Source organism: Pholcus phalangioides, unplaced genomic scaffold (genome assembly GCF_987345545.1).
Source record: "Pholcus phalangioides strain wild (caught in Gottingen) unplaced genomic scaffold, Ppha-v1.0 ptg000037l_1, whole genome shotgun sequence".
NCBI lineage: Eukaryota > Metazoa > Arthropoda > Arachnida > Araneae > Pholcidae > Pholcus > Pholcus phalangioides.
This window is the reverse complement of record NW_028301624.1, coordinates 2764484-2874911: the sequence shown is the minus strand read 5'-3', so window position 1 is coordinate 2874911 and position 110428 is coordinate 2764484. Positions and strand designations below refer to the sequence as shown.

The 110428-nt window shown below is 41.2% G+C and overlaps 1 protein-coding gene across 3 annotated transcripts; it reads right to left on the bottom strand.

Annotated features, from left to right (window-relative positions):
• Positions 1 to 7816: 7816 nt before the first annotated feature.
• Positions 7817 to 107345, bottom strand: LOC149065910 (uncharacterized). 3 transcript variants are annotated; one of them, XM_089253391.1, is made up of 3 exons: positions 107209 to 107345; positions 59546 to 59605; positions 7817 to 11837 (listed from the first exon to the last, which is right to left on the bottom strand). In XM_089253391.1, exons 2-3 carry the CDS (start codon positions 59583 to 59585, stop codon positions 10588 to 10590), a joined length of 1290 nt encoding a protein of 429 aa, XP_089109517.1. In that variant the 5' UTR covers positions 59586 to 59605; positions 107209 to 107345; the 3' UTR covers positions 7817 to 10587. The 3 variants fall into 3 exon arrangements, with proteins under 3 accessions (XP_089109517.1, XP_089109518.1, XP_089109516.1); XM_089253392.1 differs by lacking the exon at positions 107209 to 107345 and adding an exon at positions 89025 to 89050; XM_089253390.1 differs by lacking the exons at positions 59546 to 59605; positions 107209 to 107345 and adding an exon at positions 42502 to 42958.
• Positions 107346 to 110428: the final 3083 nt, after the last annotated feature.

The window sequence follows — 110428 nt, the reverse complement described above, 5'->3', positions numbered from 1 at the left end:
AAAAACTGATGTAATATACTGTATATTGTGAGGAGAGACAGAGAAGAAATTATCTGTGGTTGCGTGTGCATGTGCGCTAGTACACTGTTATGGCCAAAAGTTGTTTTTGTAACCGTCATTTCTATAATTTTGCTTAGGCTCAAGTTAATCATACAGGACACTGAAATAGTGCTGTGGAAAAAAAAATTTAATTTAAAAATTTTTTAAAAAATAAAAAAATCTTTTTTTCAGGGATTTTTTATTATTATGCCATGAGGTTATGCTGTCTGGGGGTATACTTTTTATAATGTTTTGAGTGGGAGCTCTGAAAATGAAATGGATCTCTATGGGATAATTCAACTATTACGTCAGCATCGATGGGTGTGGGAGGAGGGGGGTTGAATGATGTTTACATCATCTACCACCTTACATAAAAATATGAAATATCCATAATGACATCTTACTTGGCCTGCCAAACGAGAGAAAAACCTTTCCCTAGTTTGTGGGCGCATGCGAACTAACATTCTCCCTATTTGTAAGTCCTCAAAAGTAGTGGTAGGGTTTCATTCACTTTTGTAAGTAGAAAGCCTGGTCAAACACGAAAAATGGAAAATTAAGGGGGGGGGGGGAAAGGAAACGACCGGTATGAGTGACGTTAGGGCCACTATGAAGCCATGTTAGGCCCCTTTCACACGAGCACTAAAGATGCGGGCGTTTTGCCCGCATATTTAGTTTTAAATTGGTGCATAAAAACTTTTTTCCCAATTTTTGTAATTATTTTTCTCCATCCCTGATTCAGTGCCCATAGCCAGCCTAGAGGCATTCTTTGGTGGTTTAATCTAGAGCCCCATAGAATATAGGTATAAAAATGCCTTCATTCTGATCCTCACAAGTAGTCGATGGGAGAAAGTATCTTAAAATATTTTCAGAAGATTTTGAAAAAAAAAAATCTGTCTTTTCGGAAAAATATGACTGAAAAATTCCAAAAACATCCAATGATGTTCCAAAAAAAAAAATGCGGGAGATATCGAAGACTTTGCATTTTGCAAGTAGAAAAAAAGGGGAGAGGTGGAGACTTTCAAAATGTCTGTGCTTAGAAATATTCACATCACAATTCTGTCTTAGGCCGGTTTACACTATAAAAGCTTTGTAAAAGCTGATAAAACTTGAAAAATTCAACCAATAAGATCATCGGTTGTATTTGCTTGAATGCAACGAATGCGTCTATTGGTTAAATTTTTCAACTTTTATAAAAAATCTTTTATAAAACTTTATAGTGCAAATCCCGGCAAGCCCGGATTACATTATAAAAATTTTATAATAATTCTTTTAAAAATGCAACCAATAAGCTGATTTATCGGTTTGTTTTTTTCAAGTTTTATAAAATAACTTTCATAAACCTTTTAGAGTGAAATCCCATCCTTAGATTAGTCACTTCTGAAATATAAAATTTCACTTTTTTTTTTTTTAGTTTATAGACTCAATATCGAGTAAAATATACTTGTAGGTATCTGTGGGCACCAAAACTAGTGCTTAGGGCCTTCAAACGTCTTAATCCGGCCTTGAGTGAACGCCGTAAGTGGATAACGTATTTAATAAAAGTATTTTTTTTAAGTTTAAAAAACTTAAAAAAAGATTAAAAATTAAAAAAATATATAATTAAAATAATTTTAAATATTTAAAAAGAAAAATTAAAATTTGTCAATTAAATTTAAAAGTTATTAAAGAGTATATAGTCAATTAAAAATATTCGTAATGAACAGAACGGCTTATAATTTTGGTCCCGTCAGTGGCCGTTGTTGGCAGGTTTCATTGTATAAAATTGTAAAGTATGGACAAAAGGCAGTTAAAGTTGCTATATCTCCATCTCAGAAGGAAACGGAGGGATAAACGTATGTGGGTACATCATATTTTTTTTTATGAACAGGAACCTTCATATGGTGTTTTTAAGGGTATTTATGGCAAATATAATCAAAAAAAGTCCGTGCAAAATTCCGTTAAAAAGTAGCAAAAGATGAATACGCTCCGCATCCGCATCGTGTGAATAGCTCCGAATAACCTAATTGTCAAAACTTGTATGTGCGGATGCGGAGCCCGCACTTAGATTTTGACACATGCGGACGACGTCCAGACCCGCATGAACACTTCGAAGATGCGGGCGAATTTCGGCTCGTCTGAAAGGCTCAGTATATTCCAATTGTTAAAACTTCTTCCGGACCCGCATCCGCTCCGTGTGAAAGGGCCTTAGTGATCTTTAAATGTTCCGCGGATCCTTCAAGTGCTCGAAAGCTGTGCCGCATGTCACTTGGGGTACATAAATGTGAGACGGATAGCGTAAGTGTTCTGGAATTGTGCCACGGGTCACTTAAGCGGTCTGTAAATGTGTTGCCCAGTTTATTGATTTATTTTATTATCCTCGAGTGGCCACGGAGCCCCTGGGAAGTGCACACGGAGCACCAATTGAGAACCGTTGTTCTAGATGATGACTTTCCGGAGCGAGGCAACTTCGACTGTCGGGGTGTGAATTGCATGCCTTCCTGAAACCTCTGAATTGTAATGTTTCCCTAAGGAGGTTTGGGAATTTTTCAGTCGTAAACATTACCATCTGAATCATTCTCTCATATATTCCGGAAGGCGGATATACAATTTGTAAATTCTAAATTTTGACAATTTCTAGGAAAACACAAACGCGTAGCGTAATTACGTAACACGTTTCTGCCGGCGCGAAATGGTCTAATTCGGTTCACGTGGCGGAAGAAACCTATTCCTAGGAAAACCCGGCTTTAGGCAGTGCTGTCTTAACGCATGCCTCCCCCCACCCCGGGCCGTGCCCGAAGGGCCTCAAGAGAGGAGGTGCCTCAAAAAAAACGAGACGTAGTTGAATTTTTCAGGTAGGGCCTCCAAAAACTCCCTTGGCTCGGGGGCCCATGATCGTAAGACGATCCTGCTTGTCAGCCCCACCCTTGTAGGGCTGATGGAATTCCAGTACTTGATTCCTTTACTTCTATTAATTTACATTAATTAGACAAAAACAGCAATAAAAGATTCGAAAAATGATCAAAGTTATCGAATTGCAACTTATATTTATATATGATGAAGCGCTTTAAAAGTATGACAAAAATTTATGTCTGTTCAATATGGTTCGAGCCACGATGAAGCGCCAGCAGGTGGACCACGTTAATTATTACTAATAATTTATGAATTTTGTAAAATTAATTTAAAAGTTAAAAACATGTAATTTGTTTGTTGGGCTCAGAAGAGAAAGAGCAGCAACTGTCTAATTGGAAGTCAGAGGATGGGTGGGGGGGGGGGGATCGTATAAATATTTGCATTTTTTATTTTGTGTACATTGTATTTTCATCTTCAAAACTCGTACAGGGTGATTTCTGGTCACATTTTGAAAATTAGAACCATACCACTACGGTGAACTGTTGATGAGATAAAGGCTGTAATAACACTCCAAGGAGAAACCATGGAATGCAGGGCCGTAACTAGTGGGGGGGGGGGCAGGCGGGTCTGGCGCCCCGGGCGCATCATAAAAGGTGACGCAAATTTCACCATTCAACCTATCCTTCATCATTACGAGGGGGTGCTTAAATGAGTGGTTGCCCCGGCTAACCAAGTATCCAGTAGCGCGGCCTTGCCAATAGTTGTCTTATTTCTGACGGATCACCGTTATATTGGGCATTTTTTGTTTTAGATACATTCTCAAGTTTGTAATTTACACACCTGGTAGCATTTCTTTTGCTTCTATAGATCAAACCACACAGTTTATCCACTAATGACCCACAAAAATCTCATGTCCTTATTCTGTAGAACTTGGTTTACTGCATGGGACCCATCTGGGCATTTCTGGCACCGGGGTGTCAAGTGACAATCAGATCTGGTTCCGATTTCCAATAGTAAATATGCAAATAGGTAGGTAGGAATTTTTAGCTAGGTAGTAGTGCCTCTCTCTCAGAAAAACCGCTTTGTATGTGGGCGTATGATAATGTTAAGACAGCCCTGGGCGTACTTTATGAAAATTGTGAAAAGCTAATCGAAAAACTCAGCAATAATTTGGTCTAGTTTGCAATATTATTAGTTTCCCATCTTTTGTGTCATCCTTTCTTGTAATAATGATCTTACTATACAATCAATTGTTCTTAAAATTTTAGGATTTTCTATCGGATGATCAATGTTCAAGAAAAATTGTACATTAAAAAAAATACCATTTGATATCTTTTTGTGGAGCCCTTTTTGTACCGATGCCCTAAACAGGTGCTTATTTTGTTTAATGGTTAATCCGGCCCTGGTTGCACCTTAAGTCCACGTCTGGGGTTAATCAGTATCACAATTACTATCAACAGATCTTCCACGTCCTTTAATGCAAGTCCCTGTGCCAGGGAATTTTCCTGGATGAATAGTAAATTTATAGTGTAAAAAAAAATCAAAATAGAAATGAGATATACAGAGTTCCTGTTTTTTTTTCCTCAGCCAGTAATACATTGGGAAAGAGATTTTTCTAGTTGTTACGCTGGGAAAAAAATTAGTGCTCCCCTAATTTGAAAAACCCTTTTATTCTTCAAAGCAAATTTCCCCCTTATGATTTATTTCATGGGGACTCCCTCAGGCCAGCCATGAGATTCTCTTCAAAGATGAAGTGCAGGGGGTGATTTGTTTTATATCGATTGCATTTTTACTTATACTGAAAGATAAAAGTATTTTCAGAACAATGCAAGGAACTTCACACTTTGGAATCCCTGCTTGCATTAAAACACTAAAAGAGGGCGAGTCTTTCATGGACTATCGATTGGCTGAAATTGTGGAATAAATTACACGTGTACACACACACACACACACACACACAAACACCTTTTTTAGTTTTGATAACTGTTTTTTATAGTTTTTAGTGTAGTTGACGCTGTGGTGGTTGAGTGGTCACAGTGACGGACTCGCATCGTCACCACAGTGGTGGTCGGCTGAAGTTGGTTTTCTGTGGTTCCCAACTTCAAGGCGCAAATGCCGATCTCCCCTTTTAAAAGTCTCTCCACCGAGAGACCTACAAACAGTACAAATGTAATTCAATCATAACATCACTTACTTTTCTTCTGAAATATAGATGGCAGCACTAAAAAATCATACACAACACAAGATACGCACTCAGACTGTTAGGTACACATACTTACACACTTCCGGCGCAACTCACTAGGTAGTAAATTGTCCATGGCGATAGACCTGAGTTGTGCTCGGCTTGAAAAAAAAAAGTTTTTAGTGTAGGTCCCAAAAATGCAATCAATTTTTTTTCTAAGGGGTCATTCTAGTATTACGTCAGCATCGGGGGGGGGGGGGGGTTAAGCGTCAACCTCCCCTTTTTGAAGATATGAAATATTCTAAGCTGCTGACGAAATTTTGTTGACAGGAGGGAGGGGGGGGGGGTCAGTGTTTTGCCGACAATGGGGAGAGGGAGTCAAAAATAGCTGAAAATCTGCTTACGTCATACTTGAATGGCCCCTAACACGTAAAGTTTTTCCATAAAACGATTTCATGGGGGAAAAACAAAACAAATCCAAATATTTTTGAATTTTATTTTCATTTTATCACCTCATAAATTCATCACTGAATTATCTTCGGCAATGATTTACTATATTTGTTTATAGCACATATAGTTCCATTGTGATTCGTATGCTTGCTGCTTATGCATAGGTGGAGATAAACGGGAAAGTCTCAGGAGGGGGGGGGGCGTGATGATGTCAATTCACATATACGCGTATACAGTAGATCAATAGGCTCCACCTTTGACGTCCGTATCTCCGCCAATGGGCTTATGGTAATTACCAGGGCCGCAACTTGATGCTTGGTCACCCGGGGCAAGCGCGCATTTTGACACCCCTTGTAATGTTGAAGGAGAGGTTTCAGAATGAAATTTGTGCCCCCTCGGGTCCAGCGCCTGGGCGTAAGACCCGCCTGCTCCTCCCTAGTTGCGGCCCTGGTGATTATACTTTTAAATTTAATTTCACTTTTTCTCAAAATTAGAGCCACTGTGACAAAAACCAATCCCAGATTCGGAATCCGCACCCCAATATTACTCTAAAATCACTGAATTATCCTTGACAGTTATTTACTATATTTGTCAGTGTTTCGCAATGTGATTTGTATGTTGCTTATGTATTAGGGGCCGTTCATTTATTTTTAGTATATTAATCACCGTAAGCAAATTTTTAGTCATTTTTGACCCCCCCCCCCTTGTCAGCAAAATTTCGTCATCAGCTCTGCCCCTCTGAATCCTAACTCATATTTTCATAAAGGGTGGTTGATGACGTAAGCATTATCCAAACCACCCCCCCCTCATCATCAAAAGTCAGCAAATCGGAAACCCCCTTCCCCCCATCGATCGATGATGACGTAATACTTGAAAGGCCCCTTACCACTGAAATTTGATTTTAACTTTATCACTAAAAGTAAAGCCTATATGGCAAAACCAATGTCAGATTCGGAATCAGCGCCCATAAATCACCATAATATTACATTCACTCAAATATCTTTGGAAATGATTTACTATATTTGTTTATAACTAGGCTGACCATATTTCCTCGAGAGAAATACGGGAAAATATGGGACATCGCCAATTATTGCCAACAATGACGCCAAAACCGAACAAAGTCGCCAAATATTGTTGAAATAACGGAGAAATCACAATGGCGGGAAATGCAGCATTACTGCTAATTGCAGTGGATTAAAATGAATTCCACGAAAAAAATTTTTACTAAGACAAATGTGGGAGATTCATATACTCATTTATAGTTGCAGTTATCATAATATAATTTATAAGTTGAAAATAATTTCAATCTTTGACTTCAATAAAGAATAAAAATTCAAGTAGGCCTCGTGCAAAATACGGGAAAAACCGGGACACTTTTGCTAAAAAGTCGGGACAGCCAAAAAAAAACAGAAAATGCAGGGACTGTCCCGGGAAATACGGGACGTATGGTCACCCTATTTATAACACACAATTTCAATGTCGTTTGCATTTTGCCTGTGCATTACTATCGAAATTTAATTTCTGATTTTTCTCAAAAACAAGACGTGATGGGATTTTAAAATTATTTTTCCGATAATTTAGCATCCAAAAAAGTATAGGAAACACTAACTATTTCTAAGAAAGCGTTTTCATCTCAGATTATGTGTGTTATTTGAATTGGCCTATGGGGCTTAGAGAGAGAGAGAGAAAGGGACCTATAAATACTTTTAAAAATTTCATTAACCCTTTAAGCGGTACAGCAGAAATCCCTGAACCCCCTTCAAAATGTCAAATCTTTTTTGATGAAGTAGGCTTTCTTCCGATTTTCAGCAGGTGCAAATAAAGGGATATAGGGAAAAGTTTTCTATTGAGAAATCAAATTTACAAAATATTTTTGGCTTCTCACAATGCTGAAATAGGAAGCTTCTATAGAGGCAGTAATGGAAACTTCGTCAAACAAAATTTCCCTTTTGACTAAACCTCCCCCCCCCCAAAATTACGAAAATTGTGCTGCCATCTATCGGTAGAAGTATGTAGTCAAGTATTTTGCGCTAGAAAATCATTTATTTTTTTCAACAAAAATTCGGTTTTTTTTATGAATTTCAAAATTTCCCACAAACGCCAAGAAATTTCCCATGTGGAACAATTTTGGCCAATTTTTCCCACGAGTTTTTTTTCTACTTAAAGGGTTAATATACATAAGTAGCCTATACAATATTTTAATTAGTTCTTTCTTCTCTATTCGCTTCATAGCCGTTTGTAATTCATTTACGAAGAGTTTTCATTGAGTTTTTGCTTCTCAGTAAGTCCTCATTGATCAAGTAACTCAAAAAAGTCTGAAATTATACATGTTTTATTTGCAACAGGTAAATAGTTTTCCTCTCGTTACAGAAACTTTTATCTTCACAATTTTTTTTTGCTTTATATGTATACATATTCGTATATACAACATGTATAAATTTACAAGAAAATTATCTGCACAGATTTTGGTCCTCTGCATTTAGATGTACGATAACACTTTTCTTTGATAAACACACAAAAACGATAACACAAATTATCTATAAGAAATATAATTTCGGACGCACATAAATTGAATTCTCTCAGAAAATTTCGATAAGAAAATACATATGAAGCCTTATTATATAAAACTACTTTGCTACAATTTCACAGTGTAAAATATATAGTTCACGCGTACAAATTCCGGATCCAGACCTAAGAGCGTTTTTTAAAAACACTGGAACTACCTGAGTTCTGGTGGATATAGTTTCAAATAGATAATGTGCGTTCATTTTATTTATACCAAAAATACATTGAAAGGTCACTTTATCGCATTTTGGAAAGTACAATGTAATAAATTTTTCTAGATTCGGATGGTAAATTGCATATTTAGGTCATTGCTATCGCGTTCAGCATTCATATTGCTGATTCTTGGCTAATCTGTATATTTATTTGGCTTCGTATTAAATCTGGTTATTCATTTCGAGCTAATATAAGTATCACCAAAGGCATTTTTGCAATACATTAAAATGGGGGATTCGTAAAATCATGGAAAGGGAAGACGGCGATTATAATTGCACTTGAGTCAAAGGGGTAAAAAACACAAAAAAACGACACGTACAGTAGAAACATAGGCGAGGGACTTCGAAGAAAAAAAATATACAACACTACAGTGCATTGCAAAAGTTTAAACACCTATGAAATTCACTCTTAAATTCAAAAGAAACCAAATTATTGAATAAAGATCATCAGATATCCCCTTCGCTCTTTGTAAAAATATTTTTTTTGGACATCTGAATACCAAAAACTGCCGTAATTAGTAATGAAAATAAGTTTTAACGAAAAGAGTGCTATTCGAGTTTGCAAAAGTTTAGACACAATAAACAATTTTTTGCTACTGATTATCAAAATATGCTAATTTGCCGCTAATGACATGACCGCTATTCAGTATTTAGTTCCCCACGTGATAGCATGTTATTTGAGATGCCACGGGTTACTGAGAACAACGTTTTTCTGAAGAAGCAAGCCTGATATGAGAAGAGGAGACTGTTTCGGAAGTCGGCTATTGGTATCTATAGAGCCAAACATCGATCAGGAAGGCCTATTTTTACGGATGAAAAAATTACAGAAGAATAGAAAGACCGACATTTACGCTTCTGTGCGACAAATAGACAGCTCGCCTGAACTTTTATAGTGTCAACAGATACTATTTATAGATGTATACAAGAAACAGGTGAAAAATGGTATTTGAAAAAGTTGTGAAAAAATCATCTTTGAAACACTAGTGCCAAACACAACGATTACCGTGAGCTCACAAGCGTACGTCGTATGGACTGAGAGAAATTGTATTCATTTGTTTTCAGCAATAAGAAGTGGAACTTGGGCAGTCCAGATGAATTGGGGCATGATTTGCGTAAGAAACTATGGAATAATTTTAGTCGCAGACAAGGTGATGGTGATTCATTGATGGTTTGGACTGCGTTCTGCTGCAACGAGCAGGTATCAATAGCCTTTCTCAAAGGTTGCCAAAATGCTTATCATTACAAACAGGCTAAAGGATGGTCTATTACTATCTGGTGAACCTCTAGCTCCTCCACTCTCCAGTGGCAGACTGTACACACGAAAGGTCGTGCAAGAGCCTAATTTGATGCACAAAATATTGACGTGTTTAATGTTTACCGTGCGATCTCAATTAGTGTAAACTTTTGCTGTGCACTGCATATCAAAACTGTTTGCATATCGCTTCTGACACATGAAGTTTTGATTAATCACCTCACATTCAAGTTGTGAGGTAGCGCCAAATTTATCAACACCAATATACAGGGATGCCAGAGCCATGTGTAGAAAGCGATTTTGATTATCATCTGTCGCCTATTCAATAAGTGCATATCATTTTGAGATGTATTGCGTGTGTATGACTCTTCCTTATTTTAAGGGTTTCCGAATTTCTGACTCTTCCTCCGGCCCATCCCAGCGTCCCTGCTCATATATTAATGATATCTACAAAATTATACAAAAAAAAAATGTCGGTACATATGCATTCTATTCAGGGGAGGCATCATACATAATGATACAGCGATCATTATGCATAATATGTAACGTATGTATATATAATCGTAAAAATATATGATAGTATTTATATGCATCATTTAACTGAGCAATGTGTGTGTGACACGACAGAATTTTTTCATTAGTTCGCATTTCTGAAGGAAGAAAAGCAAAAAAACACGAGTATGTCCATGTCTTCTAGAGTAGAAAGTCTATCTCTTTAAAGAGTCTAAGACTCCAATTACACATTCTGAATGTTCTCGCCGAGCTTTAACAAGCTCCTGGTCAAGGACTAGTGCCATTTTCCTTCGAGCATCTCTTTCTAGAGTTTTCTTCGAGCATTTTTCTCGAGCCCATTCTGTGTCTCTATCACAAGCTCGATTGAAGATTCCAAGCTTTAAGAGGAGCGGTAATACTGAGAAATAGAGAAGATTCCGTGGGGGTAGAGACGCGCGTCGAGGTAAAGTGTCGAAGTCATTTCCAGGAGGTACATCATCACTTGATTTGAATCAATGGATGCGGTTTGTGTCCTCTGTTTCCAATTGTGTGCATGCGTTCGGTTATCACTGGAGCACTGGGATGGACTTTGCTGGTGACAGGAGGACCTGAGGACCAAAGGGAGAGAAGGGGTGTCCGAGGAATGGACTCAAGGGAGGAAAAGAAGTGAGACCGAGGTGATGAGGGGAAGGGAACTGAAAGTGGGAGCTGGAGCCGTTCGCGGGGGCCGGGAAACCGGACCTCGGACTGTGCAGGGCGGCCGCAGCGGCGAAGGGGCTCCAAAAGGGCAGAGCCGTCATCAGAGGGGTCTTGCTCTGAGTCATGAACGGGCTGGCGAAAGTCACGACGGGCGTCTGCAGCGGCGCCAGGCCCGAGCCGCTGGCCGGTATCGTCAGGATCGGGGGCGGCTTCGGCTTGGGTCTCGAGATTGTCACGGGGCCCCTCTCGTGCCTGGAATCGGTGCTGTTCGACGAGGGCGCGGGGCTCGTCGGTGGCGACGACGACGAGCGGCCGCCGGGCGAGAGGCAAGAGTCACTCGAGTCCGGTTCGGACTTGATCTTCTTGGACGTCGGGGCCGACGAGGACGTCGTCGACAGGTCCTTGGGCCCCTCGGTCGAGCTGTCGTCGTTGTGGTTGTAGCCCTCGTCGTAGTCGTCGTCGCTGAACGACCTCTTCGTGTCGCGGCTCCTAAGGTCCTGCGGCTGGCTGTTCTGGTGGGCGGGCGGTAGCGGCAAGAACCACAGCGAGCCCCTGTGGTGGTGGTGGTGGTGATGATGAGGAGGCAGGTGGCTCGTCGGCCTGCTCGGCTCGTAGCTCGGTTGTTGCTGCTGTTCTGCGACGCTCTTCTTCGGTGGTGACAGGGGCTCGGGCTTCGTCGGGCTCGCCGGGCCCGAGGACGGCGACAGAGACGAAGACGACGGAGAAGACGCGCCTCCTCCAGTGTGGCACCCGAACAGGGGCGTGGGGTTGGCGATCGCAGCCATGTTGCTCCTCGTGATGGTCTCCATCTTGACGTGGAAAGGGATCTTGTTCTCCGTCTTGACTATCTCCGGGAAGGAGACGAATCGGTAGACGAACTTCTGCCCGAGAACTTTACGGATGATGTTCTTGTCGTAGTAGTAACGCAGGGCCCTGCTCAGCTTGTCGTAGTTCATGTTGTGCTTGTTCTTGCGGAGGCCCCAGAGCCTCGCGACCTCTTCGGCGTTCAGCAGCTTGAATTCGCCGTCGTTGTTCGTCCACGTTATGATGTGCGTGTACTGGTTGCTCAGCAGTAACTCCAACAGGAACTGCCACAGGGTTATGTTTGTCTCCATTCCTAATGAAAATAAACAAAAAATAGTTTAGAAAAAAAAAAATTTATTAGCCAAAATACCCGGCGCTTCCCGGATTTTCTTGAACTACTGGTAGGATTGAAACATTGACAAACCAATATATAAAGGAATAAACTATTATGTATAATAATACTGTCAGGATTAAAGAAATGACAAACCATTGTAAAGGCATAAACATGTCTGAAACGCATCGTTTGGGAACCACGGTAACCAAAGTAAACATTCATTAAGTCATTGTTGATGCCCAGGAACCATGGTTGCCCAACAGTTTTTTTGTCCATTTCGAGAATTTGCCCAGCTCTGACCAACTTTTAAAGTAGCCTATCTTTCAAGTCAGATCCCGTTTGGTGAATATAAAAAATTTGGTGGCGATCGATCTAAAATCGTAGATTTGTATAGAGAACATACACATGCATACAGATTGAAAATCAATTTTATAAACAGGGTAGTAAGGAAAGTCCCTAGGCCACGTTTTACTGCCGAACCGTTTATCCTAGAGAGGTATACTTCCAATTAGTTACCCAAGTTACCCAAATGACGTGTAGACTTCAGATGCGTCATTCATGTTGGAAGGGATTGATTATATACTTATTGAAATGCAAAAACTTACTTTCTTTACGAACACCTTGTGCTCAAAAACCCACTTACAAAGTTCTTGCCTTGTCTGTGCTGAGGCTAACAAAAAAATTCCATGTTTCTAAGTGCAATATTCACTGAGATATTTGTATTATTAAATTGGGAAAAAAATTGCATAAATAAAGGAAAGAAGTTTTTTCTTGTTTTTTTCTTGTTTTTTCCCCAATTTTTTAACTGAAATATCTCAGTATTACATAGTATTACTCAGTATTACATAAACATTGCCCTTAGAAACGTGGATTTTTCTTGGCCTCAGAGGGAAACAGGTTTTTAATTGGGCTTTTGAGAACAGGGTGTCCGTATAAAAAGTTAGTTTCTGTATTTTTAATGACTATACAACCCCTCGCAAGTTGCAACATGAATAACATACCTGAGTACTACACGTTATTTCGGTACTTTTTCCAACTGGGAGTATGTCTCTAAGATAACGGTTAGCCATTTAAAATCTACGGACATTTCCTACCAGTGTTCGCCAATACGCATTAGATGCGTATTTCACTCCCTGAAATTTTCTTAGGGGGTGAAAATATTCCTCAAAATTTAGGTTCATTTTTTTGAAAATATATTAACAAGACAAAATAAACATAAAGGGAATAGTATACTAAGGCTTCAGCGGCTACTACTTGATTATACAGGCTTATTTGTAACTTAGTTCTGATCCCTGTATAATGTTCGTTACATACCTAAAAAAAAGGGGGGGGGGGGCTGACACCGAATCCTCCAGTTTTTTAGAAGCAGTATCTGAGTTCAACTTTGTTGCAAGCATTTGCCTCTTAAAAGATGTTTTGGACTTGAAAAACTATCTGTTGCTTTTCTCAAGCAGACAACCTTAGCTTTTTCAACCCTTATTGAGAGGTTGAAATTAACGAAATTCCGAATAGAAAAGTTTCATAACACCCCTGGAATATGTTTGAAAGACTTTACAATTCGAAAAAGGAAATGAGTATTACAGACAACTAAAAATTAAAAACGCTCATGTTAGATGAAAATTCCATGAAAGCAAAAAACAGTCGTTAGACCATTTGGTTGAAAACTTGGACAACAGGTTTGAAAAAAAGTACAACGAATATTTTCATTGACTTTGACTCAGTTTTGAATCCTATGAATGACAACATGAGCAAAAACTTTCGGAGTCCAATGATAAAAAAAATGGTACTCTGTATAACAGTTCAAAAACGAATTACAACCCAAGTTCTGATGAAGCAATGGACAGTTTAATTTGTTTCTATTGTAAAGGAAATGAGAATGCCTTGTATAAAGATGAAAATATACTTCCTAAAGAAGCGCCACTTAGGGAAGAATGGCTATTTGTAAAAGAACTATTACATAAACATAAAGAGATGAAAATGACGATATATACATAAAATTGATCATAATTGCCTTAACTCCGCCTCTTTCAGCAGCATCATGTGAATGTGGTTTTGCGACATTAAATCATATAAACAAAAAATAGAGGGCTCAAGTTGGTCATGACCATCTGGACACCCTAATAATATTATCGTGCGAAGGCCTTACTTTCAGTGTCACTGATGAAGGCGTTCACTGTGATATGAAATTTGAACTGGCTGTTAAGATGTGGAAACAAAAAAAAAAATGAGTATATAAAAATACACACACACACATACTGTATACGTATGTTTTCATTTATGCATCCTGAATTTTATATAGGATACGAATGCCTTGGTGTTTCATGTGGTTTTCTGGGTGTTTGTTTCAATTCTAATTTAAAATTATTTTTCACCGTGCGTGAAAAATTGTCCCTCATTTTCGAAAAATACCCCTCAACATTTGGGAGAGGAGTGAAATTACTCGTCATAAAATTTTTTTCCAGATAATTACTCAGTACCCTAACTACCCTGCAATTAAGGAACGAAACTAAAAAGTAAATTTAACGTCTTTAGTTCTATTTCTGTCGGTTAGGTGACAGCACCAAAGCATTATTTCACTGGTGACAAATGAAGGTGCGCCATCTGTTAGAATTACGCGTAAGCTAAAAACTTGATTTCGTGTAAGTCAAAAAACAAATTTTCCTGTATGGTTTTTTTTTCATCATATACGTCTTTATCATAACGATTACTCAAAATTTTTATCATCAAAAAAATCATATTAATGTGTTGATTGATGAATGCTCAAGAGAATATTTTATAAAACTTATGAATATAATTATATATTTTCTAAAATTTTCTCGTAGATCTTCGGATCGTTACCGCTCACAGGGTTATCGAGTCCGGATATTATAAGTTATTTAAAGTTAGTATAAATAAATGCATATTTTTGGCGTTTTTATCTACTAATAAATGTTGCGTTGATGTTTTCCAAATTATTTTGATCTCTTTTATATTCTTCAAAATTTAAACAAAGTCCCTGAATATTTTGAAGAAAATATTTTTTTACTATGGAGTGTGTGTGATTTTAGGGCGTATTTTTAGGCAGTTTTAAAAATGTATATTTGTTTTTGCACTTCTAAATGCACGGTTTTTTTCCTTTGTGTATATTTTTTAGTTTTACAGCAGATCCTTCTTTTCTCTTGGGCCATACTTCAGTGCTTTTAATATGCGCGCACACACACACACATTTTGATTTCATGACATATTTCGGCATTTTTAAATGAAGATTTCTCTTCATTTTTCAGTGCATATTTTGCCACTTATTAGCGCATATAATTCGGGATCTAGTTATCACTAGTTATCCCTATCAAAAAAAAAAAAAAAATAGTTGCATAGAAAGTCCCCACATGATGCGGTCTGATTAAATACGTAAGTTAGGAGGGGAAAGGGTTCCTGAGTATCATTTTACCCGGGGTCCATTACGCTGCTGAACGAACACGCTCGCCAATCTTTGAATTCCAACACACCAGGCCGGAGTGTTTAGCGAGTGCCTTATATTGTCCAGTAAATTTAACTAAGCCAAACTAGTAGATCACCCAATTGAGTCACTGAAATGAAATAATATAATTTAAAATACACAAACAATTGATCGAGGCCCCCAGCTTAGAGCACTCATGAGGAAAATGTCATCCCGAAATTTCAAGCCAATAGGTGTCCATTAAAAAAAAACCGTATGCAGTCGCGTCGAAACCGAGGGTGCAGCACGAGCACCCACAGTATTTTGTAGCATCCCACAGAATTAATTCAGAAATCAAAATCTTCTATATATCAGCGTTTCTCAACCTATGGAATAGGTGGCCCGCAGGCAGACTTGATTATTGGATATTAACTAAATTATTGAATGCTAACGAAATACAATAAATAATGTGTATTTCATATTCAGGTTCACCATTCCTCATCAAGGAAAATGCGGGAAACTATGATCCTTAATATTGGCTATCACTAATTGTAACAAAAAAACAAAAAAAACAAATGTACGACAAATTTGCTAATTGCGCCGAAATGGGTAAAAAGTGTATATTTTTCGGAAAAAACATTCAAATGACTAGATGACCATATTTCATTGTGAAAAATACGGGGAACTGGGTTCCTAAATACAGAACGCTGTCATAAGTCGGCAAAATCCCCAATTGTAATTAAAATCATTAAAAAATTGAAGGGGGGGGGGGAACGTTGAACCTGACAAATATGTAAGATGAATATTTATAACCATAATTATCATAATAACTTAAGAAAACGCTGTTTATTTACGATTTTCGTGAACATTACAAATTAAAATAAGCATCGTTGAAAAAACGGGACAAATGTAAAAAAGAAAAAATTCAGAACAACTAAAAACACGGGAATGTCCCATAATACGGGACGCAAGTGGTCCGTCGAATTGTTTCAGACATTTTATTGGTCCTTAGGTTCAGAAACCCTCCCCTATACGAAGATCAAGTCGAGCCCCCGTAATAAAACGCTGACTGCATGGTTCCGTCACAGGTCGATACACAATCATAGCGGTCATTCCTTCCCCAAAAATGGTCAGCCTCCAAAATTTTTCCTGCCGTCTCCTAGCTATAAATTATGAATGGGAATCGCGAGTCAGACATATGATGAAATTCCTATACCCGATATTTTGATTGGATGGACAGATTTCAAAATACGTGCGATACTCTTTCATCACCGCTTTAGAAAATAATGGAATTTTCGAGAACCGTGGTTCGAAAAGGCCGTAAATAATAAAAACAGAGGATATATTCATGTAGAAATGACCCATTGGATGACATAATGTGTCAGTGAAAAGAGGGTCAACTTCCGGAAGATCATGACAACGCACTTTCCGGTCAAGTGACAAAACACCGGAACCGGAACTCGACGTTCGAACCGATTTTGTTGTTTTGTCTCGAAGGTCGAACCAGGCCCAACGCATGTAGGCCACATCCCATAATTACATTAGTCAAATGAATGTGTTACACAAATCGAACCGGTAAAGTTTTGAGCACCCTTTATACGCCTATATTTAAATTTTGACAATTTTCTCAGTCAAATTAGATAATTAAGGTGCTACAAATGAGAAGAATCGGGCACTTTTAGATTATTCAATGGGCACCGCGGTGCTCGAGAGCAAAAGGTTGAAGATGCGTTTGATAACATTCTGCATCCTATTTTAGTTTGAACTGAACGACCGTATCGAAGCATCCATGACATAACCAGGGCCATCTTAACGTGAGGGCTCACCCAGGCACGGCCCGGGAGGCTTTTTATAAAGGTGAGATCCGGATATAAATTTTGAATTGATAAGTAAGTATTTCTACAGGGGGTAGGGGAAAGAGATTAGGAAAAATCCCTTTGCGTGAGCCCATAGTTCTCTTGACCATCTCGACACACGGGCCAACCCGAACACTGTCCGGCGGCCTCAAATACATAAGGGGCTTCGTAATAATGAAATTCAGTTCTATGATTTCCGAGAGTAATCGTGAATTTGTATGCAGGCACTTTCAGCTGGGTGGGGGCAACAGAATGCCTCCGCGCTTTGCGAGGGAGCCCATAGTGCTCTTAAGCGGGGTCAATGTTTAAATGATATAGCTTACAGTCGGCGCTCGTTACAACGTCCCCACGTTATAGTGACCATTTCATTACAACGATCGGTAAGATAAGTCCCAAATGTTTTCATAGAACGATTATTATATATGTTTTATTTTCGATATAACGACCCTCCAAACATAAATACAATAAATAAACAAATAACGCCGGTTTCCGACGGGACGAGTAGGGGGTCGTTATATCGAGCGTCGACTGCATATGTATAGTCAAAAATCTGGGTTGATTCTTATTTTCTGTCTCTTCACGCTAAAAATTGAGGGGGCCCGTGAAAAGTTTGGTTGGGGGGGGGGCACGAAAATATCCCACCCAGTCTAGGGGTCCTGCTGCAGTATTGGAGGGGGAGCGGCTTGTTACAGACTTGGAGTGTTAGTCGCCCTAGTTTATAATCTTGTATAAGATGATGGATTAGGCCACGATTACACTATAAAAGTTATATTAAAGATCGTTTATAGAACTTTTATAGAGTAACCGGTCTTTCAGACATGCTATTTTCCACACAGTCTTGTTGAAGCTCCCCCATGAGCACAGCCTGTTCCTCATAAGTTTGGGCCTGGGGCAAATATGAGTTTTTGGAGCCATTTATATTATACAGTGGATCCCACTTGTAACGTTCTTCAAAAAACCACCGGGAAAAAGCGGGAAAACGTTGTAGCCGGGAAAACGCTTATAAACAAGAAACTTAATGAGAAGTAGTTAGAGTTGGTACTATGAAAGGAAGTCGTACTAAGCGGGGTCGACTGTATTTATAAATATTCGAAGCAGAGGCTTACGCAGCGGTAAAAAGGCTCCATGCCCATGTTCCCTCCCAAGACGATCAAAAAATACAAATCGTTGTTAATATTTTTGTATAAAATTGAAACATCTGAAGAAGGTGCCAATTTCAGCATTTGAATGGGGTTCCCTGAATTTGTGGGCCCTGGACATGTGCCGCATTTGCCCATGCTAGAAATAGGCCCTGCATTGCGATAAAAACGCTGTTTATTTACGATTTACCATATGTACGTGATGATAAGACGACCCTAGACGCGGGAAGCCCCACTGAGACAGGGACTTTTGAAGGGCCCCAAAGTAGGGCTTTGAGTGGGCTTCGTAAATAGATTTTCAGTCGACGTATAGAGCATAAATAGAAATGAATAAATCAATTTAGAGTAGAGCTTGACACTTGTTGGTGAGGAGAATGCATGTACATACATATTACATTTCTCAGCCGCCTCGCTGGGCATTTCGCCTGTTGTGGCCTTGTATTTGTATTAGCATCAGGACCACAAAATAACTAATTCCAGGCCTAGAAATCGACACCAAAACCGAAATAGACAACTTCTTACGCCTAAAATTCGCAGTTTTCTCTCGCCGAACACGGTGTGATATCACTTGATATCATCATTACAAAAAGAAAAGACATTAACACTTGGTTTCTACACTTGCAACCAACCAACCAACCCCTCCTAGGCGTCGTTGCTTAATCAAGCACAGGTGAGAGCCGCAAAAGAAAGGGCCAACGACTCCAGCTAAAGCAAACACGAGAGGAAAACCTCTTCCAGTCAAAGTTGTCCAAAGTAAAACAAACATTTGCGCTCTTTCTTTTATATATGCTGCAGGTGTACCGGGGAGGGAGGTTCTTGGCTTCTCCGTATAGTATTTCCAGCTGGATCCGATTAACGACGGTATTGAGCATCTAATAACGATGTGGAGCCGCAACTTTCACCTCCAAAACACGCTCCTTATAAATGCAAAAGATTGCATCAATTAGTCGCGCAGCCGCAACTTCTCTCAAACGGAACCGAATCGCGTGCCATCACGTTGGCCAAAAACAAAGGAGAAGACACACACAACATGTCCGTCGTCGTATTAATGGGATTACCTTGATGATTCGACATCTTTTCGTGGTCGACTGACAATGGATCTTTTAAAAGGCCATCGTCATTACGCAATGCGAGTGATCGCACGCAATTATAATACGCTAATTGAACGGAGTTGGTCTTCGTGCCGTGCTAGTTGCTTGGAACCAGTTGTTATAGCGAGGGGAAAAGGCATCAAGTGACGTCTTACGGGACGGGTTTTTAAAAATAGAATTTTTTTTTAATAGAGTGTTGGGGTGTATGGAGTCTTGAGAGAATGAGTGGTCAATTAGTAGAATGGAAGGGCCATGACCCTCACAAGGAGGGGGGGGGGGTGAGCTGACAGGGCTCCAGCCCTGGGACACTTAACATCATTTTTTGTTTTTTCATGCTATAAATTCACTATAAAAAAGCCCGTGAAAAAGTCTGGCTTGGGGGACTCACGAAAGATTCCAACCTTGGGGCTCTGGTCCAGGGGGGCATGGGAAGGGTGGAAAATTTTGTGAGCCCACCATGAAGCCACCTCTGCCCAGAGATCGCAGTGAGCGCTCAAAAGAGTGACCTAGAGCAAGGGTGCTCAACATTTAGGAGAGAGAGCGGGCCATTTAATTTGGTTTTTAAACGTGTCGCGGGCCACTTAAGTGTTCTGGAACTGCCCCACGGGCTGCTTAAATGCTCTGGAATCCTGCCACGGGTCAGTCAAGTGGTCTTTAAATATGCCGCGTGTCACTTCAGCGATTTGAGAATGAGCCGTGAGCCACTTCAGTGATCCGGAACTGGGTAGCGGGAAACTCGAGTGATGTGGAACTGCACCTTGTGTCACTTAAATGCTCTGGAATTATTCCGTGGGCCACTTAATTGCTGCGAAACAGCGCCGCTCAACAAATATATAAATATGAAGCTCTGTAAATGTGCGAATAAGACCAGATACACATCCCGCCTTACATCTTTTGCACATTCCGGCATGTGTCGATTCGTTCGATACATGACGGAATGTGTCTTCTGAGTGTATACGTGGACCTAACGTATATATGTTGTCGGAATCGTGCTTGTTTCGTGTTTTGCTGGTGCTGCCACCTTTCTTCCATGTTTTGCACTGAATCGGGTTAAATGCTTGAATTTCCGTGTTATGTATCGTATGCAGGGCCGTAGCTAGGCAGGTGCACCCACACAGGGCCTACTTAGAAGGGGCTCCAGAATGTGCCTAAATGGGCTAGAAGACGGCTTAAATTCAAATTCTCGCACAGGGCACAGGAATGTCTAGCTACGGCAGTGATCGTATGTATGTGTGTGTCGCATTGAAGGTCTGCCTGCTCCCTGCGGTAAGTTTTTCTTCTTTTTTTTCCGAGTAGGAGACCGGCACATATTTAGATCTCGAAGTTGGAAAACCGCAGAAAACCAACGTCAGCAGCACACCACTGTGCATCAACGGGGTTCGAACCTGGATCTTCACGATGGGAGTCTAGCACGACGCCTACAAGATCGCACAGCGGCCGGGTAGGGGGGTGGGGTCAGCACAATGCATAATCCCACCCAGGCGCGGCCTGGAGGCCCTCTTAAAAATGAGATTTTGTTAGGGCGCCAGACCGACCTTCTCCCCCTTATTAGTTGCGGGCCCTGAATGGTGCTCTTAAGACGGCCCTGCGGGGGCGCCCTGCAGATCACGATGACACACGAATACCAACCGAAACATTAAATAGCTCACCCATTACGTAACATTTCCAATCGCACATAAATACTCACCACCAGTGAAGAAAAGGCATCGCTGGAATTCTTCTCTTCCTCCATCGCCCCCCTCTTTCCAGTGCGAATTGTATCGAGATGACGTGTATAATAACAATAATATGAATGAAGGCAAACCATAAACGAATAATAGCGGTGGGGGCCCCCCTCGAGCCCCTCAAGAACAAGCCGAGGGGTGACGGGGGGGGGGTAGTAGATATATAACAGCACATTCTAAATACCACAGCTCTACATACAACTCTCTCTATATACGTGACGGAGGTGAACGAAGGTGGGGGGGGGGGTGAAGACCGCGGTTGGAACGCACCGGGGATCAACAGTTCCGGTTAGTGGCAGTGAGGAGGAGGTTCAGTGGTCCAACAACAGTTGTGTTCCGTCGTCTGCTTTTTTTTCTTACGATTATTATTGCTATACAGGCTCTTACATTCTATCTTCTCCCTCCCTCTCCTCGTCGTCCCGGGACGAATAGCTCCAGGGTTAATGCATTCCAGCTGCTCGGATGGCGGGGTTTTTTTTTTTGCGGAACGTCGCCAAGACACACGGTTCTTGTACAGTGGGATCTCAAATACCAAGGTTTCTAGAATATATACGACGTTCAAGAGGGAGGGCCAAGTCGAATAATTGAGTCTTCAAAAAAAAAAAAAGACTTCTCCACCCCCCCCCCCACACGCATGCAAAATATTATGAAATTTAATGTGTTTGCATCTCTCTAATTCCGTTATAAAAATTATAATTTCAATCGTACTATATTATAGGGCAGGCATCTTCAACCCGTTGCTCGCGAACACCACGGTGCTGCTTCCCAGAAGCACCCAGAGTGCTCGATGCTCGCTTCCGATTTCGTGCTCGCGAGCATTTGATCAAAGCTTCAATTAAACACACTATAAAAATTGCATTCAAGGACTACAATTAATGCAGATTTCAGGCATACGTATGCCAAAGCCGTGTAAGGGTGATGATGGGTATAGTCAGTGCTCGCGACTCGAGAAAGGTTGAAGACCTCTGTCATAGGGGGGAAAACAAATTAAATCGCATTTCAATTAAAGAAATGAAATTCAGAAGAGCGTTTTTTTGGGACGCGACATTGGGTAAAAAATTGCGGCAAAATCTTCTCGACTCTTGGGGAATTTTCCTATCTTGGACTCTCGTTGTTTTGGCAACCAGCAGCTTGTCTTTACAATTCCTGTCGAAATCTTGCAAAAATTTAAAGTTTTTTCATTTAGAGAAAGCCCTTTTCGTTTTCTCGAACGCTGAAAACATTAGAAGAAGAAAAATTCTGAAAGGACATATGGCTGTCAAAACTATTGAAACCCGTTTCTGTTGGGCTCGTCAAGTCTGCGTATTCTAAGAAACAAACATGCCTTTAAGTGTCCACTCTAAATGGCCATCAGCCAGGCTCACTGGCTATTTTGGTATACGTCAGCAATCTCACAAACATTTATGGCTTCTGCGGTGACAATATGCAAGAAGAACTGTTGCAGCAACGCGTTTTCACTGCATACAAATGCTGTACGCATCTGATGGAGTGTTAGCGACGCTTTTTCAAGAGATTCGGAGTTTGAGTCGAAGTGAAAACATCAAACAATTGACGTCGAGTTAATGATTTAGTTCAAAATTATAATGCAAAGGAAGCCATTGCGATCGAACAAACACAACATTAATGTGAAAGTCGTATAACTAAACGCCACTTCTTTTTATTATGGTAATTTTTATAATTGAAAACCATTGACCGACAAATTGAATTGCTTTTCTCAAATTTTATATAATAAATTAAAATTTTTTTGTACAATTTACGTTTATATTACGTACGTTATAATTTAAAATTATAACTTATTGTTTCAAAATCGATGTGCATGAATCAACATTAAATTTTACGATTATAATGACTAAACTTACCAACTAGTCAATAGATGACGCTGTCAGTAATTCCAACTTTTTGTAATATAATGTAAGGGCAGGGTATTCAACATTCTTGGCACATTTCCTCCCCGTAGAGGCGTTTAATGAAACAAACAAGGCTTTCGTGGTTCTCAATATTCTTTTTACACATGCATTTCCATACCTATTCTTTGTTGCAGGACCGTTTTAAACGCAACCTGTGCCTCGGGCAAAGTGATTTTTTCCGAGATCACCTACGGGTGGGCCTATGTGTTGAGACGCGGCACTGCTCTCTTGTATACTCAGTACTTGATAACTAAATACTGGGTATTATCAGAGTTAGTTGTTAGCATGGGCAAACGCTTAGGGCCCATAAATTTTCAGGTCCAAAAATTGGACGCCTTTGTGCTTTAGACACAGCGCTCATACCCCTTCCCCTGCGTGAGCCTCTGCTTCAAATAATACACATAAGGGGGGGGGGGGGTTCCATAAATACATATTTGCCCAGGGCCCCGAACGTCTGAGGAACAGGCTCTTAAACAGTGACATCTCAATAGGTAGACCGACCCTGTGACAGTGGATTTATTCTGAAACGGACCGGGGGACGGTAGGAGCTGCAGATACAATATGGGTTGGTTGTGCAAGGAGGATTCTGAAGGGAGATTTTCTGAGAATCATAAGACAAATAGGTTTGGAAGTCTCTGGACTAGAATTAGACCCACAAAAATGTTTGGCACATAGTCATTAAGATGGTGCTGTTCAAAGTTTGAAGAATACATGTTGGGTCCTGTCCTCGAGAATTCCCCCTCCCCCCAAAACAGGATCTGCGTTGAATTACATTTTAAAAATTGGACGGATGGGGGAACGCAACCAAAAGGACAAAGATCCAATGCGTACAAAAATACAATTGAAAGAATATTTCTATCCGAAAGTGAAGTTAGCACCACATCTCACTTGGCGTACGCGTCCTATAGCTCGTGAATACCGCTCGTGAGTCACTAAAGCATTCAAGAGTGCTCGGCTCGTATGTCGAATTTAAGGCTCACATCCGGAATTCACCTATAGAAAACCCATGGCAGAGAACACTCTCTATTGCAAAGTCGATCCCCTGATCGGGTTATATATATATGCATCAATAAATCTGCTACTTCGTGTTATGATTGGCCAACGGTTTAAATTAGGCTAACAATTGAACCGTTGTGGTGCCCACTCAGTGCCAGGCTTAGGCATTTTGAGGCTTCGAAGAAAACTTCGATTTAAGGGAAAATTTTAATACTAAAATAGGGGGAAAAAAGTTGCGCGGCGGAGTGAAAACTTCGACTTAAATAGATACAGTATTCAAGTTCGACTTATCGTGAATTGACTACTACTTAACCGTACATGCGCCTCGTGCACACATTCCTCTGCGGAATTTCTAACGCATCGGCACATGACGGAACGTGTGTGTTCCGAGTGGCCCTAACCTATTTATGTTGTCGAATTGAGCCTGTCTCGTGTTCCTGCTGCCACCTGTCTTCCATTTTCAGAAGTAAAGTTGGAAATGTTTGAAATTTTACGTTATGTCGGTGTCGTGTTGTAGGTCTGCCTGTGGGGGTGGGGGGCACGATAATGATGTCAATTCATATATACATAAGATCAGTCTACTCCACCCTCCTCCCCTTCTGACACCGAGGGGGGCGGGCAATGCCCCCACGCCTCCGTATCTCCAGGGCCGCGACTGGGGGAGGGGCGTGGTAACCCAGGTCGATAAGATACTCGCCTAAAGTACCAAAGGATGTGCAGAGGTGTCGCGAGTTCGATACCCGGTTCGTCCTTGTCAGAAAACTTTCCTGGCATAGGGGTACAACAGAAACGGCGACATGGCCACAGAAAAACATTACTACCGCATGGAGCCCCCCCCCCCCATCAGTCCGTTAGCGTACCAACCCCCTCGACGAGTATAAAAAACAATCCTGCCGTTCGGAATCGGCAATAAATTGTAGGTCCCGGTCTAAGTAGCCCTCGTGTGCAGAAAATGACCGTGGTGCGACAAAAATGATCAAAGGACTAGGGGTGGGGGAGCAGGGGGATCCCGTACCCCAGGCTCTGGACCCGGCCCCGCGTATCTCCGCCCATGGGGAGGGGGAAGAGACTTTTCTCTCAAATGGGAGACCCGGCTCGCATTCGCGCCTCGAAAATGCGAATCGACCGACCGTATTGCGCGAGCAAACGAACCTCAAACGTCGCCGCGGCGGACGACAAGAAAACGGCAGCCAAGACAGGAGCTCCATCGCCAAGAAGTGGCAGACGCGGATCTCGGTCCCGGGCACAGGGAGGGAAGGAAAAACCAAAGAGAAGAAGAAGAAAAAAAAATTCCTCAGTGAGGTTCGCCGCCAGCTTCGACGTTAATCATCATCACCATCATCAGCAACTTTAACCGGAACTTCGCGGCCTCCGCTCTTCGGGACGAAGCAAAAAGAATGTTCCTTCTTCTTCTTCTTTGCTCTTCAAGAAAGAAAGAAAGAAACCCAAGACCACCTATGGGTTCCTTCCGGATCTTGAACAGAGTGGCAACAAGCGACCGGCATTTATGCCAAAAATGAACCAATGCCGCCGCCGCACAGAAAAAAAACGAGAGAAGCCCAAAAAGATGTAAGAAAGTTGCTTTTTTTTATTGCTTTGATTTTTCTGTTTATCTCTTTGAAAAAAAAAAAATTATTATTGTTCAGTTGGGCACACAAACATGCACAGTAAGATGCATCGTGCCCTGTAACACATCTTCCAACCCGTTGCTCGCGAGCCCCATGGTGCTGGCTGAAGAAGCGCCGAGAGTGCTCAATGCTCGTGCAAGATTTCGTGCTCGCGAGCACTTGATCATTGTCCGATTATGCACCTTGTACGAATTGCATTCAAGGATTGAAATCACCCTGATTTTTCATGCATTCGCGCGAGCGCGGACGTCAAACTTGCCGTAAGGGTGCTCTTCTTCTTCTGATGATAGGTACAAGCAGTGCTCGCGACTAGAAAAAGGTTGAAGACCTCTGCACTGGGTCATAGTTTCCAAAACATTTTGTTCTCCATCGCCCCCTTCTTCAGAAACATTCTCTCCTCCTCGCCCCCCCCCCTCCCTAAATCAATCCATCTCCATAGGACATGGGATCCTATACTAAACCCAAAGCTTCTACCGCCCCTTTGGAAACTTCCATCACCCCCCCCCCCCGGGAATGATATCGCCCACTTTGGGAAACACTGCACTAGATCAAATCTTCAGCTAAATATTGCCCTGTATAAACTGCTATCAAGAATTACGGTTAAATGCAGATTTGATTTCAAACATACGTATACGATGCCGTATAAAACCATACATACTCAACATACTCCCATGGCCCGCGGCCCAAATGCTGCGACGAAGTAATATGACGTGGCCTGTGACCTCAAACCCTAATGTTGTGCAAATGAACTAAGCGGCACATTTACAGATCAATTGAGTGACCCGCGGTGCAGTTCTACATCACTTAAGTGGCCCGCGGTACATTTCCAGATCACTTAAGTGACCTGCGGCGTATTTACAGATGACTTAAGTGGCCCGTGGCACACATTTACAGATAGATCACTTGAGTGCATGGGCAGAGATACGGGAAGGGGCATGTGGGGGCAATCCCCCTTCCCCGACAGACCAGACACGACCCAGGCTCTCCCCCTCCCGGGATATAAGCCTTTTACCCGTGCGGGTTGGGTCGCGCTGGGGAGTATCCCCCTTCCCCAGCGTCAATGGCGGAATCGGTATACGCATACATATGAATTGGCATCATCATTATACCCCCCCCCCCCCATGGCAGTATTCCCCAAAGTGGGATATCGCCCCCTGGAGGCGATAGAAGGTAAAGGTATGATATAGGATTCTATGTTTAGGCTTGAGTGGGGGCGATGGGAGAAAAAATTTCTGAAGAAGGGGGGGGGGGAATGGGACAAAAAATTTGGGAAATTATGTCCTATGTGTTCCTTCCAGATCTTGCACAGAGTGGCAACAAGAGACCGGCATGCCAAAAAAATGAATCAATGCCGTCGCCACAATGCCCACGCACCGGTGATTTTGCCAACTTGTGACAATGCTTAAGAAGCTGATTGGCAATATCCCGCATTTTGGATCAGTTTCCCGTATTTCAGATCAGTTAGCAATATTTTGATCAGTTTCCCGTATTTAGCCTATTTCAGATCAGTTGTCCGTATTTTGTCGTATTTCAAATCACAGTTTCCCGTATTTTTCTCAATGGAAATGGTACCGCTGCGGTCCTTTATCCCCCCCCCCCACTCTTAAACAATTTTAGCAATAATCAGCAAACTTGTCGTTAATTGAATTTTTTTTGGCTACAATTGACTTCATATTTAGCATTGCGATAAACAGTATTTTCCTCAGTTAGATACCCTATTAGATGGTTACCCTGAGTGTGAGGGTCTGACTTCTATTGGAATCCATAGGAATACTACTAAAATGTATTGATAGAATATTGCTAAAATCAATATAAGAACTTTTTCATTTACTTAGAATTAAAATTATCAAGTCTGCTTGCGGACCACCTTCGGTCCGCGCATAGGTTGAGAAACGCTGGTCTAATGTATATCACAAATTACGATATTTTTTCAACGTACACAATACGTTTCACAGATCCCTTGTGAAAGTCTCTCTGGAAAAGAAATTTGAATCTGGTCAACTGAAAGAAACTCATCAAGAAATGAAGGAAAGCGCTGTTTTTCCGTCATACATACTTGCCTTCTTTATAAGAAGGCCATTGCAAAAGCAGCTAAACATATACAAGGATCATAGAGAATACTACTGATTGATTACAACATTAGGTACGGAAATGCTTGTCAGCAGGGGGGGGGGGGAAAGAACACCTTCTATCCTCCTAGCCATAGTCTTGCAGCAGAGGTCTTTACCCTTTTTTCTAGTCATGAGCACTGCCTGTACCAATCATCAAAAGAGGAGCACCCTTGTGGCAAGTTTGTCATACGAATACATCAAGATGATTTCATTCCTTGAATGCAGTTTGTACAAGGTGTTTAATCGAACGTTGATTAAGTGCTCGCGAGAACGAAATCGGGCATTGAGCACCGTGGTGCTCGTGAGCAACTGGTTGAAGATGTCTGTCCTGCAGCCTGATAACGATAACTCAACAAGAAAAACAAGAGTTTGGTTAAACCTTAGTTTTTCAGAATGCGCAAAAAAAAACTTAAGACGGAAAAAATTTTGATAGCATTATTCGAAGTCCGATAACTTTCAACGAATTTTTTCCTGTATCATAGTATCGGTCCGTTCCTTGCAATAGTGATAACATCATCATCCGTGATTCTAATAAACGGCGTCGGCGGTTTTTTATCTCTTAAAAAAAAGAGAAATTTATTATTGTTTTGTTGGGCACACACGCGTACAAACATACACAGTACATTGTGCCCTGTAGCACGTGGACGGAACCTCCAAATTCCCACGAGAAATTTCACCTATTTTTCCCATTGAATACCTGACCGGCTTTGAACTTTGGTGGTACAAGCTCTGTACTTTGCCGTGCCCTCGAGTCCGCAACAGCGACTCATTGACCGATCCCAATTTGTCTTTTCTTGAGAGTTCCCCCCGAGGAATTGTTTAACTAGTACCGAGATACCGCCGTGCAATAAAGTAATAATAATAAAAATCACTGACAATGACCAAAAGACTGCGACGTATTCTTCAAGTTTCGCCCTCGTTTGTACCGACAACGGGACTCGACTTTGGTTGAGGATAGCCCCCCCGAGTGCATCCATTTCTGACCATAAATCAATCGAGTTGTTTTTCAGTTCCCGTGCGTAGAAAATTTCCGAGGGCGTCATCGATTGTTCTGCAGAGTGAACAAGTGGAAGGCTTAGCTATCATATCAGGGATTCCCAACCTCTTGTAATAGTGGAGTACTTGAATTTACCTGTTCTTCCCCCACAGGCGTACGCAGGAAGGGGGGGGGGTTTAGGGGTTCGTGCCCTTTCCAGCCAACCAAAAATTAGAAGAAAAAAGATTATTTCGGTAAAAAACCGAAATATCGAAGGAAAATATTCTTTATATATGCTGTATTAATCAATTTCTGTTAATTTAAATGCTTCTTGATGGGTAGTAATTCAAATTATCTCTGGAATATGATTTTTGTGCCCCCCCCCCCCAAGCCTTTTCTGAACCCTCCAAAGGTCAGTCCTGCATACGCCCCTGGTCCCGAACAGAATGTATTGCGTTGTTCTGCAACGAACCCTCAGCTGACTGGAAATGTTCTGACAGTAAAAATTCTCATATAATAGTGTTTCTTCACTACACTTTTCTTAAAATTCTGCCAGATTGTTTTGTAGTTGCACTGGTTGTTCTGCGATGTACGTCGCAGATTTTGGAATTTTCTACTTTGAGGGTTTCTGGTTCCCCTTTCCGAATTTAAACAACGTACATCCACTGTGGCTTATTGACGGGGGAGGGGGGGGGGCGCTTAGCTTCCAGGACAACTATTTTGAAGGGGGCGGAAATTTTGAAGAACGAGTTGTCAAGAAAATTTGAATAGAATGGGAGAAGGGCCGCAAAAAACCATTAATCCCAGTACTTAAAGAGAGAAGAAAAGCCACACAATCAGCCACCTAAAGAGAAACCTAGAGAGTTTGTAAGACTGAGTGACCAAAAGAGTGACTTAGAACGTGTGCAAGCATTTGAATGACCAAAAGAGCGACGTTGGGAGTGCGTAAGCATGGAAGGCACATTGGGAACTAGTAGGGAGGGGTTATTAAGAGTAGAGATAGGCCTATATATATATACACACACATTTTAGTGCTTTTTTCAATAAAAAAGCTACCTCCCATTCTTATGAAAAGGCATAACACACAGACAGACGGAATTTAATTTTTCTCGTCGCTGCCCAGCCCGAACGGGCTGCCTGGCTGAAAAGGCATAACTAATTTAAATATGTGTCATCATAACATTACACCTTTAATATAAAACAATTATTAATTTCATATTCAAAAGATTTGGGGGAAAAACATAATACATATTTTGCACAGAAATTTGAAAAAAAAAACATGAAACGTCCCCAAATTCATGAACAAGAAGAAACGCAAAAATTATCCATGATAGATCTACATTTTTCACTACAGAGATGGCGTCTTCAACACTTCTCATATATCTATTATTATTTTTTGATTAAGCAATTAAAAAAAACATTTTTACATTATATTATCTGAGCATTCTGAAAAGTGCTATGAGCTGTAATGACTTACTTATGACTTGTCATGACTTACAAGGGAAGTCATGACAAGTCATAAGAATTTATGGCAGGCATGAAAAAAGAAAACATTATTTAATTGTCTCGGGACCGGGAGCTATGTCAGCTATGGACATCGTGGGTGCATCCCTGAGCATTGGCGTAAATCAGGCCTGACTAATTTCTACTTAGGCATTTTGCCCAAGAACCTTCTCCCACTCCTTAATAAAGATACAGCTCAAATTTTTAATTACCAAAGGGGTTCCAGACAAGAGGCACCGGCACGAGAAAACATTGAGAAGGGCTGAAAGTTGCCAGTTGTCCCGTATATACGGGACTGAGGTCCGTAAGCAGGAGGGAGGAAGGAATGCATTGGATTGTGCACTTATTAATTATTGATGCGGAGGGTGTCAAATAGCTTGAGTCCCCGAGGTTTGGACACCTAACGTTCTAGATCAAAACTATTCGTCAATGCATCTTCGAAACTTCCAATGTCAACATCATAGTCAAATAAACGACTTCAACGGATCGCTCGCACACATTGCGCAAAACAACGCCGTTCATTTAGAAGACGATAATAATAATTATAGGAAGAAGCACATTCGTATGTAAGAAAGAAAGAAGAAAAAAAAAGATTCCACCGACGTTAAACGTTACGGGAATTCAGTTAAAAACCCACCAAAACTTCCGGGTGGAGTTTTCTTTTTTCTCATGTATAATATAAGTAGCAACAAACGCCACCATCTTGCAATCATCGGGCCAACCACGCGGAACAACACAACGTGACGTCATTCGGTTCAAGCTCAAAACAAAAAAAAAAAAAAACAGGAGGAGCAACAGTAAAAGAAGATCGAGCAACCAAAGAAAATAATAAAAGACACCAGTGATCGTTTAGTTGACGCTATTAATAATAATTGCTGCAAAAAGAAAAAAAGGGCCGCTGCTTCTTTCCACGGCGATGACGTCAGTGAGTGACGTAATAATAAGCCCATCTCCAAATATATTTCTCTCCTTTTTTTTAAATACCGTTCTTCCGAGGCCCGGGAATCGAATTAAGAAAAAAAAAGAAAGAACCCAGTGAGAAGAAAAGTAAGAAAAATATTCTTGTTTGATTGGGAAGAGAAGAGAAGCATCTTCTCTTCATTGCGATATTCCAACCAACAAGCACGTTGTAAATGCATGTAGTATATAGCGAAGAAGCAAGCGAGCAAGTTTGGGTCGGCGCCAAGGCTCGTCATTCCTCTAGTCACATCCGGGTCAACCGCTGGGGTCATACCAGGCGGGTCCTCCCCATTGCCTTTTTACCCGCAAAAAAAAAAAAAAAAAAAAAACCCACTGATGGCTGCCGTTTAATACATACATCTTACAGCTTTTCTTGAAACCTACTCCCTCGAAATTCCTTAGCCACTGGCTTTTTTTTTTTCCGAACGTGAGCTCGGAATTCGTGGACTTTCGGGGGGCAAAAATGGCAACCATGCCTGTGCTTTTTACTATTATTTTTCGGCTATAGCTACCCAAGAATGTGTCTGTGCTGCTGACATTGTAACATATGCCGCGATATCTTTAGATCGTGCATAATAATAATAATTGAGATTTCGGTCTTGTGTGTGAGGTGGGTCAATCAAATGCAACCCGTTGGAGTGGATTCAAAAACATGGGCGAATCTAATAAAGCAATCAATAAGGAGTCTAGAATTCATTTATCTCTGTTGGAAGAGGTTACCGTAGCAGGGCCGGGTCCAGTGTAAAAACAATATTGCGGAAAGCAGCGATCAGGGCCGCAACTAGAGGGGAGCATGTCTGGTGCTGGATCAGAAAAGGCGCAAACTTCACCCTTGAACCTCCCCTTCAATAATACAAGGCGTTACATATAGTTGCGGCCTTAGCTGCGATATCTGCAGGAGAGAGTCTGACAAGGCTCTATGATCGGTTCACAACAGTGACTCATTAGGTTAGCCTCATAAAATCATCATGTTTTCTCGAATTGAACCTTCACTCGTATATCGGGGAGCCGTAGATGAGACTATAACAGCTCATACCCCCTCCATCATCGCTCCACCAATTAAATGCAGTAATGCATTGAAGCCACGGACGGTTGGTATAATACAGTGGTTCTCAACCGGTGCTCTGCGGCCACTCGAGGATAATAAAATAATCAATAAATTTGATAAACAAAAAAAAAAGAGGCCTAAAGGGTACCTCCATGTAAATAATATACCAAAAAGGGCTCCGCGAGTTAAACAGGGCTCTGCCATAGCAATTATACACTGAAAAGGGCTCCGCGAGTCAGAAAAGGTTGAGAATCGCTGGTATAAGAGAATAGGGCTGATAACAATTCAAGAGTCATCTCACACCATCTGCAAGATGCGATAATTTCAGGAAAGATACGTTTACATGTGCAAAACAAAATTCTTAAACCTGTTACATATTTAAGAAATCTTTGGAAAACTAGCATTACGTTTTTTTTAAAATGAAAGGTGCTTTATATTATTAAAAATCATATACCTTGAACTTATATTAAAAATTATTTCAACAGACACCAGAAAAAAAGATTTTTCAATTTGCATTGTCCTATAAATAATTTATGATATTTTTTTATAAGTTGAAGTACTAGAGCAAAAAAATATCCGAAACTTTGATATCAAAAGTTTGAGAAACTAGTCAACAGATGTCACTATACATTATAGATACTAGTGAAGATCAGCGAGTTCCAGTAAAAGCTGTTAGGGAAATTATTATTTTTTTCTTTAAGAAATATATAAATTAATTTTGTTGCCATCGATTCCAAATTTGAAAGAAAAAGAAATCGATTCGTTTATTCGAATTACAATACGATAGATCCCGCTTATAATGCTTCCAAAAATCGTCAGGAGGAAAAAAACGCCTTAATCGGGAAATCGCGATCAATATATGTATGTATAGTATTAAATAGTAATATCAAAGAAAAAAAAGTGGGACCACAAAAATAACTCGCAGAAAACTTTCCAAGTGGGAAAGCTATCAGCGGCATCCAACACTGTACACACTCATACTCAAAACTCCAAGTATCAATCAGTATGAAAACTACTAATAAATAGGTCGATGGTGTGTGTGTGTCAAAATATTACTAGATCAGAGCATTTTCGCGTACACAGCCATCTTTGACTCTGGAACTTCCCAATGCCCGCTTTGTGTCCAGTTCCTCCCCCCCCCCCCCGCCTCCACGTTTAAGTCAAGCCCGATTCATGCGGTTACATTCCAAAATCAAGCTTTTTCAAGAAAATAAATCCAAAAGAAAAGATCTCTTGACTGGAAATAACATTCCAACATGGTATGGAGACAGAATTCCACCCTACGTTGCGACAACCAGACTCAACGTGAAGGAAAAGCAGTGATAACCGGACAATTATTTCTTTTTCTTTTCCTGTATCATGAAGACATCGCAAATCAATGTGAACGATTGGCATATTGAGGATAATCGTTAAAATAAAACAAATCACACAAGTGTCTCTTTATTATTGTTATTTTTTTTTTAATGCAAACGAATAATGGATTTTTGTTTTGTTTTTCCTGCTATGGACAAGATAACCTTGGACATTACATGACATTTAGTATCGGCGATGTATTGAGAGAGACTCTGTGCTTCCTTTTTTTTCTTTCTTTTTCTGCTAAATACATAACTTATTCAAAAAAAGAAACAGTGATGGCTATTATATTCCGTTGTTTTTTTTTCTTTCTCTTTTATCTCCACGTATCTGCATTAATACCCCGAAGCATTCCAAGAAGAGACTCGCTGGTTGTTGCAACAACGTTTTTCCGAGTAAAATAAACGATTAAACGATGGGCGAGAGAAAAAAAAAAAAAGAACCTGTTATCGATTTTTACGGCAAATGAATTTTTATCTTGTGCCTTGATCGAGCCTTAAGAAAACAATAATAATAATAAAAAAAAAGCCAAAAGCCACAGAAAAAAGCATTATCGTGACGTCACCGTTTGCAATCTGGCAAATAACAATATATATAATACGATTTTTTTCCTCGTTGATGCGATCATCTCATCTGGCGGAAATGCAATCGTTTCTCTATTATTGTGCGTTAAAAATCTGTGTAGGCTGGACGTGTATGGGTTCCATTGAAATTTGTCCAATTTAGAAAGGTCGATATCCAATATATACAGAATATTACGGACAGCACTGTCTTACAAAAAAAAAAGAATGTAGGATTTTTCGCCTTTCACCAATAGAATTCAGTGTTTCCCAAAAATGGGCAATATCGCAGCAGGAGAGGGGGTTGAAGAAAATATAATAGAGCAGGGCCGTCTTAAGAGTTTCATGGGCCCACGGGCCAAGTGGTTTTTCCAAAGTACGACCAGGTAAATTCTAGAAAATTTCAACCAGGTCTCATTTTTTGTGTGCGGCCACTTTTCTCTTCAGGGTCACGCATGGGCCCGACCGATCGTGCCCAGGTAGGCCCATGCGTTAAGACAGCACTGTAATGGAGGTTGTGATTACACAAAAGGTAGGTCGCTGCACTTTAGGCCGAGAAGTTCTACAAAATATTCGACATCATGAGGGTGCCACGAAAGTGAAAAGTTTGTGAATCCCGATTATAAATTTAGCCGAGGTAGGATACGACACCACGTTTGTTACACCACGTGAGATTTTGGTCAACAGCGTGACCTGACCAAAGAGTGGACACCCTAAGCTCTTCAGAAAACCGGCTATTCGGGGATGTCGCCTCTAAATAGAGATGAACTAATTAGACAAAGTTAATGTGTAGAAAAGTAACTTTCCCTCATAGAGAAGCACCCCCCCCCCCCTTCAGAGAGGTTTTACTGCAATTTTTCTATTTACATCGTCCATTTCAATCGATTCGTCTTTGAACTTACCCTCCAGTGGTTCTCAAAAAGAGCGTCGCCACTCCTATGGGTGTCGAAAACCGCTGTCAGGGACTTACTAGGAGTGGTGTGTCGAGGTGTTCCCGTTTAAGTGCTTTGGAATGATTCCTTTCTAGACTTTTCTGGAGGACCGCGGATAAACGATGACAAGGCCAAGGGAGCCGCGGGTGGGTTGAAAAGTTAAAGAACCACTACTCTACCTATCGCTCAGGGTTGGGGGGGGGGGTCTTAACTTTTTGTGTTCACTGGACCACTTATGATAAGGACACGAAATCAGGGACAACCTCTGCCAACAAGATTAAGGCCACGAGAGCACCTTTATAGTACAATATTCAGTATGTAACAATGCGAAAGTGTCACGACGATTCAGGATGCCATCGAAGTGCTTCGAAATCGTTAGGGGGCACGCATATTATTACAGGATTCTGATCTCATTCTCGAAGGTGCAACGAACTTGGGAAAAAATTCCGACGTTTATTCTTCAAAAATTGTTTTCCCATTCCAGACCCAACAAGAACTCAAAGTGGGGATACGATAATAGGCTGCGGCGGCTGCGATCACCGGTACAAGGTCAATACTGCAGCAGTCAATACCCTGGAGCAGCTCAGTCTTCTCCCGGTTGTCCAAGGGGAATAGGTACATGTATTCACAAAAAAAAAGCGAAGGTGGGTTTTGTGTATTTCCCTCCAGCACCTGAGCGAGGGGTGGAAAAACGAAACAGTCATAACAAAATGGACAATCGGACAACCCCGAGGTTGGACAAGAGAAGGACACGTCTGAGAACTAGCGGACACACACAAGGAGATTTATCGGAGCAGGTATCCCCCCCCATACACAGGTGTATTCATTTGAATAGAATCTTCAAGAAGAAAAAAGGGTCTTATAAAATAGCTGATGGCAATATGAGCTCTGTCCTCACTTTTCCTTATTCCGTCTTTGTCAAAATTTCCGTCCGAAAATATAGAGGAAAGAAACTAAACGTGCATAAAAATGACCAACCACGTACGTAAATGGCACACACACACATGGAGACATTTTCCCCACCAAATGTTATCTCAAGGAAGGGACTCGATACTCGTACTTGCAACACTTGCAGCGAGAACCTCGTTTTATACATCGCTCAGTTATACGACTTTCACATTTACACGACGTTTGGCTTCGATCGCATTTTAAGGGGCCATTCAAGTATTACGTAAGAAGATTTTCAGCCATTTTTGACCCCCCTTGTCAGCAAAAGTCCGCAAAACACTGATCCCCTCCCGTCAGCAGCTTAGAATATTTCATATCTTCAAAAAGGGGTGGTTGATGACGTAAGCAACATTCAAACCCCCCTCCTCCCCTTGTCATCAAAAGTCAGCAAATCCGAAACCCCCCCCCCCTCGATGCTGACGTAATACTTGAATCACCCCCCTAATGTTAAAATAATTCATTTATTCGACGCACAACCTCAAATTATTTGAAGTTTTCACACATTTCGACTCGAACTCCAAATCTTTTTAAACAAAACGCCATTTACATCCATCAAACGACCGCAGTTTCTGTAGACCCTGTATGGGTATTCAACCTTTAGGGAAGTGCGTGCGCGTTCATGGACTAGAAATGGCGCCACTCAATATTAACTGATCTGGAACAGTGCCGCGGATCACTTAAGTGATTTGTAAATGCGCAGCACGTCACTTGAGTGCTCTAAAACTGTGCCGCTGCGTTGATCTGTAAATATGCAGCTGGTTAGTGATATGGAACTGTGGCGCAGGTCACTTAACTGATCTTTAAGTTTGCCACGGATCACTTTAGTGGTCTTGAACTGTGCCGCGATGATCTTTAAATAGACCGCAAGTCACTTAAGTGATCTGGAACTACGACGCGGGTAAGGGCCGTCTTAAGAACATCATGGGCCTCTTGGTCAAGTGATTTTTCTGAGGCACTACCAGTTAAATTCACAAACTTACTCTCGAGAATTTAAACCAGATCTAATTTTTGTGAGGCCCCTCTTCTTCCGAGGCTCCAGGGCCGTACCCGGGTGGGCCCATGCGTTAAGACGGCACAGACGTGGGTCACTTGAGTTCTCTGGAATCACTGCAGGTCACTCAAGTGATCTGTAAATATGCCGCGAGTCACTTAAGTGATCTGAAAATGTCCGGTGGGACACTGTGATCTGCGCTGCCACTTAACGTGGTCTGAAAACGTGTCGAGTAGTCTATTTTTACAAAATTAGGTTTGAGCTCGCGGGCGCGCCCCGTTAGATGACTCTTAGGGGCCACATTCGGCCCGAGGGCCATGAGTTGAGCATATACGCAGTGAAAATGCAAGACGCAATCAAACACATTGACTTTATTTGAAAATACAGTAAAACCCCCTCTTAACGGACACCCCCTCCCCCGTCAGATGTGGTCATCCCTCTTTCACGGCCAAATAATAATTTCCCCTTGTGTAATAAAAACATGCATTTCAAACCCCCTGATTAACGGCCAGCCCTCTTTTACGAAGGAATTTTTGGTGTCCGCAAAAGAGAGCTTTACTGAATTTAAATAAGTTCAATGAATATTCCGTATGTTTGTTGGGTGTGGGGGAGCTTTTTTCTTAAATGAGCGCCAAAAGTCGAGTCAATTGATCTAATGTATATGTATATGAATTGACATCATCATCATCATCGTGCCCCCCATCAATAATGGCCGTGCCCCCCCCCCCCAGACTTCCAATTCTATCTCCGCCTATGATCCCACCTCTTGAACGTCGTATAAACGAGGTTCCACTGTACAAGGGAAATGAAGGTGGTAGGAAAAACAAAAATAATCCACAAAATAGGAAATAAGTCCACCATATGATAAACGTTGTGGCTTGAATACTTTTTGCATTTTACCGGAGAGTGTACATGTGCGTATAGGAAAGAATACGCAAGTTAGTGTGTGTGTGTCTGTAGATTGAAGACATGAGGTTTTTTTTTCTTCTGTGCTTATGAATTTATTCGCCGATTGTTAAGGGTCTTTCCATTTTCTTTCCCTCCCCCCTCTTCTGATGGACGGCAATTTTTACCTGAATTTCATACACAAGGGCCCTTCACTGAAGAAAAAGTCCGTCCGCGCCGCACGAATTCGCGTAATGCACACGCGCGCGCCCGTGAGCAGCAGCAAAAAAGAATCTCATTATTGCTCAGGGGGGAAAAAAAAAAATGTATTTTTTTCCTTTTCTTCTGTGCCGTTTATTTACAGTTCTCGGATCCCATTGTCTTCTTATGGCAGCCCATGCACTTCCATAGCGTGTGTGTCTGTAGTATATGTTGTGTCTTTTTTTTCTTTAGGAATCCCGTAAGCGCAATATGTCATCTCTCTCTTTATACCTCTCAAAGAACCAAAGCCGCGATAATTTCCCCGTATACAAATAATGGATGGGGGGAAAAATACTTCCATATTGTCCACTTTTCGTGCATATATTCACAGCTGTATTCAAAACCCGCGAAGTACTTGGTGGAGATTTTTGAAAGAGAAAAGAATCCAGAAATCACGGGGAAAAAAACAAGACAACTCGCAGGAGGAAGCTGACAAGGCTTTAGCCCAAGGGTGCTCAACCTTTAGAAGAGTGCGGGCCACTTCGTTGGTTTGAAAACGTGCCGCGGACCCTATAAGTGATCCGTAAATGTGTCGCGGGTCACTTAAGTGGTTTGGGAATGTGCCGCGGGTCACTCAAGTGATCTATTGCAGATCACTTGAGTGGCCCCGGCACGTTTCCAGATCACTACGGTACATACACAGATCATCATTTTAGGTCCCTTGGGAGATCATCCCCCATGTATTCAGTTGTGCGCAGTTTTATGTGTTGTGTTGTTTTTCTGTTATGTCATTGTATGTATTTTATTCATGCAAATAAAAACCTCTTCTTTCTTTCAAGTGACATGCGGTACAGTTCCCAAAGCGACCCACGACACTTTTACAGGTCACTCAAGTGACACATTTACAGATTACTTCAGTGACGATCATTCAAGCGGCCCACGGCAAATTTCTGCATGACCCTTGAGCATAAGCGTACGCAGAATTTTCTCGGGGGAGGGGGGGGGGGTTCAATTTTTTTCCTTCTGGGGGGGGGGGTTTACGTTTTTTTCCCTGCAAAATAACACTATAATCTTGGCTCAAGGGCGGGGTTAGAACCCCCAAACCCCCCCTTTCGCACGCCAATGCCCTTGGGAGTGACCTGCGGCACATTCTCAGATCACTTTAGTAGCCCGCGTGCTCTTAAAGGTTGAGCACCGTCACTTTAGTCCATGGCTCTGGAATCGACCTTTATTATGTTTTTACTCTATAAAATTGTGTGCTGAATCGGTGTGAGGGTCAGTTCCAGCTGAACAAATCTCTACAAGTTTAGTTGAAATAATGCATACCCGAATCAATGTTTCATACGACACAGGGTCGTAGTGAAGAATTTTTTCGGAGGGGACCAAAGTGACAGAACAATAGAATTAACCATGTTATTCCAAAAAAAAAGAGCAATTTCCTAACATTAAGGGGGAGGGGGAGACCACACCCCGTTGTCCCTCCTCTTCGCTGGGGCCTTGATATCCCAGCGTGTAGCGGAGAAAAATACATGCCCGGTAAAACTTTTACATATTTCGGGTATGTCGTGTCGCACAATAGATTTGCCCACCCCTGCTACACAGTAAAGTTATTAACCATATCGACGGCCCACTTCAAAAAAAGGCAAAAACTCAAAATCCTATGTTTTGACATATTCTGCATTTTAAAGATTCACTCTGTATGGAACTCAATGGGAGTTGGCTCAGATCAAATTGCAGCAATAGGGAGCGTATGAGCAGAATTGGGGAGTTTTTGCTGTTTTGCGATATGTTGAGCCATTTTCCACCCTTTTTCTCGTGGCGTGAATAACTCAAAAATGACGTTTTCTGCGTTGTTGCCTTTTTGAATAGGACCGTAGATCAGTGCCAGCTTAACGCATGGGCTCATCCGGGCACGGCCCGGGGGCCCATGATGTCCTTAAAACGACCCTGCCGTAGATATATCTAGAAGAGAATTGCACCTGAATAGAATGCAAAGTTTCGAGTTGGGAAAAGAGCTGTACAGTAGTGAAGAAATTTGGCTGCCATGCCTTCTTTTTAAGTGTTTCCAAAAACCCCGGGGTCCTGCAGACAGCATCATTTTCTTGACTACTGTCCCCTCGAATTTGCCACCCTGTGCAATAACCCGCTTACCTTCCTCCCGCTCCTATACTTATGTCTCTAAGTCACTGTTTTGATCATTCCCATGCTCACACACACTCTCTCTAAGTCCCTTTTTTTAGTTATTCATATGCTTGCACACCGTTTTGGTCACTCACATGCTTGCACATCGTTTTGGTCACTCACATGCTTGCACACTGTTTTGGTCACTCACATGCTTGCACACTGTTTTGGTCACTCGCATACTTGCACACGCTCTGTGTCTCTCTTTTGGTCACTCACTGACATGGTTCCTTGCTTTATAGGTCACTCTTTTGATCATTTACACGTTTACTCATAATCTAGGTCATTTTTTTGGTCATTCACATGCTTTTACTCTCTCTAGAATCATTCTTTTTGGTCACTCACTAACTTAGTCCTTTGCTGTCTGGGCAGAAGTAGATTTATTGAGATTTATGCAAATCTTGCCACCATTCTCCCGTTCTACAAATTTTCTCGACCACTCATTCCTCAAATTTGCTACCCTGGGCGATAGCCCGCTAAGCCTCCACTGTGAATATACCACTGCCTGCAGATCTTGCTCACCAAAGATCCCGGTAATGGTTGGTGGCGAAAGTGTGCTCTGTGATTAGGTGCTGATTAAAGACATAAGACGTATGAAGGGATGCTGATTTGATCATTTTTGTCTCACCGTGGCTGCTTTATTTCACAAGGTCTGATTGGACTGAGACTTCATCTCTGAAATCGATTCTAGGCAGTCGATTTTTAATATCGCTCTCTGGATTCTCCTCGAAACTGATGTGTTCGTACGCGAGTGATTCGACTGCTAAAGGGAAGATTGATGATGGTATTGCTACTTTATGCAAGATTGCGAATAAAACTAGAGCATTTGAAACAAGGTTATGCCTCAGGGTGCGATGGATTTTCTATCGAAATCTGCTGCATGGCATTGCTGTCACGAAGTATTTTCAGGAGAAATAAAATAAAAAAATGACATACGCTTCTGCAGTGCTCAAATAAGTGAAGGAAGCGGGTTTTGTGACTAGGATGAAGCTCTATAGAACCTCTCTCTCCTTCTTCCCATCAAATTTGATACCACTGATTCAATACAGGCCATTTCAAAAGCATAGCAATGTTTACTTTACCCACCAGTTTCCAATAATTTTCTCGTTAATTATCTACCTTCAACGTTCCATAGACATAGTACCGTCTTAATATCTTTAAGGAGGAGGAGGGGAAAGCATATTCGGGGAAAATCTGATGGTTTGCCATCTACATCATAATTTCCCAAACTTTTCGTTCCATCACCCCCTTCTTCAAAATTTTTTATTCTCATCGCCCCCCCCCCAACTCAAGTTAACCCGTACTAAATCCTAAGCTTCTCCCGCCTCCAGGGGGAGATATAGCCCACTTTGGGAAACACTGCTCCACATGGTCAGCAAACACAGGGCCGGCCGTCTTGGCACATGGGCAAACCCAGGCCCCAGTCTATAGAAATTAAGGTTGAATACCAACCTTAATTTGCCTGTGTTTGATGCGATGCTGACCTATGATATGCAAGACTGTTTCAAGGAATAGATTCATGATCATAATCACCCTATTAAATGTTCAAAACCACAGAAAACGAATGCATTTACGCACTAAAAATTATCATTTTGTATTTTCGCACACAATCAATGCCTCTAATTTGCAATTCAAAAGGCTGTGAACAATCTGGGCGGTCTTAAGAGCATCATGGGCCCTCGGGCCAAGTAGTTTTACTGAGGTGCTACCTAGTAAATTCTAGAAATTGTCAACCGGATCTCATTTTTGTGAGGTTCTTCTTCTCTTGAGGCCCCCGGGCCGTGCCTGGGTGGGCCCATGCGTTAAGACGGCACTGTGAACAATTATCATCTGAATTTGGATTCTCACCCAAGTCTGCATACTGCAGGTTGCATCAAATGTTTAGCTGCGAGAGGGGCAACAAGTAGTACTGTCGTAGATTTCGGCATATTCTGCTTTGGGGCTTTTCAGGGAATATATTGGGAAGGGGGATCTACCTGAATTATGTGGTGCATCGGGTAAATGCCTCATTCGCCCGTGCGGAATTCATGTCCCGGGTGTCAAATCTTTCGGAAGTAACAATGCACTGCTTTATAAATGTAAATCATTGATCAAATGATGGACGCATGCTTAGAACACGTGCAATCCTTGATAATCATAAGGATGATTATTGTTATGGTAGTTCACAGCAGCTTGATGGATGCATTTGATGAGTATTTATGAAATCAAGAGGTAATAGCAAAAAAATTAAAGCATTACCTTCATTGCGATGATGAAGTAATTGTTCGGAGCATGTTCTCTGCGCCGCAACATGAGTAGCAGCAGCAGCAGCAGTAGTAGTAGTAGGCGGTGGCGGAGGGCTTCCCCCGGCCGGAGATTCCGCTTCACGAAGTCCACAACCCATTGCGTAACAGCAACGATTTAGTAGCAACAAAAATACTCGCGCACAAAATCACACTGAATCCGAACATACCGTGGTGATAAACATCCAGCGTATTCCCCAATGAACGCACATTACGAAGTCTGAGAAATTATATGAGAGAGCGGCAATTAAAAAAAAAAAGACAACAAACTTATCTAATGTATAGACGGGAACCAGCGAGTTTCGAAATAAAGAAACCACAACAACAAAATCTCTCTAAGTGAGGAAAAACTGAAACCACTGAAACAAAAAATACGCGCAGCTCCGTTCCTGGAGACTTTCTATTACACATCTGATTGCATCGCAGGCTCTGTTTGTTGACTTTGAACGCGAAAGGGAACGCCCCACAGTGACGTCAGTAAAAGTTCGTGAGCACGCAGCGCCATCTACTTTTACTCGATGTAAATCAAGAGAACTTACATTAGTATCTCACATTTTCCTGAAACTGATCACGAACGAATCAATCAAAAACCGAACTGAACGAATCAATTATTTCAATATGAAATAATTAATTGAAAAAATTATTTTCTGGAGCTTTTAGGGAAAATTTTAAACTATTCACTTTTCTTAAAAATAAATAAATGGAGATATACGTTTTTATCTTCATAAGATGTGGCTCTTACCCGAATGCGCTTACAAACGGGCTTGGAATCATCATTATTCATTCATCTGATGCACAGAAACACTTCGGTATAAACGTCTTTCACTTGAAGCAACATACTTACAAGTCGGGGGCAGTGCCGTCTTAAGAACATCATGGACCCTCGGGCCAAGTGATTAGATTTTTCTGAGGCTCTACCTGACAAATTCTCAAAAAAAAAAATCACCCACTTCTCATTTTTCCGAGACCCCCCGGGTAGGTCCATGCGTTAAGACAGCACTGGTCGGGGGGGGGGGCATGTGCCACCCAGGGCGGCAAATTTGAGGAATGAGTTGTCAAGAAAATTAGTAGAATGCGAGAAGCGCGGCAAAATTGGTATAACCCTCAATAAATCCACATCTGCCCAGATAGCTAAGGATCAGTGAGTGACCAAAAAAGTATCCTAGAGAGTTTGCAAGCACGTGAGTGAGCAAAAGCGTGACCTACAGAGCGAGGAACCAGGTCAGTGAGTGTTAAAAGTGATGCGATTAATATATGAATATATAATCACATAGGCGGAGGTAGACTTGAATGTCTGGGGGGCATGATGGTGATGACGTTCATTCATATATATGCATATACGTTAGATCTGTGACCAAAAGAAGGACCTACAGAGCGAAAGACCGGGTCATTGAGTGACCTAGAGCGTGTACAAGCATGTGAGTGACCAAAACAGTGTGCACGCTTGTGAATGACTAAAAGAGTGACTTAGAAAGTGTGTGAGCATGGGAGTGACTTAGAGACACAATTGTACTTGCAGGAATGCAGGCCCGTCATTTCAACTTTTACTGGGGACGACGACAAAGAACGTATGCTCAATGAAGGCCGAGCTGACTGATCCCCTAATGTATATGCGTATATATGAATTGACACCACTACCGTCATGCCCCCCTTTCCCCAGCAATCATCATCGTGCCTCCCCACCAGACATTCAAGTCTATCTACGCCTATGGTTATATATTAATATATTTATCGCATCACTAATAACATGCCGCATCTTCAGCATCTTGCTCATCATATGGTGACTTCATTATCATTCATTCATATTACATCATATTATCACATATAATTAGTTAGCATGAATTATGATCTATGTACGATAGGTGGCTGGTAACTCCCAGGGTGTGAAAAGATGTACTTTCAGCCATATTTCTAAATTTTTCGTCATCTTAGAGATGATGTGAGACGACTCTTAAATTGTCATCACTGCGCCCGGGTGATTGTGCCCATTGTACCCGGGTGGGCCCATGAGTTAAGACGACACTGTCACTACTGCATTTAATTGGCAGAGCGATTATGGAGTGGTTATGAGCTGTAATATCTACGGCACCCTGATGTGAAGGTTGAAGGTTTAAAGTAATGATTAGAGTACGTATCGAAGCATGGTTTTGAGTTAGTAGCGGAACGAAAGCCTCTGCGAGCACATATCTCACACTCCAGCTTTCAAAAAGCTGGCGTCCCCCGATTTTTACAGCATGCCAGTTAATGCGGGGGAGTATGGTAATGCGAAATCAATGTCATTTATCCATATCACTACCAGATGATCCGCTGGGGCTGCTTTATTCTAAATTAATGTTTAATTCTTATAATACTGTATAACAATAGTTTTCCGAGTGTGTGTGTTGCGGCTCCTAGGGGCTTCGCCAACCACTGTATGGGTGCTCTTATTAGTGTGGTGAGCATCATGGCTTCTAATCTAGGATCTCTGAAGGTTGCCCGTTTTCACGGTAGGGCACGTGAAAAATCTTAAATTTGTAGGGCCAAAAACATAAAAATGAAAGAAATGATCCAAGCTGAACCCTACCAGCTCTACTCTTGTGGGAGTCATGCTGGGTATATATACGGTAATCACTACACGAAAACGGACCTTTGCCCTTTTCCACCTTCGTGATTGATAAATTTATACGCAAATTTATCTCTTTCAGTTGTTATAAAAGAACTACTATGTATCTTGAATTGGGTGTTTTAATTTGTGAGGATGACCGGAGCACAAAGATAGAGTATTCTTCTGTGCTTTACGGAGCCCTGAGTTACTCTCGAGAAACATTCACTTAATAAAATAGAAGCCTACGAGTAGTTAAAAAAAAATTCCATTCAATGCTAGTATTCTCATAACATGACCCTATGATAGGTGGACGGAGGAAGTCACGAGAACAAGACAATTCCGAAATGATTGTAGGATGGAAACTCATGTCCTAGAAGAATGGACCACAGAAATTCCTCGGACGAGATGGAATTTCCGATAGAAATCGAGTCCTAGCACACTTCCACACAAGATAGACTACTATTTGCCAAGTCAAGGCACGAGTTCGAAGTAGAAGAAAATGGGAAAGTAAATGCCGCGCACAGAGATTGTGCGACATTTATTACGCGTGTCGCTTGAACAGAGAAAGATAGGCCCGGCAATGCTATTGAGGGCAATTTCGTTTTCTCGCTCGATTGAATATTTCTATTTTCCGAAGGCACAAACAGGGATGATATCGTTTAGTGCCGTTTGGTACCCACCAGGGGGGGGGGGGGGGGAAACAGACTCTATCAAGATTTCAGAAAAACTATCATTTAGTCATATATTCATACAAGATTTACAATTCCTTTGTAGCTTTTGGGCAAATACGATGAGGGCTATGTTTTTTTTTTTCTTCCAGATCTGGCAATGCAAGCTAGCAGCCATCCATGAGTGGAAAGGCCCAGAAGAGATAGAGAAACGCGAAGAGACAAGGCTAAGATGCCTGAACGGGCCTTGACTTGACGAAGCCACGGCTCTGTGACGAGAAAAAAGTCGGAGGCTGTGTGTTCGTTGTTGCCTATAGGATGTGCTTATAGCTTAACGCTTCGATCCGCACGATAGCAACCAACCGGATGGTCGCAGCAATTCGAAATTCCGGCACTTCCTGCGCTCCAAGAAGGCAGAAAAAAAAAATATATATATAAGGCTTAGTTAGATAGTGTGAAAAAGCTCTTGGTTTTTCGCTCCATAGAAGGCCTTTTTTTCCCACACACACATATTATATGTACACTCACATAACATATGCTCAATATGGGATGAAGATCGCAGGAAATCTTCATCCTCTCTGAACGGAGATGAACTCTTTTTCTCTCAAGGAAAGTCGACATCCACCACTGACCGATAAAAGGGCTCCGGCAGCCGAATTTCCTCTGGAATATTCTCTTCGCCCTTCTTCTTCACCTCGGATTTCAACCGAACCTATCAATCCATGGCCACCTCAATCCCAGCATAGTTCCCTTTTCCTTTTTTCACACAAACATGGAAACGACGGAGAAAAGATCCTATATTCCAGCTTCTAATACATATTAAACAGCTATTGGCAATGGCGACGCGCATTATATGAAGATGGACGTGGCTCCGACCGGATGAGGAGAAAGTGGACTCTGGAAGATGGACGCCCCGAACCACCAGTCAGTCAGTCGACTGTGTCAATACGTTAGTATGGGCCGTCGCACAATTTCAGTCGTATCATCTGTCTTGTGGGGAAGGAACCTTGAACTATGTTGCTTTTTCATCAAAAGGCAAATGGGGATTCGGTACATTGCTACGAATTAATTTAATACGTTTTCCAATTAATTTTCATGCGATTCCTGATTAATTTGTGTGAAGCGTCATCTATCGAAGCAAACTACCGTACAAAATATTTGTAATAAAACTGTTATGTATTTCAGAAGATTATCTATTCATTTCCCTGATAAAAATCAAATTCAAATGATATGAAGTATGTTAAAATAAACATTTATAATAATTCATTATTGCATTAAAAACAATTGACTGATGATTAAAAACTTTTAAATTAAGAATTTCAAACTTTTTTTAAAGTGCAATAGTCTTCTAATATTCGGAACCCGTAATAGACAGTTCCGTGAACACAAGCTTTTGCGGGTAGAAGTCGATTGAGGCCATTGCATTCTACTCAGAGCTACACTATTACTGCTTAAAATATGCAACCACTTAAATACTCTTCTAAGGAATTTCTAAACCGTTTTACCCACATTGTTTATTTTTTCCAACTTTCCTCTGTTTTTCGAATTCAAATATCTCAGCGAAAATTGCACCTAGGAACGTGAGTTTTTTTCTGTTGGTATCAGGAGAGACAGGACAACAACTTTCTAATTGGGTTCTTGAGCACAAGGTGTCCATACTCTAAAAGTGAACATTTTTATTTTAACAACTATACAACCCCTTGCGGCATGAATGACATATCTGAGTACTACACGTTATCTGGACACTTTTTCTGATTGGAAGCATGCCTTCTAGGATGTGCTATATGCCCTGTTACTTATGCACCATGATATGTGCAAAGGGTTCCATAAATTTTTGGGGACCCCGAAATTGGCATGTCCGTTCGATATTTTAATTTCTTACGAAAATATCAACAAACATTTTTGACCGTTTTGGGTGGGGGGACAAGTCCTCTATGTCCCCCTTCCTCTGCGTACACTGCTGCCCCAAAGAACACTATATGTAAGAGGTCCCAACGAGTCTTTGCTTGCCCAGGGACCAACCATGTTAAGAACAACAGGCCCAGTACGAGTGCACTTCTATGGTTCAAAGATTGGGACGAATCTGTTTACCTTTAATTCTTACTATCAATGATCTCACATAACCCTGTGAGTAGTCACGTTCTAATGGGTGGGACAACAGGACCCCTAAATTATAGAAAACTAGTACACACAAACAGATTTTTGATTAAAAAATTAGGGTCAAGGGTTCTCTTAATTGTTTCCGGACAGCGTTTGAAATCATTAAGACGGCTCCACCTGTTAAAGGTTCGACGAGGTATATCCATCTCCTCTTTTTGCTCAGATCATCCGTAATGTTTCTTTTTTTTCGCATCACAGTTATTTTCTGCACACGAGAGCCTACAGTTTATTGGCGATTTCAAACGCCAGCGCTCGACACTCATTTTTTCACACGTCTGACCGAAAAAAGAATTGTGACCGAAAATAGGCTTGGATATATGTGCAAGACACATAACAATTGCATGTGTTATCTATTTTTCCGTTTCTGAAAATTCGGAGTCGCTTAATGGAATATTGCTGGGTGTGTCACCAGTCTGCTAAAAGAAAAACCATCCCGTGTTTGCGTCACAAAGAAGAGAAGAAACCACTCGTGACGCAAAATCCAAAACCAATCTTAGTCACAACGTTGGCTGAAAAATTACAATTTTCAGTCTAGGGTACCGCTGTTCGTTGGCATCGATCTTGCACCTATTTGTGCGAGAAGCTGGCAATCCCAGGGCCTAGTGATTTTTTTTCTGAGGCCCTACAACTTGCTAAAAACTCTTGCCTTAAAAAAAAACTTTCATACTTGCTCTCGAAAATTTCAACCAGACCTCCTTTTTGTGAGGCTCCTCTCGCTCAGTGTCGTCTTAACGCATTGGCCCACCCGGACACGTCCCGGGGGCCTCAAGGGAAGAGGGGCCTCACAAAAGTGAGATAAAGATGAAATTTTCGAGTTTTGCTTGGTAGGGCCTCCGAAAATCATTTGGTCCGAGGGCCCATGATGCTCTTAAGACGGCCCTGTCTGATGATAAATTCCAAGTTTACAACTCTCTCTCTTCGAAACCATTCGTACATTCATTTCTAATGTTGTGGACGATTGTTCTGTTTGGTGGTGGGGGGGGGGGCACCGTTTGATTAAAAACCAATGAACATTAAGCCGTAGCACCAAGTTTACGCAACGTTACAGCTACCATTGAATTTCCACTGTCTTCCTAATACTGATTGTAAGGAACGGTTATGTCATGATAGCGTTGAGTTCAGTGCGGACATTGAATTTCGACCATTATGTTTCCATAATTTCGGGACGGTGATAGTACATTCATAGTTTACGAACCATGTTATTCGACGTTCATCCCCCCTCTCCTCTGAGTTTCCCCTTCTGTGCACTCCTTGCACAACTATTTCCAAAATTGCACGTTTGTGATTGACTGTTGAAAATACAATCCGAATTTTTAATATTTCCCTTCAGCCCTGGATTTAATTCGAGAAGCTTTTGCCGCCTCCGCAACTGCAGTGACATGCTGATTGAGAATCACTGCCATATTTTTACTGCAGTAGAACAGCGGCGGCACTAAATGCTTTTGTTCTGATCATTGTGCTCCACCCCATCCTGTAGCGAGTTCCTCGGCTGGGATGTTTGGCGGACTTTTAGCCCAGATTTTTTTCACGCACCCCTTTATAGTTAATTTATAGTGCGAAGAACAAAAAATGATAAGAATCAGTTCTGGCCCTTCTTGCCCCCACTCCTGTAAGGGCAAAAAGGGCCAGATCATTAAGAAGGGGCAAAATAATTGCGAGTGGGGGCACTGATTTTGCTATTGACGCAACCAATTATCGACCATCCGTAATCATGAGAGAAAGAAAGGCGCAGTATTCATATAAATTGTTTTTTCACTTTCACTAATAGATTACAATGCAGCCACGCTGTTGGCTCTCCAGAGATGAACAGAGTTTGAGTAGTCACGAGAACCAGGCAGGCGCATCGGCACGGGGCCGTCTTAATGAGTTCAGGACTCCAAATATTTTTGTTGGTTTCCTTGAACTTCGATTTTAAATGCAGTGGGACAACCTCTCATAACAGACACTCGTCGTAAGAGGGAAAAAATGTCGAATTCCGTCGATGGGCATCAATGCATTTTACTATCACTCTCGGACAAAATTTTCGGTCAAAAAGGTCTCAGTTATCGAGATGTTCTAATCGAGATATTCAGGATGCGAGTCGCTGTTCGAAAAAAACGGATACATAATTCCAGTATGAACGTAAGCACTGAAAAATTATCTGCATTTTCATAGTCTATGAAAATTCTGAAATCAGTCATGAAAGTAAGAATTTCAGAAACTCTCAATGGAAACTAATGAATGTCTTCGATAACTTGTGAGCCCTCTTCAAAAAATTGGGGCACAGGATCCAAACAAAATTGACCCACACCATGTAAACGTCACTGTAGCAATCATTTATCTATTAGTGTTTGGAGAGGTGTCCGCAGTTTAGCGATATACTCAATTTCTATTTCGCACCACACTGGGTACGTCAGCTGGGGCGTAAGTAAGATTTGGGACACACTAGGTTTGGGGAGGAGCGAACAACGAATTTTTCTTCCAGAAATTTTTTTTCAGTAATACAACCTTAGAAAAGCTTTTTAAATTAAGGTATGAAAAATATTTTCTTTGCGATGTTTCGATAACTTTACAAAAAAGTTATTTAAAAACATTTTTAATTTTTGATAGTCTTAGAGGGGAAGGGACCCCTGTGCCCCCCCCCCCCGTCTTTGCTGTACGTCAGTCATCTTCGACACGAATTATAAAAGAAAATGCCAAAAATGATGATAGAAATGTGAGGATTTTCTTCCATAATTTATTTGAAATTGAAAGTTCCGTGATTCATCGTGTTTCATTGCCGTTTCGGTGATCATAAATCATTATTATCCTCATGGCAATTGACAAAGAATCGAAATTCAATAGATGCCAATAAAGCGCCATCTGCTGATATAATTATTCACTTTTTGATATTGATCCAAATTTTATTGTAACTTTGCATTTAAATGTCATAAAACATATTTTCTTTTAATATAAATTAAAATATTTGAAATTATTGTGATTTCGTAGTAGTTAAATTAGTTTTAAAACGTTTTAAAATTAAAATTTTTTATTCGTAATCGCTCATATATTTTTAACTATTAGTTGGGGTGTTCGGAATCAGACCTACTTGTAGGTAGGAATGTGTACAACTTTTTCAGTCCTCGGCAATATTTTTTCCAAAGACCAGCATATAATAGGGTGCACATGTGACCTGACTTTTCTGAAATTTTGAACATCCCAACTTGTGAAAATGTACCGTTCTTGCATCTTTTTACAAAGTTTAGCTGAACTTTTATTCCGTACTTAAATTTATATCAAGGATTAAGATTATTTTCATAACTTATAAACTATATTATGACTGTAATTAATTATAATTCTAAAAATATCAATCTCTCACCAAATGTTTAAAAAGCTAAACGTTTATTTTATGAAAGAAGCTAGTTTAGAACTAATTTTTTGGCAGATTTTATTGATGATAGTTAGTGACGTCCCGTATTTTTCTCGAAGAAATATGGTCAATTCCTGGGTGTATATCGTGTTGCGTGCATTGATACTTTTCTTCCGGAAAACTTTTTGCGGGCCGGATGGAGGCGGATTGCATTTTGTCCCGCGAACGTGTGGTTGTGCACCCGTGGTCTATGTCGAGTGGAAAAGCTCTGCATTTTGGGTCTAACTGATCATTTAAGAATTTTCTGGCCCGCACATAGTTTGAGAAAAAGTTAATTTCATTGAAATTTCCTTTCAATGTACATAAGAATATTCCCTTTCATTATTCACACATTCCCCCGCCCCCTAACATCCATGGTCCCTAGACTAAGCTCTTTGGTGGGCCCTAGGCTAGGATTTTTAACGGGACATAAACGAAATTTAAGAGCGTAGAGAGATAACAAAAACGAAAAAATTATGAGATTCGTTCCGGGCACCAGGGTTGGAGCCTTATTAGCTTCCCCGTGCGTGATTCCCCCCCCCCCCTCCTATGGATTTATTACATGTACAATATTAACTCACACAAGTTATTTGCGATGGGGAGTGAAGAAAAACCAGGTGCATTAATGTCCCGGGTTTGAAATCTCCCTCTCCTAAGGTGAATGTAAATCTCTTCCAAGATCCAGAACGGCTCTTGAGCCCTGTGTGACCCTGCGGCCAAACAATGCGGTCAGGGGTGCCAAATCCGAGTTTAAATAGCAAAAAAAAAAAAAAAGCTTTGTTGACTAAAACAACGTGGTCGGGGCGCCAAAAATCGGTCCAGCTTAGATAGAAATTTCTTCTAGAGGGGGATACAAAAATAGGTCCCACACGGGTAGAGATTTTCCACGAGGGGCGTCAGAAATATGCGGGTAGAGATTTGTCTTCGGGGGGGGGGGAAAGCTAAAAATAGGTCCGTCCCGCACTGGTTGAGATTTTTCCTCGAGGGACACCAGAACTAGGTCCCACACAGAAAACTAATTTCCTCTAATTGAGTTACAAATTGAATCCTTTCGAGCAAAATGGGATGAAAAGCAACAACGCCAGTGACATCGAGAGAAAAGAAAGTCCCGCGCGCGATATATAGCCGTCGTCCTTGAGGTTCCGAACCCGAGAAGAAGCCTCACGGTTTGTTGGTGTGGGTGGTTGAACGGTTGAGTTGCGCAACACCGTCATCACCATCAACCCTATCGAGGAGATATAGTACGTACATTATAGACGTAGGCAAGAGTGCGGTGGTAATCATGCCGACGACGGAAGTACTCAATTTTTTTGGGTAGAGAGAAGAAAAAGTTGGTGCACATCGAAAGGTGTCGCATGGCTAAGAAAGCATTTCAAAGGCACTCTCGCTTCTCTTCATTTTATTATTATTATTTTTTATATTATTAATGCCACCCACCTGTGGCAAACGCTCTTCTTACTTTACCACGCTTTTTACCTTCGTCATCTTCGCATGGTTCCGGTGAAGAAACAAGTGTGGGATCGAAACCCTTCCCGTTCCACCTTATTATTATAAGTTGTATCATCGGAAATGGCGTGTTTGAACTATGGATAGAATCTTTTGACGTTTACGCACTTGCTAGATCAGTTCTGGTTCCCCCCTCCCCCCTTGACAATAATAATCACCATCATCAGCTGGTACTGTACCCATTAGGAACGCTCCTCTGATTGCATTACCGGCGCTACCGTGTTCGCGCATCTTTCACCGAACCGCATATCTCGGCGTGTGAAAAAAATATCATTTTATTATGTTGTCTTTGACGCTATCTATCACACACATGTGCATGATATACGTATATACGTCACACGGTATTTGCAACAAATACCGAATCCTGGAAGTCGATATCGTGCAACTTTACCGTCTGAGAAAATCAGTTTGTGCCCGCAATGAAGCACGTGGGAAATGCATTTGAATCAGATTTTTTTGAGGGTCATTTCGAGTCTCAAAATGGACAAATAATGCATTGCCATGTTGAAACCAACTTCAACAATTCGGAATATCGTCATTTTGATGCGTAAATTCATCACAATACTAGACTCGGTGCCGAAGTACTGATCCCAGTACCTGCCTCTCTATGGTATTTTAGTATGAGTATTACTCTCTAGGCCAGGGGTTCTTAACCTTTTTCAGTCGCGATCCAACATCAATAATACGGTCCAGTTCGAGACCCCATTGGCCTTTGTGTTATTTAAAAAAAATAAACCACTAAAAATGTCTTTCATTAAAATTTCCGAAAAATTACTTCTTTCATCAAATTTCGAATTTAATTTTCACTTATTTTGCATTAATTTGTATATATTTTGCGCATTAAATTTAATTTACTTTCTATTGATTTTAGAATTATTTTTCATCAATTCTCGAATCACTTTTCATTAATTATGGCAATGTTTTTTTTTTATTAATTCTTGTAGTATATGTTCTTTCATTAATTTTAAATTCTCAACATTTTCATTAATGTTTGTTGAATGACTTCATGTTTTCACATATAGATAAAAATGAACATTTCCTTGTGCGTTCCGTGTTATTGCGCTATTACGCCAATTTCGCGATGCCAACTTCTCCCCAAAAATACTATATATAAAATCACGACTCAAAGATGCCCACCCCTAAAAATATCTGGATCCCAGCCCAGGACAACAGAATCGTCAAGACATCTCTGAAACTAGTGGTGAAACAAATGAATTTATAGGCACTAAATCCATTTTTTTTCATAGCCAACGTGTGATACATGGCTGTACAGAGTAGCTGGTATTGGATTAGCTCCATGTGACGAGAGAGAGAGAAAAGGAGAAATTTATATAAGAGAAAAAAACTATAAAAATAATTAAAAATATATAAATATGATTTTCTCTGTCAAACTTTGGAAAAAGAAGAAGAAGAAATGATTACCGCATCGTGATAGTGGTTTGATGTGTTGCCATAGTTAACGTGGGCGTAATTACCACGAAAAAATAAGCTAACTTGGATCACGATTCAGATGTTATTTGACTTTGGCCGGGACTTTCTGGTCACTTCTCGAACTGGATGACCAAAGAACGAAATTCGGGCATTGGCCGGGTCAATTTACAACAAAGTTTGCCACTTCGCGAACTGCCCAATTTCAAGTTTTGGTTGTAACACACACACATATATATGTTACCTATCTGACGCCAAAAAAAAAAATCAAAAACAGTTCCATGTTTCTGAGTGCAATATTCGCCGAGATATTTGAATTCAAAATCAGAGAGAAAAAAAGAGAAAGAACAGCATAAAATGATAGAAAGCGCTCCCCTCCCTCATTTATGCCGTTCCCCCCTTTTTTAGTTCAAATATCTCGGCGAATATTGCACATAGACATGTGGAATTTTTTTCTGTTGGCTTCAGGCGAAACAGGACAGCAACTTTCAAATTTGAAGTTAGAGATCAGGGGGGGGGGACCGTATAAAAACTTAAATTCTGTAACTTTTTTTCCATAAACAATCGTTTTCATTTTGAACGTTCATTAAGATGATGGGCGACATCATTTGAAACTTTTTCCTTCTAATTGAAAGTTGTCTCTAAAACAAACGGTTCCGGAAATAGCAATTGGACAACGATAAGAGTGGACACCCTGCACCATCATTTCTAATTCAATAATGGATGAAGATCTCTAAAACAAAATGTTTCCCTTCATCGCTGTCCGACACTTTCATTCTGATGCCATTAGGGGCGCCTTCTTTGATCATTTTCTGCACACGAGGGCCAAAAGGCGCCTCCAACATTTCGCGACTAGCAATTCAGAATATCTGTGGTGGTGTTCATGCAACATACATCTAAGGGTAAGGCACGCTGAAGGATCGGCCCCACCGATCGAAAACCCACGAGTTGACAACTGGGAAATGACAAGCATTTACGTACCCACCTGATCATTTTTACCTTTTCTACACATCTGCTAACAATTATCTACATGAAATGTGACCATTTTTATAAAAATATTGATAACTTTGGCAAATATTAACGTAACTTTCAATAAAATCTCCGTTAATCGGTCTCTCTATTTTCCATCGAAACCAAGATCAACTTTTATCGAGGAGATGGCGCTGTAAACAATCGAATACCAATAAAGCATCAATTAATGCTTTAGAGCACAGTAGGGGCTCTCAAACCTTTTTTTCACGCGCTGCGCTTCTTTTCCTGATAACCGCTTATCCGCAGCACTCCAGAGCAAGCTAAATAAGAATCTCTGCGAAAAAAAAGTCGTGTTGCGCCGTGGCGTACAGTTTGAGAACCTCTCAAACTCAGGCCTTATCACCATCTACGGGCGATTTACTACCTAGACCTAGTGAACTGTGCCGGAAGTGTAACTGTGCGTGTACCTAACAGTTTGAATGCGTATGTAGTGTCGTATTTGATTTTTCAGTGCCGCCATCTATATTTCAGAATTGAAGTGAGCGATGTGTTATGATCGAATTACATTTGTGCTGTTTGTAGGTCTGTTGCTCTCTGTGTGGCGAGACTTTTTAAAGGGGAGATCGGCTAGCATTCGCGCGTATTGAAGTTGAGGCTCACGTCTCTTTCTTTTTGATATTCATTGGTATGTGTGTGTTTAAAAACAAGTGGGTCTTCAACCATTTTCAAGATCACCTCATATCACTGTTTATGTCCATCACCGTAAGCGTATCCACAAGGTGATTATGACACATACTTACGCTCGAAATCGGCATAATACTTGTATATTCATTTTTAACTCCTTCGTTGATCAATGTCTCTAACGGTAATTTAGATAAAGCACTCTTAAGTAGTTGAATGAGCACCTAATTTCTCACGAGCAGCAGCAGCAGCAGCATGAAGACGTTCAATATAAAGGGTGTCGTACTGGCGAAGGGTTTCTTTCGGAAAAAGACTAAGTATGCAAATGAGCTTTGGAGGTGAATTTACCATCCCCTCCCCCTAATCATTATTATAAGGGTACGGAAGTGGTCACCGGTTTCATGAAGAAAGGGTGTTAATAGTTCGCAAGCATGATTTCGCCATGACCTACCACTGTGAAATTCGATGATTTTATATAGGTACTTTTGTTCGCCACTAGAATTTTCCACCCCATAAAGAGTTTATCATCCGGGGCAGTTGCTCCCTTCGGGGAACCCCGTATGGCGAACTATGTTTGCCGGGCCGGGGGTTAGTATCTCTCACCCTCGATCTGGCCATGCTTGAAGGTATGATCTTAAAGGCTCACGCTAGCAGTTTGGGGAGGGGGTCAAAAATCTGAAATTCGACGCCAGACAAACATGAAACATTACAAGGGTTACTCTCACACCGACGTCTTCACGGCGGAGAAGGTCACTATTAGCAGTTCTTCACCCCTCGGCTACTACTTTACCGCACACAAACTCCGGTCGTATATCACCGTACAGCAATTTACTACCGATCGAGTTGGGTCGGAAATGAAGGCGCGCCATCTATCAGTGGCCGTCTCGGGTCCGGCAAACAAAGAACTCGTTATCTACGTCCTTCCTCCAGGATCGACCACGCTGACCTGACGGCAGCCTGCGTGCATCGTACCACTGTAACACTCGAGTCGCCAGGTTGAATGAACGTTAGGACTCTGCCACCGGATTTATACGGTTGCCGAGACACCTTCCAGCCCAGCTTCGTGGCAGAGTCTGGAACACAGTGTGTGTACGTAACAGTCTACGCGAGTACAGTTGGACTCCGATACAACGAACTCCGATTAACGATTGTACTCATATTGTCGTATTCATGTTGCTCACCGAAGAAGGTGCTAAGCGGATGATCCCTAATTGTATATATTCCCCCACACACACAATATTTATATTTTGTATTTTTTCATCAAATCCACGGGAGCGAGTGAACTCAACCCAATAAAACCGATGCTGGCTTCTAGTGCTCAAGTTATCAAAGGGACCGTTCAAGTATTACGTCATCATCGATGGGGGGGGGGGGGTTGGATAATGCTATGTCATCAACCACCCTTTATGAAAATATGAGTTGGATTCAGAGGGGCAGGCAGAGCTGATGACGAAATTTTGCTGACAAGGGGGTGGGGGGGGGGGGCGATCAGCGTTTTGCTGACTTTTGCTGACGGGGAGGGGGTCAAAAATGGCTAAAAATTTGCTTACGTAATACTTGAACGGCCCCCAAACATATTTGCTCACCAAATAAAGTTTTAAGCGAGAGAGATGACTCGCTCCGATGGATATTTTATATTTGACAATAAGATTCTCATTTCATTTTTTTTATCCTGTGTATATAATATGGCAAGTGTAAGATAACAGATGAGATGGCATGAGGGGGGGGCATCCACCATTTGCTTTTAAAATATACCCCATCCTAATAAGCGTATATTCATCCGTCTTAACGAAACCCCAAAACTTTCCTCCAACTCCCAACCCCATCTTGTCTGTAATCACCACAAAATTTGTTAATCGCGACGGTACCCAATTGTCCGGGGAAAATATGTTGTAAAAATCTTATATGTTTGTTGTTGTTGTTTTTTTTTTGGCACAAAATAAAGTGTTCTGGACTCTGCCACAAAGTTGGGCTGGAAAAGATCTCGGCAACGGGATAAGTCCAGTGGCAAAGTTCTCGCGTTCATTCATTCATTCATGGTTGGCCGATGGAAAAGTTCAGGGGGGGGGGGGCGATAGAAGTTACGGGTATATCATAGGATCTTATGGGTACGCTTGAGTTGGGGAGGGCGATGAGAGAAAAAATTTCTCTGAAAAGGGGGCGATGTAACAAAAAGTTTGGGAAACAGTGCTATAAACCAGTGGTTCTCAACCGGGGGCCATATGGCCCCCTAGTGGTACTGGGATACTTCAAGGGGGCCACGGAAGAAAATGGAGAAAGGGGCCATGACAGGTGGTTTGGAGGGCTGCAGAGGGCTGAGAAGAAAAATTAAGTGTGAAGAAATAAAGCTTTTAAAACTTCACTTACAGAATCCAACAAAACCACCGTCTTAGGGCATGGACCTACCCGGGCCTCACCACCTGCATTTTGCAGCAGGTTCTCTAGGATGCGGTTTTTCGCAGGCCCCCGGCTAGATTTTTCACATATTTTCCTCCTCTATATTAAATTTATAGTGTGATAAACAAAAAGTGATGAAGACCATATCAGGCCCCGGGTTGTCAGTCCCACTCTTGTGAAGGGTCATGCCCGGGGGGGGGGGGGAGTCTCATGTCCATAAGTGACACCACCCCTCATGATATTTTGTATAGTACAATAAATTTTGAAAATAAGTAGGAAATATGCAGGCTGTTTATTTCCAGCTAAGTATGGGACTACCATAGCATCATTTTGCCTAGGGGGGGGCCCATGACGTCGAGACGGTCTTTAATAGAACTCGGATTAGCGGGGAGCTCAATAAATTCTAGGCCAGTGGTCTGGAGGCCAATCTTATTTGCAAAATTTTCGTTCAGTATAAATTCACTGAAAAAAATCAATTCAATACGTATAAAGGATCTTGCTTCTAGATGAGGGTCGGAGACTCTGGGTAAGACAGGGGAGCCACGAGAAAAAAAAATAAATATGGTTCAAAGGGGGCCACGGACAAAAAAAAAGGGTTAAGAAACACTGCTATAAACCATAGCTTCCCAACGATTTTTTTTGTTTCATCGCCCCCCCTTCTTCAGAAATTTTTTTCTCCCATCGTCCCCCAACGCAATCTAACCCATAGAATCCTATATTATACTCGTAGTTTCTACTGCCCCCCACCCGGAACATTCAATCGCCCCCAGGGACGATTGAATGCCCTCGTTGTGAATCACTGCTATAGACACAAAATAAGAGAACTTAAAAATTTCGAAATTTTTCTCTTATACCCCTGTCCATACCAGGGCGAGAAAATCTACGAAACGTGGAAAAATGCACCCACCGGAAGTGGAATTATTATGCAATATATTGGAATTATCTTGGAATGATCATCCGTTTCTTCTCTTCTGTCTGAAATTATCCATCGAAGTAAGAAGAAGAGTCAATCGTCGAGAAAAAAAGAAAAGAGCCCGTTTTTATTGTAATGGCGTTTTATCTGAGCTTGCGTCGCTCGTCAATGGCGTTATCCGTGCGGAAATTACCCGATAAACAGTTGAGTCACATCCGGGGATCGACTCGAATTATTATTTTTTTCTTTCATTGCCGTATCGGAGAGTCGAGTTGTTCCCATAATGGACAAATGAAGCGATTATTTAAAAAAAATTATACATACCACTTTGCTCCATGTAAGGTGGGTAATAGTTGTACTTCATTGGTCCGATTGGGTTATGGTCTGCAAAGACAAGGAAATGCGAAATTATACACAATGTAATTGCGAAATATTTTTCGTGCATTTTATGACTATTAATTTAACTACTTAACTAATTTGATTGCTATCTTGAATTAATTTGATACAATTTGCTACATGAACTCTGTTTAATTAAATCTTTAAACGTTGTGACTCTCAGAAAGTGGTCCGTGGACCCGCCTTGGGTTGCTTGGGGAGGGGGGGTCCCCAGAATGTATTGCGCAACGAAACAAATAATGAAATTAGAATGGAAACCCAAGATATGGCATAACGCGTGGTAATACGCCTCTGAAGTCCTTCTTTTGGTCTCTAATATGCTTGAACAATTTTTTGGATATTCACTGACCTGCTTCCTTGCTCTTTGGGTCATTTCCATGCTTACACACTTTCTAGGTCACTCTTTTGGTTACTCACTCATCTGGTCGTACTTTAAGTCACTCTTTTGATTATTAAAATGCTTGCACACGCTCTAGGTTACCTTTTCGGTCATTCACATACTTGCACACTCTTTTGGTTATTCACAAGCGTGCACACTATTTTGGTCACTCACATGCTTGCACACTGTTTTGGTTGTTCACCGAATTGGTCGCTCGCTCTCTCGGTCACTCCTGTACTTACATGCTCTTTTGGTTGTCCTATGGTTACACACTCTTCAAGTCATATTCATGGTCGCTCACTGATCTTGTCCCTCACTTGCTTGCACACTGTTTTGATCGCTGACATGTTTGCCCACTTTTTGATCGCTGACATGTTTGCCCACTTTTTGATCGCTGACATGTTTGCACACTTTTTTGATCCCACGCATGCTTACACACACTCTAGGTCACTCTTATCATCACTCGCAAGCTTGCATACACTCTAGGTCACTCTTATCGTCATTCACATGCTTTCACACTTTCTTGGTCACTCACTGCCACCCTTGCTCTAGTCAGACGGAATTTTGTTGCCCTTCCTGCCATTCTACTAATTTTCTTGCTAGGGTATGTTATAATTGAAAACACTTCACACACCGTTCAGAACAAAGATTCCCAAAACTTTTTACACATACTTCTTGGATATTTTTCAGTTATGTCCATAGGGGGGAGGGGGACATAGAGGATCTGGTACTATAGTTTCCGAGACTAATGTTACTTCTAGTGAGCCACGAAAACAAAATATGCTCCAAAAGGGTATATTGCAATTTACTGCATTTCAGGAGATGGAAATGAATTCGCTATTTATAGGTAGTCGCCTCAAGATCGCTAGGGAAAATTTCCTATCTATATCCTCCACCGGGTTCGAACCCGGGACCGCAACAGCAACCTTAACGGTGGTTGACGAACATTTCACCATCACGCCACTCGGGCTTGAACCTTAAAGATAGAGCTGTCCGTCAACACCACCCGGTAGGGCATCAGGTTATATGGGAGGTCGTGGGTAGGGCATTCACAAATGGCTTTTTTTTCGCAATTCTGGTAACTACCTAATCGGTTTACGTGTAATCACCAAAGTTGGTTTAGATATTCTGGCCTTACATTCCCAAAAAACTTCAGAAGTACATCAATGCGTGTGTTTCGCCGCCATTAAGGAAGGGGGGGGGGGTCAAAGAAAGTGTCAATCATTTTTTCTCGGAAAAATTCTGCTTCTGCCGACCTGGGTTCGACCCTGTTCGGCGAAATATGAAGAAGGGTATAAGTTACCAGCAGTTATATAGGGCTTCTTTTTTTTTCGTGTCGCATTCGCGGATAATTTAGGGCGATAATCCTTCTGTTTCGCGCAGTACGTGCCGAAACTGAAAGACGGTACCACGCACCATTTATGTCACGAGATGGGGGGGGGGGGGAGAAGAGTGAGACACACACCAGCTAAAGTAGAGGGACACCACACACACACACACACACACACACAGCAACAGTTTCGTCCTCTTTTCGGGGCCCATAATTGACGGGAATTGAGCGGACTTCCGGTTGGTGCGAAAATTATATTTTAATTTTCCAATTTGAGAGGGAAGAGAAGATCACATTACTCTGAGAGACGTCATCCCGAGAGGAAGGAACAATGTAGTAGTCGTCGTCGTCCTCCTCGTCCTCCCTTGATTGGTCCATCCACATACAGACACCATCCTGTTGTTGGTGCAGCTGTTTAACATTGACTCGTAATAGCGTTGTTGTCGTTGTACAAAGGATGGGTCGAAACCCTTAATGAAATGAAGTGGTTCCGTCGCACGTGCAAAATCGAAATAAGCAGGGAAAACTCTAGAAACGTTATACAACGTATATTATATTCAGCGTTATTACCGAAAAGATAACGCACTGCGACGCGTGCGTCGAGATCCACGGAGACATCTGTCTCGTAGACAATCGTCCCAGATGCTCTCCGAATGCAGTATACTACTGTTCCACCTGAAATTGGGGCTTCTTGGAAACCTAGGCTGATTCATCCGCCATGTTTGGGTGTGACGTCAGTGTTATCGATTAGACATCACTAAAGAAGGAAAAAAGATGAGTCTGCCCTCCTTTGGAGGCGCTTTATGCAAATTAATCGCTAATTTCATGAGACTATTCTATTCAGTTCAAACGTGCCTGTCTAACTGAGTATCGATATTTTTTGCCGCCCTCTTTTGACAAACACGAGAACGAGCAAAAGGACATGCATCGGATTGGTCTCTGTGGAGAGACGTTGTCAAATGAGGGACGGACTTGCTTTTGCTCTTCAACAAATTCAAACTTATCACCACTGTGACGACGCCTGCGAGACTATAAGGCCACATGACAGTTACGGGGGTAGGGGGGGGGGAAGAGCTGATAGTCTTCTATTTCAAATAATATCAATCACTACTATTTCAAATTTACAGTATGTGTTCCAAACACGTTCTTCTGGGGAGATTTTCTAACGAATTGGTAAAATATGTAGGGATGTGTTTGTGTGTAAATGCGAGGCCTTAATGTGTCTATGATGTCGGAGTTTGCTTTCAGTTGTACGGGTGCTGCCATCTGTCTCCTATATTATAGAGGGAAAAATGACAAATGCCAGGAATTTCATGTTATGTGAGTTTTTCATGTTGAAAGTCATTCTGTCTGATATCTGTGCCGAGAGACGTTTTCAAATGGAAGACCGACTCGGCATTCGCTCCACGAAGTTGGAAAACTGCCAAAAAACTAACTTTTCAGCCGACCACCACTGTGCCATCAAGAGGTTTGCAGCTTGGATCCTCACGATGATAGTCCAGCATTGCAGGTTGATGAATTCCCCCCCCCCCAACCGTAATCAAGATAGGCGTTTGTCAATCTCACAACTTGGTGCGGATGACATATTTGAGCCAAGACGACTACTACTACTAAACCAGACATGCACCTCGTCCACATATTCCTCTGCGAAACTTCTAACGAATTGGTGCATGTTGAATGTGTGTGTACATATAGTGAACCTTCCGTGAAGTTTGTTTCTGTGTAATGCTTGCCTGTGTCGTGCTGCTATCTGCAATGAAATTTTTAAACTATAATTTTTTTTCCTCAACTCATAGCGAGTGAAGTCTAACGAATGAATAATTATACCGTTACAGGCCTGTTGCTCTCTGCGGCGAGATTTTTTAACGGGAGAGATCAGCTAGCATTCGCGCCTCGAAGTTGGGAACCGCCGAAAATCAACTTCACCCGACCACCACTGCGGCGACGGTGGGGTTTGAACCCGGATCTCGCGATGCGAGTCCGTCACTAGAGCCAAGAACACCGGAACCACTCGAATCACATGAGTAGTTTCATGATCCTTGATGTGAATATGATAGAGGATACCTTTGATGATCTATTATTCGAAGTACCATCAATTGTGGTAGACTGCTAAATGCCCATGTCACAACATATATGGCCTGACGGTAAGGCGCCAAGAGAGGCGGGCAGGCAGACTCATCACCCTCCACCTTGGAGCGGTAAAACCAATGTTTATTGAAAGTGGCATGTAATCGTTAATAAAAGCGGGATAGGGAACAGCAATTGGCTATAGCGATATAGTTGACGTCACACTTCGCTCAAAGGTGGCGGTTGAGTCAGCCTATGGCACTGTTGTTTTTCAACCTTTCTCACCTCATGGCATACTTGGAGCTACGGTTAAACTTCAGCGGCAAATTTGAATTGAGATTAAACAAAAAAGTGCTGTTTCTCAATGAATTAGTTTCTAGCCTAGACAATAAAATTTCATTGTTGAATTCTAATAAAATGGCAATTGACATTCCTGAACAAACAAAATTATGCGTTACGAAATGATGTTTTGGAATCCTTTAGAAATCATTTACGTTTGCATTAAAAATTCTTGCGTCAAACCTACGCTTTAATGCAAGGATGACGTCACTCTCCGTTACCATACGAAGGTTTTTAACAACTGGATGTTGCGAAGATGAATTTTTGGAAAGAGGAGAAAATTCAACTGCCTCTCTCTTTACGGGGGAATCGAACCCACGGGGTCCTTTCACTTTCCGGGTGAAACGCCTTAGACCAGTGGTTCTCAACCTTTGGAAGCCCCCGGCCCGGTAAATCTCTTTTGCGGAAGTGAAAGGCCCGGTCATACACACACAACCAACGAGAAATTAATGGGAAAATGAAACTGCGAATCACACTGACGGCCCGGTGTGACTAGTGTTAGGGCCTGGTACTGGGTCGCGGCCCGGCGGTTGAGAAACACTGCACTAGACTGCAACGGCAACGAATCTCTCAATCTTTCCTTGGAGCTCGCGTACACTGAAACCTACGATTCTCTACCGGGGTTCTCTAAGAGGCATCTATAACCCAACAAAAAAACCCTTCATCATCAACCTGCCGGTATAGTAGCAGTAGTGCACTTTACACTCATCAAGTAGGCGGTGAATCCACAGATTCATCCCCCCGAAATTGCGCTTTTTTCAGGAAATAGCCTAATCATACACGTCCCGACGAGGACACGTAATTGCGATTATTTCCGTTGAAATCTGTCGATTTTAATTGCTATAGAAATTATAATGTGCATATATCAAGAATGAAAGTTATAAACAAAATCAAATACCAATAGTTCTACTGTTTATCTAACTCTTATTAAATATTATATTTGAAAATTTTATTATTTAACTGTAAATTAATTCATTTGATTGGATAATTGAACCGTTTTCAATTTTCATTTATACAGTATATCTCACATATTTTTAGTTTCCAGTAATCACCAGCAGATGTGTCTTACAATCATCAGAATAATTTCGTGTACTTCGGTATATAATAAAAAGATTGATGAACTCGAATTTCCTAAATATTAAATGGGGTGGATGGGGGGGGGGGGGCATGGTATTTTGCATCAAGTGCAGGTGTCGACTGGAAGCTTTTTAATCCTTGATTATGGTTAACTGCATATCTCTTTTGCATTGATGGTGTGGCCCCCACACCTTGCGGCCAGATTTTTCAGCGGCCCTCCATAGTGAATTTACAGTGCAAAGAGAAAACAAATGGTAAAAATTATCTTGGGCCCCCCCCCCCCCCGGGCTGGAGCCCTGTCAGTCCAACCTCGTGACGGGAATGATTTATGGTGCGTGTTGATTCAATTAATTTAATTATAGAGATCGGGGAGTTCCGGGAGAGGGGAAAGAAATCTATACTTGTCCGACTTCCCCCCCCCCCCCAATTCTATTTCCAACGTGCGAACAAAGAAACCAGTTTTTTCAGATTTATCGCCGATACTTCTAATACGAATTCGTTACCAAAAGCCTATACGTGAAAGACTTAAATCACTGTAGACTTGATAGTACTGCATTTCTCGCCAAGAGTTGCTTATAACAAGCAATATTTGGAAAGTTTGCAAAAAATTAGACACATTTTTGTCAAGGACTGGCGATTCCCCGTACTTTTATCGATCGAATTCGATCACCTCTGATTCATTACGGAATAAAAACTCCATTCAAAATATTCGATAACTTTTTTTCGCCAAAAAAAAAAATTCTTGGAAACGGCAACCGCGGTCGTAACCACAGAATTTCGTGGAATCTTGGGGGTCGTTATAACCGAGTTTGACTGCATTTGTAACATCCATTTCAGAAGCTACCCGTAGGTTAAGAACCCGTGTCCTAGGAAACCATGGTTTCTAGCGTTTATGGTAGGTGTTGATTATGACTGATAATTTTCTCCATTGCAACTGTATGATGGTCTGGACAGAAACTGTTATTGGCGTCCGCACCGACCTTCATGTCTTCACTATAGGTTCAGAGACAGATAGCGCACTATGGAGATGACATCCTTGCACCATATGCCAGCAGCATTTCTTTCTGTCACGGGACCTGGTGCCATGTTTATGGACAATAATGCAAAAGTTAACACACTTTGTGTTGTCGAGCATTACATTCAGTCTGAAACGCTGACTCGTATGGAATAGCCACCCATTTCTTTTGACGTGAACCCAATAGAGAATATATTAGATATCCATGGAAAACATTCAACTGCTCTCCATGACCCTTTCAAAGCCTCCGGGAGCTGCGTACAAATCCTTCGCTTAAATGAACCCCGACACCGCAAAACGCCATTGATAACCTTATTATTCGTATGGATCGATATTGTCGACCCTGTGTATCCAGCATAGGTAGTCATATACCACATTGGGGCCGACCCTCTCCATTAAACTTCTTGTTGTACTGCATACTGTATGACTGTTCTTTTCCACGTCAATAAGGGGCCGTTCAAGTATTACGTAAGCAAATTGTTAGCCATTTTTGACCCCCCCTTGTCAGCAAAATTTCGTCATCAGCTCTGCCCCTCTGAATCCTAACTCATATTTTCATAAAGGGTGGCTGATGACGTAAGCATTATACAAACCCCCCCTCCCCCCTTGTCATCAAAAGTCAGCAAATCGGAAACCCCCTCCCTCCCCCCCCCATCGATGATGACGTAATACTTGAACGGCCCCTAATTTGAATTCGGATTTTCTATTTTCTTTGTAATTTCACCAGAGTGTGTTCTTTCCTTCACCCTTCAATCTTATATAAATTCCGATAAAAGAAGAATTAAATTTTCTTTTATCAGCATTTTTGATTTTGTTGCTTAACTTTTGAGCATCACTGTAGGTGCCGATCAGAAATGTACTAATCCCAGATCGTACAGAACAACTTCTTGATAGCTTTCTCGGCAGAATCGGGCAATAAGAAAAATAAAATAAAATAAAATGGAAATCAACGCATCCATGTCACGACCAGTGAATAAAGCACCAATTGTTGATCACGACGAGTACACGGTCTGTACCAACAACCCATTAACGTCCGCAATAAGCACGTCTTGTGTTGAGAAAAACGCGTGAAAATGCGTATTATTTATTTATTATAAAAAAGAAAGCAGTTGTGCAACACATACAAGGGGACCCATCATCATCCGTTCCCATTCAACTTTCTCTCTCGCTCTCTCTCTCAAAAGCGAAATTATTTCGGAAATTCCGCAACTATCCTCTCATCTCTTTGTTTCTGTCCAACTTCCCAAAAATACAATAATAATAATAATAACACACCAGTAATAATAACAACAACATGCGCGAGTTTCGCAAAAAAAAAGAAAAAGGTTTCTCTCTATATCACATTAAGAAATTCGCAGTCACACTTTCCAGACGCATGCGCCTTTTATCTCGTCAAGTTGTCCATTTTTCCCGTTGTTTTGCGTAAGTTCGAAGCAAAAAGAAGTAAAAAAGGTATAATATAATAATAAAACAAAAGGAAGAGACGAAGAAAAGCCATCTTCGAAGAGACAGAGAAACCCCGGGTATATAATACACAATAATAATAATGGCGGAAGATGCGTACGTACGCACATAGAAACAATGAAGAAATAAAGTTTCCGGCCCTAGGCCTTTTGTATTATCACAAAATCCTAAGAAAAAAGACACACACATGCTACTATGTATACGCGTACAATAGCGTACGTAACGTCCAATAAAAAGATGGCCGGCCCGCGTACGCTTTTGTGTCTTCTTCACTAGCGAAATTCCGGTCTTATAAGGTACATAGAAAAAGATTGGGATGGGTTTTTTTTTTTAAGGTGGCATCCGGTGGCGAAGTGTTTGTAGTGCTTACTCAATATATATAATGGTGATAATGATAATGGTAATAAGAAAGAGGAGAGACACCTTTTTTAATAGAAATCGGGGGTATATTCCGGTTGTGTGCGTTTCCGTGACGGATGCGCGCGGGTATGATGTCGATTTTGAAAAAGACGGACGGACGACGGCCACTAGGTCACCCCGTGAGCCAATTCCACCGACGCTCTTTTCAAGATAACTCAAAGAGATTCTCTCTTTTCTCTGAAGAGAAAAATCCTCTCATTTTTTTTCCCCTTTCTTATTATGAGAGGGGATTAAAGTTGGTTAGAAGAGCGCGGGTGTGTGACGCCCATGTATACCGTTATCCGGTTGTCACTATTACAATCTCGGTACCGACTTGCGGACATGTCGCTTGCCCTGACCGTTTGTGGCGAAGTGAGTGACTAAGTAAGTGAATGTATGCGTGACCAAGTGAGTGACTGTATGAGAGACCAAATGAGTGACCGTGATAAAGTGAGTGGAAGAGTGACTGTATATGAGTAAACAAGTGAGTGGCTGTATATGAGTGAGCAAACGAGTGGGTGAGGGACCAGAGCAGTGGTGCATGACCGTAGGAGTGGGCGTGATAAAGTGAGTGGAAGAGTGACCGTGAGAGGGAAAAAGTGAGTGACTGTATATGAGTAAACAAGTGAGTGACAGTGAGAGGGAAAAAGTGAGTGACTGTATATGAGTAAACAAGTGAGTGACCGTGAGAGGGAAAAAGTGAGTGACCGTGAGAGGGAAAAAGTGAGTGAACGTGAGAGGGAAAAAGTGAGTGACCGTGAGAGGGAAAAAGTGAGTGACTGTATATGAGTAAACAAGTGTGTGACTGTATATGAGTAAATAAGTGAGTGGCTGTATATGAGTGAGTAAACGAGTGGGTGAGGGACCAGAGCAGTGGTGCATGACCGTAGGAGTGGGCGTGATAAAGTGAGTGGAAGAGTGACCGTGAGAGGGAAAAAGTGAGTGACTGTATATGAGTAAACAAGTGAGTGACCGTGAGAGGGAAAAAGTGAGTGACCGTGAGAGGGAAAAAGTGAGTGACCGTGAGAGGGAAAAAGTGAGTGACCGTGAGAGGGAAAAAGTGAGTGACTGTATATGAGTAAACAAGTGAGTGACTGTATATGAGTAAATAAGTGAGTGGCTGTATATGAGTGAGTAAACGAGTGGGTGAGTGACCAGATCAGTGGTTCATGACCGTATGAGTGACCAATTGAAGGAGTGAGTGACCGTATCAGTGAACAAGTGAGTGGGTGAGTGACCAGATCAGTGGTGCGTGACCGAATGAAGTACATATTGAACAGGTGGGTGACCGAATGAGTGACCAATTGAAGGGGGTGGGTGACAGTACGAGTGAATGTCAGTATGTGACCATTTGAGAGTCCAAGTGAGCGTTGCGGTCACGGACTTGGTCACTCAAAAAAGGTTAAGAATCTCTAGTGTAAACATTTTGAGAGCCAGTTCTTCCTGGTCTGGATTTATCGCCCCGTGCACATTACTTCAGCCCTATTAAGAGGGGGAGGGGCAATCACAGAAACGAATTGCGGGGAAGCTTCATTGTGTACACGCATACCAAGCGGGGAAAATATTTCCAGGAAAAGGGAATCCAATAAAAATCATACCCTACATTGTGATTCCCAACGAGTGTGGAAGTCTTGGCAATTTAGTAGTACTCGCACTAAACAGGGGTGCCTGGAGGTATCACAAATTTCACGAAAAAATCTCTGTATTAAAAGATCTTTGTAGGCAAAGCAGACCTTCATTTCAAGTTCGAGAAGGGGCTTGTCCCCCATCCGAGCACTGTATTAAAAATAATTTACATACAGGGTGTCCCGTAAATTCGTAAACACTGGAGTTTGAAAATTCACAAAAATGGAAAGAATTGGTTGACGCGGTTCGCGAAAGGGGATTTTTTCGGTGCAGAAAAAAAAAAGATTAGTTCGAAATTTTGCTGATAGAGGACCTGCACGAAAGCAAATCACAGAATTCTGGACCCGAACCTTTCTTCAATCTGTCGTGAGTCCGGAACATTCGTAAAGCTTCAGTCGGCAATTCGTGCAGGAAGTAAACCAACTTCAACTATAGTACTTTATCCCCCCCCCCTTCCAATGCAGGTGCCCTCGAACTGTGCGCCTCCAAACTTTGTCAAGGGCGACGCGGAGAGGCGGCACGGACAATTTTTTTCCGATGTTAAACTGCTCAGGGGGCAGGCCCGTCATTTAGGGGGGCAACGGCCCCCCCCCGGCTTTTGAAAATACACTACAAATGGTATATATATACATATATATATATATATATATGCGTACCTATAGTACATGCTCTTTGCCCCCTCCCCCCCCGGAACAAGTTGAAATGACGGCCCTGCGTCTGCGGGGGTAGCCAGGAGTGGAGAAAAGTTTGAGAACCCCTGCACTAATGTCAACAATATGATGAAAACCGTATGGAAGCGTCAGCAACAGGAACATTTTCAGAAATGAGCTGTTAATAACCATAAACTCCGAATTTTATAGGACTCTGATTTGCATATTTCGTAGCTTTTGTGCAGCGCCCTCTGTGGGAAAAAAAAAATTAAACTAACGTTTTTTGGGTACCAAAAAAAAAAAAATTTGTGAGTATAATCTCACCTTTAGGCAGGGATTACACTATAAAAGTTTGATAAAACATCTTTTACAAAACTTGAAAAATTCAACCAATAAGATTATCGGTTGCATTTGCTCGAGTGTAACCTATGAGCTTCATTGGTTGGATTTTTTGTTTTATAACAGGGATTTTATCCAAGTTTTATAGTCTAATACCGGCCTATAAATCAGATTTAACCGATAGGTGGTGCTGGACAAGCGGCTTCGGTGGAAATATGCAAATGAGACAGTTATAGGAACTTGCGCTCCTAATTCACAGCCAGTTCACCGTTATAAACCGTGTATGTGGACTTGCTGCACTCTGTCGTTGCTAGATTTGTGACTCCCCTGAAATGTTTTATCCCCTGTGGTGGTGGTGTAATAAACGATTTAGAGGCATTCTGTTCGTTATTTGCGTATCTCTTCTTTGACTTGTGTACGTCAGCGCCGCCTATCGGCTGTTTTTTTGAGTTTTTTCCCCTGTCTGAAAAAAATTCCGCGACCTAACCCTGCAAACCCGTTTTTTATTTCGGTTATTTTTCCGGTTTTTATGAATTTTCAAAGTTTCTACGGACTTTTTGCCCACCCTGTACTATATTATATATATTACATATTATATACAGTGAAATCTCGCTACAACGATACTCGATATAACGATAAATCCTCAACAACGATATTTTTTCAAATCTTGTTTGAAATTGCCCGTAGGCTAAAAATGTGAAACTCCTCTCGATACAACGATATTCTTTTCTATGATAAATCCCTCTATAACAATGTTTTTTAAATAGATTTTTGAAATCACTATATAACGATACTTTTTTTATATTTTATTAAAAATCGCTTCGAATTTAAATTTAACCTCGTCACTTGTTTTCGTTCTTCACTTTCGTTTTGCACCAAAGGGTCGCCAAAAGCTGAAAGAAGTTATTGGTGTTGCTAGTTTCTGTGCACGACACGAAAGTGCAATCGACGTAGGAAAGAGGGTAACAATGGCATAAATTTGATCATACGTAGGGTGACCATACGTCCCGTATTTCCCGGGACAGTCCCAGTATTTTCTGTTTTTTTGGCCGTCCCGACTTTTCGGCAAAAGTGTCCCGTATTTCCCCGTATTTGGAATCCCAATGTCCCGTATTTCTCTCGAGGAAATATGGTCAGCCTAACCATACGTAAGGATAATGTTGAAATCCCAAGCTGCGGTCCCCAGCTCCTATGCGCACGTGAAAGTTTTCTCCCTAGTCATTGGGTTCAGCTATCCATTTTTATGTTTATCGACTTGATAGCTGTCTTCATGGGGACAACGACGCGAGTGATTTGACACTTGCGAGCACGGGGCCACTACTATTAATCTTCGCTAACTTTTTGCGACACATCCCTGCCTCTTTTGAGGTAACGGAAACTAAGTTACTTTGCATCAGTTCAAGGTCGTGAGCGGTTCTATCTGCCTGTCTAAAGATAATCTTGCCTATCGATATAACGGTAATCCCTCTACAACGATATTTTTTCTTGGTCCGCAGAATATTGTTGTATCGAGGTTTCACTAAATATACCGTATTCCTTCAATTTTAATGGATATTTTAACTGCTGACAAATTTATGGAACACCCTATATATTAAAAAAACATTCTTAGATGATTGCGGGCAGCACTCGAGACAACTTTTTTTTGCATTAAAACAAATCTTAGATTCTCCCACAACGCGGGGAGGAGCCTGATTTGACTCTGGGGAGCCGACCGACCTGAAACATAGATGTAATATAACGCTTAATGTATATGTCTACGGACCAAAAGTTATTTTACATAGACAGTATTTCAGGGGTATCTAATCGTGTTGTTTCTTCTCGTGGGAAATAGCGAAACAATCGACTAAACAGTTTTCCGATTTGACTGTAATGTTTGAAGTAACCGTCCTCCATTGTGTGTGAGTGTGTTGTTCCCCCCCTTATATTATTCCTGATAAAAATGAAACAATGACTTTCTGTCCAAGAAAAATGCCACTCCCGTTTTTGCCACTCGGCATATCATATCAGGTGCTCACACACACACACATACAATGCAATTCTTCGTAAACAAAGCAATTCTTCATAAAAGCGATATTTCAGGCCCTTCTGGCCTCGAACAAACTCTTTCCTCCCTTTTATAACAGAAGATAAACCCCAACGAGTTAAACCTTATTCGCATATAAGACGGATATACTGTATTAGAATGTGTGACAAAGAGCAATCCCCTGTAGTAAGAATGAAGCGATTCGCATTAGTCCAGGGGGTGCTCAACCTTTAGGGCCACTTCACCGGTTTGAGAACGTGTCGCGGGCCCCGTCAAGTGATTTGTAAATGCGCCGTGGTACACTTGAGCGATGTGGAACTGTGCCGCGGGGAACTAAAGTGATGTGGAACAGCACCGCGGGCCGCTTAGATACTTTGGAACCGTGCCGTAGGCCACTCAAGTGATCACAGTGAGTTAAGGGGGTCTGTTAATATTCCGCGGGTCACTTAAAAGATCTGTGAATGTGTCGCGGGCTGCTTTAGTGATCTGTAAATATGCCGCGGGTCACTGAAGTGATCTTTATATGAGCTGCGGGTGCCTTAAGTGATGTGAAACTGCACCGCTGGTCATTTGAGTGGATCTGTAAAAGTGGTGCGGGTACCCCTTAAGTGATCTGGAACTGTGCCACAGATCAATCAAGTGGTCTATGAATATTGCGCGGGCCACTTGAGTGATCTAGAAATGTGTCGGGCCACTTAAATGATGTCCTGATGTGAAACTGCACAGTGGATCCCTCAGTGACCTACAAAATTTACTGTAAGTTCCCTGAAAACGTGCAGCTTAGTTAATTTTTTACGAATTTATGTTTGAGGTCACGGGTTTACGTCAGATGACTCCAAGGGCCACATTTGGCCGCCGAACCACGGGTTGAGCACGTATGCATTTACCCTTTAGCTCAGTGGTTCTTAACCCCGGACCTATTGGGGGGGGGGGTCCTTGGAGAGATTTCGTGGGGGGGGGTAGTTCATGAGCTTGGATGAGAAAGAAATTAAACTAATTTTTTTACGTTGCCTTGTGCTGAAAATTATTCCACAATGGAGGTCCTTGCCTTTCATTATACAAGCACAAGTAGGTCCGTGACCTTCATTTTTCCGAGGGCTTCATTTTATTGACCAAAGGTGAAAAACTCCCGTTTTAGTTTCTGTTGATGCGTCTGTTTTGGTTTTTGAAATCAGTGTTTCCCAAAGTGGGCAGTATCGCCCCCTGGTGGGTGATATAAGCTACGGACTTCTATAGGATCCTACGTGTTCACTTGAGTTGCAGGGCGATGAGAGGAAAAAAACATTTCTGATGAAAAGGGGCGAGGGGGGAGGGGAACAAAAAGTTTGGGAAACTATGCTGTCTCTTCAAATGAAAATGTAAGGCGGTTTATATTTGAATCCGTATTGCGATGGCGGGTCCTTCATCACCCTTTAGGGAGATAGATGGCACCTGCGTAGGTGGGGTAAAAAAAAAATCACCACTCGTGAACTGGCAGCCACTAGGACAGGCATCTTCAACCCGTTGCTCGCGAGCACCCTGGTGCTCTCTGAAACATCCAGAATGCTCAAGGCTTCTGTCCGATTTTGTGCTCGCGAGCACTTGGTCAAATTAAATACCTTGCACAAATTGCATTCAAGGATAGAAATCAGCCTGCTTACAAGTATTCGTATGCCAAACTTGGCGTGAAGGTGCTCTCCTTTTGATGATTGGTACAGGCAGTGCTCGAGAATATAAAAAGGTTGAAGACCTCTGCACTAGGGGAATAACAGATGGGTCGGATGTCCCGGGCACCATACCTCCTCCTCCTAATCCGATCATGGCCCACCGCTCTGTCTCAATGAAGAGATTTTAGCAGGTGGTCGAAGAAGACCTGGGCCCATGCTGGAAGGGCCACGGAATGCAAATTTTACCGTTCATTCAATGTTACAAGGGGGGCATCTATATATAAACGGTGTCTGACGGAGTATCTAGATGCTGCCTTGCCCGTACACAGTCAGAGAGTTAGGTCACTTATTGACGAAACGTTTAGAAAAGAATATTGGATGGCTGTAACAATTCCTAATCGGTGTGACATGGTTCTTCATGGTGCCATGAGTGAGCTGGGAAATGATACTGGCATTACGTTAATGATAGTAACGGTAGTACTTGGGGGGGGGGGGGTGCCACTAAATGCCTCAACCTGGAGTGAGCCCCCCCACTTTTGAGGGGGACCATGACCACGCGTTAACCATCTCATTGACATTGCCGAGATACCTCGTCTTGTCAAAAGCCTTTTATTTCAGCAGTGAAAACAACGGATATTTGAAATTTTGGTGTCATTATCAAGGATGCCGCAAAGTTATAACGTTCTCTGTATTGTAATTTCTAATGACCAGTTTCGTATCCAAAACCGGTTTGATACAAAGTCCGACATTTTTTTAAGTCGCGAGCACCGTCTGTGCCACGCGTATGGTCCCCACATCCTGGGCCCCTAGACCAGACTTTTCACGGGCCCTTCAGCAGTGAATTTATAGCATGAAAACACAAAACATTGTGAGATTCGTCTCGGGTCCTAGGACTGGAGTCCTGTCAGCCTCACTGACGCGACCCCCCCCTGCTCGCGACTTGAAAAAGTATCGAACAACTTTGTATGAAACCTATTGTGGATACGAAACCGGTCATTAGAAATTACAATAAAGAGTTTTTGAAAGTCATAACGTTTACGGCATCCTTCATAATGACACTAAAATTTCAAATATCTGTTGTTTTCACTGCTGAAATAAAAGGCTTTTGACAAGACGAGGTATCTCGTCAATGCCGGTGAGATGGTTAACGCGCGGTCATGGTCCCCTCAAGGGTGGGGCTGACAGGACTCACTCCAGGTTGAGGCATTTAGTGGCACCCCAAGTACTAACGTTACTATCTTTTACATAATGCCAGTATCATTTTCCTCACCTGGGGCAGTTAAATCAGCGTGGTCCAACCCCTCGGGGTAAAAGGCTTATATCCCTCAAGGGACAAAGCCTGGGCCTCGACTGGTCTTACAGTATCATTTCCCTCGTCTCGTCTTGTCAAAAGCCTTGTATTTCTCAGCAATGAAAACCGCAGAAATTTTTTAAGGCCAATAATCTCCTGGGTCGGACATTAGCAATGAACACTCTTGGGGATGCTTCAATGTTGCTCGCGAGCAACAGGTTGAAGATACTTAGTCTACAACGATGTGAGAAATTGGATAAAATCCCAAATCCTAGTTCGTTTGGACCCTCCTTATTCACCCCCCCCCCAACCCGAACCAATCTCAACACAATACCAAGGCAAAAAACCCTCATTATTAATCTCATTCTAAACGACAATGTGCCACGACAACTCCCCCCACCGCTTACCCGTATAATTGAATAATGATACAATAATAATAAAATAAAACACCACATACGAGTGTTGCACATGCGCGAAACGTAGCTGAAACGACGTGCAAATGAGGAAGTGCAGATTATCAGGAAGTCGTTGGTTTCAGCGAGAGATGGAGAGGGCAGTTTCGCAGAACACATATACACACACACACACACTTTCAATACACTTCATGACATGCACGGGGTTAGAGAAAACGAGGTTTTGGAACAACGAAAGCTTTGATTGACAGGAAGCGACCAATCAAAAATTGGCTTCATCCGATTTGTGAACGCAGAGAGAGAGAGGAATCTAAAAGTAGACTCCGCAGAAAAGTAGGAGCGAGAGAGAAGAAGAGCCTTAGAGACAGCCCAAGGGCTGGTTTTGTCCATAATATAACGCTTTAAATAATCTCCTCTTTTTCTCTAATCGTCATCAACAGCAGGAGATTCAACTTTCTTGAGCACAGGAAAAAAAAAAGAAAGAAGGTTAGGATCTCATACACACACACACGGCGGTAATAATAATAATAATAAGAGACGATGATCCACACACACAGCATCTAAAGACGATGCCAAAAAGAGCAAGAAAAAGGTTGTTCAGTGCGACGACCTTCCAAAAAGGATCGACAACCCAATTCCAGAACGAAAAGGAAAAGAATCTCTCAACCCGTTACATCGACCTTCTTTTTCCCATTTATTTCGTATGTATTTTTTTTTTAACCGTTTTATCGGAAGTCCGAGACTCGATGCCACTCTGGTACGTGTTGTGGATTGGATCAAGGGCAAAGGATTTTCTTTCTCTTCGTTCGTGTCGTGTGGATGCGACCGACTCCTCTAAGTGGAACGTTGTATCTTAAGCGGAACTTTTCATTTCGAGGAAAGAAGACGAGTTCCGCCATTAGTGGGGGGGATGGGGGGGTTGTTGTTACCTTATACCTATTTGTGGACGGTTTCGAACTCACTTTTTCCTCAATTTTTCGATACGATATCCTTCCACATTAAATATGCATCGATTAATTTACAATGGTTCCCTAAATGTGAGTCCAAACGGGGATAAATGTTTTAGTGCCCGAGTGGCGTGGTAGTAAGGTGCTCGTCTACCATCGTGAAGAATGTTGTCAGGGTCCCGGGTTCGAACCCAAGGGAGGATATAGATAAGGTATTTTCCCCTAATGAACTCGAGGCGACCACCGACAGACAACGCCTTCACTTCCAACCCATCTCACTAATGGCAGTAAATTGCAATATAGCGATATGGCCAGAGTTGGTGTTTGGTAAAGTAGTGGCTCTTAAAGTGCGCGTCGCTGCTCCTACGAGCGTCACCAACTCGTGTCGGGGGCGTCGCGGTGAATGTTTGATATTGGTGCGTGCCTGTTTAATTTTCTGGAGAGAGAGTAGTTCGTTGTTTAATTATTCCGGGAAGCCGTATTCGAATGTTGCTGAGGCAAGAGAGCCACGAGTAGTAGAAGTTTGAGAACGTGGGGTAGGGTTGGGGTGGGAGGAGAGTCATATCCATTGCCCTAGATCAGTAGTTCTCAGTTTTGGCACTCGCGGCTGCCTTGCTTATTCATGGTACATCTGCGGCTCCGCGGACTAATTTAGAAAATATCGTGCATTCATAAAAGAACCACTTCAAAGCATAAATAGGCATATACACACACACATGCAGATACAGAAGTACCCTTCCCCCCAAAAAATTTGGAATAGCGGGGGGCGGGCGGGTGAAGGTGGAAAATCACTCCGTTTTTTCTCTATAAGGTCGCCCCTCTCCCTCGTTCGAAGAGCCTGCATCCGTTTATGAACACATCAATATTTCCAAAGCGTCAAGAAGTCCCCGACAAAGGTTGGCTACTCTCACTTTGAGAAGCACAGCCATAAGGGGGGGGGGGATCACGTTAACAAGCGCAGATCCAGGGCGATGCGTCGATGGAGATGACTGATAGTGCAAGTTCGTAGGATCGTCCCGTATTTTATGAGATACAGACTTTTCCCGTATTATCCGGCGCTTCAGAGGGGGGAGATCATTCCCGTCTGGATCTGCGCCTGCACGTTATTGAACTTGGGAGGGGGGGGGGGGAGAAATAGCGATTCTTTGGCACAAAATTGAATTCATAAGAAATTCACTTTTATCTTTGGTGACGTAAGTAAAAATGCATCAAACCAATATAATGCCCTAACTCGGTGGTACTCAAATTTTTAATACACGCGGCTTCCTTGCCTCATTCTTGAGGCAAGATTGCGATCGTTTACCACAGTGATTCCCAACGTGGGCGTTAACGATCCCTTAAGGGTGATGGAATGTTTCAGGGGGAGGCGGTAGAAGCTGCGGGTATAACATAGGATCCTATGGGTCACATTGCGTTGGGGGGGGGGGGGCGATGGGAGAAAAATATTTCTGGAGAAGGGGGTGATGTGTGGGACAAAAAATTTTGGGAAACTGATTTACCAGAATGATCGCAAAAAGACCCATTTCATAACTCAGAATGAGTACACATAGATTTCGACACACGTTCCCTCCGACGCATCTAAGAGCCGTGAAGCACACTTTGAGAAACACTGCCATATCTCACATCTTAATTTCCCTCCGCCCCATCCCCCCTCTAGGAGTGGGCCCATGCGTAAAGATGGCACTGATTTACAGTGACATCTTGATAGAAGGGCCTGTCAGGCCTAGAGTTAAATAGGGGGCGAAAAGGCGAAAATAATTAGGGGAGACCTTTATTCATTTTTCACCAATTCTGAAAATATTTTTGATTAATCATTTCTTTTGTTATTCTGCGAAATTACTCCTCAAATTATTCTGAATAATTATTTCCTTCCCGATATATCTTGGCATTAATTGCCATCTCTGGTTTCATGATCAGAGCAAATGACTTGGAATTGCTTCTTTCAATAATTAATCAATTATTTTTGAAATTTATTATGAAATAATCTCTTGGGGGATTATTTCTTTCATTAATTCTCAAATTATTTGTTTCGAAAGTTCTAAAATGGGAATTCTACATGATTATCACATTTCTTTCAGTCATTCTGAAATTATTCTTCCACCAATTACAAAAAATTATTCCTCTTTCTACCCTCCTAAAATTATTTCAACCAGTTTCCGCCTGGTAGTCCAGTGGTAAGGGACTGTGCAGGTCTGAGTTAGAATTCCTGTTCGGGCATGCATGTGCAGGGCCGCAAATAGGGGGAAGGGCAGGCGGGTCTGGTACCCCGGGTGCCGAATCCACGCTTTATCTGCTTCTTCTACATGCAAGGGGGCGCCAAAATTCCGGCTTGTCCCGGGTGACAAAGTATCTAGTTGCGGCCCTGTGCATGTGTCTGTGTGTGTTTTTTAGCGCTAATAAATTACTTGAACAGATCTTACGGATCTCTTGGGATTATATTGCATACATTTATTTATATACCGTCGAATCCCGTTATAACAAGCACCAAGAGACCGGAGAAATCACATCGTTGCAAAGGAATTCCAGGTTTTTGTATTGTTCCTATGTAATCCTGGGGGATTAGAAATGTCTACGTTAGAACGAGATTTTCAGTATAACGGTATTCGTTAAAACGAGATTTTCACTATAACGGTATTCGTAAAAACGAGATTCGACTTTATTAAAAAAAAAATTTGAAATTTTTTTTTTTGTCATAAAAATATTTCAGCATTTCTCTAAATAGGCATGTTTTTTTTTTGGGGATGCCGATGTTTCCGTCTTGAAATACTGTACATGGAAATCAGGGTCCCCAAAAACCGTTTGGCGTGGGAGGGGGTTACCATGGGCGGAGATACGCCCCCCCCCCCCAGCATCAAAGGTGAAGTCGACTGATCTAATGCATAAATGAATTGACATCATCATCATCATCATCGTGCCCCCGTCTTCCAGGTCTATCTCCGCCTATGGGGATGTCACCATAATTTCTTAAGACGGCCCTCCCTGGTAACGTACCAATGCAATATACGAATTCAAAACCGTCTTTTATCTCTTAACAATTTTGTAAAAATGGTCAGCGTTTCGCGGCAAAATATTCAGTGTCTGTCCCATGTGACTCTACGTTTAAAACATTCCGAGTCGGAAATTGAGTGAAAAACTTATCCTCCAAGTAAATCACTATTCGGATAAATTGAAATACCAATTGATTTCGCAAGTATATCTTGTTTTACAGTGATTTTTCAAATAACTATGTGATTGCGCAACTGATTAAAATATTTTTAAGGTATTTTAAGTTATGAAACAAAACAATCAATTCCATCTTGTTTTCCTCTTTTCGCGTCGCCAATTAGTACTAGCGTAACGCATCTCAGTCCTCGGAAGGATGCCTGGTGTGTTACATTAAGCGTCCCTGGAAGCATGCAGTGTTTTTGTAGGGGGCGAACCCATAGTTAATGCACACACACACACATTATCGGTTACCTTTGATTACTGTCGCTACTATACCCAATCAGGGCAGTCTTAAGAGCATCATGGGCCAAATGATTTTTCTGAGGCCCTACCACGCAAATTTTCAAAAATCTCAACCAGATCCCATTTTTGTGAGGCCCTTTTTTTCGCTTGAGGTCCCCGGGCCGTGCCTTAAGACGGCACTGTACCCAATCGCAGCTGCTTTTGTGATTATTTTGTTGATTTTTTTTTTTTTTGGTTTGACCAACCCAGATGACCGGTATGGTTATCTAAATCATTAGAAATAATCGTTAGTCAGATCATGCGCTACTTTTTCACATACAAATCTATGGATCCTAAAATTTCCCGACAAAATATTTTCGATGTCAGGCTGAAGTTGTCAAATACTTCGAAAAGATAAATCAGCCTAGTAATCAGCGTAAAAAAAAAACCGATGTAACACAGGCATGCTTGATGTAGTGCAGAGGTTCTCAACCTATTGAGGTCCATGGACCCCCTCTTGCACCATTAATGATGAAGAGCACGGACTAATTTTCGGAGTGGTTTCAGTGATTACGTAAAGTTAGTGACTTAACTGTGTTTTCAATCAAGCTCACGAACCCCCTGAAATCTTTCCAAGGACCCCCTGGTTGAGAACCTCTAATATAGTGCAATGTTTCCACTTGAAGTGATTTTCTAATTCATCCGTAAAAATAGGAGTTATATTCTTTAACGTGGTGTGACGTCTTAAGTAAGAAAAATTATTTCTTTTTATTTTTGTGTATCGAAAGTTACATACGATTAAGGCAACTCCATAGTGCACTCATGTGCAGTAAAACCTCTCTTTTGCGGACACCGGCGGGACAAAAAAATTCATCCGTAAAAAAGGGGTCACCGTTATAATCAGGGGTTTAAAATCCATACTTTTTATTACACAAAGGGAAATTTTTATTTGGCCGTAAAAGAGGAGTGATCGCATCTGAAGGGAGGGAGTGTCCGTTAAAAGGGGGTTTTACTGTATGTTTTTGGAGCTATAATTCCGGTAAAAGAGAAGATCGAGAACGTAGTCTGAAGAGCTCTCTATTTGTGAAAAGTGTAATTTTAAACGTTGAATCATTTTAACATTTTAAAACGAAATTTTCTTTTGTTTCCTACCAAGGGGGAGGCTGATAAGGCTCTAAACTTGAAGCCGGGGGGTGTCGATAAAAAAAAAAAAAACCCTACTAAATACTTCCACTTGGGAGACTGCCAATATCCCTGGTCTATGTCCCGCCACCCCACTCAAGGACTTGGGAGCCCATGATACGCTCAGTTTCTATCATGTACGTTTTTTTGGATCAATTATCACGGAAAGGGGGCATCAGTTGCTTCCTGCTGGAGCTCTGGAGCTTGCGGTGAAACAAACCATCATTTGAGCGGAGAGTTTGGAGAATCTCACTGAGTTTTGCTGCCGGCCCGGGGGGGGGGGGGTCAAAAAAGGCTAAAAATCTGCTGACGTAATACTTGAATGCCACCTCCCCCCAGTAGTGTCACTCACCATAACGGGATGATCCTACGAACTTCGAAAATTTGTCAACCCTAATGACACACCCTGGATCCAAGCTCGATCAAAGCTTCAACGCACAGCAGTGCCACTCACCATAAATGTTTACGAGACGAGCCTACACAGTCCGTCACCCCCTTCACGACACCTAGCCCTGGATCCGCGCTTCGCCAGATTCTCCAACGCTTTGCAGCGGCCATTCACCAAGGCTGTTGAGACCACGATCTTCCCTGAACCGACACTGTTTTCCAAAGGGATATAATGCCAAGACAAGACAGAAACGTCTGTCACTAAATAGACACAAAATGATCTTGAATTGGGATTAATGGTTTGTCTCTCTTTCTCTCGTGTTCTTTCTATTAGAAGAAAATGGGCTTGACACCAACCTCCACCATCACCACCACAAAGTGCCCGTTTCCACCGATTACAATAAGAAGAAGTGTCGCCTCGCAGCGGAAACACGTCCATCTCTCTCTCTGTTCACGAGGATTATATTATGCCAAAACGACTCTTTTCCGTTCATGTCATATTCAAACACAGGCCAATATATACAGCAAAGGCAGGAAGCGCACAATCCCAGCCGCGGCTTCCATTTATGTGTTCGTATACGTATTACGGATGGATTGTGTCCTCCATCCACCTTCTCTTTTTCTCCTCGGGGCCTTCTTTATGGAACGTGGACGCTAATCGGCCGACAAAATTGCCGCCGAAAACAACAGGAAACGATCCATATTATGAAATACGTATGCAATTCTAGCACTCGGATGGATGAACAACAAGATGATGGCTCCTACATTCGACCGTTAGGTGGCTCTGCGTCCGCAATTTGACATTTTTACGAGCCTTTTTGTCATTGTGGTGGATGCTATACTTAGCGTGTACTGTACGTTATTGTCAAAGGCTACGAGATATTATTGCATATGTTACGGTGAATGTGATAAATTCGGTTGTAATGCATAATCGCCGAGCATTTTGGTAAGTTTGATGAATTTCCCTAAATTAATCACTTTCACCGGCGATTATGCATAGTACCCAAGTGTCGTTGGTAAATTCAATGAGTACTCAAAAAATTATCACTTTTACCAGAAGTTATGCATGATACCCGAGTGACGCGTCGTTGTTAAACACGATAAATCGTATAATATACTATCAATGGTAATTTATATATGTATTGAATCATTATATCGGGGGTTTGATCGTAAAATTTGTTATCATTATATCGGGGTGCGACTATATTCATCACACATGCTAGATTAGTTTAAAAATTTTTTTCATATTTATCAATTCACTAATTACACTAGGGTATTATGCATAATCACAGATGAAGGCGATAAATTGTCAGCAATTAGCAAATTTATAAACGACGCTTGGGCATATTCGCCGGTAAAAGTGATAAATTTATCAAACTTACCAAAACGATTGGTAAGTATGAGTAATCAGAGCCATCTCAAGAGCGTCGCGGGCCCCTCCCCCCGGACCAACTGATTTTTCTGAAGCCCTACCTGACAAATTCTCGAGAACTTCAACCAGTTCTAATTTTCGTGAGGCTCCCTCTTCTCTTGAGGCCCACGGCCCGTGCCCGGTCGGGCCCATGCGTTAGACGGCACTGTGCTTAATAACTGGGATTATTATGTATAGAAACCGATTTGTATCACACATTTACCGTAATATACAATCTATTCTCGTTCCCATTGGTGCTGAGGATGCGAAATAGTTTCATGACCACGTTTCTTCCACCTGCTGCTGACGAAAAACTGTAAAAGAGCGTCCAGTTACGTACTCGCGAGGAGTTCAAGGCAGATCCGAGTTTGAGGACATAGACAGTGCTCGTGTTGACGCTAACGCTCAATTTTTTTTATTCGTGAGGTGCACAAAAAATAGATTGATACCACAACAGGGTCGTGACTACACCGGGCAACTGTGAACGTACAATTCTTGGGCTCTTCGAACTACACAAGGTGGACCTTCAGGGTTAGCTAGTTACTTACTTATTAACCGATCAGTCCATATTCCGAAGAATTTTTAACAGATAGGTCACCGCCGGAGTAAAAACGGTGTTAGCTAGTTAGATTAAAAAAAAAATAAAGATTTAAACCCTGTGTGGATATTAAAGTGCCCTGGAAACCCCGAAGACCAATTTTAGGTTTGTTTTGAGAACTATCGATCAACAAACTTCTCAAGCAGCACGCGCGCATTTAAGCATTTTATTAACATTGTGGTCATAGGTGCCGGGATCTGGGGGGGGGGGGGGTCCTATCCCCCAAACAAATTCTGTGAGGGGGGCAGAGACCCTCCAATAATCAATGAATATACAATGCAATACACCTTTCCTGCGAATAGAGTGGTGCCAGACAAACTGCAGCTGCGATATACAGGTGCATCGGATCATTCCGTAATTTTACGGGACACACAATTTTTCCCGTATATAATTAGGCTCTTAGAAGGAGCTATCGTCCCCAACGCCCCCCCCCCCCCACGGATCCACGCTTGCTGTTGAATTCCACAAAAAATACCAATGATTTCAAGGTTACATCGGATCTGGAGCTTTTAGGATTTCGATTCCAGTTTTAAATTCAAAATTTAATGTTATTTAGAACGTGAGTAATGCATTGATACACTCATTTCCCGTTTCCGTGAGTATATAAATTTAGTTCTGATTAAAAACCACAATAACTGATTGGATTAAGTTTTGGAAAGCCGTGATGGCGTCGTGGCCCGACCTTTGGCCCCTCCCTTACGAAACGACACAAAAGGAAAAGTAAATGTGAAAACACAGCGACGACAAACGCATGTCTTTAATCAGTCGGGCAATGAGTGAATGATAAAGAAACGTTCAAAGAATAAGGAAAAAAGGTGACGATAAGGAGACCCGGATATTGACAAACCTTAGACATCGTCAACGTTATCAACAGGCTTGTCTCGCGATATTACTAATAGGGAAATGGCAACACACACAAAATTCTGACTAAAAAAAGAGTAACAATATTATTCTTAACCAACCGTACCAAATTGTTATTATAATTCGTAACAATGGATGGTTTCACTCGCATCACGAGTGTCCTTAATGGAAACTTTCCCAAAAAACGAGATAGACCGGACAAAACAGGCGCTGATCCAGGTCGATGTACCGGGAGGGAGGGGGTGACTTGTGTCGGTTCGTCCCGTATCTCACGGGAAATACGAATTTTCCCCTTATTATTCGGCTCTTGGAAGAGGCGATCGCACCAATCCCTTCTGGACCAGAGCTTAAGCGAACATATTCACTTGTGAATGAAACCGAGGCAGACGTGTCCAACTTCTAATGGAGTGGAGGTAGACATCTTCAGCTGCACATGAGACCGATTCAAAGATTTTCAGCTTCGAATGTAGTGGAAGCAGGCACCTTCAGCTGCGAATGAAGACGAGGCGCAGATATTGGTCGTGAATGGAGCGGAGGCAGACATTTCCAACAGCGCATGGAGGGAGGGGGGGATGGTAATGTGTCGCGAGGGGTGCCACATTGTGTAGCTTCATGGGATTGCATGGAAAAGATGGTTCTGAGGAAAAACATGATCACAATCACTGATGCAGTCGATGCATACGACTGAGCACTGATGCATAACTATGAGTGAATATTAACTATAAAGGATTATAAGGAATCAATATATAGAATTGATAGACGCGTGAAGATGATGCGACTGATCATCAATATAGGCTCAGAACATAACCTAACACCGATACATGGTTATGGTTATCACTTTTGCTGTCGGTCCCTGTATTTAAAAATCCATGGAAATTTTAATTATAAAAAATGGGTGTTAACAAGCATTCTGAATGATGTTTATATAACATACGTTAAGCACGTGAGTCTTTTCTTTGAATGGAAGTAATTGTTTCATAGTACTTGCATTAAACGCTATTTAGTGTTTAGGACTGACTGAAATTTGAGGTGACGAGAGCAATGAATGCGCTCGCTCCATCAAGGCAACAGTTGTAACACGCACCATATATATACAAACATTTAATATAAATCACATTGTATATTACTTTTTTTAACAAGTAAACGTTTAAAGACGTCCGAAGAATGGGAGAAAAAACCCTCAATATTTATTACATTTAGGTGGTTTTTTTTTCAAACTCTGAACTTGATTTTATTTTAAACGAAAATATTTTGAATGACTTTCAAAACAAATGTCAATCATGTTCAACATGGAAAGTGTACAGCTGAAGTCTTCACGAACAGGCAGCGCTGCTTGTAGCAATTGCCCAACAAGTCAGGTTTCGGTATCGATTTGCATGTATGAAAAGCAACTTGTGTTCCGAAGTTTTCTCTTTTTTGTTGTCAGTAAGGATGTTTCAACGCTAAGGCCCAACTAGACAAGATCCGGGACTTAGATGTAAGTGCCCACGGGTACCATGATAATATCTGGTACAATATTATGATTTTCTAGAGTATGAAAATTAGTTAAATATAGGTATGTTGGTACCTCTATCCGTTGATGGTGGAGGTTCCACAGTATAATATTGCCCGGGGCGTCATGATGCTGTGGAGACAATACGGCTGTCAGGGAAAAATCATAGAGCTCAACAAAACCACAAATCTTGTGGGTGTTGTATCAGGGCTATTTTGTTTCGCCTATTTTGTACACCCTATAAAACGCCCAAGCTAAAATATTCGTGCCTTATTTAGGATTCGTACTCAGACCGGCAGTTCTGGCACAAATAACCCATTCCAAGTCCCTCAAAACGATTCGAGAATATCTCTATAATATCCATATGATTAAACGGTTTGAGGGAGATGATTAACATTTCCAGGAGATACTGTATGGCATCGAAAATCTTTCAAGTTCTGAGCACCCTTAAGCTAGGGCCACACTCGTGTCCAGTCTAGCCCAATAGTTATTCGAAAATATTTGCTTTCAATGTTTGCCTCCCCCCTGCTGCAATGAAGCAACAGCGGCATAGGCTGGCTACGCTACACACACTGGCTCAACTTATCCTAATGTTCAATGGCGATTAATTTCTTCCAGAACACTCTCTATGTTGTGACTTTTGACATTCTTCGACCAATGAGTGGCCAGACGGATTGGAAGATTGGGATGAATGGTCTTCTCTTTGGAAAGTCCTGATAATTCTCTTCAGCCAGCCTTCCAATACCTTCCAGCCTCCAACATCTGACGATCATCGCCAATGGTGGAGTGGCCGTAATACTCGGTCATGATCAACCTTGGAACATACTGGGCCAGACTGGTCACGAATGTGGCAATAACTTTAGGACTGGGATTTCAAATGCCACGCGGCATCCCTGCTCGATCATTATGTATAGCTAGACCAGAATTTTTCTGCCGAATCTCGGCCCGCTAAGGCCGTCAAATAGCTTAAAAATCGGACTAGATGAGCTTAAGGCTAGGCGCAGACCAGTTAGACACGACTAGAAAAGACAGCTTTTAGACAAGCTTGGTCATTTTTGTTCACACTGATTTGTATGCCGGAACTTTTGAATTTGTCTGACTAACCGCTGTGCGTTGTGCCATACAAACCAACGTGAACAACAATCACCAAACTTGTCTAAGGCTACACGCACATCGGTAGACACGACTAGACCAGACAGATTTTTGGACAAGCTTAGTCAGTTGTTCACGTTGATTTGTATGGCGCAACGAAAACCAGTAAGACAAAAAAATTAAAACTTCGCATCATCAAAGTTTTAATGATGATGCAAAATGACATCAAAATAATGATGACAAGACAACACTAAAGCTGTGTTGTCTTGCCTTGTCTAACCGCTGTGCACCTTTGTCTTGTCAAAGCTGCCTTGTCTTGTCATGTCTTACCGAAGGGCGCCCAGCCTAAGAACCAAGTTGCGACCACCAAAAAAGGCAGAAACCCCTGGTTGAGAATCAGAGCTCTATTATTATATTAAATATGATTTAATCTCAAAATATCTCCTGCCACTTCTCTACGACACAATGCGTATGTTGCGTGGGGGTAAAGAGTTTATGAAATCACTGATCATTTCGGAATCGACGATGTGATTTCACTTCGGCGATCCATATAGAACTCGAGGATAATAGTAATAAAGTCCCGGTACGTCTCGAATTATTATCACAAGCGGAAATACCTTAAGCTATTTCACGCCTTTCTTCTGTTTTCGTATGCAAGTGAGAAAAAGTAATGTTATATTTGCCCGAAGAAGACGAACCACGAAAAAGGAAAGGGTCGTTGATCTGAACTCGTCCAAAACATTTCCAAGACGACGACGGCCGCTTGACATACTTTTCTTATTCTTTCTTCAGTTCATTAACACTGATTTCTTTTTATTCCTTTCTTATTCTTTAAGATGCACTCACTTCTCGTAAATTGCTTTTTTCCTACTTCTTTATATTCATCCTTAAACTCTCTCTCTCTCCTCTTTGCCATTTCGTGCGAGAAAATATTAAGTTCCGAATAAAAAAAAAATCGATTCCATTTTCTTTTACTTGCAATAAATGCTCTATTTCGGGGGCCCCGAAAAATCGGAAAAAGAAGAAGAACTATTCATTTTCTTTCTCGATTAATATTCGTGAAATTAGAACGTTCTCTTCGATCGGGGGATGACGCATTGGGAGCGTTTTCGTTTTCGTTCGATTTTTTTGTTGTTTTTGGATGAGCTAATTAGCAGCCGGATCTTGTTATCTGTGAAAGGCTGCTAACGTTACCTGATTGGAATTTGAACCCCCTCCACCCAATTTAGATGCTCTTTCTTTGTACAGAAACGTCGACACTATCACGACGAATCAAGTTTTGTTTTTTGCATGTAAGGTCGAGAAAAAAACAACTTTTTGGAAGCTTTTTAAAATTTTATAACTGATTTTCAGTGCTGATTTCAAGAATGAAATCCATTTTTTTCTATCACGTAAGGCTTTTCCACAAAACGATTTCTATTTCGGGGGGAATTAACTCAAATCCAAACATTTTGGAATTTTTATTTTTATTTTATCACCTCGTAAATATACATTCCTCACATTTGTATCCTAGCTCTGTCTTTATAATGATAGGCCCTAAAGTCACACTAAAATGATTAAAATATCTTGGACAACGATTTACTATATTCATTCATAACGCAGTTTCAATATGATTTGTATGCTGCTTATGTATTACCATTGAAACTTGATTTTTCACTCAAAAAGTGGAGCAAATATAAAAAAACCAGATGCCAGATTCGGAATCAGTACCTAAAAATGACTCTAAAATCACTGAAATGTCTTTCGCAATAATTTACTCTATTTACTTATAATGCGAAACTTCACAATGTGATTTGAACGCTGCTTATGGTATTACCATTCAGAGAAATTTGATTTTCCCTTTATCTCAGAAACTATGCGATGGAATTTTTAAATTACTTTTTCAGTAATTAGCATATAAAAAACTATAAAAAAAACACTAATTATTTTTAAGAAAGCTTTTCCATCGCAGACCTGTGTTGTTGATAGATCTGGTACCAAACCTTGACGTATTCACAAATTGGATGCCGTTGGATTAGTTCAGATATTACCAATCCAAAGATACCATTGATTTCTATCTTGTGGTAAAATGCAAAGGCCACAACGGGAAAATTGACCAATGAGGTGGCTGAAAAAGATTCCCACGAAAAATATGGATATCGCACACAAATACAACCAAAATACAGCAACCCAATATAAAAGCATACATCACGAAAGAAAAAACTAATAAATAATACTATATAATACACTGCGCATGAAAAAGATTAGGGTTGCCTTATCTAAGTATGGATAGCTTCTCGATTTATCCCACTGTCTCTATCGTACTTTTTAAACGCACCAATTGTGTTAGAATTCACGACCCCCCGGTGGATAAGCTATTCCATTAATTCACAACCCTATCAAGGAAAAAGTCCCTGCGACCCCACAACCTGGAATTTCCTTTACTTCGGAACCTAGACCAACTGGAAGAAGGGTGTTCGGAGCCCTTCGACTGACTGACGACACGGACACTTTCATGCGTGATTCAAAATGGCAGAACGAACTTTTAACTGTTGATAGGTTGGGATTCAGTCACTCGCTGTGACGAGAGTGATGACGACATCTTGAACAGGAGTAAGGTGGCTCACATTTCAGCCTTGAACTTGGCAAGCCAACCACATGAAACCGACTTAATCTGATTAACGCATCCCATCCATTCACCGGATTCACGGACTGTCTATACTATGTTTCCACTATGCGATCCAGACCAAATCCATACACCATTCAACCATCGCCGAACTTCAGATTCAGGGATCCAATCTCAAAGTGAAAGGTTTTATAGCTTTTGATATTGTGGTGTAACCCTTCTGTTCTGTGGAACACCACTTGGAAACCTTTGATTTAGTGCGATGGCTCTCAACCTGAAGCCATATAGTCTTTTTTGACCCATGGGCTATTCTGCAGGTCACATGGGATGTAAATCAAGAGGAAATAAAACCACAGTGATCAATTCAATAAGTAGAAAAAGGCTTGTGATCGGATGTGGGGCCGCAGAAAAGACCGAGAGAGAGAGAGAGAGAGAAAAACCCTCTTCTACTTATTGAATTGATTTTTTTCTCAAATTAAGGTCGATCTCCGGATCCCTGGGCTAGAACTTGGTCAACTTACCTCTAGGAGGAGAGGTGTCTATTCAGTACCGTCTAAAAATTATGGGCCTTAGAACAAAATGGCGTTCTTTGGCCACGTATTAAGCTGGAAGTAGCAGCTTATACATAAACATACTTAATCTCAAAATATATACATGATGAGATCTTACACGTGTAAGATCTCATCATGTATTAATCCCTAGGCCATGCTTGGATGTGCCCATGCGCTAATATGGCCCTGGTTTTATGGGTATTTCTGCTGGATTTTGAAAGTACTCAAAAATTTCCCCACCATATTTCACTTATAAACTTCATTTCTTCACAGCTCTCTGTGGCTTCTTTAGCCACCTTCTTAACCACCTCAATTCTCCCCCTTCCAATTGATTTTCACTCGCGCGACTCCCTTAGAATATCTCAAGATCACAAGGGGACCCATATGGTCCAGGTTGAGAGACACTGGTCTGAGATCATACTACAATCAGTAAGTTGGATTATTACAAACCGCATCTGTTAAGCCTGCGGGAAGCCAAGAGGCAGTCTTAAAACATTCTGCGACCATCTAAAAGACATCGATCAAATAGCAGTTGATTGATTGAATTGATTAAGCGATTTTGATTCTGCGGGGCGTCATCTGTAAACTCGAAACCCTCAGGTTATATATATATTTCTAGATAATCCTGGAATCCACCGAAGTCTTCAAGATCCGATACTTCACATTTCTGAAACTTCCTCCAATAATTAGAACATTACGTCACAAATTCTAGGAGAGAAATGATCAGAAACTAAATATTTCCGACCACGTATTTGTTCATTAGGGCAAGAAAACAATTAATATGTGGAATTGTCAGTCATAAAGAGAGAGAGAGAGAGTCAGGGATCGACAGCCTGCAGCAAGGTAAATGCACTTCCCATAAACTCTATCCATCGCATGTTATGGTTTTGAAAACGAAACAGTAGAAAAGCAATGGGTTTCGTTTTTTTTTCTTCTTACCATGCTATTTATAACGGCCATTCTGGTGTGTGTGAGGTGTATGGACACAAAACATTGGAAAAGAATGAAAAATACTAAAAGGCACACACGCAGGAACAGAAAGTTGATGACCGTTCGGTCGGACAGACTGGTTGGCGGGGATAAAAAAGAGAGTTAATACAGATCGCCGACCTAGTTACTAGTTAAAAGCACCAGCGGGTTTCTATGTCAGCAATAGTAGTAAAAACGTTATTGCCTTGCTTCAATGAGTTTCCACCACCATCTCTTCTTCTTAAGACGTCGCCGTACAATGGCTTCTTCTAACGTAATGTTGTTCTTTTTATTATTATTATTTTTTCAATGCCAACGGGCGAAGGAAAAGGAGGGAAGACGTATAAGGATGTTGTTGGCTGAATAATAATAATAGTTAAGAAAAAAGAAAATTGGGCCCGTGAAGATGCAACGGGATTAAAAAGCCTCGAAGGGTTAACGCCCAGATGTTTGGGCTTGCGTGTGTGTGATTCCCACATACGTAGGTCAATATAATATGCATATGTCTGTTCGGGGAGTAGGTAACGGAAACCGAAACTAAAATGGGTTTCGGTTTTCGGGCTTGAAAATACGGCGAAATTCCCTCTTTTTCGGACACCGGCGGGACGACAAAAATTCGTCCGTGAAAGAGAGGTGACCTTAAAAAAAGTGAACCCTTATTGAAGCCTCGAAAGTGAATTGTTTGGCCATAAAACAGGCAAGGTAGTCAATGGGTAACGGAAACCGCAACTAAAACGGTTTCGATTTTTCAAGACTGAAAACCTCCCTTTAACCCCTGTTCTGCGGTCACCGGCGTCACAAAAAAAGAATTCGCCGTAAAATAGGAGGTGCCGTTAAAAAAGGGGGTTATTATTGAATCCTTTTAAGTGAAAATCAAATTTATATATGACTGTAAAAGAGAGTCGAGTAGTCCTTACGTAACCAAAACTAAAATGGTTTCGGTTTCAAAACTGAAAATACAATAGAATTCCTCTAAACCCCTCTTTTGCTGTTATCGACAGGACAAAAAAATTCGTATGCAAAAGAGGGTTGACCTTAAAATATGAGGTTCTTCTTAGATCCTTTAAAACAAAAATTAATCATTATATTTCCATAAAAGTGGTTAGGTAGTCCGTAGGTAACAGAAACCAAAACTAAAATGCTTTCTATTTCAAAAAGAGCAAATGCAGTAAAACTATTCATTTACGGACACCAGTGGGAAAAAAATTCGTCCGTATAATAGGGTTTTATCTTAAAAAAAAGGGAGGGCGGAGAGGTTGTTATAAAGCCTTTGAAATGAAACTTATTATTTGGCTATAAAAAAGGTTAACGTAGTCCGCAAGAAACATAAACCGAAATGGATTCGGTTAACTACCAACACAATAAAACCTCTTATTTTGCTGACATCAGTGTGACATAGAAATTAGTCCATAGAAGAGGAGTGACCTCAAAAAAGGGTTCTCATTAAAGCTTTTAAAATAGAACTTGGTTATATCATTTGAAAATGAAATTGGTAAGTTAGTCCATGGGTAACGGAAACCGAAACTAAAATGGCTTCGGTTTCACGACTGCAGTTACACTGGACCTTCCCCCCCCCCCCCCAATTTTGCGGACACCCACAGGGTAAAATAATTTGTTCGTAAAAAAAGGGGGGAGGTGGTAGACCTTAAAGAAGAGGTTATTATTGAATTATTTTGAACAGAATTTGAATATTATTTGACCGCAAAAATAGTAAAGTAGGTTTTAACGGAAACCGAAACCATTTTAGTTTCGGTTCCAAGATAAAAAAAACATGGTAAAAATCCCTTTAAACCCTTTTTTTGTGGATACCGGCGAGACAAAAAAGTTCGTCCGTAAAACAGGAGGTGATCTTAAAAATGCAGGTCTTACTAAAGGCCTTAAAAATAAAACGATTGTCACAGAGTTATTTCACAGTAAAAGTGGTAAATAAGTCCGTAGGTAATGAAAAGCGAAACTAAAATGATTTCGCCTTCAAAATTGCACAAGTACAGTAAAACCCATCTTTTATGGCCACCTGCGAATAAAAAAATTTCGTCCGTAAAAGAGGGCTGACCTTAGAAAAGTGAATTACTATCGAAGCCGTCAAAATGAAACAGATTATTGTTTGGCCATTAAAGAGGTAAAGTAATTCGTGGGTTATGGAAACCGAAACCAAAATGGTTCCAAGACAGAATATAGCGAAACCCCCATTTTACGTACACCGGCGATACAAAAAAATTAAAAAAGTTCGTCCGTAAAAAAAAAAGGTTTAAAATAAAACTCAATTACTATTTTTGGCCGTAAAAGAAGTAAGGCAGCTCTTGAATGACGGATACCGCCAATACTGTGAAACGTCTTAATAGTGGACGCCCATGGGCTCCCGGGTCGTGCCCGGGTGGATCCATGCGTTAAGACAGCACTGATGCAGGCTTTTTTGTTAGTACCGAAGTGGGGAGGTGAAATTTTATCTATATAATGTAACAAAAATTTTTCCACTGAATATTATTATTTATCTGGACGATGAACTTAGCATTCCCAAACGTGCTGCTTGTGTATATGCGTGGCTTTAACGTATCTATATGACGTCAAAGTCATGTGCGGTACATGTTCGTGAAATGCCGCCATCTGTATTCTCCGTATTAAAAGTGTCAAATATGTGTTTTGTTGAAGATCAGTACAACAAAGCTGCCGACGGAATGCCTGACTATTTTTGTCCGATGCTCGGCCGCAGCTTGACAGCAGCGGAAAAAAATCATTCAGTCTGCTAAATCTTAACATTAATGAATGAACACCAGGGGCTCTGCCACTGGACTTATCCCGTTGCCGAGATCTCTTCCAGCCCAGCTTCGTGGCAGAGTCTGGAACAAAGTGAGTGCACCTAACAGTCTGAGTGGGTAGCTAGTGTTGTTCTTGATATTTCAGCGCTGCCATCTGTACTTCAAACTGTGAGTGAAGTGCAATGATTGAATATTTATTACGTTGTAGGCCTGTTGCTCTCTGTGGTGAGACTTTTTAATGGGGAGATCGGCTCGCATTCACGCCTTGAAGTTGGAAACCACAGAAAACCAACTTCAGCTGACCACCACTGTGGTGGTTCGAACCCGGATCCTCGCGATGCGAGTCCGTCACTATAACCACTCGACCACCACAGCGGCAGCTAAATCTTAACAGAAGCCGAATTCGTTATTAAGTGCGTGCCCAACTAATTGAAGCCTGGCCGGCCTAATTGAGGAATAATTATTGTTCTCCATAATAAAATTATGAATAGTTTACTTCACCAAGACGTTGGAAGTGTAATTCATTTACACTTGCGTTGTTCATTGATGAATGAAAGCAGTTAAATTCATTTTTGTAAGAATGGACCTACGTTTCTCCCGCTAGTATTTTATTATTTTCAAACCTTTCCACGGCATAGTAAAAAAGTCACTAGACAACATATAAAATGCCATATCGTTTTTTAATGAGGCAGGCTTTCTACCAATTTTCAGCAGGTGCAAAGTAAGGATCAGTGCTAAAATAAAAGGCTTTTAAGGAGGCGAGATATCTTGTCAATGCCGCTGAGAGGGTTAAAAGCGTATGTAGTATGTGTATTATACTTCATAGGATCATTATAAAACTTATCTTAAAATGTGTGCAATATTTTAGACTTGGACTTCCTTTTCTGTAATAAATTTTCAAAGCGTAGTACACACACAGTAGCCTACATAACAAACATTTATAAAGTACTCACCCGTGTTTTTTGATGGTATGGGTGGAGGTAAGAAATGAGCAATTATAGAATTCTGGCCTATAAGGCTTTTCCGTTATCCGACCCACCCTTCTGCCTACATAAGCCCGGATAGTCCAGAGTCTACTGTATATTCCCCATAGACTACGTAACAGACACCGAAACTAAAATGGTTTCGGTTTCGAGACTAACAAATACAGTGCAACGTTTCGATAACCGATACCCATGGGAACAGAATTTTCGTCCCGTAAATACAGATGTGCATTAAACGGAAGTTTGAATGTGTACGTTCAAATATAAGATGGGATAATTAGTTATAAAAATTCTGTGATTGTGTGTTCTTCATAAGCATCATCAATGGTATATGTCTTAAGACTGATTCGCCCCGAGCAGCCGCTACTCATCTCTGTCTTGGGCTTTGTTCGTTAGTTATTTATGGCTCTAGCACATTCTGCGTTATTTAGTAGCGTTTAGATCCAGGTGACTCTGGCCCTTTTCCTTCAATCACGTCTCGCAGCAAACCGTAGTGAAGGAGAACAACGTAGGTGTCCGTATTTAATCTTTTCCAAGATTTGGTGATTTTCTCCAACCTGTATTAATACTAGTGAATTTTACCTTTTCAATGTCAGGCTTATGTTCTTCCAATCGTTTCGCGTCTCTCATTTTATGGTAAAGGTCTCTGATCCGTATAGTGAGGTGGACCACACTTAAACCTTAATCAGACGTTTCCATAGTTTAATCGTTAAGTTTTTGTTAACAATCCTCGTTCAGCGCAGAATTCTGGTTTAGCTAGGGGCGATTCTAGATCTTGTCATTGCTGCAGTAGACATCTTCCGTGATCAAACTCCCTAAGTACTTAAACGATATTACTTCTTAAACACTGTGAAATCGTGATTCAAAATAGATAATCAGGGTTTCTCGGTTCCAAGTGAAGGAAATTTTTCCACTGAAGACTGATAAAACTTAACCCGTAAAGATTGCACCAAGTAAACATTCCTCTGAAAATTTTCTAATTTACTGATGCACGCCGAAACGTGTTGTGCGTGTATACCTATACCTATCTGTGACATCAGAATCAAATGCGGTGCGTGTTCAAGAAGTGCTGCCATCTGACTTTTGTATTAGGAGTGTTAAATGCGTGTTTTGTCGAAGAGTTTATACCACAGCTGCGGACGGAACGTCTAGTTTTCGTTATCGAATAAGCGATCGCCTGGTGGGTCGCCGCTCTGTTTCGGGAAGAGATACGGTTTGAGTAAATAGTCGAAGAAAACGTGGACCACACGCACATGCTGGGAAAAACCTGATGGGTTCCTAATGCGCAAATGAACTGTATTTGAAAGCTTCAGACGCTTTCCTCGAATACTAAATGTACTATAAGCTGCATCAAATTGAGTTCAAAAGAATTGATATTCATAATATAAGCTTATATATTGCTTTATTTTATCACCGAAATATTATCGATTAACGATTTTAAAGTGCCGTCATAACGCATGTTCGTAGCCGGGGGGGTTAACATTCAAACGTTCCTTATATGAAAAGTCCCGTTTTTACCCATATTTTCAATGAAATCACGACTTAAGATTATTTCCATTACTTATTAATGATAATTATGACACTCTATCATAATTTATTATAGTCATATATTTATCTCACGTCTTTGTCGAATATTTAGGTTTTTTAGTGAATTACATTACCCGCCATTGGTAATTTTTCAGCAATAATTGGCAACTCACTTGTTACATTTACAACTTTTTTGGCTGTAACTGAGAACTTTGCTTGTCTTTGGCAATTTTCTTGGCTGTAATTGGCGATATCCCGAATGGATACCGATTTCCCGTATTTTTATAAAATGAAATATGGTCAGTATAAAAAAAGTGTTCATCGTATTGTATGTCTTGACACTTTTCTACTGGAACACTTCTCGCTTGCCGGATAGAACCCCTTTGCGGGCCGCATTTGGCCCGGAGGTTATGCATCCCCGCGATCTATCTCAATATTCATTCCCCAATTGAACATTTAATTCCAGTTTCGGTTCATATATCGAGTGCTCAAGGACGAGCATTTCGAACTTCGGCATACAGTTTGGGAACCACCTGGTCAAAATAATTTTCATCAGCAATTATTCGATAAGAAATTGGTAATAAAATCAATAAGAGATTAGTAATCAAGAAAAGACACACACACACAAAAATCGAAATTATGTTTCGATTTATGGACGAAATGGTGCTAGTGACCATGAGGAAGAGAGCACTGGACACACACACACGAAAAAAAGTGTTACGTGCGTGCATGCGTGGTATATGATAGCACCCGATGACAAACCGGAGGTCTTTATCCTTTCTCATTGACCTGAGGTTAGCTGGTCGTACTAGATTTAAAATAATAATAATAATAATAAATAAAACACCACACACGCGGACCAGTCAAAACAGGACTGTTACAGTCCATTAACGTCCACTACCAGAGGAAGAAAAAAAAAAAAGAGGGGTTAATATGACCCACAAAACGGCATCGGAAAGTGTCGACTAGTATTTCAAAATGGAGATAACAAAAAAAGAGATCTCTTCTCTAAATTGGAAGTCAACAACCCTGAGCACCACCTCCGTGTTTGTAAGGCTTTTTTTTTTTTTTTTTTCGGTAACTTTCCTGGTGCTCTTCGTCTTCTTTTTTAGGTAGTCGTATGTAGTACCAGCTGTGTTGTTGCGTGCGTCTGACTTTTAAATACATGCTCGATTGGTCAACTGGTAGCCTTGCCAAGGATGCCGCTACAGAAAAAACCAATGTCAATGAACTTTCTAGCGGAGGAAAAGAAAGGCAGAGAGGAAAGGTGAGATGACGCCTGGTGTCAACGGCTGCTTGACTTGCCCGTTATGTGCAGTAATAACTCGAGTGCAATTTCTTAAGTAATTCTTTTATCTCCAGACGGAACGGCATTCAAGAAAAGAAGCTTCTAGTATAATTACCTACCGAAAAACATAAGGACAGACGTAAACTAAACCGAATTCCTTGACCACTAATCCCGAGTAAATACCGCACTTTCCCCGTATTTAAATAATCTGCATATTCACGGAGGTTTTTTTTTTTAATGTTAAACTAATTAGGCATGTAATCTTGATTGATCGTTGGATGACATGTTTTTTTGTGTGGTGATTATCGTATATTGCAGTGGTTCTCAACCTGGTGCCATATGGCCCCCTTGCGGTCCTGAGATATTCTGGAGGGGAGGGGGGGCCAAAGGAGAAAATCAGAAGAAAGGTGATCCACGACAGGTGGTGAAGGGAGCCATAGATCATAAAAAGCTGTGAAGATGATTGAAAAAATATTACTACTTTCAGAATCTATCAGATTCGTCCATAGAACCAGGGGCATCTTAACCCTTGGGTCTATAATGGAGGGAGGGGACTGCACTATATGGGATCTGGTACTATGATTTTCATATGTAAGCTGTTATTTCCAGCTAAGTAAGGAGGGCCGCCAAAGTAATGTGTTGGGAAGGTCGTCGATTTATCGTGCAGGTTCGTTGGATCGTCCGGTATTTTACGCAGACCGTTTTTTACCATATAATTTGACTCCTGGGTGGGATGACAATCCACCATATGAATCCGTGCCTAGCCAGGATTCCAGATATTGATCTGATTTATTCATAATTTCATTCATAATAAAAAAAAATAAAAGTACCTCAATCTTGGGTGAGGGTAAAGGGGCCCTGACCTATACGGGGGGGGGGGGCACAAGAAAAAATGTGATCCATAGGGGGGGGCCATGAGCTGAAAAAGGTTAAGAAACACTGGTATATTGGATAGTTTCCATTTTTTCTTCAGTTTCTTCATTTTCGCTTTTTTTGAGTGTTTCTAGAAAATTTAATTTTCCAATGTTTTTGGTTGTCTTCTAACTTTTCACTGGTTTCTAGTTTTTTTTTTCTCTAGATTCTACGTAATTTTCAAGTTTTTACGGTGTTTTTTAAAGTTTCTGGTTTTCTTTGGTCTGATCGGAATTGTAATTTTTTTTTTTTCCCAGCTGCTTTAGAGAATTTTCATTCTTTTACGTCTCTTTCTCAAATTTCTAGTCTTTCGCTGTGTACAGTCGAATCCCGTTTTAACGAATACCGTTATAGCGAAAATCTTGTTTTAACGAACACTTTTCTGATTCCCCCAGATAGGTTTACATAGGAACAACGCAATAAGCTGGAATTCCATTATAACGAGATTTCGTTGTAACGAAGTGATTTCTCCGGTCTCTTGGAGTTCGTTATAACGGGATTCGACTGTATTTTATAGAGTTTCGAGATTTCTTCTCGGCGTCCTTAAAAATTCAAATTGTACTCAGCCTGCTAAAAATTCATAATTTCTTTCAGATCATTAAGTTTCTAATTAGTTTTCCTAAACTTCTCGGTTTCTGATTTTCTTAAGCCTCCTTGGTTTTCAGTTTTCTTTTAGAGAGCCTCAAAATTTCTCATTTCATTCAGCTTTTCAATACGTAGTTATCAATTTTGTTCGGGGTCTTAATATATATATATAAGTTGCTTTATTTTTTATTCATTCTCTTAATACGTGTTTTTCAATGTTATTCATTCTCTTTGTAGCACGTACACTGGTGTGAGAAATTAAGAGAATTTGCAGACTTGGTCGATTATTTCTAGAACTACTGTACCGATTTTAATGAAATTTGATATGTACATACATTGCTACAATACAAAACAAATAACCATTCAATAATTGTAATACACACGCATGATAACACTCGTGCGTAACACTCGTTGGAGTCGGAAGGTATGAAACAGCGGTTGCAGAATAAACAAAAAAAAAATGGGTTAATAGGGGGTATGGTCCCCTCTTACAGATATACAGGTCTCGCAGCGTGATTTCATACTTGAAATAAGGCAGTTTATCATTTCCTGTGGCAATTGGTCCCACTCGTTCAGCAACGCTGTTTTCATTCCCTGGATGGTTCCCGGAGGGGAGTTGCAATTGCCCTCCCCAGAGCGTCCCAGACATGCTCTATAGGGTTAAGGTCTGGAGATCTGGCTGGACAATCCATCCGGCGAATATCCTCACTCTCTAGAAAATCGTCGAGCAGAAGAGCTCTAAGTGGCTTCGCGTTATCGTCTATTAAAATGAACTCAGGGCCAACTGCACCCCTGAAAAGGCGTACATAGGACTCCAAGACCTCATCCCAATACCTCACACCAGTCACAGTGCCTCTTCCAAAGACATGGAGAGGTGTGCGGCCATCCAACATGATGCCTGCCCAGACCATTAAACCTCCTCCGCCATAATGGTCGATTTCGCGGACATTGGAGAGTAGGTAGCGGGTCCCTGGTTCTCTCCATATGAACGTACGGCGAGAATTGGTGCTTAGGCTGAACCGGGACTCATGAGTGAACAGAACGGTCGCCCATTGATCCATATTCCAATCTCTATGCTCTCTGCACCATGATAAACGGATTCTCCTGTCCGTAGAAGTGAGCGGGACGCAAACAGCAGGTCTTCTTGCAAACCCTCTCTCATGAAGTCTTTTGGAAACAGTCACCCTTGATACACGGGTTCCTGTGGCTGCATACAAGTCACGAGAGAGCTGAGCACTCCTGTTACGCCTCGCTATAATCGGCAAATGGCGATCTTCTCTGGCCGTCGTGGCTCTTGGACGACCTTGCCCAGGCTTTCTCTCGAGGGATCCGTTATCCTGGAACTGTTTCCATAAGTTACACACGACGCTGGGCGTTAAATTGAACTCTCTACAAATCTGGACTTGAGATTGGCCTGCTTCTAGCCTCCCCGCAATGCGCCACCTCATTCCATCATCTAAACGTTGGTGAAAACTAATTTTTTTTTACCCTCAATTTACCACTTTAGCTAATTATGGAATCCACTCTAACGGATTAAAATGTTGTGTTTGTTGATGCATCGTTTCAATTAAAAATATGCCAACAGCACCAATTTACGTTCGTTTTTTTGTAAAAAAAATATATACGTTTTTATAGGGTTAGACCATATAGGGTTAAAAAGTGCGTCGGTATAAAATTTGACCATGCAAAGAGGGCATTCTGCAGAAGTGTCTAGCTAAGTTATCCAACGGAATGTTAGAATATAAACAGGGAATCATATTTATAAAAAACAGTGATAAATTGTTTTGTCGGTGTTATTAATTAAATCATTAGAAATTTAATTTGTATTTGTATTTCAAATTTTGATTCAAGTGTTTTAAATTTTGTTACTGTTTAAGTGTAAGTTTAAGTGATATTTTGAAAAGGGATCCATAAACACAGGTATAATGTAGCGCTTCTGAGAATCTTACCAATAGTAATAATAACCAAGGCCCGGATGTTGTTGCCCTAAAAAATCTTGAAAAATGACTAAAAAATTCCCTAGAAACTTGAAAAATCGCCCTAAAAAATTGGGAAAAAAATCAAAATTATATAAAACCAAGTTCTCTTCAGAGACCGGTAATTTCCGAAGGAAAAACTTTTGACAACATAAAAATCATATGTAAATTTTTATCCTCAACGTTTAGATTTCATCAGAAAAGTAACAATTTTCGTAATAAACGAGTTATAATTCCTGAATCGGTTTAAGAACACTGGCGTTATGCCCCCCCCCCCACCCCACTCAAGGGTAGTGCTGACAGGGCTCCGGCCCGAAGGCGATTGTTTGAATTTTTTTTTTTTTCACAAGATATTCACAACTGAGAGGACCGTGAAAAATCTGACCGAGGGGGCCGTGTTGCCAGATGTGTGGGGGGGGGCCACCATTGGTGTACTGAAGGCGGGGAGGGGGGGTCGTAGTAAAAGATGAAAAATTAGTCCCGTCCCCCCCGAGAAAATTCTTCGTATGCGTATTGTTAGGAAGAAAAAAGCATCATTTAAAGTGCTCAACGCAATCAGTGTATTCATGCAATATTTTTTCAATCCCTTACATTGTCAAAAAAATGTTTAAAAAAATTCAGATTTTCCTGAAATTGCCCCAAAACTGTCCTAATAGTGAAAAAAAAAAGCAGAAAACTGCAAAAAACAATGTAAATCGCATTAACATTTGGGTCTTACGTATTGTACGGTTTGATGATGTCTGAAATTATGTCGTGGGACACAATCGTTTTTGACAGTAGATATCCGAACTTCTTCGCTTTATATTTAATTATTTAGCTTTTTTGTAAAATAAAATACTTTGAAATAAATTACGGAAAAACTTTCTTTTATAAACTCGTAAAAAATTTCAATATACTGATATTTTTTTCAAAATTTCAAACCAATTCATCGTCAATTGAAACATCATAAATTTTTGAATTTTCTTATATGTGTTATCCTGTATGTGTTTATTGGTCGCGACGTGAGATGTCGCTATTCTATTTCATCTAAAATAGGTGGGGAATGTAATTTTCGTATTAACGAGATCCCAGAAATGCGAAATTTGCCATTTTTTTTTTGATGAAATAAATGTGAAAATTTTTGATTTTTGCTACTTTCCCACGAAATCTTGATAACTTACTTTTAAAGGGGAAATAGGTAGGCTTAGTAGTAATTTTGCTGAGCATTTGAATTCTAGAACTTTCAACCAAGTGCAAAGTACTTTAGATACTTTTGGCCTCGTAGTTAAATTCTAAAAAATGTTGTGTCGTTAGTTTAGTTCGTTTTTGCGAATAAATGCTAAATTTTTCATTTGAAAAATATTTTTTCGGATGAATGAAAAATGAATTTTTCATTGAAAACCACGGTTTACGGAAAATTCACCAACTGTTCGACACGAGTCAGTGAACGAGGAATGACTGAGTGAGTAATAAAATGATACAAGTATATAGTTGGTGAGTGTGAGTGGCAGAGTGGTTAGTGTTGGTGAGTGAACTAACTAGTGAGTGAGCGACCTACAGATAGAGTAAGTGACCTGGTGAGTGGGCGTCAGGTGAGTGACTCAGTGGTAGACTGAGTGATCTAATGTGTGAACGAGTGACGGAATGAATGACCTAGTGCGTGAAGTAGTGAGATTATGGGATTGACAGAGTGATCGACCTGGTGAGTTAGTGATAGAATGAGCGACCTGATGAGTTGAGTAGAATGTTTTCCAAAAGTTCATTTATCAAACTTGAAAGAAGTAACCGATAAGAGCTTCGATTACACACACACATTTGGGTGAATTTAACACTTATTGGGTGGATTTTTCAAGTTTTAGAAATGAACTTTTATAAAACTTTTATAGTGTAATCCCGTCCTAAGACTCAAACAGACCGCCGTGCGTGAGTTTGATAAAAGTGAGGGGCGAGCCTTAAAACAACCGTAAAAGCAAACTTAAAGCAATATAAAGAGACGTTTTTCTTCCCTCAAGGCCGTGTGTTACAAACAATATAAAACAATAATGATAATATTATCTTCAAAGGGTGCCTCTTTCTCTCTGGAAGTGGCACCCAAAGGATTCTAAAAGATAAAAATATACACCGAGGAAAGCAAAAGAGAAAAGAAAGCAAACTTTTTTTTTCTTATCATTTGCACAATATATAGTTTCTTCTCATAATAAAAAAATATTCTATTATCACTGATAACATTAAAAAAACAGTGCAATCGGTGCATTGTCTGGAGGTTATATACGTGCTCAAAGAAAATGAAAATAAAAGAGGGCGCTTTTTCTCTGCGTCCATCTGAATTTGATTCGTTTTAAATGTTCATAACGCGTATATTTAATCAGTGACCAGATGCAAAATTGCCTGCATAATGACCCCGATTAGTACTGCAACCCACTTATAACGTCAATAACTATACTTTCTTTTGTGTTTTTTATATCCGTCGAAACGTTATAGCAATAACCGCTTGGTTTTTTCGGTAACATCTTATTGCGTTGATTTGGAAGTGTACACGATCTGATTACGGACGGATGGACACTCGTCCTTTCGGAGGTGACACCTTTGAATCTTTTGCTCGGGAGCACCTCTATGTGCACACTGAAGCATTCAATAGTGCTCGATGCTCGTGTCTGATTTCGGGCTCGCGAAGTCTTGATAGACACTCCGCAATCAAACGATTTCGTTCTGACGTTGAGCATAATATTTGGTGTGTGTGGGTGCTCTATTTATGTATCTAGATTTCACAGAAGGTGCTCTTACGAGACGAAAATAGTCGGAACCACTAGTTTAAGGGACATTTTATACCTATAATGATTAAATTTACGGCCCTTAAACGGAGACCTTTCTCTAAAGCAGAGGTCTACACCTTTTTTCCAGTCACGAGCACTGCCTGTACCCATCATCAAAAGAGGAGCACCCTCACGGCAAGTTTGGCATACAAATGCATGAAATCAGGATGATTTCAATTCTTGAATGCAATTTGTACCAGGTGGTTTAATTCGAGCACAATGGGTGCTTCAGAGAGCACCGTGGTGCTCGCGAGCCACGGGTTGAAGATGTCTGCTCTAAAGTATTGAATATTGAAGGACCGGACACAACCCACTTCACATCTCTCAGAGCGATATCGAAGTGTTCCCGAAGGATGGATGTGTTCGGAAATGTTATTAAATAACAAGAGCCGATTCCGACAAAGGCAACTAAAGTGAATTGATTAGTGGCTTTCAGCAATTATCGATATAACAATATCATGAACTTATCATAGATTAAGGGGAACTTTGGCCCAATAACAATGATTAATCTAGAAATCTCGCATATAACACTCTCGGGCGCTGGGAACGTCCTGTGTGCAACAGTAACCTAGGATGGTGACATTCCACTCGGGGTTACATAGTCTGGAAGATCGGCTGGCTTGCGCCTTGAAGTTGGGAACCACAAGGAAACCAACTTCAGCCGACCACCACTGTGGCGACGGCGTAGGTTCGAGCCCACCGTCGTCGCAGAGACTGGACGTCCAGCCGTCAAGGTGTTGTTGGTCCTCGTTTAGATTAGTCGGTGAATTTTCGGGCGGTGAATTGTTGTCGGTGAATTTTTTGGCGGACACGATCTACAATGAGTACATCTACTACTTTAGCATTGGAAAGACCCCTGGAATCGCAGCGGCGTAACTGGGTATCACGGTGGCCATTGTAAATAAAAAAATCGTACGCCGATTGCGTTCCTTCAGAAATAGATGTAATTACTACTAGATAATCTTGCTCACTATGATTAGATAAATTGTTGAACAAAATGGTCAAGCTCAATATGTGTGATGCATATAACTAGTGACTAATAGATCACTGCATTCTTGTGTAGGGCTGCAGCCGCAAACGTTCACTTCGGTTCCAGGCACGAAAGCACCGTTAATCACGCCAGCGCGATCTCAAGTTATAAGTACGCGCAGTATGGGGGAATCTTAACACGCGGCTGGACTGTGTGTAATCGGTATCGGTGAGTTTAATTCGCCGGTGGTCCAAGGTCGTAACTAGGGGGGGGGGGCGCAACTGCCCCGGGTGGCAATTTTAGGTGGGAACAAAGAGCACCGTTATAAAAATATCGAATTTTAAAGTTGTGGGGGCGGCAAAATACTAGTTTGCTTGCCCCGGTCGGTAAAAATCGTAGTTACGTCCCTGCGATGGCCACCTATTTTTATCGTGCAGCAGATGTACGTCGCTCTGCAGCAGGGGGCACTTAACTAGGGGTCCAGAGACTCTTTCGGGGGCCTTTGGAGAGTTTTGACGGTTTCCGTCAAATTAATTTGTAAATGAATCCGTGGCCTTTTTTTCAGACAACGCTTTTTTTTCTCCCGTTTGTGCTGTTCTTTCCCAACTTTTCTCCAATTTTCGAATTCAAATATCTCATCGAATATTGCACTTAGAAATGTGGAATTTTTTTAATTGCCTCAGAAGAGACGTGACAACAACTTTCTAATTGGATATTGGCTTATAATGGCATCATGAATGACATCTGAGTACTACACACTATTTGGATACGTTCTCCTATGCGTCTAGAATCAACAGTTCACTAGTAAAATGTGGGATAGGGAATAAAGTAATCACCCTGTATAATATGCAAGTCTCCTCCCCCCCTCTAAAGTCATTCTCCCGCTTTTTCGGGGCTTAGATCGTCCTGAACCGGAGTATGCTGTACGGTTCTGGAGACCATACCCGCAGAAGGACGTAGACTTGGTTGAAAGGGTGCAGAGAAGAGCTACCTACGCGTGTCCTTGTTATCACATCGGGGCTTGAATTATAAAGAAAGACTTCATTTTTTGAATATGTTTACATTGGAGGAACGCAGGTGTCGGGGAGATATGACCAAAGCGTTCAAAATTTTCAGCGGGATGGATAGGATGGACCGTGAATTATTGGTACACCGTCAATCGACTGGTTTTACAAGGGGGATACCAGTATCGATTGGTAATGGGCAATTCTAAGTTATGGTGTCGCAGGGAGTTTTTCTCTAATAGGGTTGTCAATAAATGAAATAGCTTATAACCAAGGAGGTAGTAAATTGTAACACAATTGACACGTTTGAAAAGAAATACGCTAAACATGTTGGGGTAAATCGATAAGCTCTATCCCTACTTAGAATTTGGCAACCATAAGTTGTTTTTATGTGGGTACAGTATTATATTTTTATTATAGTTATTGTTTTTCGAGATAATTGCTTTTTTTTATGGGGTTGCTGCTTAGATAAAGTCGAATCCCGTTATAACAAACTCCAAGAGACCGGAGAAATCCCTTCGTTATAACGAAATTTCATTATAAAATTTTTTTGCATTGTTCCTATGTAAACTTATCTGGCGGATTAGAAAAGTGTTCGCTAAACAAGATATTTTCGCTATAAGGGGTACGAGGTATTCACTGGAACGGGATTCGACTGTATATCTGACATGCATATTTTTTGAGGGAATCTCTCTTAGCCAGCCTCGTTGGGCATTTTGACTGTTACGGCCGTTGTTGTTGCATATTTGGACTCGTCTGGGGTCTGAGCTGGCGGATTAAGAAAGCTTCGTCACAAACAGGGTACGTTGAGATTTTATTTATAATCACGTATATATACAAGATTTTTAATACGTAAATTGGGCTCAAGGGGGTCCCTAAGAATACTTGCTTTCCTTAAAGTTCACTAAGACGACCCAGCCCATAGGGTCCGTACTATTCTTCCCACAAGATTTTTCTACTATTCTTATATACGGTATTATTAAATTGATAACAACATATATTTTAAATTCTAAAAGGCGTTTCATGAGAGATTCGAGAAAATCAATTGCGTTTTTTCCACGTAAAAAATGCATAAAGTAAAAAAAAAATGGTAATGATAACTTATCACATGATAATTGATGAATAAATTAGGAAAATATTCACGGCAATAGCGAGCATTTCTTATAGAAGATTCATGCAAAATATTTATATTTCGACACAACGAGAAATTCCAACTTACCACAAAAAGTGTCTCGAATATTCCAAGTAAAAGAAAACGATTACAGAAATTACACACGTCGAATAATCTCGTCGATTACAGGCACATGTCCATCAAGTCATAATTGCATTGCACGAATGTCCAAAAATGATCACTCGGAGTTCCTATGTTTAGTTAATATTGACCGACAAGATGTTGTCAAAAAAACAAAACAAAACGACAACAATGTCCTTCAAAACAGCACTGGTTATATAATATTGCGGGCGGGAGTACGTGGATGTCTTAACAAGATGTCGCGGGCTCGGGTTTCGAACCACCCTCCCTGAGAGAGAGAGAGTATGTCAATGATAATTTTCCGCCGCTTGTTTTGCCCGTAATCATAAAAAATGAAAAAAAAAAAGAAAATGTGGGTGAATGTTGCGTTAGCGGCGCATCATCAAGTGTATCTTCAGAAATGAACTAACTACACGCACACACACCATTTCTGAGCATCTCTTTTCGGATGTTGACAAGTGCCAGGAAGGCAAAAAGATACATAGAGATAGAGTGAGAAGGGGTGGGGCATATCCCAGACACGGGGCAGGCCTTCTTCCAATATGCAATCCAGGGAGGTAAAGAACAACAACAAAAAAAACCGAAAACGAAAAATCTTTTAATCGCGGTGAAAACAACCGAAACCTAAATGTAGGCCGCGCCTTTTCGGATCGGTGTTCGCGCCAATATTTGGCACTTTTTCATACTTTTGGCGACGGGATTTTAGTTTCGGTTTCGTCTCCGTGTGGGGAAATTAATGAATAAGATTACCTTAGATTTTTTTATTACCTTAGATTACATAATAGTTTTTTTGTTTAATATTATAATTTAATTGATATTAATCAAATTATCAATCATTATTAATTAAGACTGATTTTCAAATAATTATTTTAAGATAATAAATTCAATATAACAATGGTTAGTGCAGGGGTTTTTAACCTGTGGGTTGTAGGGGTCATCCTAAATGGGGTTGTCCAAATCCATTAGCAACCAGACTCTGTGCTATATTTGCAGGGGCTTTCGCGAAGGGTCGTAGGTACCCACTTACAGCGAGAGATTCTTGAGCTATGTATGGATCTCGACCCAACCTTCATTCGCGGGGGCTTCCGCGATAGGTCATAGATATCCATTTACACTCCTGTTATAAATGCACTTATTGCGTCACTGGTTTTTACTTATTTCGGGAAACAAAGTGCCAAGGGTCGCAAAGCTGATCGAGGTAATTCTAGGTCGAGGCTGAAAACGGTTAAGAACCCCTTGGGTTACTGTACACTGCTGCAAACAAAATGATTGAGATATTGAGAGGAATCGTGTTAAATAAATGATTTGCATTAATACTACGGGGGGGGGGGGAGACGCCCTTCATCCTCGAACGGATCTTCAGTAGGACTTTTCATGGACCCCTTTCTGATGAATTTTTGCAAGTGTTTCACAAAGTGGGCTTCGCAACGGGCTGGAGATATTGATTTGTGAGCCAATTTACGCTTCGAAGTGGTTCTTTTATAAGTATGCGTGTGAAAATTTCTACTTAACTATTCTGGGGAGCCGCAGTGAGCTATGAATTGGGCAAGGGAGCCACGGGTGACAAAAGTTGAGAACCACTGATTTATGGTGTAAAAAAATAAAAATGAACAAGGCTGACACGGCTCCCCCCCGGGTCGGAGATACTCCTATATATATATATATAGGAGATACTCCTATATATATATATATACCGGAGCCTTAATCAATACTCTTCGTTTTTATTTTTGAATATACTGTAAAAGGTGCGTGAACTTTTCTGGTTATGGGTAATATTTTCCCCCAAGATTTCTCTGACCGTATAAGCAGAGGTGCACGTAGGGAGGAGCTGAGGGAACCCTTCACTCTTTCTTGATGATCAAATATCAATTCAAAAATACTTTTTCAGCCGTATATAGTTCTCTAATGGATCTGATTGCTCCACGGAGCCAGAGTGTGCGCACCCACGGAGTATAAAAGCAATAAAATGTTCATAACTTTTCGATCAAAATGTTAATAAAATGTCAAAATTAAATACCAAAGCACACAATCGTAGAGGAGTAGTTTCAGTCCGGTTTCGACCATGGGCTCTCTCCCGAATACTGCCAGCGTTGTCCACTCCATACCCCCAAGTCAAAGTGTATAAATAACGCCCATATTGGATGAGATTTTCGGATGTAACTATGAAGCGTGTCTCATAAATTCATAAGAAGTTTTAAAATTCACAAAAATTGAATGAATTGGCATCTTTGAATGTGGTTTTTTGCGAAAAAGTTATTCTCACGATGCGGGATTAATTTTTTTTTGTACAGAAAAAAAAAGTCAAATTTAGTCCGATAGACGTCGCTGCACGAAAGCAAATCACTGAAGATATGCAAATCAGAGTCCTATAAAATGCTGGGTGTACGATTAATAATTCATTTCTGAATATCCTGTTGCCGGCGCTTACATAAAGTTTTCATTCTAATGTTGGCATTGGTGGATAAAGCGCTGTTGGTGAAGTTGCTTTATCTTAAGCCGGGTTTTCCTAGGAGCAGGTTTCTACAGCGCGTGCAGCGTGAAAACGCTGATTGGTCGAAAAACCTGAATTTCTTATTTTTAACCAATCAGCATTTTCACGCTGCACACAGCGCAGAAATTCTACTCTTAGGAAAACCCGGCTTTAACCACGAATCGCAGGCTGAAGCTTTATGAAAGTTTCAGACACAGAAGAGGTTTAAGAAAAGTTCAATTCCAATCACTTTTACAGGACTGTTATGCCAGATATGACCCAGGCTCTGCCCCGTATGGGATATAAGCACAAAACTCTTACAGGACTGGTTTCCCTGGCCCTCTATCGACAAAAATTTGAAATAAATTTTTTTTCTGTACTGAAAGAAGTCCCCGCTTCGGTGAGGAAATAACCCGCATTCAACTATACCAATTCCTTCAAGTTTTATGAGTTTTTAAAGAATTTACGAATTTATGAGAAACCCTGTAGTTTTGGGTTATTATTTACGTGGAAGCGTGCAATTTTTCAACGTACACATGCTAAACGAATTACCGCTAAACATGCATGTTACGGACTTCCCCTCGAGTGTAAAAGACGTTAGAAAAAGAGTAGAAACCATTTTCGAATACGCCATGTAAGCTCAAACGAAGTCGGCTGAAGCTTCGCGAACGCTTCGGAAGAGATTGAAGGAAGGTTCGGCGGACTGGTATCAATGGC

Excerpts from the sequence above, each read along its gene's own strand:
- LOC149065910 (XM_089253390.1), bottom strand. The coding sequence starts at position 42,646 with ATGGGTTGTGGACTTCGTGAAGCGGAATCTCCGGCCGGGGGAAGCCCT. Across the intron at positions 11,838-42,501 it reads ACTTCATCATCGCAATGAAG|GAATGGAGACAAACATAACC; the intron begins GTAATGCTTTAA and ends TATTTTCATTAG.